The sequence below is a fragment of the Stomoxys calcitrans genome, chromosome 2 (genome assembly GCF_963082655.1).
Source record: "Stomoxys calcitrans chromosome 2, idStoCalc2.1, whole genome shotgun sequence".
Classification (NCBI taxonomy): Eukaryota; Metazoa; Arthropoda; class Insecta; order Diptera; family Muscidae; genus Stomoxys; species Stomoxys calcitrans.
In genome coordinates this window covers 144502832-144616704 of record NC_081553.1, presented here as the reverse complement: position 1 = coordinate 144616704, position 113873 = coordinate 144502832, and the positions used below count along the sequence as shown (strand labels likewise).

General features: G+C 38.4%; 1 protein-coding gene across 4 annotated transcripts; it reads right to left on the bottom strand.

Moving 5' to 3' along the window:
• Positions 1-956: 956 nt before the first annotated feature.
• On the bottom strand, positions 957-80326 carry LOC106092078 (ADP-ribosylation factor-like protein 3). Of its 4 annotated transcripts, XM_013258832.2 has the most exons (6): positions 80182-80326; positions 65173-65301; positions 64984-65115; positions 33690-33926; positions 1296-1345; positions 957-1169 (listed from the first exon to the last, which is right to left on the bottom strand). In XM_013258832.2, the coding sequence occupies exons 1-6, from the start codon at positions 80182-80184 to the stop codon at positions 1139-1141; spliced, it is 582 nt and encodes a 193-aa protein (XP_013114286.1). In that variant the 5' UTR covers positions 80185-80326; the 3' UTR covers positions 957-1138. The 4 variants fall into 4 exon arrangements, with proteins under 4 accessions (XP_013114286.1, XP_013114288.1, XP_059217803.1 ...); XM_013258834.2 differs by lacking the exon at positions 1296-1345 and having other exon boundaries at positions 957-1165; positions 80182-80324; XM_059361820.1 differs by lacking the exon at positions 1296-1345 and having other exon boundaries at positions 80182-80320.
• Between the last annotated feature and the right edge of the window lie 33547 nt (positions 80327-113873).

The window sequence follows — 113873 nt, the reverse complement described above, 5'->3', positions numbered from 1 at the left end:
GCTAAAGGGTTTACAATAAACAAAGTTAGTTACATTTGATTATACTACGTTTATGGCTAACGTCCGATATGTTGCAGCGAAACGTTACGTAGTTACAATAAAAGGAAAACTTCGTAATAAAATAATTTTGTTTCTCGTAAAAATGTTTTAGACGTTTTATTTTTTGTGTGTAGGAAAATGTATGCCGCATGGAGTTCGGGAAATATTACGTCATATCTGGACCCAATTTTGAATCGTCGGCTATAGTAAAGGGGAAAAACGAGACATGCTTATGTCCAATGCGATTTCTCATCCAGTAGAAAAGTCAGAAATTACGCGCGATTCGAACGATGGGTCAATATAACGTAAATTTGAAGTAGCAACAAAATTGATTCCTTTTGTGCCCCAAGGTGTAGTTTTTTAAATTTTTTTAAGCGTAACCTATTTTGTCCTAAATTTCTGATTGTTTGGTCGTCTGACTATACTTCTTGTTGTTGGTCGGCTGACTATACCTTTTATTTGATTCTATCTTGGCCGCACATAAAAAAATTTAATTTTTCTAAATACGAATCAAATTAAAAGTAAGACATTTAAAAGTGTTCTCTGGTTCACGATTAATCAATGCAAATGCAAATTTTGCCCATTAACATTCCACTAAGCAACAGGGGCAAACTTCTCACATTTCAATGAGTGCAGTCCGATTCAAGTTTAAGCTTAGTGATAAGGGGCCTCCTTTTTATAGCCGAGTCCGAACGGCGTGCCGCAGTGCGATACCTCTTTGGAGAGAAGTTTTACATGGCATAGTACCTCACAAATGTTGCCAGCATTAGGAGGGGAAAACCACCGCTGAAAATTTTTTCTGAAGGTCTCGCCAGGACTCGAACCCAGACGTTCAGCGTCATAGGCGGACATGTTAACCTCTGCACTACGGTGGCCTCCTCCTACGGTGAACGATTAATAAATAAAAATGCAAAACATAAACGATATTGCAATGTTTTTAATTCTAAGTTTTTATTAAAAAATTCTTATAAATAACAATTAGTACCTGATAAAACCAATTTTAAAACGTTCTAAATTAGTACGAATTATGTGATAACTCCGTGCAATGGATTTAATTTCGACGCAGATTATACCAACACAACAACACTCAATTATTTTTTCATATTCTTGCACACCCAATCCATTCCTTCCTAAAAAAATACAAACATTATTAATGACATATTAAATAGAATAGTGACTTGCTAAAAGTTCATGCACACACATAAAATGAAAGGAAACAGGACGAAAAAGAATTCAAATGATAAATTTAAACCTACCCCAAGTAAATGGATAGTAATGTTGTGTTAGGTCTGTCTGCAATCAGATTCTAAATTAAAAAACAAAATATTTAGAGTAGCGTTTGAGTACGGGTGCACAATCAATATAAAAGCGCGCTTTTCTAATATGAAAAAACTATTCCGCCAAAGTTTTTTTTCGAATAAATACACATTAAAACTTTTCTTAAATAATTGTGCACATTTTATTTACATTTCTGATGTTTTAAAATAAAAATACTTAAGAAAAATTTCAGGCCGTCCGTCTGTCTGTCGAAAGCACGCTAACTTTCGAAGGAGTAGAGCTAGCCGCTTGAAATTTTGCACAAATACTTCTTATTAGTGTAGGTCAGTTGGGATTAAAAATGGGCCATATCGGTCCATGTTTTGATATAGATGCCATATAAACCTATCTTGGATCTTGACTTCTAGAGCCTCTAGATGGCGCAATTCTTATCCGATTTGTCTGAAATTTTGTGTGACGTGTTTTGTTATGATTTCCAACAAATGTGTTAAGAATGGTTTAATCGGTCCATAACCTGAAACAGCTGTCATATAAACTGATCAGGGGTCTTGACTTCTTGAGCTTCTAGAGAGCGCAATTCCTATCCAATTTGGCTGAAATTTTGCACCACGTGTTTCGCTATGACTTCCAACAACTGCGCTAAGTATGGTCCAAATCGGGCCATAACCTGATATAACTGCCATATAAACCGATCTTGAATCTTGACTCCTTGAGCCACAAAAGCGCGCAATTTATATCCGATTTGGCTGAAATTTTGCATGACGTGTTTTGTCATGACTTTCAACAACTGTGTCAAATATAGTTCAAATTAGTCTATAACCTGATATTGCAGACATATAAACCGATCTGGGATCTTGACTTCTTGAGCCTCTAGAGATCGCAATTATTTTTGTCTGAAATTTTGTACGACGGATCCTCTCATGTCCATTAACATGCGTTGGAATTATGGTCTGAATCGGCCTATAGCCTGATAAAGCTCCCATATAAACCGATCTCTCTATTTTACTTCCTGTGCTCCCAAAGGGCGCAATTCTTATTCGAATTGGCTGAAATTTTGCACAGCTCTCCAACATGTACTTTAATTTTAGTCCGGATCGGACTATAAATTGATATCGCTCTAATAGCAGAGCAAATCGTTTCTTTTATCCTTTTTTTGGCTAAGAAGAGATATCGGGAAAAGACAAATGAGACAAATGCGATCCATGGTGGAAGGTATAAAAGATTCGGCCCGGCCGAACTTAGCACGATTTTACTTATTTTCTTTTAAGGAGGAATACATAATAGCAGTAAGGCCTAAACAGAATGAAGGCGAAGAGGAGCTTCCATTAAAAAATCCAACTTTGCAAACAAATGTGAAATATCAACTAGCACAAGTTAAACAATTTAATTTTGACGATTCTGTGCTGCCTACTTACGTGTGGCAGCACAGAATTAAGTCAAAGTTGAAAATTGTTAAACTTTTCTGCGATACTTTTGTGGAATTTGTATGCAGAGTTGCATTTTTGCAACGCGACGCTCAAAAAAACCAATCTCAACGAACTCATTTTATTTCGACCTTTATCGTAAGCGCAACAGATTTTGTGGTCGATAAATTTAACTAAACGATTTTCGCTATAAACCTGGGTATACACCTCTAGCGAAATTTTCGGTTGCAGCCAAGACTTTTCTAACTCTGATGGAAAATAGCTGTGTAGACTTCAAGATAGCAACAAACATCAATTTACTATTTTGGATGATTTTTAATCATTTTTGGCTAATAAAGTACATATGTGCTGAATAGAATAAAGGGCCCAAAACATTCATTTTCGTTCGTAGATGCAACCAAAAATTCGCCAATGAGATGCGTACCTGCGAGCGAAAAATTCACTTAGGATATGTCAATGCATTCTTGTGGTAACAAACATTTCGACTACCCCTTAAGGGTAGGTATTCTATTCTACTTTCGATATAGTGGCTGAAACGTTTAATTGTTTCACGAGCGAAATGGCGAAATTTTTATTTTCACACCAAAAGACGTTTTTCATCTGCACTTATGGTTTTATATATTTTTCACAAGTAGTATAACAAAAAGACGAAAAAGAAGAAACATTGAAAACAATAAAACAAACAAAAATAATGCCGACAACGGTTTCATGCGTTGCCCTTACACTTTTTTAACATTTTCCGTACTACAAGCAGAGTTCTCGTTTGGCCCACGATTTTTTATATGGAGTTTGACAGCATTCCCATCTAAAGTTACAGAATCGCAGTACAGTGTGCTCTGTTCAGCTTTCGGAATAGTTGTGAAAAATGGAACAGACTTTATGCAGTCTATCCGCAAATTGCGGAGCTGCATAAAAATCGAAATGCTTTCAAAATTGTTACCGCCAGCTTTCTTCGAAGTTATGAGCAAAGTGTTTTCTCATTTTTGCCTAAGCTTATAACATTGATTATTGACGATGTAATTTGTCGAAGAATACTGCTGATGAAGGGATGAAATCCCAAAAACTACAGTCCGGTTAAACTTTCGACCAAATTTTTTAAAAACATTTTGATTTAAAACCAAATAGGGATCTTATTAATAAATAGAATAACCCACGGTTGCCAACTAATAGATAAGTTGGGAAACCTTTGGTTTTATAGTCATCGCTGTGGTAAATGTCAACCGAACGCACATGATCTTGAACGCAACTAGATGACCACAAGGTGTGAAAAGCTTTAATAAAATATCTTTATTTTATTAAATATTAAAAAACAAAGGCAAAATTAGCTCCTTTTTTAGATTAATGCTGTTCCATTTATCACGTTTTTATTGCTAAAAACGAAACATGAAAGAAAACTCCCTCAAAAATAATACCAACTAAATTGGCACAGAAGACCAAGGATACTTTCTAGGAGATTTTATAGTAAAGATAGGGAAGGAAGACATCTTTGGTCCAACAGTCGGAAAGTTTAGCCTCCACGAGATAACGTCCGATAATGGGTTAAGGCTAATAGATTTCACCGCGGCAAAAACATGGTAGTTAGCAGCACCAGATTTCAACATCCAAATATTCACAAAGCCACATGGCTGTCAGCCGATCAAAAATCAAATTGATCACCTTGTGATAGATGGAAGGCATTCATCCAGAGTGTTAGATGTACTATCAATCCGAGGAGCCAATATAAATTCGGATCATTACCTTGTTGCAGCAAAGGTTCGCACCCGTTTGAACATGGCGAGGAAAGTACGATCTGACACTACACGGAAGCTTGACATTGAAAAGCTGCTGGGTTAACAGATGGCAACGGCATACTCCTCTCGACTGACTCAATTGCTTGATGAAAGCACTCCTTGTTGCGATGATATAATGGGGCTAACTATTGCCCACTTCATGGAAAATGCCGCGATATCCGTACTTGGGTACCGGAAGCCTCCCAAAACAAAACCAATGGTACGACCAAGAGCGTCGAGATGCTACTGAAGCCAATAATGCGGCACAAAGAGCTACCCTGCAGTTAGTAGCAATGCGCCAGATGAAGGACAGGTGTCGGGAGAAAAAAAGGAGAAACGTCTATTACGCAGAAAGTAAAGGAAGTGGAAAGACGTGAGTGCGAGCGAATTGAGATGTACAGGAGTCAGAATGAAGTCCGGAAATTCTACCAAAGAATTAAACATCAAACCGATGGCTTTAGTGCAGGCACATCCTCCTGCAGAGACAAAGAAGGAAATCTGGTAACTAACACAGATAACATGCTGAGGATATGGAAAGAAAATTTTACCCAACTGCTAGTGTCCGACGTTGGCGGCGAAGAGGATACCGCAGAACCAATCCCTGATGATGGTATAGAATGTTTACCTCCTAGTCAGAATGAGGTCCAAGTAGCAGTGACCCTACTAAAGATCAAAGAGGCTGCTGGTGGCGACGGGTTACCCGCTGAGCTATTTAAGACCGGAGGCGACACGCTGATAAGGCGTATGCATCAGCTTATCTGCGCAATCTGGCTAGAAGAACGCATACTCGATGATTGGAACCTCAGCATAATATGTCCCGTACACAAGAAAAGAGACAAGACGGAATGTGCCAACTACAGTGCAATAAGTCTCCCCCCATCGCATACAAGATACTCTCGAGCGTGCAGTGTGAAAGATTAAAACCAAAAGTCAATGACATAATTGGGCCCTATCAGTGCTTTGGAAAAGAGTCGAGAAATACAAATCAACACTTACCATCTCTTTGTCGACTACAAAACCGCTTTCGATACCCCTTTACATTCAAAAATATTTCAAGCCATGTCTGAGTTTGGTATCCCTGCAAAATTAAAATGAGACTCTGCAGGATGACACTTGCTGATACGCGTTCCTCAGTAGGAATAGGAAAGAATCTCTCCGAACCATTTAATACCAAACGAGGTTTCAGACAAGGAGACAGCCTATCGTGTGATCTTTTTAATCTCCTGCTGGAGAAGATTATACGAGATGCAGATTTGAATAGATATGTTTCACTAATCCCAAGAGAACACATGCTACTCGCCTATGCCGACGACATCGATATCATAGGTCGGTCACCGGAAGTAGTAACTGCAGCCTTTGAAAGAATCGAAAGAGAGTCAGTGAAAATGCGTCTGGCAGTAAATGGAGATAAGACGAAATTGATGGTTTCAACTCCCAAAAAGCTTTGCACAACCGAGTAGATGAAGAAAATAGAAAAAGTTGGGAACCACAATTTTGAGATAGTCAGTAACTTTATCTACCTCGGCACCGCCATAACCGAAACGAATGACACCAGTTTTGAGATAAAGCGAAGAATAATACTGGCAAACAGTTGCTACTTTGGATTAATTAAGGAGTTTAGAAGATAACTAATACCACCCGTGTGGTTGTATGGTTCTGAGGCATGGGTACTTGTGAAAGCAGATGAGGCACTGCTTGGAGTATTTGATTCGTAAAATATATGGATATGCGTTAATGGAGAATAAAGCGACGTAAGAACTACGAGCTGTATGACGACGATAGCATAGTTACACGTATCAAGATACAATAGCTGCGTTGGCTAGGTCATGATTTCAGAATAGATGAAGAAGCTCCAGCAAAGAAGTCTTTTGAAGGCAAACACGGTGGTACACGCAAACGGGAAGACCAAAAGCTTGATGGAAAGATAAAGAGGCGCTTGAAACGCTATTTTACGTTCGGCTAGTGTAACAAATGTTCTGTCATAGCCAATTAAAGTAAAGTTAAATAAGTAAATTAGCACATGCACTCAGTTTTGCATTTTTTGACAATTTTAGAATTTCATTTTCTTTTGATTCTTTATTCATAAACCATTTTTTTTTTTTTTTTTGTAAAGATAAGTTAGCATAAGTATTGACATGTCTTCTATTAATTTCAGAGTTATATTGCTAAAAATTATTTAACTTGCGAAGCTGAAATTTTGTCTGTTAGCCTTTTAACTTTACGTGGACTGCTTAACGCATTTTGAATGAATTCGGAATTCTTTAAGAGATTGGTTGGAAATATGGTCTTAGCTTTGTAGTTCATTTCTATCGATATTGTGGACTTGATTTATGTATCAAGGTTGAATTAAGAAGATTAAGTCACTTGCCCAACAACAACGAAATCAACTATACAACGCTATGGGAATGGTGGCGCAATTTTCCATTAGGCTGTTAAATTTCTGGACACTTCCTAATTGACATTCTAGTTTTTATTTGCATTATCATGTTTATGATTATAAACATGTAAATTATAAATTAAAACAAATAAAATGTGAAAAAAAGGAACGAAATGTGATAAAAATTTCAAAATTCAAACAATGTATTTAACGTTCTTGCGAGATTTGGATACAACACTGAAATTAGACAGTCCGTCTGTCGAAATTACGACAGCGACCGAATATATTCGCTGAAAATTTTGCACAGATACTTCTATTTGATGAAGTATCTGTATGCAAATAAGCCATAGGGGTTCAATTTTGGATAAAGCTCGCATATAAAGTGGTCCTTTGATTTGACTTTTTGAGGTCCCAGAAACCGCAATTTCTATTTGGATGAATTTTTGCACGAAGTGTTTTGTTATGGCTTCCAACATCCGTGGAAAGTATGGTCCAAATCGATGCATAACCTGATATACTAACTTTACTTTATTTGACTATGGCAAAACAATTATCCCATCTTCTATAATCTCTGACACCAAGTTTCGAAGTATTTCTCACCACTTGATCTTTCCATCGGGCTTTTGGTCGTCCCGGTTTGCGTGAACCATCGTGATCGCTTTCAAAAAACTTCTTCACTGGAGCTTCTTCATTCATTCTGACAACATGACCTAGCCAACGCAGCGGTTGTATTTTAATGCGTTTAATTATACTAACGCATTCATACATGTCATGCAGTTCGTGGTTCATATGACACCGATACTCTCCATCAATGCAAACTGGTCCATAAATTTTAAGCTGTGCTTGGAGTGTTTGAGAGATAGATTCCAAACACTCCAAGCACAGCTTCGTCTGCTTTCACATGTACCCATGCCTCGGAACCATATAACAACACCAGTAATTTCAGTGTCTTGTATAGTGGTGGCCTTACCTCGGTCGAGAGGTGGCCTTGTATTTAAACTGCTTACTCAATCCAAAGTAGCATCTGATTAACAGTATAATTCTTCGCTTTATCTCAAAACTGGTGTCATTCGTTTCGGTTACGGCGCTGCTAAGGTAGATAAAGTTGCTGACTATCTCAAAGTTGTGGTTCCCATTTTTCTCCATTTTCTTTATCTGCTCGGTTGTATCATCCAGCCATTTTGTCTTATCTCCATTTACTGTCAGACCCATTTTCACTGATTCTCTTCTGATTTTTTGAGTGACAGACCCTTGATATCGATGTCATCGGCATAGGCGAGTAGCATGTGTTGCCTTGTGAGTAGTGTACTATTGGCGGCATTAGTGAAGAACTAGATTACTTTTTGAACTTTTGAGCGGAGCGGACGTATGTTTATTTCTCACCGCAAGAATTTTCTGCAACTCGTCATAGGCACTTGTTTTCGGGGAAATTTTTAAGTCACTCATGGATAGCTGCGATAGTGTTATCCATTGGGCAGTTGATGACCGGCGTCTGTGTCCAGTGGAGTTGCAGATCTAGAGCCCGGGACCAGGCTTAGAATGGACTCCGAAGACCTAAAAGCTGTGGTGGTGATACCAGGTAGTAGCATGTTGTCTGCTACTGAGATCGCAACGATCGAGCGGCTGTGCCAGGCTTCTCTGATTCTGCGTCCATGCACAGAAAAACATAAAAACTAGGTTCAATTAAGAAATTTGTACATTCAATTAAAAAATTTGCTGAAATCGGTTCTATAAAGCAATGTGTATTATTCATTAACAATTTTGCAATTTACAATAATATATAAGGATTTATAATAAGCTCAAAAATTCAAAAGGAGTGTTTATTAGCTCCATAAACCAATTATTTGAAATTGCCCTTTTTTTAGCAACTTTTTCACTGTGTTAAACAAATAAATAATTGATATTTCTCACATGAATGAACTAGATAAAAAAGAAGAAAAATTATTCTTTTTCTCTTCATCGTCGGGGACATGATCTGTAAAGACTATTATAAGCAAATATAAGCAAGTAGAGACGGATTTTATATACGAGCAGACGGACATACTGCGTGATAGCTGCTACTTATCCATCAAATTTACGAGGAAAGAGACATCAAACAATCTTGGATCCACTTCCAAACAAAAATATAGGGAAGGTGGCACTCCTGACGGTGTAGAAGACATTCTTGCATGCCTAGGTAAGTCAGTAAAAGCTATATTTCTCCCACAAAAATTGCAAGAGTTTTGTATTTTCACACTGGAAAGTTAATGTTCGCACCAACACCACAAAACCAAAACAATAACATCAGCTGGCCTTGTTCTTCAAACATAGTGATGATATAAAAACGATAAATCTCGATAACTTTGGAAAAAATATCGATTACGAAAAAAGCGAGTTGCCAACCACAGCAAATTTCCGTTAAAATATTTCTGGTTTCAACTTTGAAGATGCAACGTACTCCTCCAGCTAACCCCACTGCTACCCAGCAAACAATTAATGTTCAATCTGCGAAACGAAACAGAAACGAATTATCCCCAAATATTGAAACAGAAAGGGCAGTAACTCCGACTGGTCTTTCACAAATCGAACTCATAGAGCTTATTAGCAGCACAATCAATTCAAATTTGGATGAAAAGCTAAAAACTTTGTCCACAAAAGAAGACATAGAAGAAGTCAAAGTAGAAATCAACTCTATAAGTTCGGAAATAAACCAATTGAGAACTGAAAATCAGAAATTAAAAGAGGAACTTAGATATGTACGACGAGAATGCGAAGAAAACAAGAAGGACTTAATGTGGATGCACGAACATATCAAAAGCAACAAGATTTTTATCAGAGGGCTAAATAGTTCAAGTGAACCTGTAAATGAGGTGAACAACATATTAACCAATAAATTAGAACTCAAAGTGATGGCTAGATCCGTTCGGAAGATACACGAAAGAAATGGTAGAATGACTGTTGTGACAGAGTTCACATCAAGCCAAGAATCTGAGGATGTCATTCGAAATGGTAGAAAGTTAGCTGGTTCGAACATATATATAGAGCGTGATCTCATCCCTTCGAAGCAACAGTTGAAAAAGATCTCTCTATGTCTGAAGTCAAAAATAATGAAAATATCTAAGGAGCATAATATTACTGTGAGAGAAGACAAAATCAAAATAAAAAATATATGGTTTACATGGAATAAGGACCGAAAACTAGTTGCCGGAAAAAACGATGCCAAGGATGAACTACATAAGATCTACGGTGATATTATTGAAACTTTGGACACCAATTACGAGTATTTGCTATGTGAAACTCAGTCAAAAAACTAATTACAACCCCAAATACAACTTACCGAAACCTTACTGCCTTATCGTATAACGTCAATGGAATGGAAAACAAATATTTATATCCATCATTCTTCAATTTCTTAAATAAAAATGATATACTTGTATTAACAGAAACACATCTACTTGAAAATAAATTTGAAAACGTTAAGAAATATTTCCCTGGATTTGAATTGTATAATGTTCCGGCAATAAAAGTACACACGCACGGTCGTGGAATTGGTGGTATCATATTTGCAGTAAATAACACTGTTTCAAGAATGGGTATAAACCATCGAGTAATAAAACATGAAAATATAAACTGCTATCTGTTTTATTCCCAACAGGGACCAATATTTACAATCATACCTCAATATTGGAGACCCGCACAATGGTCATATGACTATAATAAAATCCGTAAACTTTTCGAAGAAAAAGATGTATTTAATCCAATTTTAATTGGGGACCTTAACTCAAGGATAGGAGAAATATCACAAGAAGTAAACGAAGTATACAGGGAATTATTCTCAGCTGGAATGAACACACGAAAATCTCGAGATAAACAAGTTAATAGAAAGGGAAATCTACTTGTAGAACTATGTACAAATAATAATATGCTCATTCTAAATGGTAGAACACGCGGAGACGAGGAAGGAAATCTTACCTTTATAAGTGGAACTGGCGCATCCGTAAATGATATTTGCGCAGTATCACAAGAAATACTAAATCTGGTAGAGGAATTTGTAGTAGAAAATAAAACGTGGTCAGACCACTTGCCAATAAAAATTCAACTCAAGTTACCTACAGAAAACACTACTAACAAAGGCCTTAATTTACTTCCTAAACTTTTATGGAATAAAAATAAAATCAGCAGGTACCATGTAGATCTCCAAGAAAATCTAAATAAGTTTATAAGCAGATCAAATGACCTTACATTGGCCGATCTTGGAAACACAATAAAAGCGTCAGTAAAACTTGAGGTACACCAAAGAGGATTTACACCAAAACAACCTTGGTATGACTTTAAATGTCACAATGCAAGAAATAGTATGTTCTCTCTGTTAAAAACTTACAAAAAAGACAACTCACTTGAGTCCAAAACACAATATTTAGAATCTGCCAAAAAATACAGATATATATGCTTAATCAGTAAACAGAACCATAACAGATATTTATTGAATACAATAAACAATGTAAGCGACTCTAAGCAGTGGTGGAGAGCAGTCAAAGTGATAAGGAACCAAACATTTCAAATAAGTCCAACAATATCATCAGAATGTTTCAAAAATCACTTTCAAGAGCTTTTAAACCCTCAACAGAATGCATTGCAAATATCTTACGCCCTAAATTTTAACACTGATCTGATTTTAGATAGTGAAATCAGTTTGGTAGAGCTAAAAAGTGTTCTTAGAAAGTTGAAGATGAATAAAGCGCCAGGAGAGGATCGAATCCCATATGAACACATTGTATATGCAACAGAAGATTTCCATAAGCAATTAGTAGTTAGATACAACAAAATTCTAAATACTGGAGATATTGATAATGCATTTAATAAGACTATAATATTCCCGATACATAAAAAAGGAAATATGTCAGAACCTTCAAATTACAGAGGAATTGCGTTTATGAACTGCTTGGCAAAAATAATGATGGGTATCCTAAACGAAAGACTATGTAAATGGGTAAATCATCATCAGGTGTTATGTGAATATCAGGCCGGATTCAGAAAAGGTTATTCCACTGTTGATAACATCTATAATCTAGCATCTATTGTGAGCCTTAAAATCAAGGAAAATAAAAAAGTATACGCATTTTTTGTGGACTTCAAAGCGGCTTTTGATAATGTTCACAGAAAATCACTTTTATACAAACTGGCTCAACTTGGTGTATCAAACAAGTTCGTAAAACTGATTCAGAATATATATGACAACACAGAATATGCGGTTTGGACAGGAGAGGAACTTTCGGAATATTTTGGAACTGATTCGGGTGTTAAACAGGGATGCCTATTATCGCCAATGCTATTCTCTCTATATATAAATGATCTACATGAACACTTAGAAGGTGGAATATACATCAAAAATTTGAACATAAGACTTTTGCTATATGCAGACGACATTGTTATCCTAGCAGATGATATACATATACTGCAAACCATGATCTTAAACCTCGAAAACTACTGCAGAATGTGGAACTTACAAGTCAATATGAGCAAGTCTGAAATACTCATATTCAGAAAGGGAGGAAGGCTTAGCGCAAGAGAGAAATGGATGTATAATGGAAATGAGATTAGAATTGTAAACGAGTATAAATATCTAGGCGTCACATTTACACCAAAGCTATCATTTTTAAAGCATGTAGAAAATCGCACAAACCAGTCAAAGATGGCAATAAATACCACATGGACTAACTTTCTGGGAAAAAAAGATGTCAATATTCCCATGAAATGGAAAATCTACCAGGCCGTTTGCAGGGCAATACAAACATATTCTGCTCAAGTATGGGGATTTGCTCACTTTGACGAGGTTGATAAACTACAACGTTATTTTTTGAAGAAAATACTGAAGGTGCCCTGTTTTGCTCCTAACTACGCACTCATGCTCGAGACCGCGGTTGAAAGTTGCCATTTATATACACTAAATCTACATCTACAATACATACACCAAATAATGCACAAATATCAAGAAACTCGTTTACCAAGAAAGCTAACTAATTTATTACTGCAAGAAGAAGGATTTTGGGTATCAGATATTAAAAGAACTGCACAACGATTAAACGTACAATGGCCAAATACCACGAATGAATATGAGTGGAATTTATTCAGCACATGCTTGGTTAATAGTGAACGACATTATATCTTTTATGAAAACTTGAAGTTAAAATATCAAAGCCAATCTAGAATATACAAACATTTAGATTATAGAATGGGAGAAATGTACTTTACTGATTCTTACTCTAGCGATCAAATTTCCTGGGTCTTTAAGGCAAGATGTGGATTGATCAACCTGAATGCCAACAGATTTAATGCAGAAAACGAGGAAAGAAAATGTTCTATGTGCAACCTTAATCGAGATGAAACATTACTGCACTTTCTTGGAGAGTGTCCTGTTTTGAGAGAATTTAGAATTACAATATTCCAATCTGCTGTGCTATCTGAGGAAACCATGATCAACATCTTAGACGGCCGTGAACCTGACAATTGGCGACAGCTAATTTCATACTTAAAAACTTGTTTATCCTACAGGAAATTTCTAGTAAATGAGTACAACTCCGTATAGAAGGCATGAAAAGTTATATATATGACAGACGGCTTATAACAGAGCCATTGTCTATTAATACCTTACTTTCTTTTTTTACCAAACTGTAATTACAGATCAGCAATCTATTGTAATGTAAAGAAATATGTTGGTGAATAAAGAAATTATTATATTATTATTATATTATATATTATAAGCAAATTAATCTAAAATTAATAGAAATAAGAAACAAGTAAAAGCGTGCTAAGTTTGGCAGGGCCGAATCTTATATACCCTCCACCATGGATCGCATTTGTTCTTTGAATGACTTTTTCAAACAAAAAACACCAGTCATAGAAAAACACCACCTTCAAAATTTCAGGCAAATCGAGTAATAATTGCGCCCTCCAGAGGCTCACAGATTCAAACTGGGAGATCAGTTTTATTTGACAGCTATATCAGGTTATATACCGATTTGGACCGTACTTGGAAGAGTGGTTGGATGTTATACCAAAACAATATATGCAAAATGTCAACCATATTGGATAAGAACTGCGCCCTCTAAAAGCTCAAGAAGTCTTATTGGGAGATCGGTTTGTTTGGCGGCCATATCAGATTATAAACTGATTTAGACCATACTAGTCACAGTCACACCAAAACACTTTTTTCAAAATTTTAGCCAAATCGGATAAGAATTGCGCCCTCTAGAAGCTTTAAAAGTCAAGACCCAAGGTCGATTTATATGGCAGCTATATCAGGTTATCAACCGATTTATACCATAGACAGTTGTTGAAAGTAATACGAAAACACCACTTGTAACATTTCAGCCCAATCGGATAAGAATTGTGCCTCCTAGAAGCTCAAGAAATCAACACCCAAGATCGGTTTATATGGCAGCTTCATCAAAACATTGACCTATTTGGTCCATTTACAATCCCAACCGACCTACACTATTAAGAAGTATTTGTGCAACATTTCGCCGAGCGCCTATCTTTACTCCTTCGAAAGTAAGCATGCTTTCGACAGACGGACGGACATGGCAAGATCGACTTAAAATCTCATGACAATCAAGAATATATATACTTTATGGGGTCTTAGACGCATATTTCGAGGTGTTACAAACGGAATGACGCAAACACATTCCGCACGACTATCCCTTCTAGACCTGAAAAGGAAGTGAAAACTGCGAAGGATATAGACATAATGGTCAAGCGGGTCACGAAGGCCCCCCCAGAGCTGGTTGGTCTAAGGAAGGACTGCGGAAAACTCTTCAACAGAGCAAAAGCCACAAGAGCACCACACGATTGGGACATCTATAAGGCTGCGCTAAGAAAATATAAGGGCGAGCTTAGAAAGACTTAGAACAAATCCTGGGCAGAATTCTGCAGCTCCGAGGAGGAAGATTCTGTTATCGAGACCTATTACGGTGGGGTATATTCGGTAGTCAGAGAATGTATGGACAATGTCTAGTGAGGAAACACTAAAACTACTCCTTGATACACATTTCCCGGGAAATTCTCCAACCACGTGGCGCCAGAAGAGGTTGCATTCGCCGGAGGTTAATGGGAAAATTGTGTCTGAGTCGAAAATCGTTTGGGCGATAAAAGAAAATCGTTTGGGAAAAAAAAGTTTCTCTCGCTGTCAAGGAATATACAATGGTAGCATTTATTGTAGTGAATGTGCTTTCAATAATGTAAAATCAACGTCAATCATGAAGGAGCTGGTGTTTCTAGGCATCAATACCGCAAGAAATTTTATTAATAACTTACTAACTAAATGATGCATTACGCCGGGCCTGGGATCTGTAGATCTAAAAAGATGATTCAGCATAGGAACACCTCAAGGAGATGTACTATCTCCTCTGCTTTGGAATATAGCCATTAACGTATGCTGATGTCATGGCAATTGCGGTTAGAAGAAAGTTTCGCAACACTCTTAGAGATATACTTCAGGAAGCTCTACGTTCGTGAGTGAAGTGGGATACCGAAAGTGGTCTAGGCGTAAATCCGTGCATGACAGAATTATTGTATTTTCAGCAGGAGATACAAGTTACCTACAGTCGCAGCTGTCTCCTTGGGAGGAGAGAACGTTCCATTTACTGAAATTGCAAAATACCTCGGTAAGAGAGAATTTCCTGAAAACATTTCAGCCTGTAGAATAGCCTTAACAGCTGGGTCAGTGAAAACCTGATCATCCTTAACCAGAGTTGGGATTCCCGATGGGTTGCCCTTTACAAATGACCAAAAGCTCTTGCTTCCCCACGGAGAAACAATAACTTTGGTACGAAGACGGTGTTCGTAAAGAAACTTTTCGTGTCTAAGTACTCTGGTACACGAAGATCTTGCCTGTTTGCGCAGCATTGGCATTTTTGTTCAGACGCCAAGTCCTAAATGCATCCTCTTGTAATCTGACAGCATCTCTGCATACCTGTTTAAACCAAATTTTATCCTTTGACCTTTAACCGATAACCTTTAACCGATCTCATTCCTATTAATATTACTTCCTGCACCATTTTGGCAGCAGCATTTACGTCACCATTTAGAAAACAAAGTCTCCAATTAAAATGCTGGAAAAATTCGTTGAGCTCAGCCCAACGTGCTCTTTCGTATACAAAAATTGACCGCTTCGGGGCTGGGGAAGAGGCGGCGCGAAGAGCAGAATGCGAAAAGGACGCTGAAATTGTGCAGTGATTGGAATTACGAAGGATACAAGGACATTATCTTTACACTTCTCAGAGTGCGAAGTTAAAAATGGGTCAAGAGTATTACGTTAGTACCCTTCGACACATGAAATATGTGTCGGATCATTCACTAGTTGCATCAGGCCATTCTGACCCTCCGAAGTCGTATATCCCGAATGGGAAAGCCAAAAAGAGTTGTGGACATTGAAATCGCCAGCAAAAACGATTTCACTGTCCGGAAAATACACTAAGATTGTAGTAAATGAGTCAGAATGGGAGTCAAAGCCGCTTAAGAGAACCTCCCTTTCCAAGTTTTGACTTCTATATATAAATCCGAAGTAAAGTACTAAATTTAACCCAAATGTAATTAAATCTCGGATCTTTTGAGCCCAAGTGTTGCTGTCTATTAAACACTATATCATTACGTACATATATCACAAGACCTCTATGGGGGATGAAAAGTGACAGTGTGTTACCCTGGAATGTAAAAAACCTGTGGATCAGAATCCTCACCCAACTGGGTTTTTTTTATTTTATTTAAGTCTATAGATAATTAATACCCTTACAGACTAATAACAATATATTTACAAAATTATTAACCTTAGAACTAAAAATAATATAAATTTCCTTTTTAATTTACTCAATTCTCAGATATATCTATTAAATCTTTCAGTTGATTAATTAATTTAATCACGTAACGTAAAAGCAAATTCGTCACAAAAGAAAGCAAGAATCTATTCATTCATTTTATTCATGGTCAATAACTAATTTAGTCAAAAACGTAATGTTTAGCATGGTTTAACGACTTTTTAATGTAGGAAGCTTTATTTATATGATTTAATCGGTACTCATATGAAGGTAATGAACTTCTGTCTCACCCAGTTCCATGGAGACAAAATAATAGAAATTGTTTTTGTACCGATTCTTTCAAATCAGGTTAGGTTGAAAAGAGGGTGCAGATATTAATCCGCCCCACGCCACTATGGACATAATACACCTAAGCCAGTAATCGGCTTGTTGTGCGTTCTAAAAACTATAAAGTAAACACTCCTATCCATAATCCTTAATTGCTTTCAATACCACTCCCCTAAGTTGGTTCATGTCTCCACCTAAGTCCCGGTATCTGTTAGACGCGAAAGCCGGGCAATAACAAAGGAAATGCTCCAACGTTTCATCATCTTCCTCGTAAACCCTACACATGCTATCACTTGCCGCACCGATTTTACATAAGTTAGCTCGTAGTCTTGTGTCCCGTTATGACACCAATAGCTATACTGACCTCCTTCTTGTTTACTTTCAGTAATAGCCTCGTCTTCTCACGATCTGGATCACCCCATCCTTCCGACTGTTTCGCTGTTCCACAATGTTGCATGCGCATTCGTCGCCCACTCCCTTAACTCGGACTGCGTCGACCCGAAAGGCTTCGGGTTGACAAAGTTTATTAACGGCAGTCGTCTGGCCTTCACCGCCAAATCGTCTGCCCTTTCATTTCCCCTTATTCCGTTATGAATCGGCACCCAAATGATGCGGATTTTCCCATCCTCAGTGAAGGCGTTAATCTCCTTCTTACACTGCAAGACTTTTCGTGACCTTACCGTCCTAGTTGTTATTGCCCTTATAGCAATTTTACTGTCGGTAAAGTTGTTCACACTCGACGTCCTCGCGTTAGCACCACACCACTTCACGCATTCTGTGATCGCTCGAATCTACGCCTGCAGGACCGTATTATGGTCAGGTTATATATTTAAACCCCCAGGCCCACTCTGTCCTGTAGCTTTGATCCATCCGTGTAACATGATCTTCCAGATGGCAATACTAGGGTTCCGTCAATCCAAGACGTCAATCCGATGGCAGCAGTGCCTTGCACTCGACTTCAAGGTTCATCTTAGGTATCCGATCGGAAACCTCTTCCCTTCCTTCCAGTTTTCCTATGGTCGCCTCGATTATACCGAGATGGTATGAGCTGCTCCCATGCTCAATCCATTCTCCCATTGCCTTAAGTCTCATAGCCGCAGTGGCTGCCTCACATTTAATTTGTATGTCAATGGGTTGGATATCTAGAATAGTCTCCAGTGCCCTAGTGGGCATGGTCCTCATCGCTCCGTCTATGCCAAGACAACATGTTCTCTGAACCTGTTGTATGGTCCTTATGTTGCACTTTTTCTCCATAGCAGTCCACCAAACTACTGAGGCGTAAGTAAGTATTGGTCTAATCACGCTCCTGTAGAGCCAGTGGACTATCCTGGGATTCAGGCCCCATTTCGAGCCTACTACCCGTCTACATAGTGCCCAACATCTGTGAGCCTTCTCAGTACGCTCGTGAATGTGACACTTTCAATTCAGTTTCCTGTTCAAGATCACACCTAAGTATTTTACCTTGTCAGACATCAAAATCGTCTTATTGAGGAAACGTGGTGCGTTTAATTGGCTCACTTCCGTCTTCCTCGTGAACAGGCATGTTTCAGTCTTCTCTTGGTTAACATTGAGACCTCTGAGTCTATGTCTATCATATGCCAGATGCATGACCTTTTCGGACCTTCCTCATAGCACGTTCCATAAAGTTAAGTTCCATAAGGTTCTGGTTGCACCATTCATTAAGAGTATCAAGGTCATACTGAAGATAACACTGTTCATCAGAGTCTCTCGTCGATCGGAAGATCTTCACATCATTTGCATACATTAAAATATTCGAGTGTTTTAAAGTAAAATGGAGATCGTTTATGAAAAAACAAAACAGCACAGGGCCAAGATGACTACCCTGTGGAACACCTGAAGAGATAGCAATTGATTTGAAAACTGTAGTACCAAATTCAACTCTTTGAGTACGTCCAGTCAGATATGATGTAATCCACTTTAGTAACGGGGGACTGAAACCAATAAATTCCATTTTTCTTAACAGAAGGTTGGGTTGACTTTATCAAATGCTTTACTAAAATCGGTATAGACAGTATCCGTTTTCTAGCGTTCCCTAAAGCATTCGTTGACCAAACAAGTAAATTCTAAAATATTTGTTATCGGAAGACACTAGATGTGAAATAGTGTCAGTCAAAATTGTCTCTAATAGCTTCGGAATAGCATTCAAAATTGAAATGCCCTGTAATTAGAAACCTCATTGCGATTTCGGCTTTCAATAACGGTCTTACATAAGAATGCAACCACAATTCCGGCAGATATCCATGCTTTAATGAACTGTTGAAAAATGTACAAAGGGAATATGAAAGTTCGAGAGCGCAATGCTTTAAAATGTTCGATGGAATTCCATCTGGACTATCATTAAAAGTTATCTTCAGTGAACTTAAATTTTCAAGTACTACGTTTTCCCCAATCCCAGACACGTCTATAAAAGCTGAATTGTTGATTGGGTATGGATATGTCTCAAATAAATCATAATAATTGTCTGAGTAAGTAGTGCTATTGGGATTGGATTTTTCATATAGTCGGCTTTGACAAATTTTTTCACAGCTTGTGACTCTGTAATTGCATTCTTTCTTCTGTCAGTTATCAGCTGTTACTTTTAGCTTGCTTTAGAAAAAAAGTGTAAAAAAGGTATATTTGATTAATGTTCATTCTAAGTTTTATTAAAAATGAATTTACTTTTTTTTAAAAAATCCGCATTTACTTCTTGGGCAACCCAATAAAAAAGTCTGCAGAGATGACCTGAATCGTTATCAGCTACTTTAGCTTTATATCTAAGAAAGTTCGGTAAACTATTACAACGGCGCTTTGAACTCACAAATTTGTAAAAAGATTAAGGATTTGATTTTAATTGATTTCTAATTTTATTCAAATAACTACCTACAACAACAACATTCCATGGAGGACCAGATGCGTTGAAAAAGTATTTTTAGGGACAGATTGAGAAATAAAGTCAAGTAGCACAGTATAAAAAGTTTAAATCATTTCATCGATATCTTTAGATCTGAAAAATTCATTCCAATGAACAGATGAGAGTAGAGAGTTCAGTTTGATGTAATCAGTTTTAGCAAAACAGTATATTTTTCAACTGCTACATCTCTTTTAAATTTAAGAGTGCGACAGGATATAAATGATTTGTGATACAACCGGATCATTAGAACTTAAACATAACTCAGATGATTGATTAACGAAAACAAGATCGAGTAATTTAGAAAATGAATTGTTTATGTAATTAATTTGAATAATAACAAAATTTAACAATATGCCGATGCATTCAATAGAAATGCCATTTGGTATCACGGGTGTTAAATCATTTGACTCGGACGAATAAGGAAGATTAAAATCACCAAGGGCAATCAATGTGTCTCTTGGTTGAGATGACTGAAAAGATGATTGGATTGCAGATACGTGTTTTAAACAAATATCCTCATATGAAGAGGGTGAGACGTAAGAACATGAAATAAATATTGAAACATTTTTCAAAAATATCTTTACGGCTACAAATTCAATATCCAAGGAAGATTCCACTATTATTTCTTCAGAGGGAAATTCAGCGGAGACCGCTACTAGCACACCACCGCCAGATATTTTAATTTTATCGTTCCGATCACGCCTATATAATTGATATTTGGAATGTAATATTTCAGAATCGTATACCTTATTCTGAAGCAAGTTTCAGTAAAAGCGGTAATACGATAATCGAAATTAAAACTATCTGAGTAAAGAGACGAAAATTTTGTATTTAACCATCTAACATTTTGATATACTAGACATATGTGATCAGCAGAAAATGAAAAATTCAGTTTTTTGGAATAATTTTATAGTTACAGTTAGTTGGGAGGTAAACAGCATCAGATCGAGGCGTCTCCTTGAAGAAATACTCTCGTATAAATGCCTTAGGGGGCCAAAGATCAGGTTTTATAACGACTTCAAAAATGTCTTCTGGAACAATGATTCGGAAAGAAGCTTTGCTACGTCTTTCATGGTACTTTATTTTGTAAACACTCAATTCGACATCAATGTCAATCTTTGATTTTGTTAAAATAACATGTCATCGGTGGAAACAGCTAATTTGGCTGCAAAAATCACATTCTTATTCGAGGCAACTTTAAGTGGTTTAGGAGTCGTAGCTGGTAGTTTGGATGTAGCTTTTGGGGTGTAAAACGTTGTCGTGCTAGACGCTAAGGCAGAGCACTTGATGAAGCAGCTGTGTTCGATGGAGTCAATAGGCCAGAAGGCGGCAGAATATTAAGTCTCGTGAAATCGGCGACTGAACTGGTTGATGGTTTCTGATCCATTGGAATTTCAATATTAGGATTCAATGTTTTTTTTTTTCTTTTACGCATTCAATCGATGGTTGATTGCAGAAAATTCTCAAGGCATGATGCATTTTCAAAAACCGTTTTGTATCCTGCAAATTTTTTCACTAAGGCGATGAGTTCATTATTAATTGTTTCAAATTCACTGTAAGTATTCTTAAACAAGTAAAAGCGTGCTAAGTTCGGCCGGGCCGAATCTTATATACCCTCCACCATGGATCGCATTTGTCGACTTCTTTTCCCGGCATCTCTTCTTAGGCAAAAAAGGATATAAGAAAAGAGTTGCTCTGCTATTAAAACGATATCAAGATATGGTCCGGTTCGGACCATAATAAACACGTTTGTTGATGGTCATGAGAGGATCCATCGTACAAAATTTCAGGCATATCGGATAATAATTGCGACCTCTAGGGGTCAAGAAGTCAAGATCTCAGATCGGTTTATATGGCAGCTATATCAGGTTATGAACCGATTTGAACCTTATTTGACACAGTTGTTGAAAGTAAAAATAAAATACGTCATGCGAAATTTCAGCCAAATCGGATAGGAATTGCGCCCTCTAGAAGCTTAAGAAGTCAAATCCCCAGATCTGTTTATATGACAGCTATATCAGGTTGTGGACCGATTGGATATCATAACGAAATAATTCGTGCAAAAATTCATTCAAATCGGATAAGAATTGTGCCCTCTAGAGGCTCAAGAAGTCAAGACCCAAGATCGGTTTATATGGCAGCTATATCAGGTTATGGACCGATTTAAACCATACTTGGCACAGTTGTTGGATATCATAGCAAAACACATCGTGCTAGCTTTACTCCTTTGGAAGTTAGCGTGCTTTCGACAGACAGACGGACAGACGGACGGACATGGCTAGATCGACATAAAATGTCACGACGATCAAGAATATATATACTTTATGGGGTCTCAGACGAATATTTCGAGTAGTTACAAACAGAATGACGAAATTAGTATACCCCCCATCTTATGGTGGAGGGTATAAAAATGCATAAAACTAAACATCGAATACTTTACACTTTGCACAACATCAACGAAGTCCTTTGTCTTCTCTTAGGTTATCGGCAGTTCTTGCAGAAATTTTGACGCATTTTGCGCAATAAGTCGTATAACATAACCAGCAAGATACCATAGGTTCTTCGATTTCGATTTCGCACAGATCATGTTGATATAAATAGTGGACAACTGATCCTTTGTTTCTGATTTGTTATGTCTTTTAATGCACTTTTCACATAAAGCGAGGACATCAGGTCGATGATAATGGACATTGAATTTACCGCGAAAAAGTTCGAACGTAATCCTCCTGTGTTGGAAAAATGTATTCTAATCTCACCAAACATTGTGCCAATCAGAAATATTAAACGTTATCAGTGTGTACGGTGTATTCAAACCTGTTCTCTTATAGCTGTGAATACCCCTACTGCCACTGCACACGAAGCGGGAAGGATAGGGGCAATTAATAAACCACAAGCAGGAAGACATAAAACCCTTTGTGTGGTGAAAAAAAAAAAAAAAAAACGATGCCAGTCTGCGCAGGCACAGGTAGCGATGGATGGTTTTTTGTTGTTATTATTGTATTTTCGGCTGCATTTTTAAACAGGTGAAGTTGATAAGGCTGAGGCGCGGTATTGTTGTTATTGTTTTTATCTTTGATTTGTTATCACGAAAAACTAAACGACCAGGTTATTGTTTTATGCACTTGCACTTAAGATATTAAGATAAAGTTGTTGCTTGGTTTATTCTTATATTTATTATTTTGGATGGAGATTCTGTTTTTTAGCACTTTGTAGGATGAATTTATTGTAGTTATTATTTTCTTTAAGTTTTTTTTTTTCACAAATTCACGAAAAAACGTAATGGAATAATATATATTTATAATAGAATAATATATATTTATAATGGAATAATATATCTGGATGCCGTGGCTAGGCAAATTGCTGCGACTACTGCTGTGAGGCAAAGGGAGCTTTTTCTTTTGTGAAGCGGCGGCTAGGGACACTGTTATCCTTGATACAATGACCGTATTCCAGAATACAAAAAAACCCATTGGAACTACAATATCCCAGGTAATAGAAGCTACTTAGACTTCTACACTGATGGGTCCAAACTAGACGACCAGGTGGGCTTTAGGGTGAACTCTGAAAAACTAGAACTGATCATATCGAAAAAATTACCCACTGCAGTGTTTATCAAGCGGAAATCCTTGCAATTGAAGAAGTGGTGGAATATAATGTCACAACGACAACTGGCATAAAAATCTTCTCAGACAGCCAAGCAGCCATTAAATCCCTGAAAAAAAGTATTTTTGTACTTTAGATCAGGCCCGAAGGGCAACGAATGATAGATGGCCATAATGGGGGCATGTGAGAATTCCAAAACTATGTGGCTAATCTAGATTTGAAGGGGTCTACCCGTTGCTATCACTGGCTAGAACAGACGTCTCAGTCATTATGTACATTATAACAGATCGGAAAACATGCTGACAAATTGAAGGTTGCCAGTAATGACGTTTGCCGAAGCTGTGAGGACATCGAGGAAGAAGAGAAAGGATCATCTTCTGTGTGTGTGTGTCCCGTACTGACAGTCAGAAGGAGTTCCACTTTAGGTTCTCATTCCTTTGAGAACTTGTCCGATATGGAGGCTGTGAAAATTCGTAAGTGGAGCTTAGGTGAAAGCTATCGGGCGCGTCCACAGGTAGCGGATAGTGGAAAGCTCTGTTTTTATGGGGAGTAGCTGCAAATGCGGCCGCGAGCAGTCAGCGATTTTTCGAGAGGAGAGTCTCAGTGAGGAGTCAGGTGGCACTGGCTCTTAATTTAATACTGAATGCCAATGATACTCAAGATGACAACCTGAGTTATTGGCGCCTTCAAATAACCAATGGCCACCATCAGCGTCTGTTCCCAGGTTTGGGGCGGCTGGCGGCGAGCTTCGTATCTTGGAGAAAGCGGATCGCCAAAACGAGGGATACATGTGCAATCCCGCACAATCCATGCGGTTGGGGCGATGGGTCAATAACCGGCCCACGGAAAACTATGAGAAAAAAAGGAAAAGTAAAAAACGGACCCCCAAACGTTGACGACCCACGCAAACGAAAAAAGGACCATGATTTGCCGATCTGCGCCTCTCTACAGAAAAGGTGCAGTATACGCACTAGCGGATATATTAGAGATGTACAAGGCAGATATTGCCACCTTACAGAAAGTGCGATGGACTGGGAATATCGTCACTACAATACCAAACGGTGACGAACTATACTATAACTGCCATAACACGAGGCATGAATTTGGCTGCGGATTTGAGGTTAGTGTGAAACTGAAATACCTTGTCTTCAACTTTATTCCGGTGGATGAGAGGCTAGCCACAATCGGCATAAAAGCCAATTTCTTTAACATCAGCCTTATTTGTGCCCATGCCCCGACGGTAGACAAGGACGAGCAGGCCATGATATTAAAATCGTTCTGGGAGATTTTAATGCGAAGATATGGAAGGAAGACATTTTTGTCCAACAGTCGAAAAGTTTAGCCTCCACGAGATAACGTCCAGTAATGGGTTGAGGCTGATAGATTTCACCGCGACAAAAATCATGTTAGTTAGTAGCATCAGATTTTAACATAAAAATATTCACAATGCCACATAGCTGTCACCCAATCAAAACACAAGGAACCAAATAGACCAGGTTGTAATAGATGGAAGGCATTCATCCAGCGTGTTAGATGTGCGATCGATCCGTGGAGCCAACATAGATTCGGATCATTACCTTGTTGCAGCAAAGGTTCGCACCCGTTTAAACATGGCGGGGAAAGTACCATCTGATACTGCACGGAAGCTAGACATTGAAAAGCTGCAAACACAACAGATGGCAGCGGCATACTCCTCTCGACTGACCCAACTGCTTGATGTGCAATTCCACTCCATGTTCCGATGATATAATGGCGCAGTGACAAACTATTGCCCACTCTATGGAAAATGCCACGAAATCTGTACTTGGGTACCGGATGATATAATGGCGCAGTGACAAACTATTGCCCACTCCATGGAAAATGCCACGAAATCCGTACTTGGGTACCGGAAGCCCACCACCCTACCCTATCGCGAAAGGAAAAGGAGAAACGTCCATTCCGCAAAAAGAAAACGGAAATGGATAGTCGTGAGTGTGAGCGAATTGAGATGTACAGGCGTCAGAATGAAGTTCGTAAATTCTACCAAGGAATTAAACATCAAACCGATGGCTTTGGTGCAGGCACGTCCTCCTGCAGAACCAATCCCTCATGATGGTATAGAATGTTTACCTCCTAGTCAGAATGAGGTCCAAGTAGTAGTGATCCTACTGAAGACAACAAGGCAGCAGGAGCCGACGGGTTACCGATGAACTATTTAAGACCGGAAGCGACACGCTGATAAGGCGTATGAATCAGCACATCCGCGCAATCTGGCTAGAAGAACGCATACCCGATGATTGGAACCTCAGTATACTATGTCCCGTACACAAGAAAGGAGACCAGACGGAATGTGCCAACTACAGATGAATAAGTCTCCACGCCATCGCATACAAGATACTCTGGAGCGAACTGTGTGAAAGATTAAAACCAAAAGTCAATGAGATAATTGGGCCCTATCATTGCATCTCTAGACACTGCGCCAATGCCTGGAAAAGACCCGAGAAGAACAAATCAATACCTACCATCACTTTATTGACTACAAAACCGCTTTAGATACCCCTTTACGTTCAAAGATATTTCAAGCCATGTGTGAGTTTGGCACCACTGCAAAATTAATAAGACTCTGCAGGATGACACTTGCAGATACGCTTTCCTCAGTATAAATATAAAAGAATCTCTCCGAACCATTTAATACCAAACGAGGTTTCAGACAAGGAAACATCCTATTGTGTGATCTCTTTAATATCCTGCTGGAAAATATTATATGAGATACAGATGTGAATAGATATCGCACACTAATCACGAGGCAACACATGCTGCTAGTCACAAGAGAACTCTGCCGTCGTAGGTTGGTCACCGGAAGTAGTACTGCAGCCTTTAAAAGAATCGAAAGGGAGTCAGTGAAAATGGGTCTGGCAGTAAATGAAGATAAGACGAATGGATGGTTTCAACTCCCAAAACCTCGGCAACGCCAAAACCGAAACGAATAACACCAGTTTTGAAATAAAGCGAAAAATCAAACTGGTTAACAGATGCTACTTTGGACTAAGTAAGCAATTTAGAAACAAGGCCACCTATCGACAGATGAAGATTACACTAAACAAGACACTGATACTACCCGTGCTGTTTTATGATTCTGGAGCATGGGTACTTGTGAAAGCAAATGAGGCATCGCTTGGAGTATTTGAGAGAAAGATTCTTCGTAAAATATATGGACCAGTTTGCGTTAACGGAGAATATAGGCGACGGATGAACCACGAGCTGTATGACGACGATAGCATAGCTACACGTATCAAAATACAACGGCTGTGTTGAGTAGGTCATATTGTCAGAATGGAGCAAAGTAGTATTTTGAAGGCAAACACGCAAACCGGAAAGACCAAAAACCCCGATGGAAAGATAAAGTGGTACCAGAGGCGAGTAGCATGTATTCTCTGATCAGAGTGTCATATCTATTCAAATCTGCATCTCGTATAATCTTCTCCAACAGGATATTAAAGAGATAACACGATAGGCTGTCTCCTTGTCTGAAACCTTGTTTGATATTAAATGGTTCGGAGAGATTCTTTCCTATTCTTACTGAGGAACGCGTATCAGCAAGTGTGATCCTGCAGAGTCTTGTTAATTTTGCAGAGATACCAATCTCAGACATGGCTTGAAATACCTTTGAACGTAAAGGAGTATCGAAAGCGGCTATGTAGTCAACAAAGAGATGGTAGGTGTTGATTTGTCCATCTCTGGTCTGTGAATATCTGGTCCAGGGTGGATTTACCAGGTCTAATTATGTCATTGACTTTTGGTTTTAATCTTTCACACAGTACGCTCGAGATTATCTTGTATGCGATGGGGAGGAGACTTATTCCTCTGTAGTTAGCACATTCCGGCTTGTCCCTTTTCTTGTGTACCGGACATAGCATGCTGAGGTTCCAATCATCGGGTATGCGTTCTTCTAGCTAGATTGCGCAGATAAGCTGATGCATACGCCTTATCAGCGTGTCGCCTCCGGCCTTAAATAGTTCTGCGGGTAACCCGTCAGCTCCAGCTGCCTTGTTGTTCTTCAGTAGGGTAACTGCTACCTGGACCTCATTCTGACTAGGAGGTTAACATTCTATACCATCATCAGGGATTGGTTCTGCGGTAAAAGTTGGGTAAAATGTTCTTTTCATATCCTCAGCAAGTTATCTGTGTCAGTTACCAGATTTCCTTCTTTGTCTCTGCAGGAGGATGTGCCTGTACCAAAGCCATTGGTTTGATGTTTAATTCTTTAGTAGAATTTCCGGACTTCATTCTGACTCCTGTACATTTCAATCCGCTCATACTCAAGTCTTTCCATTTCCTCTTTCTTTCTGCGGAATAGACGTTTCTCCTCTCTCATCTGGCGCATTGCTACTGAATGCAAGCTTGCTCTATATGCCGCCTTCTTGGCTTCAGTAGCATTCGACACTCTTGGTCGTACCATGTGTTGCTTGGAGGAGGCTTCCGCTGTATGGAATGGACAATAATTTGCCACTGCGCCATTATATCATCGGAACAAGCAGGGCTTTTATAATGCAGTTGGGTCAGTCGAGTGGAGTGTGCCGCTGCCATCTGTTGCGTTTGCATCTTTTCAATGTCCAGCTTCCGTGCAGTGTCAGATCGTACTTTCCTCGCCATGTTCAAACGGGTGCGAACTTTTCCTGCAACAAGGTAATGCTCCGAATGTATATTCGCTCCACGGATCGAACGTACATCTAACACTGGATGAATGCCTTCCATCTATCACAACGTGATCAATTTGGTTCCTCGTGTTTTGATCGGGTGACACCCATACGGCTTTGTGAATATTTTGCCGCGGCGAAATCTATCAGCCTCAACCCATTACTGGACGTTATCTCGTGGAGGCTAAACTTTTTGACTGTTGGACCAAAAATGTTTTCCTTCGCATTAAAATCTCCCAGAACGATTTTAATTTCATGGCCTGCTCGCCATTGTCTTCCGTTGGGGCATGGGCACGAATAAGGCTGATGTTGAAGAATTTAGCTTTTATGCGGATAGTGGTTAGCCTCTCATACACCGGAGTAAAGCTGGAGACAAGGTGTTTCAGTCTCCCACTAACCACAAATCCACAGCCAAATTCCCAAATTCATGCCTCGTGTTATGGCAGCTTAGTACAGTTCGTCGCCGTTTGGTGTTGTAGTGACGCAATCCCCAGTCCATCGCACTTCCTGTAAGGCGGTAATATCTGCCTTGTACTTCTCTAATACATCCGCCAGCGCGTATACTGCTCCTTCTCTATAAAGAGTGCGGACATTCCAGGTGCAGATCCGCAAATCATGGTCCTTTTTTCGTTTACGTGGGTCGTCAACGTTGGGGGGTCCGTTTTTACTATTCCTTTGTTTCTCATAGTAGTTCTCAGTTTTCCGGGGGCACGTTACTGGCCCAGCTCCTCAACCGCATGGGGGTTTCAGCCAAATTCAATTATGTATCATAAAATTGAAATAAAAACCAGATGGCACCTGCTTATAATTGACAAAATTTTAAATTTTTATTATAGCCGTGTAAAGTGGTTAAGTGTTTAAAGGTTTTCTTTACAACGTCAGCTAACGTGACCCATAAATCCGGATTTAGTCGTCTACTTAAAGTGGTTATTATATTACAACATTAATGTAAATTTGGTGTCCTTTTGGATATGCACAATCTATTTTATTGTTTAAAGGAATATTTAAGCATGATAATGTAAAATTATATATTTGTAAAGAATAACTAGTTCAAATCCCAAATAAAGATTTCATTAATCAAGAAAAATGTAGATTTGCTATAAACTTATATATAATTTTTTATTTTTTGCATCTAAACCTGACTTTCTGGTCACATAAAATATAGACCGAACTCCAGACTTAAAGTGTTGAGGCAATTAATTCCTCATTTTTTATTCGATTTCGATGAAATTTGACACAGTTAGTTCTGGAAGACCCCTACCCAATCTTGGGAAATGAAGTCCAGATCGAACCATATTTGGATATAGCTGCCATATAGACCGATCTCCAGATATAGGGTTCATTACCCGATTTCCATGAAGTTTGGCGCAGCGAGTTCTGATAGACCTCTACACCTTTTAGTTGAATATCGTCCAGATCGGACCGTATTTGGATATAGATGATATTCAATAGAAAGGAGTAGAGGCCCATCAAATGAAAATGTGTAGAAATGTTTCCTTTTGTGCTCATTTTAACTTGCTTTCAAACTCGTTTTATGATTTCAACAGGTTATTGTTTGTGTCAGTCAATTGGTTTTAAATGACTTTTATTTCCATAAAATTTTGCGCAAAATTAAAAAAAAAAAATAATCAACTATAAATGTTTCATATTTCCAAAGAATTCATAGTTACTACGAATCATCTATCTACATTCTGCTTAAATGATGCCGCTAATTTCTCCTCCGAACTTAATTAAAATCGATCGAAAATCCGTTTTTGATGGAAAAGATGTCCGGTAAAAATTGCATCCACTCTTGTCGTATATGCACTCATTGATATGTGAGAAGTTTGCCCCTGTTCCTTAGTGGAATGTTCATGGCCAAAATTTTCATTTGCATTGTAATTTTTTTTTTTTTTGAAGATAATCAATAATTCAAAAAGTCAATTTTAAAACACTACTGTCAAAGGCTACAGAACTAATAAATTTCTACTAGAATCAACGTTGCATGCAATTGACTGATGATCCTAACTCACTATGAGCTCAGTATCAATTGCCTTAAAGATTGTATTGTAAATTATGAAATTCTAAGAAATGGTTTCACTTGAAATAATTATTTTATTATGTAAATTTATGTGGGTTAATCGGACTTTAAAGAAAATGACATTAACCTATTAAATACGAATGGGTAGAAAAATAATCCAAGATGGCGCTGGCTTAAAAAAATTGGATTTGCATAAATTGGACGATTAAAACTAATTAAAAACTCCTTAAATTTTGAAAAAAAAAACTTAAAATTTTTTTTCTCTAAATTCTTAGGAGTGAGATTTCTAGAATCAATTTTAGTGTCTTGTTACATTGGATGGTTAGATAAGGTTCAAGTGGCAATCTGCCATCAGACTCACTTTTTCGCCCATTGTGATACTACAGGAACAGAAGAAGGAAAATGCCTTCTAGTTCCTACCGTTGAACCATCCAGATAGCTTTAAAAAGCCTATCAACTTGCGAATGTTCATATCTGCGAAATCAGACAATAAAGTGGAACTCCTTCTGGCTGCCAGTGCGGGCGCACACACAGAAAGTGTTATGCCATTTCACCACATCCTTAATTGCAAGGATCTCCGTTTGATATGCACTGCAGTAGTCGGATAACCTTTTCGATATGACCAGTTTTAGATCCTTAGAGTACATCCCATCGCTTACTTCTGTCGTCATTCCGCTGACCACATCTCTCGATTCGGTTGCTTCGACTGTTTCATTGGCAATGTCGCTGTCTGGATCCGCGTCGAAAACACAGCCTTTACTTAAAGTCTGGCAACAATTGTGCATCCCTCTGGTTTATCCGTCTCGTCCTCATTAATTAGTCTGACGACTAGTTGTGCGCTTATGTGTGCTTTCGGAATAGTCGCTGAAATGTTTAATTGTTTCGCGAGCGAAATTTTACAGTAATCATTCGTTTTTATTTTCATATCAAAAAACGTTTTTTATGTGCACTTAAGGGTTTATATTTTTTTCGCAAATAATGAGATGTTTCCTTATAACTTCCAACAACTATGCTAAGTATGGTTCAAATCGGTCCATAGCTTGATATAGCTGCTATATAAGCCGATCTTGGGTCTTGACTTCTTGAGATTCTAGAGGACGCAATTCTTATCCGATTTGGCCGAAATTTTGCATGAAGTGTTTTATATTGACTTCCAGCGACTATGTCAAGTCTAGTCCAAATCAGTCCATATCTCTGATATAGCCGCCACTGTTCCAAGTATGGTCAAAATCGGATCTCCCTGTGTGAATTTTTTAACCTCTGAAGGGCGCAATTATTACTCGATTAAAATGAAATTTTGGATTTGATGTTTTTCTATGACTGGTGTTATGCTATTTGAAAAAGTCATTCAAAAAACTTGAAAAACTTGAAAACTTGAAGGGTGGAGGGTATATACGATTCGGCCCGGTCGAACTTAGCACGATTTTATTTGTTTTATTACATTTTTAAAGTAAGGGGTTATTTTTTAAGAGCTGTAGAAAAGTTTTTCAAAAAAAAAAAAACGCATAAAATTCATGGAATCTTTAATTGGATCGATATTACGGTCCATAAAATTTAATGTTTGAAGATTATTTCATGCAAATGTTGACCGAGACTGCTCCTCAAATGGTCCATCCGATTAGTCCAATTTTGACATACTCTTTTCAACATTTCGGCCGGCATCTCACGAAAAAACCCTTCAATGTTGTCTTCCAATGCGTGAATTGAAGCGGCCTTAACTTTATAGACATAAACTTTAACAAAGCCTCACAAAAAATAGTTAAAAAAATAGTTGACCGGTCCGGGACGTGAAATAAAATGTTCACCGAACTCGCCTCTCAATAAGTCCATTGTTACGAGTGCATTTTGGGCAAAAAAAGTTGAATTTCATCACACGGTTGCGCTCACCATTCACAGTTACTTTACTTTTTCTGTGTGCATTGGTAACTCTTGCAATGCCTCTGGCTGATCTTCACTGCAAAATCGACAATTCTGCTTATTTTCGTATTCGTTGAGCCAAAAATTCAACAGACCATAAAATGGAAGAAGCGCTGTGATGTACTTTCTTAACAGAGAACGTATTGTACTAATAAAATTCAATAATTTGCAAGCGTTATTCGTTTGTAAGACGATTCATGGTTAAATTATAGACCAAACTAAAGATGTTCGACAGTGAAACAAAACACGTATCTTGCGTGAGCTGTTTAAACCAGTTTTGCCAAAAAGATAATAGCTAAGAAATCACCCCTTAAAACAAATTTATTGTGAAAAATGTTGTTATAATTTTTTTTTTAATTAAAACAGAAAAAACGATAAAAAAAAATTCATATATACTGGTATTAAGTATGTAACCACTTAAATAGGATTTTTGAGCTTGTCATAAATCCAAATTGCAAAATTGTTAATCAATAATACAATTTCCTTTATAGGTTCGATTTTAGCAAATTTTTCAATTAAATGTACAAATTTCGTAATTGAAAATAGTTTTTACCATTTTGGTTGATTGGGCCCAATTGTCTCATTGACTATAGGTTTTAATCTTTAACACAGTACGCTCGAGAATATCTTGTATGCGATGAGGAGGAGTCTTATTCATCTGTAGTTGGCACATTCCGTTTGTCTCATTTCTTATGTACGGAACATAGTATGCTGAGGTTCCAATCATCGGGTATGCGTTCTTCTAGCCAGATCATGCAGGAGGATGTGCCTTCGCCCAAGCCATTGATTTGATGTTCTATTCTTTAATAGAATTAAACATCAAACCGATGGGACTAACAATCTTAAGGGCCTCCAAACCTGCTCAAAAGGACATTCAAACGAAGAGTATATGGCGAAGAGTAAAAGCTCTAAACCGTAAGTATGGTAAGCACTTGAAATGCCAGGTGCCTTCATTTCCCACCTGACGGTCATATAACCCGATAATAACAATATGGGGATAATTGAAGAAGATTGGCACGAATCCTACAAATAATAAGGCGAGTTGTGTATGCTAACAATGTGGAGTATGTTTGAAGTCAAGATACACCAATAAGACGTAGAAGTTTGGATTAAAAATACAAGAAAATATTTATTCTGTGTATTGCAGAAGGCACAGCGGAGCGTGCTTGGATGGGCTAGTTTTAATTAAATTCTTTAAAATTTATAACAAAATATTAAGCAAATACAACAGTTTAATATTATTGCAAAGTGTACCACAATATGCCATTTTTACTTAACAATATTTGTAAAACTACAAACAAAAATTTAACCCTATTATCCGGGAAAATCAATTATCCATAATACCTCCGGTCCAGAGCCTCCCGGATAATCGAGTTCCGACTGTAGATTGCTTTGATTGGGTAATCAGAAAATTAAACAAATAAAATAAAAAATAAAACAAATAGAGATTTAAGAGTATTCGAAAGTTGGAAAACTAAAAAATTTTACGCCCCGATTAATCCTATAGTTTCATATATGTATGCGACATAATTTAGATATTCAGAACTTATATATTACCTTAATGCCCATGCCTTCAACTGCGGAACACGCCTTTATTTGCCAGGTTCGTTCTTCTAACCGCACTAAGCCAATCGCCTCTGCTACTTCAGAGGATGACATAGCATTTGGCAAATCCTGTTTGTTGGCAAACACTAAGAGAGGCACTTGCTTGAGTCGATTATCCATTAGCATTTCAAAAAGCTCATTCCCGGTTTCGCCAAGCCGTTCTCTGTCAGTGCAATCAATTACGTAAATCTGCAAATAAATTAAAAGGAAGTACATAACAAATGCTTTCCTAATAGATGAAGAACAGTTTTACTGATATTAAAAAAGTGGTTTTATGTGTAGTTTTTAGTCTGGCTACTTTTTTTCAAAGTTGGTTTTTCTGTCAGCTTTCACATGATTTATGTACGCATACAGTATATAACGGACACGAGGGTAGCCTTTTATATTTCGGGATTGGACAACACTTGTGTTGCATTCTGCCAATCTGCAATCTGAGGTGATACGTACTCAGAACGTTTTGACATACGAGCGCTATTTGTGTTGTTTACAGTAAATTGAAAGATTTATCTCACCCAAAAAAATGGAATTACTTCATGAACATTTTCGTGTGATTATTTTTTACAACTTTCGATGCACATTAACTCAACAACAGCGCATCGATGAACTTAATTAAATTTTTGGCGATGAAGCCCCATCAAGGACCAGTGTTTATCGATGGTATGGTGAATTCAACCGAGGTCGTAGTTCACTCCAAGACGAATTTCGTAAAGGTCTTTCAAAATCAGTCCTTGTTCCAAAAACCATTGATGCTGTGCGCCAACTGATATTGCAAGATCATCATGGGACCTATCGTGAGATTGAGACAACCTTAGGCATTAGTGGGATATCAACATTTGTCCGTCAAAACAATTTTTTCGCGTTGGTTCCCACACAATTTTTCAATCGCTCAAAACAGGCTCGTGTCGATTGGTCGAAAGAAATTCTCCAAAAATACTATCGCGATGTTTCGAAACACGTCTATGACATAGTGACTGGACATGTCGCAGTCGTACGACTAGAGAAACGCAGAAAAGTCATTTCTGAGTGGTACACAACCATTTGTTTGCCAGTTGTCTTTCAAGAAATCAGGAAAATCAACCGCCGAAGACAGATCAGCTTCACCTCTCATACATCGAATCAAACAAATGTATTTTTGAGCATTCAAAACATCGATTTGATGTGTCATCCGCCATATAGTCCCGACTTGGGTCCGAATGACTTCTTTTTATTCCCGTACGTAAAAAATAAAGTGAGAGGTCAACGTTTTTCGATACCTGAAGAAGTGAACGCATCAATCAGAATGCAGAATAGCAAGTGTGCTTCTATAGATCTTAATATGGAATATTTTGAAAAACAATAAATTGATTTTCAATGATTAATAATTGTTTTTGTTCTCTAATTCCGAAATATAAAAGGCAACCCTCGTATAAGCACAAAGGTGATGGCTTTTATACAACCTCGTTTCCCTGTATAATATTTGTATAAGTTTTTATTTAAGATTAGATAAAATCTTACATATAAGGGGATTTATTAAAAAAAAACCTCACGCGCAGAGTAGCTTCAAAATTTTTATTTTAGCATTTTGGGCAATTTTTTTAAGTCACTGTTATATAATTGAACACAAGCTTTAGAGCCACATGTATGTAAAACTAGCATACCACCGGTCCGCTTCGTTTCGGAAGAACCACCGTTTTAGCGTAAGACTTCCGAAAATCCAAGTAGTCCGTAAAGAAACAAAAAAATTTTTACCAGTCCGGTTACAGTGGTTCAAGTCGTCAAGGAGTATCTGCATCCCAAATTCCAGAGTTCTAGCTCAATCCATATAAAATAAATAGTATTTTGTAGGTTTAGTACCTTAATGTACTAATTTAAAAAAATAGTATAGTCGTCCAATATATGTGTTACCGTATCCCAATGTGTTCCAGTATCCCAATTTCGGGCACGTTAGCTCAACTCATAAAGAAAGTACCATTTTGTACGTTTTAGTACTTAAATGTTAAAATGTCATAAAAACAGCTTAATGTTTCCCCATATAATCTGTCAAGGTGTATCTGCATCTCAAATAACAGAGCTGTAGCGCAATATGAAAAGAAAGTACTATTCTGCACGTATTAGTACCTAAATGTAAGAATTTCAAAACAAATTCTAGTCACCATTTTGCACATTTTAGTTCCTTAATGTACAATTTCTAAAAAGAAAATCTTATGTTAGGAATTCCGTGCTTCTTACAAAATCCTTTATTGTTTTTCATACTACTCCCATAAGTTTGTTCATGTCTAGTATTGTGTCCCCACCTAAGTACCGGTATCTGTTAGACGCGAAAGCCGCATGGCATAGGAAATGTTCCCGCGTCTCATCATCATCCCCACATGCCCTACACATTCTTTCACTTGCCGCACGGATTTTGCATAAGTGAGCTCGTGAACAGGCATATTTCAGTCTTCTCTGGGTTAACATTGAGACCTCTGGGTCTAGCCCAATCATACGCCGTATGCAAGATCTTGTCGGCCCTTCTGCATAGCTGGTTCGGATCCTTACCCCTAAGAAGTATTATAACATCGTCTGCACACCCTCTGTGGTGTGCCCTTCTTTCGTCGATCCGCACTTTGTTAAATGCCCCTCGCCAAAACGCCAATATGTACGTCTTGGCATCGAAAGATTCTTCTATTTTATGCACAACTTCGTGCATGACAGACTTCACCGACCTTCCCTTGACATAGGCATTCTGTCTTTATTTGAGCAGTTCGCTGGATATCCCACTCTTTATCATGGTGTCCAAAATACGTTCCATGGTTTTGTGTAGAAAGGTCGTAAGGCTTATAGGTCTGTAGACCTGTGGTGCCTTGCCGGGCTTAGGTATAAATAAAACTTTTGCTTCCTGCCAGTCTTTCGGAGTATATGCTAGTCCCAGGCACACTGTGAAAATAGTAGCCAGATATTCGGCCCCTTTTGTAGTAATGTCGAAAATATTCCAGCACGTCCGGGTGACTTAACGATTTGAAACTTCTCAAGGCTTCCTCGACCATAAATTCCATTATGAAAAGCCATCGATGAACCTCATTATTCCAATATTCCGGTGTCTCCTAAAGTCCCGTCGGATCCTGGGGAAAATACGTTTTTTCAAAAGCCTCAACTTGTCCTCCGTTATATCTGCTCTCACTTACGCTGTGTCGTCTTCTACCGCTTCAGTTTGGACATGGGTTTTTGAATATATTGACGGCTATCGACCTATTCACAGAAAAACTTCCAGGAGGCACGTTTTGCCGCTAAGGTTATTATTGTATTCCTTGAGCGTTGTATAGGTTAGGTTTAAGTGGCAGTCTGCCATCAGACTCACTTAGACGTTTTCGTCTATTGTGATACCACAGGAAGAGAAGAAGAATGATGCTTCTAGTTCCTACCGTTGAACCATCCAGATCGCTTTAAAAAGCCCAATAGCTTGGGAATGTTCACATCCGCTAAATAAGACAGGTTCTCAAAGAAATTAGAACCTAAAGTGGAACTCCTTCTAACTGCTAGAGCGGGACACACACACAAAAGGTGTTCTATAGTCTCTTCATCCTCGATGTCCCTACAGCTTCTGCAAAACTCGTTGCTGGCAACCTTCAGTCTGTCAGCATGTTATCCGATTAGACAGTGACCTGTAATGACGAACACAACGACTGAGACGTCCGTTCTAGCCAATGACATCAAAGCAGTAGACCTCTTCAAGTCAAGATTAGGCCGCATAGTTTTGGAATGCTCACAGCACCCTCTTTGTGACCATCTATCATTCATTGCCCTTCGGGCTTGGTCCTGAAAGCTTACGTGTCGCTGGAGGCATACCCACAGATTCCAGTGTCCCTGGAGTGTGTAAGGTAGTTCTAGGCTCACAAGCTCGTCTGCTTTAGAATTCCCTTGGATATCTCTGTGGCCCGGCACCCAGAACAGGTGAATTGTGAATTGTTCAGCCATCTCGGTGAGAGATCTGCGACAGTCGAGGGCGGTTTTTGTGTTCAGAAATACGTTCTCCAGGGATTTAATGGCTGTTTGGCTGTCTAAGAAGATATTTATGCCAATCATCGTAATGACATTATATCCTAGCCATTCCACCACTTCCTTAATTGCAAGGATCTCTGCATGATAGTTTGGAACCATCCGTATAGAAGTCTATGTAACTTCTATCAAGAATAGTGATACAATATAGGGCGTTGGTTCCCACACAATTTTTCAATCGCTCAAAACAGGCTCGTGTCGATTGGTCGAAAGAAATTCTCCAAAAATACTATCGCGATGTTTCGAAACACGTCTATGACATAGTGACTGGACATGTCGCAGTCGTACGACTAGAGAAACGCAGAAAAGTCATTTCTGAGTGGTACACAACCATTTGTTTGCCAGTTGTCTTTCAAGAAATCAGGAAAATCAACCGCCGAAGACAGATCAGCTTCACCTCTCATACATCGAATCAAACAAATGTATTTTTGAGCATTCAAAACATCGATTTGATGTGTCATCCGCCATATAGTCCCGACTTGGGTCCGAATGACTTCTTTTTATTCCCGTACGTAAAAAATAAAGTGAGAGGTCAACGTTTTTCGATACCTGAAGAAGTGAACGCATCAATCAGAATGCAGAATAGCAAGTGTGCTTCTATAGATCTTAATATGGAATATTTTGAAAAACAATAAATTGATTTTCAATGATTAATAATTGTTTTTGTTCTCTAATTCCGAAATATAAAAGGCAACCCTCGTATAAGCACAAAGGTGATGGCTTTTATACAACCTCGTTTCCCTGTATAATATTTGTATAAGTTTTTATTTAAGATTAGATAAAATCTTACATATAAGGGGATTTATTAAAAAAAAACCTCACGCGCAGAGTAGCTTCAAAAGTTTTATTTTAGCATTTTGGGCAATTTTTTTAAGTCACTGTTATATAATTGAACACAAGCTTTAGAGCCACATGTATGTAAAACTAGCATACCACCGGTCCGCTTCGTTTCGGAAGAACCACCGTTTTAGCGTAAGACTTCCGAAAATCCAAGTAGTCCGTAAAGAAACAAAAAAATTTTTACCAGTCCGGTTACAGTGGTTCAAGTCGTCAAGGAGTATCTGCATCCCAAATTCCAGAGTTCTAGCTCAATCCATATAAAATAAATAGTATTTTGTAGGTTTAGTACCTTAATGTACTAATTTAAAAAAATAGTATAGTAGTCCAATATATGTGTTACCGTATCCCAATGTGTTCCAGTATCCCAATTTCGGGCACGTTAGCTCAACTCATAAAGAAAGTACCATTTTGTACGTTTTAGTACTTAAATGTTAAAATGTCATAAAAACAGCTTAATGTTTCCCCATATAATCTGTCAAGGTGTATCTGCATCTCAAATAACAGAGCTGTAGCGCAATATGCAAAGAAAGTACTATTCTGCACGTATTAGTACCTAAATGTAAGAATTTCAAAACAAATTCTAGTCACCATTTTGCACATTTTAGTTCCTTAATGTACAATTTCTAAAAAGAAAATCTTATGTTAGGAATTCCGTGCTTCTTACAAAATCCTTTATTGTTTTTCATACTACTCCCATAAGTTTGTTCATGTCTAGTATTGTGTCCCCACCTAAGTACCGGTATCTGTTAGACGCGAAAGCCGCATGGCATAGGAAATGTTCCCGCGTCTCATCATCATCCCCACATGCCCTACACATTCTTTCACTTGCCGCACGGATTTTGCATAAGTGAGCTCGTGAACAGGCATATTTCAGTCTTCTCTGGGTTAACATTGAGACCTCTGGGTCTAGCCCAATCATACGCCGTATGCAAGATCTTGTCGGCCCTTCTGCATAGCTGGTTCGGATCCTTACCCCTAAGAAGTATTATAACATCGTCTGCACACCCTCTGTGGTGTGCCCTTCTTTCGTCGATCCGCACTTTGTTAAATGCCCCTCGCCAAAACGCCAATATGTACGTCTTGGCATCGAAAGATTCTTCTATTTTATGCACAACTTCGTGCATGACAGACTTCACCGACCTTCCCTTGACATAGGCATTCTGTCTTTATTTGAGCAGTTCGCTGGATATCCCACTCTTTATCATGGTGTCCAAAATACGTTCCATGGTTTTGTGTAGAAAGGTCGTAAGGCTTATAGGTCTGTAGACCTGTGGTGCCTTGCCGGGCTTAGGTATAAATAAAACTTTTGCTTCCTGCCAGTCTTTCGGAGTATATGCTAGTCCCAGGCACACTGTGAAAATAGTAGCCAGATATTCGGCCCCTTTTGTAGTAATGTCGAAAATATTCCAGCACGTCCGGGTGACTTAACGATTTGAAACTTCTCAAGGCTTCCTCGACCATAAATTCCATTATGAAAAGCCATCGATGAACCTCATTATTCCAATATTCCGGTGTCTCCTAAAGTCCCGTCGGATCCTGGGGAAAATACGTTTTTTCAAAAGCCTCAACTTGTCCTCCGTTATATCTGCTCTCACTTACGCTGTGTCGTCTTCTACCGCTTCAGTTTGGACATGGGTTTTTGAATATATTGACGGCTATCGACCTATTCACAGAAAAACTTCCAGGAGGCACGTTTTGCCGCTAAGGTTATTATTGTATTCCTTGAGCGTTGTATAGGTTAGGTTTAAGTGGCAGTCTGCCATCAGACTCACTTAGACGTTTTCGTCTATTGTGATACCACAGGAAGAGAAGAAGAATGATGCTTCTAGTTCCTACCGTTGAACCATCCAGATCGCTTTAAAAAGCCCAATAGCTTGGGAATGTTCACATCCGCTAAATAAGACAGGTTCTCAAAGAAATTAGAACCTAAAGTGGAACTCCTTCTAACTGCTAGAGCGGGACACACACACAAAAGGTGTTCTATAGTCTCTTCATCCTCGATGTCCCTACAGCTTCTGCAAAACTCGTTGCTGGCAACCTTCAGTCTGTCAGCATGTTATCCGATTAGACAGTGACCTGTAATGACGAACACAACGACTGAGACGTCCGTTCTAGCCAATGACATCGAAGCAGTAGACCTCTTCAAGTCAAGATTAGGCCGCATAGTTTTGGAATGCTCACAGCACCCTCTTTGTGACCATCTATCATTCATTGCCCTTCGGGCTTGGTCCTGAAAGCTTACGTGTCGCTGGAGGCATACCCACAGATTCCAGTGTCCCTGGAGTGTGTAAGGTAGTTCTAGGCTCACAAGCTCGTCTGCTTTAGAATTCCCTTGGATATCTCTGTGGCCCGGCACCCAGAACAGGTGAATTGTGAATTGTTCAGCCATCTCGGTGAGAGATCTGCGACAGTCGAGGGCGGTTTTTGTGTTCAGAAATACGTTCTCCAGGGATTTAATGGCTGTTTGGCTGTCTAAGAAGATATTTATGCCAATCATCGTAATGACATTATATCCTAGCCATTCCACCACTTCCTTAATTGCAAGGATCTCTGCATGATAGTTTGGAACCATCCGTATAGAAGTCTATGTAACTTCTATCAAGAATAGTGATACAATATAGGGCATTTTTCTTCCAAAAATAATGACCTATTACGAGTCACAGGAAAATTCTCCACTCAACGGTACTTTCTTAACTGAGCACGCATTTTGATAATAAAATTCAACAATATTCAAGCGTTATTCGTTTGTAAGACGATTCATGGTTAAATTATAGACCAAACTGAAAGTTTTCGACAGTGAAACAAAAGACGAAACGTGCGTGAGCTGTTTAAACTAGTGTTGCCAAAAAGAAAATTGCTAAAAAATCACCAACAATTAAACGATGGTACTATTACTAAAAGTGAGGTGGTGAAGCGGAATGGGGGATGCCAGTTTTTATACGTGGGTTTGAGGTTATACGTAAATTTTTGAGGTTATGCGTACTCAGAACGTTTTGACATACGAGCGCTGTTTGTGTTGTTTACTGTAATTTAAAAGATTCATCTCGCCCAAAAAATGGAATAAAATCGTGAACATATTCGTGCGGTTATTTTTTACAACTTTCGACGTGATTTAACTCAACAACAGTGCATCGATCGATTAAATTTTTGGCGATGAAGCCCCATCAAGTACCAGTGTTTACAAGACGAATTTCGTGAAGGTCGTCCAAAATTAGTTGCTGTTCCAAAAACCATTGATGCTGTGCACCAACTGATATTGTAAGATCGTCATATGACCTATCGTGGAATTTAGACAATTAGTAGGACCAGCATACATTCAATATTGCATGAACATTTGACCGTCAAAAAAATTTGCTCGCGTTGGATCCCAAACAATTTGTAAATCGCTCAAAAAAGGCTCATGTCGATTGGTCGAAAGATGAGCCAAATCCAACAAAGCTGCGTTCGAAACACTTCCAAGGAAATGATCGCCTGTTCTTTCGGAAAATCTGGACATGTCGCAATCGTACGACTAGAGCAACGCAGAACAGACAATTCTGAGTGGTACACAACCATTTGCTTCCCTGTTGTCTTCCAAGAAACCAAGAAAACCAACAACCGAAGACGGATTACTCTTCACCACGACAATGTATGCTCTCACACATCGGCTCAAACAATTGCATTTTTAAGCATTCAAAACATCGATTTGATGAGTCATTCGCCGTTAGTCCCGACTTGGCACCGAATGACCTCTTTTTATTCCCGTATGTAAAAAATAAAGTGAGAGGTCAACGTTTTTCGACAGCTGAAGAAGCGGTTTATGAATTCAGAGTGCATATTTTAGAAATATTTAGGTAGTGGAGATATAAGAGTGGCAAAAGTGCTTCGACAATTGGTTTAAACACATGCAAAAGTGTATAAATCTTAATGGCGAATATTTTGAGAAACACTAAAGCGATTTTCGATGATTAATATTCATTTTTGTTCTCTAATTCCGAAATATAAAAGGAAACCCTCGTATATAAAAGAGACGCGAAAAAAGCCCAATAACTTGCGAATGTTCGAATTCGCTAAATTCGACAGGTTGCGAATATAACTTGCGAATGTTCGAATTCGCTAAATCCGACAGGTTCTCAAAGAAATGAGAACCTAAAGTGTAACTCCTATTAAATAGTTCCTATTCTCCCAAGCCCGTCCGCTGTACAATTCCATGGGATATCTCTGTGGCCCGGCATCCAGAACAGTTGAATTTTAACTGTTCAGCCATCTCTTTGAGAGAGATGGCTGAACAGTCGAGAGCGGTTTGATGTTCTAAAATACGTTGCCCAGGAATGTAACGGCGCCCACTTCGCTGTTGCTGGGAAAATTTCCCGTTTCGGCGGCACTAAAGGTCCTCCTGATGGCAGGGGGCTTTTGACGTGGTTCTTATCCAGTAACCATGGGTGTGTGGAGGAATAGTACGTGCACTAAGAATTCCGAGATTTAAACTTCTTAAGGGTAAGAGGAATGGGAGACACAGAGCCTGTATTCTTGTAAAGGGTAGTCTAAATGTTTTTCTTCTTCCGTCGCTAAGCGCTGAAGATTTGGTAGTAGCCAATCTTGAAATAAACAAGTCTTATTAGTGGCTGGCTCCCCTGTATAAGGCACACGATTCAGAGATGCCGCATTCAAACCTCAAGTCGCTGGTTGTAGCTGCTTCTATAGGGAAGAAAAGCCTCATTGTAGGAAGTGATGCTATTGCACATCACCAGATATGGGGAAGTTTCGATGTCAACGAAAAGGGTGAGTTGCTTATTGAATATATTATAAGTTGCAATCTGGCGATTTGCAATAAAGGGGATAAACCGACCTTTATTACCAGGAACAGGCAGGAGGTACTAGATATTACCTTTGTATCGGAAGATATATGTGGAAGAATATGCGACTGGGAAGTGTTGGATGACCACAGTTTCTCTGATCATCGTTATATTAGTTTCAGTCTTGGAGAAAATACTGGAGTAGTGGTCCCTCGGCTAAACAGATGAAAGGCCGATTGGGATAAATTTCGGCACAAATTCTGCACTGCTATCCCTTCTAGACTTAAAAGAATTTGGAAACTAAGGAAGATATAGACATTGTGGGCAAACGGATCACGAAGGCCCTGAATGACTCGCTTGTGTCAGCATGGCCTAGTGCCAAGCCAAGAGGCAACAGCGACAGTGGTGGATCCCAGAGTTGGTTGGTCTAAATAAGGACTGCAGAAAACTCTCATCAGAGGAAAAGCCACAAGAGCACCACACGATTGGGACATCTATACGGCTGAGCTAAGAAAATATAAGGGAGAGCTTAGAAAGGCTCAGAACAAATCGTGGGTAGAATTCTGCAGCTCCGTGGAGGATACATCTGAGGTTCCTAGACTAAGGAACATTCTGTACGGTGGGGTATATCAAAGAATGTATGGACTATGTCTAGTGAGGAAACACTATAACTACTCGTTGAAACATATTTCCCGTGAAATTCTCCAACGGACAATGTGGCGCCAGAAGAGGTTACCGCTGATATGCATTCGTCGGAGGCCATAAGGGAAATTGTGTCTGAGCCAAAATCCTTTGGGCCATAAGAAGTTTCGGCAGCAGCATGCATATAGTGAAGGCAAATGCACTGAAACTGCCCTTCACAACCTAGTCGGCTAACTAGAGGGTTCTCTCGCTGTCAAGAAAACCGACGTCAATCATGAAGAAGTTGGAGCTTCTTGGCATCAACTCTACCGCAAGAAAGTTTATTAATAACTTACTTACTAAAAGATGCATTGCGACGGATCTGTGGATTTAAAAAGCTCCACGAGCAACAGCAAAGTGGGCTAACGAAAGTGTCTGGGTATAAATCCTTGCAAGACAGAAGTAGTTCTTTTCAGCAGGAGATACAAGTTGCCTACAGTGAAACCTGTCTCCATGGGTGGAGAGAATATTCCATTTACAGAAAGTGCAAAATACCTGGATGTTTTTCTGGACATGGAACTGAACTTCAAATCCAACATTTTGGAAAGGGCATGAAAGGTCACTCTTGCCCTAAACACCTGTATGAGAGCCATTGCCAAAAGTTGGGGGCTTAGAGCGCGTGTCGTGTCGTGGATATATACTGCAGTTGTTAGACCTATTACACTATATAGTGTTCTGGTCTGGTAGACGGCACTTCAAAGATCCACCTACTGCTCAATACTTAACCGGATCCAAAGGATGGATTGTTTGTGCATCACAGCCGCACTGGGGACGACACCATCTGATGCTCTGAATTTAATGCTACATCTTGCCTCTGGACATTGTGTCTAGACAAATTGCAGCGACCACTGTCGTGAGGTTAAATGAGCTTTCCTATTGGTGATGTGGCGGCCACGGACACTATGTTATACTTGATACAATATCCGATGTTCCAGCCAGTGTGGATTACACGCTAGCAGAGCCACTTTTTGATAAAAATTACTGTACCACTATTTCTGATAGAGCTGATTGGAACTACGATATCCCTGTTAATAGAAGTTACATAGACTTCAATACGGATGGTTCCAAACTAAACGACCAGGTGGGCTTTGGGGTGTACTCTTAAGATCTAGACCTGGTCATATCGAAAAGCTTACGACCACTGCAGTGTGTATCAAGCAGAGATCCTTGCAATTCAGGAAGTGGTGGAATGGCTAAGATATAATGTCATTACGACGATTGGCATAAATATCTTCTCAGACAGCCAGTCAGCCACTAAATCCCTGAAGAACGTATTTCTGAACACAAAAACCGTCCTCGACTGTCGCAGATCTCTCACCGAGATGGCTGAACAATTCAAAATTCACCTGTTCTGGGTGCCGGGCCACAGAGATATCCAAGGAAATTTTAAAGCTGACGAGCTTGCGAGACTAGAACTACCTTACACACTCCAGGGACACTGGAATCTGTGGGTATTCCTCTAGTGACATGTAAGCTAAGTTTTCAAGACCAGGCTCGAAGGGCAATGAATGATAGATGGTCACAAAGAGGGTGCTGTGAGCACTCCAAAACTATGTGGCCTCATCTTGACTTGAAGAGGTCTACTGCTTTGCCGTCATTGGCTAGAACAGACGTCTCAATGATTGTGTGCGTCATGACAGGTCACTGTATAATCGAAAACATGCTGACAGACTGAAGGTTGCCAGCAACGAGTTTTGCAGAAGCTGAAGGGAAATCCATACATACATGTACCTGTATCCCATATTTCGAAGCTGTAGCTCAGTCTGAAAAGAAAGTACCATTTGGACGGCTTGGTACCTAAATATCTAATTTCAAATAAATCTTCTAGTCACCCGATTTTCACCGAATAGTGTAATTGTGTCCTAGTTTTTAGAACATCAGCATCTTCCGTAAAGACGGTACTATTTTGTACGTTTTTGCACCTAAATGTACGGATTTCAAAAAAAATCTTCTTGTCGCCCGGTATATACTGTCAAGGTGTAACTGTATCCCAATTTCAGTGTGTAAAGAAAATACCATTTTGTACGTTTCTTGTCGCCCGATATATACTCTCAATGTGAGCCTTTATCTTAAATTTCAGAACTCTTGCTCAATCGGTAAAGAAAGTGCGTTTTAGTACTTAACTGTACACTTAGTACCTTCATGTACGAATTTCCTGTCGCCACGTATATACCATCGAGGTGTAACTGTATCCAATTTTAAGAGCTGTACATTAGTCTGGAAGAAAGTACCATTTGTTACGTTTTAGTATCCTAATGTACGAATTTCAAAAAAAAATTTCGAGGCGCCTAGTACATACTGCCATGGTGTACATGTATCCCAAATATCAGAGCTGGAGCTCAGTCTGTAAAGAAGGTACCATTGTGTTTTCTTGGGACATCTATACGGATTTTTCATATAGTCGGCGTTGACAAATTTTTTCAACGGCTTGTGACTCCGTAATTGCATTCTTTCTTTTGTCAGTTATCAGCTGTTACTTTTAGCTTGCTTTAGAAAAAAAGTGTAAAAAAAAGTATATTTGATTAAAGTTCATTCTAAGTTTTATTAAAAATGCATTTACTTTCTTTTAAAAAATCCGCAATTACTTTTTGGGCAACCCAATATATTGTCTAGGTGTACCTGTATCCAAAATTTTAGAGTTCACCCAGAAAAAAGTTGATACAAAAAGTGCTCATTTTTGTACCATACGGTATTGATAATAAAGCAACACAGTATGGTACAAAAACAATAACGGATGGTATGGATGAAACATAAAATGATTAGTGCCGTTTGGTACTAGCCTTATTACCGAACTGGTATTGGTTTAAATACCAATCTGTCATTGGTTTTAGCACCAGACCGTTATTGGTTTTAGTACCAGTATTGATTATTAAAACCCCTAATGAACCAAAAAAACCATTAAAAATAATGTTAATCTAATTTTATTTTGATTATTTATGTTATTAATTACAAAAAGTAATATTACACCGTGCCCAAACTGAATTCTTTGTATTCAGCAATAGATTTCATTCTTAGATGCATTCCTAGAAGTGGTTTTATGTATGAATACATCAACGCAGCATCATTTTCCACACCAGACACTATCATGTTGATCTCTTTACGCACTCAAATTTTATTAAATTATTTGATTTATTTGTTTAACTAATATTTTATAATGGCCTCAATATTGTAAGTACAAAGCTCAACAACACTTCTGGCGATGACAAGAATACAAATGCGACGCCATCAATTCTTAATAGCCTCCTCTGTCTGGTACTGAATTGATACCAAATGGTATTAAAAATCTTTGCCAATGACATAAACAAAATATTTCCAGTCGGTATTGGAAAAGTACCATCATTGTTCTATCAGTGTCCCAGCTCAATTCGTAGATAAAGTACCATTTTGTATGTTTCAGTACTTAAATATACGAATTGTCGAGTTATATATAAGAAAGCTCTGCTATTAGAGCGATATCAAGATATGGTCCGGTTTGGACCACAATTAAATTATATGTTGGGGACCTGTGTAAAATGTCAGCCAATTCGAATAAGAATTGCATCCTTTGGGGACTCAAGAAGTAAAATAAAGAGATCGATTTATATGGGAGCTGTATCGGGCTATAGACCGATTCAGACCATAATAAACACGTATGTTGATGGTCATAAAAGAATCCGTCGCACAAAATTTCAGGCAAATCGGATAATAATTGCGACCTCTAGAGGCTCAAGAAGTCAAGATCCCAGATCAGTTTATTTGACAGCTATATCAGGAACCAAACTTGGCACAGTTGTTGCGTATTATAACAAAATACTTCGTGCAAAATTTCATTCCAATCGGATAATTGCGCACTCTAGAGGCTCAAGAAGTCAAGACCCAAGATCGGTTTATATGGCAGCTATGTCAGCTTATATACCGATTTGAACCATACTTGGCACAGTTGTTGGATATCATAACAAAACACGTCGTGCCAAATTTCATCCCAATCGGATAAGAATTGCGCACTCTAGAGGCTCAAGAAGTCAAGATCCAAGATCGGTTTATATGGCAGCTATATCAAAACATGGACCGAAATGGCCCATTTACAAAAGCAACCAACCTACAGTAATAATAAGTATTTGTGTAAAATTTCAAGCGGCTAGCTTTACTCCTTCGGAAGATAGCGTGCTTTCGACAGACAGACGGACGGACGGACAGACGGACGGGGACGGAGGGACGGACAGACGGACGGACATGGCTAGATCAATATAAAATGTCGCGACGATCAAGAATATATATACTTTATGGGGTCTCAGACGAATATTTCGAGTAGTTACAAACAGAATGACGAAATTAGTATATCCTTCCATCCTATGGTGGAGGGTATAAAATCAAATTAAATTAGTCACCAATATATACTGCCAAGGGGTAACTGTATCACAGTTTTGAGAACTGTAGCTTAAAATGAGAACTTTAGCTAAAAATGTACGAATAAAAAATCTTCCAGTCGCCCAATTTATACTCTCAAGGGTGCCTATTTCCTAAATACCAGAGCTCTAGCTTATTCTGTAAAGAAAATACCAATTAGTGCCAATCACAGCACTTAAAACGTATTCTTCCACTCCTGGTACGATTACCGCATTACGCATTTGAAACAACTTATCGTATATTAGTCAAGACTACCTTAATTTTAACCTAGTTATTAAATTTTACCTGTCTGCGTTTATTGTAAATGTACATAAGCTATTTCGTACTACAGGGTGGCTGATGAATATTGCTACAATGATGAATATTGCTACATTTTTTTTTCGGTGTATGGAATACATTTTTCTTTTATTCATGTTAAATTAAATTATTAAATTAATTATTAAATTATTATTAATTAAATTAATTAATTAATTAATTAAATTAATTATTAAATTATTATTATTAAATAGAAAAAAAGTTATTACATTTTTTTTTGGTAGCGGCTTTCATCAGCCACCCTGTATTTAATAATTTTTGTACCAAAATGTGCGGTTTGTGAAAAAATTATTTAGTCTCACAACATATTTCCCAGTTGTACCTACATGATAAATTGCAGAACTTTAGCCCAAATGCGTCACTTAAAGTACGTTTTCACCCGTTTCCAGTACTATTTTAAAATTTTTTTCTCTTTTATACTACAACAATCATTTAAGCCAAATTTCGGAGTTTTAGCTCCAGCCGTTCGCCCAGTCCAAAGTTCACCTACTTCGTACCTTTTTTGTACTTTTAAGTACCTTAAAGTACAAATGTCCAAAAACTGTTTAAGATTTCCAACTCGGGGTGCCATAGTGTATTTGTGTACCAAAATTCATAGCTCTAGCTCAGTTAACAAAGAAAGTACCAAAAAGGGGCAATTGCGTACTAAACGTAATATTTCTCTCACTTCCGCTGATATTTTCCAAAATTTTTTATCACAAATCTTATTTTTCAAGACGCTCTTTCATTTGAGCCCAAATTCGATCTCCTAGCCCTTTCCGTTCGTTCTCTACAAGCATGCACTACTTTGTACTATTTTGGTACTTCTTAGTACCTTAATGTTCGAATATCACCAAATCCCGTCTTATCTCGCATCTCCGACCCAAGACCAACATTCATGCAAAATTTCATGATTCTAGCTTTAGTCGTTTGGGCTGGGCGTCCCTTTTGTATATGGAGACTAGCATACACCCGGTCCGCTTCGTTAATTGTGTGGCGTATAAAAATATTAAAAAATAGCACCCTTTTTTGAATAAGTGCATTTTTTGAACAGTTTAAAAGTCGGTACTCAGAAACGTGGTACAAAACAATTTTTTGTTTTAAAATTCTTTCTGGACCAAATGACCCATTTCCAACGGCCAACACTCTACCTCAATACGCAGTATCTATGAAAAATTTCATGCGGATAGCCTCATTTGAACGCTATCGTGATTTCGGCTATCTGCTGAACGGATGGATGAATATGGGTAGACTTGCTTAACCCATTGACGACGAATATGTAGAAAAAACTCAAGAATAAAACTGTCTTAGAAAAATTCTCTCGCTCGCTCGATTTAGGAAAGAGGTAATCTAATGAAATTTGGTTTGGCGCAAAGTGGACGAATGAAACTAGTTAAAAAAATCTTTTCTGTCATATAAAGCCTTGTCGAAAAACGGCAATTTTTTAAAGCTCAAAAAATCAAACAAGAAATTTTCTCGAACTTCTTAGGAGTGAGATTTATGAAAACCGTTTAGAGTCTTGTGGCATTTGACGGTCAATATATTAAAAACATAAATTAATGGCTATAAGCCAACTACTTTTTACAGCAGGTGCGGATTCATGTCCAAGTCATTAATATCCACCTGTCTTTGCATAAAATATTAAAAAAAAAAATTTTTTTTGTTAGAAAAGAATAGTGGCTTAGGAAATAACATTTTAGCTCAATCCGTAAGGAATGTACCATTTTGTGAGCTTCGGTACCAAAACTTATGAATTTAAAAAAGAATATACTAGTCGCCCAATATATACCGGAAAAGTGTAACTGTATCCCAATTTTGAGAAAAGAAGAAAGTACTATTTTGAACGTATTAGTACATAAATGTGCGGATCTCAAAAAAATTTTTTGTCATCAAATATATACTGTTAAGGTGTATCTGTATCCTAAATTTCTGAGCTCAATCTGTAAAGAAAGCACCATTTTATAAATGGTAACGTTACATTATTGTACTCATATACGCATATCAACAAATTTCTTGTCGCCCTGCATATACAGTCAAGACATAACGGTATTTCAATGTTATAAGCTGTGCCTCACCAAATTGTAATAATTTAAAAATTTTTCTAGTCGCCCAATTTATACTCCCAATGTGTCCTGTATTCCGAAAAAAGAACCAAATAGTACCAATTACGACACTTAAATACGTGTTCTTCCACTCCTGGTTGCAATTTAGTACCTAAGCATACGAATATCACCAAATCCCGTCTCCCGTGCCTATGACTCCTGAGCATACGAATATCACCAAATCCTGTCTACCGTGCCTATGATCCCTGACCTTAATTTGTGCAAATGATTCTAGCTTTAGCCGTTTGGGCAGGGCGATGATCAGTCGGTCAGTCACCCAACTCTTTTACATATATAGATTAGCATAACCCCGGTCCACTTCGCAAATGTACTTACTTCAGAAAAATGTTCTTGTCACCCTCTATACACTGCCAATGTGTAACTGAATCCTTATTTAGAGTGTTATAATCTAAATCTGAAAGAACGTACCTTATTTTCCCAAAATATGCTGTCATGATGCAACTGTGTCCTAATTTTGAGAGCTTTAGCTAAATCCGTAAAGAAAGTACCGCTTTGTAAGTTTTAGTACCTTAATATACGTATTACAAAAAAATCTTCTAGTCGCCCACCATTTACCTCCAATGTGTTCCTGAATTCCACATTTTAGAGATATAGCTCGATCCGTAAAGAAATGATACCATTTTGTACGTTTAAATACCTAAATGTACGAATTAAAAAATAAACAAGTAAAAGCGTGCTAAGTTCGGCCGGGCCGAATCTTATATACCCTCCACCATGGATCGCATTTGTCGAGTTCTTTTCCCGGCATCTCTTCTTAGGCAAAAAAGGATATAAGAAAAGAGTTGCTCTGCTATTAAAACGATATCAAGATATGGTCCGGTTCGGACCACAATTAAATTATATGTTGGAGACCTGTGTAAAATTTCAGCCAATTCGTATAAGAATTGCGCCCATTGGGGCTCACGAAGTAAAATAGAGAGAACGACTTATATGGGATCTGTATCGGGCTATAGACCGATTCAGACCATAATAAACACGTTTGTTGATGGTCATGAGAGGATCCATCGTACAAAGATTCAGGCATATCGGATAATAATTGCGACCTCTAGAAGCTCAAGAAGTCAAATCCCCAGATCTGTTTATATGACAGCTATATCAGGTTATGGACCGATTTCAACCATACTTGGCACAGTTGTTGGATATCATAACGAATTCGTGCAAAAATTCATTCAAATCGGATAAGAATTGTGCCCTCTAGAGGCTCAAGAAGTCAAGACCCAAGATCGGTTTATATGGCAGCTATATCAGGTTATGGACCGACTTAAACCATACTTGGCACAGTTGTTGGGTATCATAACAAAACACGTCGTGCGAAATTCCATTCCAATCGGATAAGAGTTGCGCCCTCTAGAGACTCAAGAAGTCAAGACCGAAGATCGGTTTATATGGCAGCTATATCAGGTTATGGACCGATTTGAACCATACTTGGCACATTTGTTGGATATAATAACAAAACACGCCGTGCAAAATTTCATTTCAATCGGATAAGAATTGCGCACTCTAGAGGCTGAAGAAGTCAAGACCCAAGATCGGCTTATATGGCAGCTATATCAGGTTATGGACCGATTTGAACCATACTTGGCACAGTTGTTGGATATCATAACAAAACACGTCGTGCAAAATTTCATTCTGATCGGATAAGAATTGCACACGCTAGAGGCTCAAGAAGTCAAGACCCAAGATCGGTTTATATGGCAGCTATATCAAAACATGGACCGATATGGCCCATTTGCCATACCAACCGACCCACACTAATAAGAAGTATTTGTGCAAAATTTCAAGCGGCTAGCTTTACTCCTTCGGAAGTTAGCGAGCTTTCGACAGACAGACGGACGGACATTGCTAGATCGACATAAAATGTCACGACGATCAAGAATATATATACTTTATGGGGTCTCAGACGAATATTTCGAGTAGTTACAAACAGAATGACGAAATTAGTATACCCCCCATCTTATGGTGGAGGGTATAAAAATCTTTTAAACAACCTAAATTTACTGACAAGGTGTAACTTTATCGCAATTTTGAAGCTTTAGCTCAACCTGTAAAGAATTTTGTACCTTTTTGAACACAAATGCACGAACTTAAAAAATCGTCTAGTCGCCCAATATACTAATTGCAGAGCTCAATCTCAATCTCTAGAAAAAGGGGCAAATGATACCAATCATGGTACCAAAATGTACGATCATTTAGTCACCCATCAAATGTTTCATAGTTATACCTACATGCATAAGCGTAGAAAGGTCTCTGGGGGTGGGCTAAGAACCCCCCCATTTTAAAAAATGAACAACGGAATATATCAATTTCTGATTGGTTCTGCCTCTCGTTTGGAACCGTGTTCAAGCTTCTTTCTCCCTTCTTAACCGCCATTTGATATTAAATGCCATATGTTTGGACAACCAAATTAACAATTGAATTTGATTTGAGAAAAAAATATATAATCCCCACCATCTTAAAATAATACGTCATATGATGTATTTAGCCGAAGCTTGAGCAATCAAACAACACTTAGTGCCTAGGCCACGAACATAACTCGCCTTCTCAAAACACCCTCTCAGTAAGTGCTTTCTTAAAAGTCAATCTATCGCTTTATTTTAGCAATCAGTCAGTATCGCGTTTTCTTTAATATACGAGTATGTATGTCAGAGAATGAAACTTTTCACAATCCGCAACCTGTGTACGCTCCCGTTAGCCTTCAGCTATGCTTCCCGTGATAGCGATGAACACCACACAAATCGGAGCTCACTTATGCAAAATCGGTGCGGCAAGTGATATCATGTGTAGGGCATGTGGGGAAGATGATGAGACGTTGCACAGTGGGGGTAAATCGAAAAAACTAGTAAAAAATCTTTCGTGCAAGAGCGGGTAGAGATATCTAACAATATTGTGTGCAAAATTTCACAGCTCCAGGTTGTCGGGACGCCTTTTGGCAAGCCTCTAAAATTGAGGCCCTTTGTATTTCAAAAATTTCTTTGCTGCCAAATTCATTTTTGGTCCGATTATCAAAATTCTCAAAAATCTTACAAAAAAAACCCGGTGGAGTTGTACAATATATCCACCGGTTTTGGGGATATGCGAGTTTTAATTTTTATTTGTTTGGCCGAGATTAACTTCGTATTTTATCATTTACGAATGCAGCTATGGTTTGATTTTCATTTTTATACCCACCACAGAAGGATGGGGGTATATTATTTTTCTTATTCCGTTGGCAACACATCGAAATACCCATTTCCAACCCTATAAAGTATACATATTCTTGATCGTTGGATATAGCTGCCATATAGACCGATCTCTCGATTCACATCTTTCTGCAATTTGGCACAGATCGATAAAGATTTGGATATAGTTGCCATATAGCTAAATAAAGGCACATTTATTGTCTGATTTCGCCGAAATTTGAGACCGTGAGTTGTGTTAGGCCCTTCGACATCCTTCTTCAATGGGACTCAGATCGGTCCAGATTTGGATATAGCTGCCATATAGACCGATCTCTCGATTCAAGGTTTGGACGCCATTTTAATCCGATTTCGCTGAAATTTTTACACAGTTACTTATGTTAGGGTTTTCGACATCCGTGTCCTATATACTTTAGATCGGTCTATATTTTGGGTATAGCTACCAAAAAGACCAATATTTTGTTCTACAGAATTGAACAATGTCTTGTACCTATTAGACCACTCAATGTACGCGACGAATTTGGTCCTAATCGGACCATATTTCGACATAGCTGCCAGGTGGCATAAATTATGGATTTTTCGCCGGGTACATATATACCAGAGGTGGTGGGTATCCCAAGATCGGAACTTAACGCCTTTTATTGTTATGCATGGTTTGCATTCGCGACAAAGTTTACAACTTCAATTTGGCGCAAAAAGTGTCCACTTTTGATTATTCAATTAAAATTTATGCAGGTTGGATGTCAAAAAATGCGAGAAAAGTGTATTTTTTGCATCTTCTGGTCAAAAATGTATTTTCATTGATTAGTCTTCATTGAATAAACTTGCTTCAATACCTCAATTTTTTCTTTTTGTTTGTGAAGAGGACATATTGCAGATGCGTTTAAAGTGAAATTTGAACAAGATATATCAACTTAAACGAGTACTATATGTACGAGTGCGTGGCAGTTGCTGCCAGCCGCACAGTCTTGTATTAACGGAACTCTAGTATTCCCATCTGAAAGGTCATGTTACTCGGATGGATCAAAACTAGAGAACAGAGTGGACCTAGGGGTCTACATTGAGAACCCAGGGACTGAGATTTGTTTTCGACTGCCTGAACATAATACGGTCCTGCAGACAGAGATCCGGGCGCTCACGTACTGCGTTAGGTGGTGTGGTACAAATGCGAGGACGTCGAGGAGAGTAAACAGGCCAGAAGGGCAATAACAACCAGGACGCTAATCACGAACAGGACGCTAAGATCCGAGATACGGAATGGGTACTACCTTTTACGAACAAATTTAAAAGCCTTTTGGAGTAGGCTAGAAATGGCCTCCAGAGACTCAACATCTGCGGTGGTGGCGTTAGACCGTAGCGTTTTGTCCTCCTATAGGTCTGGGTGCCTTGGCACCTGTAGTCGAGAGTAATGCTTCAAGCGTACAACTAGTCGTCAGACTAATTAATGAATAATAGACGCATAAGCCAGAGGGATGCACAGTTCGTCCCCAGCCTTTAAGTAAAGGTGGTGTTTCCGACTCGAATTCAGACAGCGACGGTGTCAATGAAACAGCCATCGCAGCCAAATTGAGAGATGAGGGCATTGCGATGACGGCAGAAGTGAGCGATGGCTTTGCTAAGCTCACAAGCAGACCGAGAAAGCAATCCGGTGCACGACGAAGGAGACAGAGGAGTATGTACCGACAGCGCAATCGGGCGAAAGTGCAGGATGCTGGACGGGATAGAACTGACATTCCAAGAACTTCTACGGAAGCTGGAAAAAGTATCAGATCTCCCGAAGAGCATAACACTGCTAAAATCCAATAGGAGGCCACAGCCATCACGGAAGGGGAAGATGGTCGCTGAGAATGGTAAGGAGCCGCCCTCTTCGGCTAGAGTGGCAAGGAAGCACAACAGAGATGATGGCTATGCAGTCATCAATATCGGCTGTGCATTCGGTGGGATTCCACCAGTTCATCGGTCCCAAGTGGAGGATCTGGTTAACGATTGGATTTTCGAACATGTGCGGAACTCTGTAGAGGGTCCACCCATACAAATGATGAGCTGCGAGTAAAGAGGGGACATTTTTACGCTGCGTTTTGCGTCGGCGGAATGTATTGATACCGTCAAACAACACGTCAGAGGTATATACTGTCCCTGGGAGGGCGCAAAGCTCGACCTGGTGAGAAAGATGGAATCCCCCAGCTCACAAAGGCTGCGGTCTTCATCAAGGGACAGGGCAGTAAATTTGCGATGAAACGCATGTTGGGATTCTTGGGCAAGCAAAACCAAGGTTTGGTCTCAGGGAAGTGGGAGGTATTCCACAGAGAGGAGAAGAAGGAAAGAGCTCTTCTTGGGTTTGGCATTGATCAAATCTCCTTGACGAGTTTGGCTAAGACAAAAGGCATGGTGCACTACGGGAGCAAAGCTGTCTTTTTCAAAATCGGGAAGACTAGGATAGGCACAAATCCTGATATTGAGATATCAGACCGTGCAGTGGAAGGTGACTCAATACCACCCAACGACCAGGGGGCTGACACCGAGACAATCACGGCATCTCTCAATATTGAAAAGACTAGGATAAGCAAAGATCCTAATACTAACATATAAGGCAGTGCAATGGCGAGAGACCCAACTCATCCTAACAAACAGGAACCCGACGACGGATTCGGAATTCTGGGATAGGTAAAGTTTCTAATATTGAAACATTAGGCAGCGCAGCGACAGGAGTCTCATTGCAATGATAGTACCATTACCTACTTAAGATTTGGAAGGCAAAGATCATAGTATTGAAATATCAGGCAGTACAGGGAATGGAAACTCAATACAGTCAAACGAACAGAGACCCGACGATGGAACCATTACTGACTTTATAAAGAGTCGGAAGACTAGACTAGGCAAATAACCTAAAACGATGACATCAGGAAGTGCAGTAATAGATGAGATCATCACCTACTCCCATTTACTGGAGGTCAAGGGATTGAGGTTATCCAGATAAACCTCCACCGGAGCGAAACTGCTACACACACTCCGATGAAGAAAATCAGCAAGGGTAAGATTCATATTGCCTTAATTCAGGAGCCATGGACGACCCGGAACAAAGATTCTGGGCTGAACCATATCAATTACCAATTATTCTATGCTAACACTGGTACTCGGCCGAGGACCTGCGTTATGTATCATAAAAATTTTAATTATATATTTTTCCCAGAGTTGTCAACGTCGGATGCAACAGTGGTGAGATAGGGAGACAGTGGAGCATACCTGGCACCACTTTATCTGCCTTTCGACTCTCCGACACCGCCAACCACGTCGGAGCTGCAACGGCTGGTGAGGAAAGCAAAAGAGACAGGAAACGAGGTACTAATAGGGTGCCATGCGAACTCTCACCACATTTCGTGGGGCAGCACCAACACTAATAAGCGGGGCCAAGCCCTGCCAGAGTTCTTGAATATTAATATTCGACCTAATAAAACTTTATATTGGTAACACCGTTACCTTTGTTAAAAGGATTATGAAGCAGGTATTAGATGTGACGATATGTTCGGAAAATCTAATCGATGAAGTTCAGGATTGAAGGGTCTCCATGGAACACTCTTTCGCTGACCAGCGCCGAATCCGATAAGCTTCCGGAATAAGTTGGAAACTGGACAAAATTCGAAAGGCTACTCAGAAGAAGACTTGGGCAAGATAATTTAGATTGTCCAAGCATAGAAGACATTGACGAAAATGTCAACAGGATTACGACTGCACTGGTGGGGTCCTTCGCAGATAGTTGTTCTCTTCGGGAAAGCAAATCAGTCCAGAAAACAACCCTGGATGACCGGGGAGATTCGCAATATTGGGAAAAAGGTCCGCAGACTTTTTAACAGAGCACGTCGTAAAAAATCTGAAGTTTATTGGGATGTGTATTACACACGGCTCAAGGAATACAATAATATTACCAGAGCGGCAAAACGTGCCTCCTGGAAGCTTTTCTGCGAACAGGTCGATAGCGTTAATGACGCCGCCAAGAAAAAAAACGTTTCTCTCAAAAACCCATGTCCAAACTAAAACTTTAGTAGACGACATGGGAGTGAGAGCAGTGACAACGGAGGACATATTGAGGCTTTTGATGAAAACCCATTTTCCACGGGATACGAAGGGACTCACGGATACACGGGAATCTTGGAATAATGACGTTGATCGAAGGTTTATAATTACGTAATTTATGGTGAAGGAATCCTTGAGGAGCTTTAAACCATTTTGGTCACCCGGACCTGATGGAATATATCCGCCGTTGCTACAGAAAGAAGGAAGACTATCGAGGTTGTGCATAAAATAGAAGAAGCCTTCGATGCCAAAACGTACACTCTGGTGGTATGCATTGACATCGAGGGGGCTTTTAACAATGTGCGGACCGACACACTGATCCAATCCTTAGACCAGTAACGGGTCGACCCGGTCCTTAGAGACTGGATAAACCATATGCTAAGGAACAGGTGGATAATATGTGTGTCGCATGGCATAAATATAAGGGAGAAAGTGGCACACGGCACGCCACAGGGAGCATTTTATCGCCACTCCTATGGGTGACCATCATAAATGACCTATTACAGATGCTGACTGAGGAGGGATTTGAACCCGTCTGCTACACAGACGATGTTATAATATTTCTAAAGGATAAGGATCTGACCGAGCTATGCAGAAGGGCCAAGGGTCTTGCATATGGTATATGACTGGGCTAGACCCAGACGTCTCAATGTTAACCCAGAAAAGACTGAAATATGCCTGTTCACGAGGAAGACGAAGGTGGGCGAATTTAACGCACCACGTTTCTTCAATAAGACGATTTCAATATCTGACAAGGTCAAATACTTAGGTGTGATCTTGGACAGGAAACTGAATTGGAAGTGTCACATTCAGGAGCGTACTGAGAGGGCTCACAGATGTTGGGCACTATGTAGACGGGCCGTAGGCTCGAAATGGGGCCTGAATCCTAGGATAGTCCACTGGCTCTACAGGAGCGTGATTAGACCAATACTTACTTACGCCTCAGTAGTTTGGTGAACTTCTATGGAGAAAAAGTGCAACATAAGGACAATACAACAGGTTCAGAGAACATGTTGTCTTGGCATAGGCGGAGCGATGAGGACCACGCCCACTAGGGCACTGGAGACTATTCTAAATATCCGACCTATTGACATACAGATTAAGTGTGAGGCAGCCACTACGGCTATGGGACTTAAGGCGATGGGAGAATGGATTGAGGATGGGAGCAGCTCATACCATCGCGGTATAATCGAGGCGACGATATTAAACCTGGAAGGAAGGGAAGAGGTCTCCGACCTGAGATGAACCTTGAAGTCAAGTGCGACGCACTGCTGCCATCGGCACTGTCTTGGATTGACAGAACCCTAGTATTGCCATCTGGAAGATTATGTTACACTGATGGATCAATGCTAGAGGACAGAGTGGGCCTGGGTGTCTACATTGAGAACCCAGGTACTGACATCTGTTTTAAACTTCCTGACCATAATACTGTCCTGCAGGCGGAGATCCGGGCGATCACGGAATGCGTGAAGTGGTGTGGTGCTAACGCGAGGACGTCAAGTGGGAACATCTTTATTGCCATAAGGGCAATAACAACCAGGACGGTAAGGTCACGAACATTCTTGTAGTGTAAGAAGGAGAGTAACGCCTTCTCTGAGGATGGCAAAATCCGCATCCTTTGGGGCCGGGCCATAACGGAGTAAGGGAAAATGAAAGGGCAGACGATTTGGCGGTGAAGATCAGAGGACTGCCGTCAATAAACTTGCTTAACCCGAAGCCTCTCGGGTCGACGCAGTCCGAGTTAAGGGAGTGGACGAAGAATACGCATGGGCCATTGTGGAACAGCGAAACGGTCGGTAGGATGGCGAAAATCCTATGGAGGGATCCAGGTCGTGAGCAGACGAGGCTATTACTGAAAGGAAGCAAGAAGGAGGTCAGTATAGCTATTGGTATCATAACGGAACACATAGGACTACGAGCTCAGTTATGTAAAATCGGTGCGACAAGTGATAGCATATGTAGGGCATGCGGGGAAGATGATGAGACGTTGGAGCATTTCCTTTGTCATTGCCCGGCTTTCGCGTCTAACAGTCCTCCAAACACTTAGCCCTGAAAATGTATCAGCATTGTGCTCTATTCTCATATATTTATAAAGCATTTATTTGAACCCTATATTGGCCTCGAAATTGGATATCAATTTCGTTTTCTAATTTCAAATACCTTTCATTTAAACCCCTTATGGCAAAAGTCAACAAATATGCCCGGTTTAGGGTATGGGCCCTAAAAATTATCAATATCGAGCTCCGCTGTCTTGAAAACCCAAATAGTCTTGGTGAAGAAATACGTCCTATTTGTTACAGTGTTGGGACGTCCTCTAGACAGTTTGTCCCGAATATTGATATCAGATTCGTAGTCTACTCCCGAATATATTTCATTTGAGCCCCACATTTCTATATTCGGCAAACATGACCGGTTTGGGGGGTGTTTTGGAGGATGGTGCGGCCACTCAGTGACTTGGCCTTCGAAACATATACCAAATTCGTGTTCTACTATAAAATACCTCTTATTTGAACTCCATATTGCAATGGTTAGCAAATACATCCAATTTGGCTGGTGTTATTGGGGTGGGGTGGCCCCATAGACACTTTTTCCTGAATATTGATATCAGATTCGTACTTTACTCCCAAAGACCTTTTATTTGAGGCCCATATTGCCATGGTCAGTAGAAAAGTCCTGTTTGGGGGCTGTGTTGGGGAAGCGATGAAACCTCAGAAAATTGGTTCCATATTTGGATATCAGATTCATATTCTACTCGCAAATTGCTTTCATTTGAGCCCCATTTGAGTCCTATTTAGAGGTGTTTAAAGGTTCGGGGTAGTCCCTTAAACACTTGGTCCGACAATTGGATATCAGATACATTTTCCAATCTGAAATATCTTTCATTTGAGTCCCATATCGTAGTGACTGGAGGACATATATATATTTCACCAGATTTCCGAGATCTGGTGTTTCTGAAAATTACGGTAAGGGAGAGTGCCTCCTTGGGAGGAGAGAATGTTCCATTTATTGAAAGCGCAAAATACCTGGGTGTTTTGCTGGACAGGAAATTAAACTTCAAATCTAACATTTTGGAAAGGGCAAGAAAGGCAACTCTTAACCTATACATATACAAAAGAGTCATTGGCAAAATTTGGGGTTTAAACCGCGTGTCATACACGCGGGGGGGCTTTGGGGTATAATCTAAAGATCTGAAAGTGGTCATATCGAAAAGGTTCTCCGACCACTGCAGTGTGTGAGGAGAGGAGATCCTTGCAATTAAGGAAGTGGTGGAATGCTAAGATATAGTGTCATATCGACGATTGGCATAAATATCTTCTCAGACAGCGAGACAGTCGGGTCACAGAGACATCCCAGAGAATTGAAAAGCGGAAGAGCTTGCGAAACTAGGAACTATCTTACTTTGGGTATGCCTCTAGCAACATGTAAACTAAGTTTTCAGGACTAGACCCGAAGGACAATGAATGATAGATGGTCACAAAGAGGAGGTTGTGAGCGTTCCAAAACTATGTGGGCGAATCAGACTTGAAGAGGTCTACAACTTTGCTGTCATTAGCAAGAACCGACGTCTCAGTTATTGTGTCAGTCACTGTCAATCGGAAAACATGCTGACAGACTGAAAGTTGCCAGTATCGATTTTTACAGAAGCTGTGGGGACCTCAAAGAAGAAGAGACTTTAGAACATCTTCTGTGTGTGTGTTCCGCACTAGCAGTTAGAAGGAGTTCCACTTTATCTTCTCACTTCTATGAGAATCTGTCTGATTTAGCGGATGTGAACATTCGCAAGTTGTTGGGCTTTTTAAAGCGATCTGAATGGTTCAACTATAGCAACTAGGAGGCATCTTCCTTCTTCTGTTCATGTGGTATCACAATGGACGAAAACGTCTTAGTGAGTCTGATGGCAGACTGCCACTTTAACCTAACCTAACCTTACATAAGCCAAGGAGCCAATCTATCGGAAACAGCTTGTAATTCAACCGATGATACATCATCAGGGCCTGGCGCCTAAAAGGAGTCGAAACTTTTTATTCCCCAAAGGATTTTCGACTCAGATACAATTTCACCAATAACCTCCGTCGACTGTGCATCGGTGACCAGCTCTTCTAGCGCCACTTTGTCCGTTGGAGAGTTTCAATGCTTCTTCACCAGGCATTGACCATACATTCCTTGACTTTTGAATATATCCTACTGTAATAGGTCTCGAGGATAGGATCTTCCTGAGCATAGAGGCCGTAGATATATCCCCTCAGATATATAGGGATAGTCGTGTAGAATATGTGCCAAAATTTATCCCAATCTGTCTTTCTTCTGTTTAGCTGTGATACCACTTCTGCAGTATTTTCTCCAAGGCTGAAGCTTATATTCCGATGATCAGAGATACTGTGGTCCTCCAACACATCCCAGTCGCATATCCTTAGGCTTCTATCATCCGATACAACGGTCATTTCTAGTACCTCCTGCCTGTTCCTCCACACACCCATGGTTCCTAGATAAATACCACGTCAAATCCTCCTGTCTTCAGTAGCGGCCTTATAATGTGGAAATTTATGCAGCCTTGTTCTTCTCTCTTGTCGACAACTACCATCACCCATATTATTAATATGCGACTGATTTAAAACTTTTTCCGAAAATAAGTACCCATACGGGCTACAGAATATTCTTGCGATAGAACTCTCTAACCCAAAAATGGCGTATTTATTTTCCGATTTTGCTGAAATATATGGTACAGTAGGCTATGTTCAACCTATACGTCTCTACGGTCTTGAACCCTTTTCATTGCTCGATACATAACTTTTTCACAGAATTTTGAGGAAATGTGATGATGATATCCAAATTTTTTTTTTTGCCCCAAATGAAAGAACTTGACTTGCATGACATGTGGTTTCAACAGGATGTTGGCACATGCCACCCAGCACGCGTAACAATTGAGAGGCGAGTTCGGTGAACATTTTATTTCACGTTTGGGACCGGTCAATTGACCGCTTAGATCGTGCGATTTAACGCCTTTAGACTACTTTTTGTGGGGCCATGTAAAAGCTATATATATATTCACCGAACTCGCCTCTCAATTGTTACGCGTGCTGGGTGGCATGTGCCAACATCCTGTTGAAACCACATGTCATGCAAGTCAAGTTCTTTCATTTGGGGCAAACAAAATTGGATATCATCATCATCACAGCGCTTACCATTCACAGTTACTTTTCGATTCGCATCATATTTGAAGAAGTACTGTCCAATAATACCACCAGCCCATAAACCACACCAAACCGTGACTTTTTTTGGATGCATTAGTAGCTCTTGCTTCTGGCTGATCTTCACTCCAAAATCGACAATTCTGCTTATTTAGGTACCCATTAAGCCAAAAATGAGCCTCGTCGCAAAATAGAAGAAGCGCGCGATGAACTTTCTTAACAGAGCACGCATTTTTATAATGAAATTCAATAATTTGCAAGCGTTGTTCATTTGCAAGAAGATATAAGATTAAATTAAAGACCAAACTAAAGACGTTTGACAAAAAAACAAAACACGAAACGTGCTTGAGCTGTTTCAACCAGTGTTTCCCAAAAGCTGATAGCTAAAAAAACACCGTTTATAAGGTAAATAGTGGCAGCATTTTATCGCCACTTCTATGGGTGACCGCAATAAATAACTTATTACCGTGGACGGATTTGAACCCGTCTGCTACGCACAAGATGTTTTAATACTTCTAAGGGATAAGATCCGAACCAGCAATCCAGAGGGGCCGAAATGGTCTTGCAGATGACATAAGACTGGGCTAGACGTAGGGGTCTCATTGTTAACCCAAAGAAGACTGAAATCTGCCGGTCAAGGGCCAATTTGACGCACAATGTGGCGACGATAGGAAACCTGGATGGAACGGAAGAGGTTTCCGATCGAATACCTGACGTCGGCACATCTTGGATTGACGGAATCCTAGTATCGCCTAGTATTGAGAACCCAGGGACTGAGATCTGTTTTAGACTGCCTGACCATAATGCAATCCTGCAGCGGAGATCCGGATACTGGGTACGATGGTTTGGTCCAAAAGTGCGGACGTCGAGTGTAAACATCTTCACGGACAGTTAACTGACCATAAGGACAATAACAACCAGGACGGTAAAGTCACGAACAGTTTTGGAGTGTAAGAAGGAGATTAACGCCTTCTCTAAAAACGATCCGCATCGTTTGGGTGCCGGGCCATAGCGGAGTAAGGAGAAATGAAAAAGCAGACGATTTGGAAGTGAAAGCCAGAGACTGCCGTCAACAAACTTGGTTAACCCAAAGCGTTTCTGGTCAACGCAGTCCGAGATAAGAGCGTGGACGACGAACGCGCTTGTAACACATTCCACAGTGTCCACAGCGAAACGTTCGGCAGGACGACAAAAATCTTACGGGGAGATCCGGATTGTGAGAAGAGGAGGCTATTATTGAAAGGAAGCAAACAGCTACGAGCTCACTTATGCAAAATCGGTGCGGCAAGTGATAGCATTGGTAAGGCATGCGGAGAAACTGATAAGACGTTGGAGCATTTCCTATGTCATTGCCCGGCTTTCGCGGCTAAACGACACCGGCACTTAGGTGGGAGACAATACCAGACATAAACCAACTAAAGGGCGTGGTTTATTTTCACTGCGTGTAGAACTTGAATCTGATATCTATTTTCGGGAATATGGAGGCCACATGAAATGTTTTTTGGGAGTAGAGCACCAATTTGATATTCACATTCGGGGCGAAATGTCTGAGTGGTCCTCTCACCCCCAGACAAAAATTAGTAATCGACTATGGGAATATAGAACTCAAATAAAAAGTATTAGAGAACTGAAGAAGGCGCAACGGTGCGGGGCCAGTTCAGCTATTAGAGTATAAAAAGAAAACAAAAAAGACTTGCCAAAACATCGGTGTTAGCAAAGTAGTTTTTCCAATATGGCCGAATTTTCCATTGACCGCCTATATCCCATACGTTTAATTTAAAACCATCAGCAGCAACGGATTTAATATTGAAACCAGCCGTTGGTGTCACCTGAAAAATTCAATAGCGTTATATAGCTCTTAAAATCTTGTAGGAGTAGTGATTTACCGTTGTTATTTCTTCGTTTGCCAGTTGTTTTAAAATAGTTGTCTTTCCAGCATTATCCAAGCCTAGTAATAGTATCCTTACTTCCTTTTCGGGATTTGGTCTTAACTTTCGTAAGAGCGATAGAAGGCCCTGAAAAAATTTAGAGAACGAGAAGTGAAATTAAATAAAACGTTCTGTGATCAGCCATTTGAGAACCGTTAGTAGAAATATTTAGTGTTGAAGGAAAGTTTTATCATGGGAACAAAGCAATAAGCGTTTTTACATATTAAGCAAATTAGGTACTAAGTCATCTTTTGCCTAGTACCTTTTGTGTACTTTCGCGATAGAAAGACTAATTTGCTGCTTATACCAAATGTAACACCATTTATATATCCCTAGGACGGCCCGGTAGCCGAGTTGGTAGCGTGCTTGGATTACCAGTGCAGGGGTCATGGATACGATTCCCGCCAGAAGCCTTGGTTTGCGGATACTGTGGTATCATAATTGTCTATGTGAGTCTGTAAAGCACTGCCACTCTTATCTAACCTAACCTATATATCCCTAACTCATCAACGTCTGACCCTCGTCCTCCCTGTGCGATTTTGATGAAATTTCATTCGTTTATTATTTAAGGCATTTGTATCCACGCAGTATTTGTTTAAAATTTGAAAAAAAAATTTGTTTAAGAAAAAAAAAGTTAACAAAAAACAAAAAATTCGCACCACACTCTTAAAAATCTAGATATGGGTTCATAAATAGTAATTATTTACTTGGTTTTTTACGCAAAGCGGTAAATATGCATATCCGAGGTGGTGGGAATCCAAAGTTCGGGCCGACCGAACTTAATGCGTTTTGAATATAGGAACAAACAAGCCGTATTTTTAAACTGGCATTTGGACCGTAATAGACACGGCCACTGAACCTTCATAGCTACTTGGCAAGATATATTAATTTTCCGGCAGTTGCCCAACAAGAAAATATTGAAGGCACTATCTGTCAAAATCAGTGATTAGTGCAACTCTAATTTTGATTATGTTACAATTTCGCGTCATTTCTTGTTGTTTGTTTGTGTATTCACAGTGAAAATCAACATATTTTCACGATTATTTTTTCAGAAAATAAACTTCGATGCAAAAATACATGCGGATTTCGTTATAAAAGTATTTTTTAGTATTATAGTAATTGAACAAAAATTTTAATACAACAGATTGAAATGAATATATCATAATATAAAGCTGACCTAACAAATAAGACATAGGTTACTCTTACTTAAAATAAAAGATAATCGAGATATAAATGAATGTAAATGAAATATCAGAATTTTAAGGAATCAAAGCATTAAAAATAAAAAAAATTAATGCTATTAAAGTGCACCTTTTTAAGCATATAAACATTAAAACATATAAGACAAATTATAAACAATAGTTTAGTTAAAAACAAAAATAATATGACACACACAAAAAAATTATATACAAAATGAATTTAAAGCTGCTTCTGTTATTCTATCAAAGCAATGTGTAAGTGTAATTCTCTCTTAAATTGGGAAAAAGTTGAAATAATACGAAGATGAGATGGTAGGTAATTCCACAATCGAACTGCGTGTATAAAGAACTGTCTATCTGAAAATAAATATCTGGTTCTAAGCTTTGAAATCGATTCACTCCGTATACAAATCTAGCAATGTCATTTGTGGGAATTCGTAATTTCCTCACATATTCAGATTCACAATTAGCATAAATCTCGCAACAGTATAGACGTCTTGACAACAAGCAAGCCTTAGCAATCATACTTCGAATCTCCAAAGGTATAAAAAACTGAATGGACCATAGGGCACGAAGCATTCCGCACACTATACCAATTGTGTTGTCAATATGTCTATTCAACGATCAAAAACGACCCCTAAATTACTCGCAAATGGTGTGTACTCAATGTCACATTCATTTATCCTTACTGATGGAAGACTATTGCTATAGTATCTGTTCCTGGATAAACCAAACACTTTTATTGGGATTTAAATGGAGACTATTGACCTTAGACCATCTGCTTATTCCCATCATATTTAGGTTGATGTTTTCAATACAAAGAAAACTATCGGAAATATTGCATGTGAAGCATAGCTGAACATCATCAGCATATATATGAATATCACATTCACTAGGTACCCCGACTATGTCATTGATGTATAGGGAGAAGAGCAATGAACCTAAGACAGACCCCTGCGATACTCCTCTTGATAGACAAATCGGTTGTGAATAAGTCTCCTTGGAAAGTATTATCTATATTTCTAGCTGTGTCATCAAAGCTATACATATATCTCAATTTTTTCAACAAATATTTTGTGACACACCGTATCAAAAGCTTTCGAATTATCTAAAGGTACCAAAAAAACAGTATTTGTTGTCTGTCATCAAAGTTCTGCCTCAATTCCTCTACAATATCAACCAACACCGTGGTGTAGCTACGATCCGAGCGACAACCAGATTTTTTGTTAGTCAGAAGAGCATGACGTGAAATCATTAATATGTCTAAACATTATACTTTCCAAAGACTTTGACAAAAATGGAAATCGGTCTATGTTCTCCTTATGATTAAGGTATCGGAATAATTTTTGCTTTTTTCCAACTAGCAGGAAAAGAGGACGTAAAATGGTAGTAAAAACGGTAATGGCAGTTTCAAAAATTGTGGAAAAACGTCGTCCAAGCCTGTGGCACTCGGCTTAATGTCCTAAATTGACTGAAGTGAGTCATATTGAAAAACACATATAAAATTTTAAGTTGTATGACAACTGGGTGAAAATGAGTACTTCCCTCCATTTTTTTTTTTTCGATCGCAAAGTGCCCTATTAATTCTTTCAGAAAAATGTTGGGTATTCGCCTTTCTGACTGTTCTCACGACTTCTCTCCTTAGACCCCTAAAATCATGTAGCCTCGAAGTTTTAAAGCGTTTCCACCTCTTGTATGCCACGTCCCGCCTGGCTATCAAGTCCTTTATACCATTGTTGAACTAAGATTGCCCACATGATTTTACCACTCTAGTTTTCAAACGCACGTGTTTCTCATACAGAGCCGCTAGATTAAATTCAAAAAGTCGTTGAAGAGATAAATGTCACTCCATGAAGAATCATCACAATCAGATATGAGCCCACTGTAACAGATGCATTTGAATGCTCTAAACGTGAACGTTTCAGGAGAATGTTGTACTGAGACATCGTAGGACAGAAAACATATCACCAATCTTCAAACACGTCAAGCGGTGTATCAAGCGGGTCTAGACAACATTCATGTAGCCACGGTAGTGGATGTGGTAAATAGCTGCCGGGTGAATGTGGTCCTTCGAAAACGACCGCCTCCTATTGCACCAGAAGATTTTGATCTCCCCCGGCAAACCAGAATAGTTTTGGCTCAACTACGATCCGGTAGATATAGCATAGCAAGGATTGATCTCAACGTGCAGGATGTGTGTCCCGATTGTGACCAGGGAGCACACGTCACATATTCAAGTGTCAAGCTAGACCCACTCGGATCCCCCTGGATGCACCCCACCCCACAGATATTCAACAGAACCAAGCAGACGAAACATAGAATACAACACTCTGCTTCAAGAATAACAACATCAATCTTCAAAAAAAAACCAAAAAAGTCTGTTTCACACATCCTTGGTCCTTGGTCGAACTGGATTAAAGAAAGAATGAAAACCCATATACATATGTAAGCTCAAAAATAAAGTTCATGCTATAACGAATTTTCAATTACCACTAAGAAAAGTAATGCAGTGAAGAAACGTAGTAAATGGCTTAACAAAATGGATTCTACATAACCACTCAACCTAGTTTCAAGATATGACGCCAATTAAAAATATGCTCCCGAGCATTCTCGTAAATCGATATATGTTGTGAAGGAGATTGAAAAAGCTCAGTTACAAATATTGGCATTAATAAATCGACTCCAATTAACAAATAAAGGAAAATTAGAGTAGATATATAAGAAACAGGATTTATCGTAGACCATTTGAAGCTATCAGAGACAGTAAAAAATCAGTTGCGCAGCATATGCAACCTACTTAATGCAAAGGCGACTATTAAAGTTCGCTGGGTAATACCCGTATAGTTTGCTGTACTTAGTGATTAGGTCTTTCAACTCAACAAAGATAATATAACAAGCATTGCTTATAATTTACGTAAATGCATAAATTATTTGTTTAAAGAATAAATAGAATGATAACCTATGTGAGATGATTTGGAAGCTTATGTATAAAGTTCTTTTCATTATGAATATTTCTTAAATTGATCGGAAGTGAACTCCAGAGACAACTAAACTAGGACCTGTGAGGTTCTCAACGCAAAAAGTCGTAAAAAAAGTAAAAACGCGTTAACCAATTAACGCCTAATTCTCGATTCCTTGTCCGATTTAAATGAAATTTCTTATATTCATTATTCAGGACATTTGTATGATTATTTGACATGATTATTTTTAAATTTTTTTTTTTAATCTAGAATCTGTTTTGAAAAGTATGAGGCTAAACGTATTTTTAATATAGAAGCCAACAAGAAACTAAAACGGTTTCAAGAAATCTCACTTCATAGAATTTTTAGAAAATATTTTGTAACCCCCAATCAAACCTCTTTCCTAACTTAAGTTAGAATTTTTCAAGACAGCTCTTTTCTTGTCCTGAAAAAAGGGTATCGTATTAAATAGCAAAAAAGTTACTTAAATATTGTTCAAATTTTCATTACGCTTTATGAAGATTTTCTTTTCGGATATGAAAATTTGCTAAATTATGGGAACATATGCTATTATCAAAGAAATTCCACTTAGTTCATACTAAAAGTGGGTATGTAGATTTCCTAAAAATTTTTCCTTACAACCTTTTTTAAACAGGTTCAAATAAATTTCAAAAATACTCCCCAAGGGGAAAATTACATCCTAAATTGTAATCTGCGATATATCAAAAAAAAATTAGTATGGAAAATAATTTTTGTAACAAATTTTTACTGAAGCTCATTACCATTAATTTTCCGGACATGTTAATATGAAGTCCACCACGTTGTAAGAGCAAGATTAAAATTCAATTTTTTAGTTAGTGGAAAAGAAATAATTTTTAAAAGGATTTCACACTCGTACTCGTAAAAAAGTACACCCCAAATAAATGAAATTGAACTAAATGGTAATAAAATTGACCATGATTTAGCGCTTAAGACTTGGTGTGTCCCGTTTGGTACTTAAAATTCCTTATTTAAGGTATGTATATGAGAGAGACATAAAATTTAGTTGAAATTTTCAGGTTGGGATATCTGAACTCAATTTCAGCATGGTTTGAACATAATTATAAGGAAATTTCTTTTGCATTTTAATACCAATTTCATACAAATTTGTCGTATGATAACATTTAAATTTTTTACATACAAATTTGGAAATACTGATGTTTTTCATAAAATCTATTTGTTTTTCGTCATTTTGCGCTTACTTTTTTGGTCTTAAAATCTTATTTAAGGCGCTATTTCACGACATGTAGATGTCTTATGACATTTCACTTTTTGTATTCAAATGTAATTGAAAATATTTGTCAAAATGGTCAATTTACATACGATTCATCACTTTTGCTTTCACATCTGTGTGTTGTTTTCGTATGACATAACCTAAAAATTTGAGCAAAAGCTGATTTTTTTATGCGTAAAAATTGTTAAAGTTGTGAGAAAGCTGGTGAAATCATAAATTTGTGAAAACAATTTAATTTTGGGCAGCTTTCATTCGACTGACAACAAAACAGCTAATATCTTTTTATTTTTAATAGAAGGAATATAGCACTCTCTAATCGACAAAAATTAAATGTGCTATTTTGAAAAGTGATTTTCATATGTTAGTTTCGTTTGTATCACACGACATGTACAACTCAACATGCGCTAAATTTGACATGTCATAAGACATCTACATGCCGTGAAATAGAGCCTTTAGATTCCATTGCAGGATATTGTCCGGCTATAGACCATTTCGTTCAATGCTTTCTATTCAAAGAGTAGCACAGCAAAAAACTTTCAAAAGTAAGGCAAAATGTGTGATATTGCTCAAAGGCATATAGCCGGACAATATCCTGCAATGGAATCTAAATAAGATTTTAAGATAAAAAAAAGAATCGCAAACAGACAAACCAAACGAAAGGCACGTCGCATGTGATATAGGTATAACTGCCTGTACACAAAACAGCATCAGCCGATGGCTGATCTCAGTGCAGAGAACAAATAATTTCGGCAAAATTGTGTTTGTTTGTTGCTTTTGGCATTGTTGGATAAATTAAATTGAATAAGGTTAGTGAGATTTTACTTCTTCACTATTGCGCTTGTGAATCAAGTCGTCCTAAAGAGCCCTGTTCAAATGCAGATGTGTGCTTTGCAACCTACTATAATTGGGTTGGTATTCTACGTACTCATTTGACAAATTTCTGCTGATGATGATTCTGGCAAACCAATATTCTTTGAATAGAAAGTATTGAACGAAATGGTCTATAGCCGGACAATATCCTGCAATAGAATCTAAATATTTAGTTTTTCCTGTTTTATGAAAACTTAATTCAACGTATCCGGTATAAGGAGGATAAATAAAAGTAAGGTTATATCTGAATTATATTGAGATATAAATTGGGGCTTAACAGTATTATTAACTAAAAAATAAATTATTTTGTTTGCAAATATGTAATTATATTACTTCTACAATTTTCGCTTAATCAAAAAAGTTAATAATGATCATTAATTTTTAAGTTTTAGCCACGTTACAAATAAATATTTGATTGTTTAATAACACTGATGAGATTGTTTAATAAAGATGAGTTATTATCTGTATCATTTGACTGGTTTTTACCATTCATCTAGCCAATTTGGATATATATTTGCTGCAAAAAGACATAGAATGTCTAAAATGAAAAAAACAATTAGTTGAAGCAGCTATAAAATAATTTAAATGGCACTTACCTAAATGGATTTTTACCTGCTGAAAAAAACCGTAGTTGCTTTTAGTTTTAATAATTATAATGGGAGTTTTATTAACTACCTTAAATATCTAAAATGAAAACAGAAAATAAATAAATTTAAATCAAATAATATAAAATAGAATAGAATAAAACAAAATAAATAAAGTAAAAAAAAAATAATACTAAATTAATTAAAAAATAATTAAAATAAAATGAAAGAAAAATAAATATAAAAAATTAATTAAGTAATTAATAAACTGATTAACAGAAAATTAAAAAAATTATACAGAATTAAATAAATAACTACTAACTACTAAAATTGGCATGAACTTTCCATTAAGGAACAGGGAATACTTCTCTCATATCAATGAGTGCAATCTGATTAAAGTTTAAGCTTAATGATAAGGGGCCTCCTTTTTTATGCTGAGTCCGAACGGCGAGCCGCATAGCGACACCACTTGGCAGAGAAGTTTTCATCTGGTAGGGGACCTTACAAATGTAGCCATTGTTAGAAAGGGATAACCACCGCTGAAAATGTTTCTGATGTTCACGCCGAGATTCGAACCCAGGCGTTTGGCGTCATGGGCGGAAAATAATAAATAAATGAAATAAATAACACAAAAATAATTAATAAGTAAATTAAAACATAAATAAATGATTTAAATTAATAAATGATTAAATAAAAAAAAATAACATAAATAATAAATAAATAAAGTAGAACTTACCTACAGAATGATTTTTGGCATTCGTTTTAATTGACGAATGAAGTAACATACTGGATCTCGATAAAATTTGGATATTTCTCCATAAAAAGCCGCTATAAAAAATAGATGCGAACTGCCGTGAAATCTTTAAATTTTATAAAAACAAAATGATATTCCTTTGTAAATTAAAAAAATAATTGCACTTCGCGCCAATTCACACACAGCCATTCGTTTTACAGCATGCACTTACCCATAAACAAAACAGATTTTAATAAATTCAGACTGTAAATGGGTCTATGTTTTACTGGCAGCTAAGAAAAATATTCTTAAAATGCACTTACATATTTTAAGGAATTATATTATACACCTCTTTTTATTCTACACTAACTAAAAAGTTATGTGTTAAAAATGTTTTAATAGCTTCTACAACGTGATGAACTTCAAATTAGCAAGTCTGCAAAACAATGATAATAAGCTTCAGTAAGAATTAGCTGCAAAATTTTTGTTTCATACAAAACTTTTTTAGTATGTCGCAGCCCAGCATAAAATATTGCACCCCCGGATGCAATAGTGTAAGTTAAAACCATCGTGACATTAGCATACACAGTTGCTTCCATCATGCATGATTTTTGTGGGCGATGTCCCACTTAAATGCGATTGTTTAAAGATCCAAAATGCTCTTCTGGTTTAACATAAAATATGCAACATTACCACCACAAATTTATTTTGCCTTTTTCATGCAAAGAGTAGTTTCAACGAAAACACAGTTTTTTACGATTAATGACCCAAAAAGTAAAGATTTTTTTTTAAATTGTTTTTATTTGCAGTATGTTATTAAAAATAAATTGTCAATAACAAACTCAGTCTCAGATGACGTTTTATAATAATTTATTTAAAAAATAAATGGAAACAAATAAAAATATTCAAAGTTGAATTCAGTCTCAAAAAACTTTTAAGAATAATGTGTTAAAAAGCATTAAGAAACAACAAAAGATAAAAAAAAACACAACATAACCTTTTTGTCCGAGTTCGCAAATTTAACTGAAGATATTTAAACCTCTTTGAAGGATAAAGATCGTGCCAATGACACGACAATTCGTGAGGCACGAGTTGTTTTACTTGACCTTTGTTCAATGAGCTTAAAAAACTATTACCATACACAAACGCTAATAAAAGTAATATGGATGCAAAAAAAATTCATCTTTACCATACTTTGAACCCGTGTTTCATGCATACCCTATGTAATTGATTAATGCGCAAAAGTATGTTAAATTTTGTTACCCATTGGCCGGACCGAATTTTGGAAACCCACCACTAGGATTCTGCAGAAAATCTACCCAAAATTAATTTAGTTACAGGACATAATTTTACTCTACGTACCAAATTTCAACCAAACAAGGCTTATAGAAGCCGAACAAGAATAATCGAGAGATCGGATTATATGGGGGCTATATCAGGTGAAAGTCCGATTTGAACCGTATTTGGCAATGTTGTTGGAAGTCAGAACACTACGGGCAAAATTTCAGCCCAATGCGACAACAATTGTGACTTATAGGGGCTCAGGAAGTCAAGTCGAAGGACCACTTTATATAGCAGCATTTGCAATCTCCAACAACCTTCATTAATAAGACGTGTTGCAAGCGACTAGCTTTATGAGTTCGACCGCTATCTGGATTTCGACAGACGGACGGACGAGCATGGCTAAATCGACTCAGAATGTCGATACGATCAAGAATATGTGTACTTTATGGGGTCACAGATCTGTGTTTCGAGGTGTTACAAACAGAATGACTTCAGTAGTATACACCCATCCTATGGTGGTGGAAAAAGCAAAAATCGAGGACAACCCAAAACGCCCAAGCAAACGACCAAGCAAAACATCTGTCAAAATATTCAAAAGGAAAGGGGCCGCATTACCGCATACGTGATCGAGTGCGCTTCCGTATCAAATGAAATGTCATCTCGAATTTAATGTTATACCACTATAGGGATCCCAAAGTCCTTATGGTTATAGACCGAATTGGACTGTACTTGGCGCAGTTGTTGGGGGTCATAAAAGAACACTATATGCAAAATTTCAGCCAAATCGAATAAAAATCGCGGCTTTTAAGGGCTCAAGAAATCAGATCGGGAGTTCGGTTTATATGGGAGTTATACATGTTCTTGTCCGATTTGGACCGTACTCAGCACAGTCGTTGAAAGTTATAATAGAACACTACATGCAAAATTTCAGCAAAACCGAAAAAAAACTTGCGGCTTGCAAAGCCTCAAGAAGTCAAATCGGGAGATCGGTTTATATGGAGGCTATATCCAAATCTGAACCGACATGGCCCATTTGCAAACTCCAACGTCCAACATCAATATTATGTATCTGTGCAAAATTTTAGCGGCTAGCTCTTTGCGTTCGACCGACGGACGGACGGACATGGCTAGTTCAATTCAGAATGTCAAGACAATCACGAATATATATACTTTATGGGGTCCTAGATCAATATTTTGAGGTGTTACAAACAGAATGACTAGATTGGTATACCGCCATCCTATGGTGGTGGGTATAAAAAGCTCTATAGAGAAAAAAAGGTGCACAGAGATCCAAATTTTGCTTTACTTATGTTGCTGCTAGCTAGGTAAGAATTGTTTCCAATTTTTCTAAGATGCATTTGGGTACTTTATTCTCAAGTGCTAGGATTCATTACTCTCTGGTTAACTCTTGTTGCCATCAATATATTTTGAAAATTGTATAGTTATTTAAACGGAAGGAAACGGAAGTATCATTACTTGGTTATATCGATATGATGAATTTCAGCAGCGTTATTCACAAGGTTTTTATTAACTCGTGCCAAAGTTTGTTTGTGCATATTGGAGCCAAATTTTAGGGATTACATCCTTATAAGTGTATGATTCATCTTTTTTTCAGTCAACCAACACGCAGAGGATGTCCCCAATATATGTAGTGCATTGTGTTGAAGAGGATAGTTTAGGATCGAAGGGGGGAATGAGGGAGCAGTGTTTATTGACATTTGCTTTGAATTTCTGGAATTTCGTTAGAGGCGGTAGAGACATCCGCCGGAAGTCGATGCCACATACGAACCGTCCTTGCTAGAAAAAATTCTCTCGATAGTGCATGGTCCGATCAGCTGGCCAATCGATTACAAACCGGTGCGCGCTTCAAAAAATCTTGTATTTCTGACAAACAATCTTAAGTCGGGAATCGGAAGACTGATTTCCGAAAAACACACAACGTGGAAGAATCGATAGAACAGCGCTACACAACCCACATTCCAACGATGTTCAAGGAAAACAATAGAGTTGAATACCCTACCATCTCCAATCAACTCCAACACCTCTGGACACGGGCAAGCAACTTCAAGAATGACTTTTGGAGCTCCAGCCTATATATGCGAGTTATATTCCATATTCGGCCTGATGTACGTAGCGTAGATATTAAGAAGAGGAAGTGAAAAATTTCTTACACCGCTTAAGAAAGCCCAAGCACTTGAATGCTTCCTCCGACACTTCGGACATCACATTCAATCTTCATGCCCAGAACATTAAGAGCATCAAGAGACTGCTTGATATCCACACCGTCGAAAGATATTGACGATTGTAAAGTGCCAGTGAATCGTTTGTGGGGCAACAAACAGCACTGCGTTTTGCGTGCATTAAAATCTACTCTGTTCATTCGACCCCACTCAGAAATGCAGCAAATCCTGGCAGAGTGTTACCTCCATAATCCGCCTCCTGTCTTAAATCTCTCGAAGACTCGGCCTATGGTCGAATGAAAATGAATGACAGAGGTTGCTGTCATCCGCGAACGAGAGTTGGGAGCCGATGAGTCCTTCACTCTTTTCACAAATGACCAAAAGCTATCACTTCCCCTTGGAGAAGCAAGAACTTTGGCAAGAAGACGCTGTTCGTGCAGAAACTTTTCGGGTCTAAGTACTCTGGCACACGAAATTCTTGTCTGTTTGCATGACATTTCTATTTGAACAATTTCCGAATGTCCCCTCTTTCGACCTGAGGGCATTTCTGCACGCCTGGTTAAACCAGGTTTTGTCCTTTGATTTAACGGACATTATTTTGGTTGGAATAAATAAATAACTCCATTCCAATTGAGATTTCTTTTCGCGTGTTTTATGAGCCCAAGACCATAAATTGAGAGATCGTCCTATATGGCACCTCAGAGACGGAGCCAGGATTTTATTTTGGGGGGCCCACCCCACATATTTCAAAATCAAAAGTTGCCAAAATGCTTGTTACTGTAAAATTGGTAAAGATACCTCAACTTTGTTTTTGAAAATTGTGGTAGCTTTTGGGTGCAGGAACTGGCCCAACTGTGATAACATTTGGTCATAAAGTCATAGCTGAATTTTGTACTTATTGCCAACACACTATTTATAGGCCGATCCTAATCTTTCAAGCCTTCGATAAGTGGTTGTCTTTGCTAATATCTTAGTTTTACAGTGAAAGTTTCGAAGAATCAGCTTCAGTATTTTAATGAAATTTTTTCATTTCCCCTTATTTTTGCTTTCAAACTGGTTTTATGATTTCAACAGAATATTGCTTGTGTCGGTCTATTGGTTTTAAATAACTTTTATTTCCATAAAATTTTGCGCAAACTGAAAACACTTAGCAACTATAAATGTTAAATTTAAAAAATATAAAATTTTGACCAATTTTCACGAAGAACCATCTACATTCTATCGCTTATTTCTTCTTCGCACGTAATTAAAATCAATCGAAAATGCATTTGGAAAAGATGTCCGGTAAAAATTGCATCCAACTATTGTTGTATATGCTTAAAATTCCATCATGCCTGTATAAGGTCTGAAGATTTTCTAATTTATTGGAGATAAAATAAGAAAAGATGGTAAAACTAAAAGACAGAAACATGGAGAGATATCTACGCTATTGCAGTTGTAAACTTTTGTCTTTGTTCACTAATTGATGTCCAATGACCTAGGGGCAAACGTATGTAAGTGTAATATCAAACTTGCTCTCATAGATAAAAGCCTGCTGAATAATATTATTTTAACACATTTCATAGTAAGAATTAATATTTTTTACAATTACTTTTTGTAGATAATATGTAGATTTTGAAGCTTTCTGATTTCATTCACTATGGCATTCCCATTACTTATGATAAAATAAATAATACTTAATCAAAGTGTTGTGTTATCAGTGACATTTTTGTAGTTCATCAAAAAAGTAATCGTGAAAACATGGATATTTCACTGTGAAATACGAAATTAATATCCACCTTTATGTAAAAATGCAATTTGACTTGTCGACTTTCATTAGAGATTCTCGAACATAACATAATCATTATTTTCATTGTAAAAGGATTTTCTTGGAAGAAAATCAAAAATTCAAAAAGTAAATTTTTAAATGTTTTTAAAATAATATTTTACTGTGCTCAAATCTACGGTTAAAGCCAACAGAAGCAACAATTTTCGTCCCTTAATCACTATGAGCTCCGTATCAATTGCCTTAAATACTGTATTGTGAATTATGGAATTCCAAGAAAAAAACCAATGGGTTTTATTTGAAATAATTATTTAGGAATGTAAATTAATCTGTGTGATCATTTCGTGGCTTTAAAGTTGTGTTCTCTGATGTAATTAAAATAATTTATAATTAAATATTACTAATCATTCTTTGGAAAAGTTTTTATGACTAACAAGCTAAATATTTGATTTAAAGACATTTTTTTAATAATATTTTTTCTACAGATAAAATTTCAATTAAATAAACGAGAATTAAGAGAAAATTCTTATACAATTATGTTTTAAAAAAATCGAAATGGTTGCAAGTCTTTAGGAACAATTTTTATAAAAAAAATTTGTTGGCAAGGAAATTCCATGAAGATTTTGGTTCAAAGAAACTTTTAATTACTTATCGTTTAAAACAATCCCAAAAAAATTTCTTGTGAAAAAATAACATTGCGATTCGGTCTTTAAAAAAAATTGCATTAACCCATTAACGATGAAAAATACTCAAAAATTTTGAAAGAATTTTTAAAAATTCGAATATTTAGAAAAAAAATAAAATTTCATCAAAATCGGACAACAGAATCGAGGATCATTTTGTCTTTAAAAGTATTTATTGAAATTTGTCTATAAAAAAAAACATAGGAAAATATTGTTTGGGACAGATGAGCATAATAAAAAACTTGAAAAATGTTTATGCAAATGTAGTGTCGGAAAATGCAAAATTTTATTGAAATTTTGGCTTTAAAAAATTCATGAAAATTTAGTCTTTAGAAAAAGTTTTATCGAAAAACTTTTTTATAAAAAGTTTAAATAAAATTTTGTCTTAAAAAAATTTTAAACAAATTTTGTCTTTAAAAAAATTTAAAGAAATTTTGGGTTTAAAAATAATTTCGAGAGGGATCCGGCCAGTGCAGAAGTTTTATCGTCAAAGAATGTTACGCTGAATTTTTGCATTTAGAAAATTTCATTAAAATTGGTTTGGAAAAAAATTCATTAAAAATTTGGTTTTTATTAGGAATTTTGTCTTTAAGAAAAAATAATTTTAAGGATGCCCTGGCCTCAACAAAATGTTGTCTTTGGCACGTGGTCCCCTTCCCTGGCTACGTCCCTGTGTCAGCTATATCCAAATCTGGACCGATCTGGGCCAAACTGAAGAAGGATGTCGAGTGGCCTAAAACAACTCAATGTATTAAATTTCAGCAAAATGTGTGGCTTTTATGGGCCTTAAATGTGGCTTTTATGGACTTTGGACCTTAAATCGGCAGATCGATCTATATTGGGGCTATATCAAGATACATTCCGATATAATCCATTTTCGAACACACCCGCCTATGGACAAATTTTAAAGACTGTAGTGTGACAGATGGACTGATATGGCAAGATCGTCTTTGATTGTTACGACGATGAGGAATATATATACTTTATAGGGTCGGAAATAGATATTTCGATGTGTTGCAAATGGAATGACAAAATGAATATACCCCCACCCTTCGGTGGTGGGTACAAAAATATACGTATTTATTCAAACTAAATTTGACAGGTCACATGAGAAATGTATGTCGTCTGATAGTAACTTCAAAAGAAAGACGTTGCATTAAGGGTAGGGTCAGTACGCAGAAAAGCACAGAAAAAGAATTATATCGGTTGATTGGCTTTTCCATGGCACCTTTGGTCTCCGAAGTTCCCAAAACTTTTCATGGTAATAAGTGCCTTATGCCGCAGGTATCAATGATTAATATACATGTTACGCTCACATTTCTAATCGATATGCCATAATCCAACTGTTGTTATAGAAACTATCTTCAATAGGGGTCAGAATTGTGTCAACTACTTAAAATATTTTATTTTTCATCATTGAATAGAAGTTTCCGTACCATAATTATTTTTTTTAGGTCAAAGTGTAACAAATTAAAGAACTAAAATAATGAAATGACACCTGGCAACATCAAAATCACTAAACACTTGAAAAAATAAACTATTCGCTTATTATGTTTGTTACGCACTGGTTAACTTAAACTTGGACATGGGGGATGATGGCGGAAACAGCAACGATCGCTTAGCAACCGCAACATTTGGGTTGTTTTATTCACCAGTCCATCGGAATCGCTAGCTTTTGGATAAATACAACGCTCTTCCCGCTAAATGCTTTGTATTTTTACGTTGGCAGCACTGACACACATCCAAAATAATCAAATATCAATAAAACAAACAAAATATGTAATTTTTATTAAAAATAAATGTTTCTCCGAGTTCATAAATGTGAATTTATTAAAATTCTGAGTATTTTTGCAATTCCAGAACGTTGAATCATGGAAAAATAGTTCGCGTTCTTCCTCTTTTAGTTTTGTCATTCAAATTGAATGATGACATCATATGTTTTAATAAACGGCGCCCGCTTAGCTAATCGGGGATAGCATTTTTCTTCATACCAATTAAACGAGAAAATCCGCTTTATGGGTAAATAAAACACTCCTATTAAATCCATATTCTTCATGAATATGACTCTATTACACGCTATATAGGAGTCTTATGACATGTCAAATTTTGCGCATGCAGAGTGATACAAATGAAACCAACATATGAAAACCACTTTTCGGAAAAGCATATGTAATATTTTCGATTAGAGCGTGCTCTATTCCTTCTGACAAAATCATAAAGAAATCAGCTGTTTTTGTTGTCAGTCGAATGAAAGCTATACCAAATTAAAATGTTTTCACAAATTTAAATTTAACAACATTTCTCACAACTTTAACAATTTTAACGCATAAGTGGTACAAATGAAACTAACATATGAAAATCACTTTTCAGAATAGCATATGTAATTTTTTCGATTAGAGCGTGCTCTATTCCTTCTGACAAAACCATAAACAAATCAGCTGTTTTTGTTGTTAGTCGAATGAAAGCAATACCAAATTAAAATGTTTTCACAAATTTAAATTTAACAAACTTTCTCACAACTTTAACAATTTTAACGCATAAAAAAATTAGATTTGCTCACATTTTTGGTTATGTCATACGAAAGTAACATACATGTGTGATACCAAAAACGATGAATCGTATGTAAATTGACAACTTTGACAAACATTTTAAATTACATGTGAATAAAAAAAGTGTCATGTGATAAGACAACCACATGTCGTGTAACATCGAATTTAAGCTGATATTACAGGATAAGGCTTGTCATATGGGCAGACACTTTCTTTATTATAAAGGTGCCATCACACTATTGTTCTGGTCTTATGACATGTAAAATGCCCTTCCTTCTGACAAAAACATAAAGAAATCTGCTGTTTTTTTGTAAGTTAAATTGTTCAAACAACTTTAATAATTTTTGGCAAAAAAAATCAGGTTTTTGCAAATAACATAACACACATAATTTAATTCCAATGATACATAAAAAGTGACATGTCATAAGATAAGAACATATAGTCTGATAACACCTTAAAGGCCGAAACATAATGAGGGGGTGCAATTTTTTTTTGGAGCGTAGCGTTGAAAAAATGGTACTTTGCGCACAAATATCTTTGATGCTTGAAAGCAAGCGGCATTCTGTGCTGCCACACGTGAAGTATACTCAACCAAATTTTTTATTCAAAAAACCGAAAATCTTTGCTTTAAAAGCAGTTTATCTGCTGAAAATGGGAAAACAGACCGCTGTTTCGCCAAACATAGGGCTGCTGTATCAGCAAACTTTTCTGTCAACTAAATCAGCAAACAAAATCTGATGTTTTAAGTAAAAAATTTTGCTGAAAAAAATTTGTATGCTATTTTTTATGTCCGCCTGTTACTTTTTTTATTAGAAATTTTGTTGGAAGAGATGATTTTAATTTGTGGAATATTACTGAAAAGAAGCTGCCTGATCCATCCATTGGTATACATTTCGAAATGTGGCTGAGCTAGCTCGCATTTTTTGTTATTGCTCTAGTAATGTGTACATGACTGGCATGGTTTTTGTATCTAAATTTCAAGAAAAAAGATAATGGAATGTATACATTGAGTGGTGATTATAAACATCCACTGAGAAACACATTTACATTTGTATATTATGTTTTCCTTTAACATACCCTTCATAATTGAGCAGCAGTCATTTTCAGTAAACAACAGACTTTCAGCAGTAAACTACTGAACTACTGCTACAATAGCAGCAAAAGTAACAACAAATATTCAGAAGACAGTATTTGCTATTTTCAGCTATCTTTTTTCTATGAGTGTAATGTTTTTCGTCGTCAAAGTTAAAAATTATTTAACTTTTGCGAATTGATTTTTTGCCATTTGTTTACATAGATCCTTTTTTAACGACGCACAGTGGGCCAAATGGCAAAAAAATTGGAAATAAGTCTACAACTTTTTATCTGTTGATTTTAGCCATACAAAATGTTCTAGACATTTGTAGAGGAGGACATAGGCTTTCAGAAAAGTGCTGTTGTTGGTCCATATCTTTAATACAGGGTGAGCTACAGGGTGTCAAAGTTGACCACTTTTGACTTCTCCAAGCTTCTGGGGGCCATAACTTTTGATCTACTCAACCGATTTACATGATTTAGGACTCTAGAGAAAGAGCTTGACAAGATCTAAAAAACTTATGCATAAAGTACCATGCCATCGTGTACTGTTAAGGAGTTATGAATTGTTTAATTTTAAAATATGAAAATTTGGCCTTGGTTTTTTTCAGTGTTTTTTAAATAACTCCGTCAATTTTAAAGCTATAAACTTCATACTTCACACAAATTATGCCAGCATATGTGTGCATAAAATACAAAAGGAATCACGTGAATATCTTTGGCGGTTTAAAAATGGCATCGTTTTCAATATGAAAAATATTTTTTTTGTCAAAAAATTGCAAAATTTTTCAAAAAAGATACTCCCATTTCCTTTAAGTTTTCGCAAACTTTGGCCGTCAAAGCATTATCATTTCTTTCCATTTTCACAAAGTCGAGGTATTAAGAAAAGTTTTAAGTGCTAATTTCGATATCAAACAACACCGTTATCTTAAGACCAAAATGGCCAATTTTTTTACTAAACTTCAAAAGTTTCTCACTGGAAAAAAAGTTCCACGGGGATTTTTTCGCTTTTTTTGAACTTAAATGAAAGCTTAAAATGTTCCCAACATTTTAAGGTATGTCTCGCCATATCCTAGCCATAAATGAGATCGTAGCGATCAAAATACTGAAAAAAGTCAATTTTCAAGTAGTGCTATATTCATTGCTAAAAAACAAGTATTACGTCACATTTTATTGCAAAGATGTTAAATAAACTTTTATTTGGTAACACTTCTTCTACAAAACACAAAAAGAATCATGGAAATATCTCTATTCTATTCCATTTTATGGAACCGGCAATAAAAAAGTCAATTTTTCAAAAAAGTCGAATTTCCCAAATTTTGTTTTTGTTGTCCTAATTGCACATGACACACTATAGCCATATTTACGCAACATACCTTATCGTAAAGGAAATTTTCATACCTTTCCAACAATGTATAAAACATTTCTCAACTCGGATTCTATCTACTCTAAAATTCATTTACACTTCATTAAACTCTATATAAAAATGTCTATTTGTGAAATGGAACCTTATATGGGGCCTACACTAAAACATTGATAGATTTGCCCAGGGTTTACAATACAAATGTGTTAGAATAAAAAAAGGTCTCCTGCCAAAGTTTAAAAAAATTGGAATAAAAATATGTGTTTTAGAGCGAAAACACTTCGCATCGGCGTGCGTTTGTATAGTACCTACATCTATTTTTAATGTAAGCTGATGATTTTTGAATAAAAAGTAACCTAGAAATATACCTGCATATATATATATATTTGTGTTAAGATTTGATGCAGACAAATGTTACCTGTTTCGCTATGTCGAATTCCCAGGAAATCCACCGTATCAATGAATGTGAAAAAACCTACCCATAAAAAATTCATTGTCATTTTTTTTAACCAAATTCGAGTCCAGGTAAATAATTATAGAAGAGTAAGTAAAAAGAGGCACTTTGGACCCCTTTTTACGATTGCGTCTGATACCTGAAATGGGTCATTAATTGTGAATATATTGCATAAATATTTGAACAAAATCCAAATTTTCTTCATTATATTTTGTAGAGGCGTAAAGGACATTTATAAGTTATGGAAGTCATACTGAAGTATTCCACTCTTTCGAAAATTGTATGGGACATCAAAAATGATTCCAAATCATACACGGAGTCATTTAAGGAACTTGTTTACACTTTGGACCACATATATGGAATAAGGCTAAATAAAGACGCTTTAGACAAACTTGAAAAATTCTACAAATCATTTGAGAGAAGGTTGCCAGAATGTTCATTCGCAAAAATCAAGTTTTTCAAAATGTATGAGAAGTGGCTGAAATCGGATCTACTTATTGAAATTAAACCGCTGATTCCCGGCCGGCCTAGCAAAGCATACGACGAAGTTACGGAGAAAACCAAAAAGAAAAAACAAGAGGAACTATTGGCGGCACATCCGCCAAATTTAATAAAAGATACGTTCAAAACAGCATTGTTAAAAACACAACCAAAAAATGTTGGACGAATTGTCGATGTTTTACCATTAGCATCTCCGAAAAGGGTAAAGAGAATGGTAGAAAGTATTCCAACTCCAAAATCGACTACAGAATTCACGGAGGAAGATGCACTGGCCCTGATTTTGAACCTAGGCCTCTCAAGAAACAAATACTCAACAATGAGGAAGGCTCTTCGTGAAAAAGGATGGGGTTGTTTACCCTCAAAACATAAATTGTACAACACCAGGACGAAAATGGTGCCATCAAATATATACGTGGACGAATTAAAAGCAAGAGTGAAACTTGCTGATCTTGTTGAAAATACAGCTGTTAGAATTATTTCTAATTTTACTGAAGAACAGTTGAACACATGTAATAATTCCGAAGTGGTTTTGATCAGCAAATGGGGTTGTGATGGATCATCTGGATTTTCCGAATATAAGCAACAAACAGAAATAGATGCCAACTTCGCATCAATTTTCATGGCATCATTAGTACCATTGAGAATGAGATTGTACAAGGACCAATCTTCATCATCGAAAGAAAATGCATTTCAAGATATATGGATAAATAGAACACCTGGGTCAAAATATTTATGTCGCCCAATTCGGTTTGAGTATACAAAGGAAGACCGGAACACAACACGATCTTTGGTGAACGAAATAAAGGAAGAAATTGCTGCATTACCCATGATTGTTATAAACCAATTGGGAAGAAATATAAAAGTTTCGTTTCAACTACAACTCACTATGATCGATGGAAAGGTGGCAAACGCATTAACTGGCGTTATGTCCAATTGGAGATGCAATATTTGTGGCAAGAAGAATGGGCAATTCGAGGACAAGTCTGATGAAAATTTAGTAAACGAAAATGCGCTCAATTTCGGTATTTCGCCCCTGCACTGTAGAATTCGATTCATGGAGTATTGTTTGCATTTATCGTATGACCTTAAATATCGGACTAGCCCTGGAAACCGCGATGTCTCTGCTAGAAACAACCAAGATCTTCACAAAATGAGGCAGGAAGAGAAGAATCGAATCCAGTTGGAGTTTAAACAAAAGGGACTTATAATAGATAAACCTCTTTACGGATACGGAAGCACAAATGATGGCAACTCGGCAAGGCGGTTTTTTGAGGACCCCGTATCGACATCTAAAATAACCGGTCTTGATGAACACTTGCTAAGACGATTCAAAGTGATTTTGGCTGTAATCAATAGCAAAAAGATGATAAATTCAACCAAATTTGAAGCTTATAGTAATGACACAAAAAACATTTTATCTGATTTATATTCGTGGAAAGCTTTAACACCGACAGTACATAAAGTCTTACATCATGGCAAGGAAATTGTGGAATACAACATACTTCCGTTAGGAGAACTTACAGAAGAAGCTCAGGAATCCCGTAATAGAGATGTTAAACAGTTCCGGCTTTTCAATACCCGAAAGAGCACCAAATTTAACCAAAATTATGATTTACTTCAATATTTATTGTTATCGTCTGATCCGGTACTATACAGCATCAGAACTAAATGGCTACCAAAAATATGTGACGATATAGATAAGGACGATCCCGATGCCATTCAAATTAAAGAGCTTTTAAATTTTGATACCTTAGATTATTTGGTAGAGAATAAAATCAAATAATACAAAACTAAAATGCTTTTTTATTTTGGGAGTAGCTAATATACATATAAACGCACGCCGATGCGAAGTGTTTTCGCTCTAAAACACATATTTTTATTCCAATTTTTTTAAACTTTGGCAGGAGACCTTTTTTTATTCTAACACATTTGTATTGTAAACCCTGGGCAAATCTATCAATGTTTTAGTGTAGGCCCCATATAAGGTTCCATTTCACAAATAGACATTTTTATATAGAGTTTAATGAAGTGTAAATGAATTTTAGAGTAGATAGAATCCGAGTTGAGAAATGTTTTATACATTGTTGGAAAGGTATGAAAATTTCCTTTACGATAAGGTATGTTGCGTAAATATGGCTATAGTGTGTCATGTGCAATTAGGACAACAAAAACAAAATTTGGGAAATTCGACTTTTTTGAAAAATTGACTTTTTTATTGCCGGTTCCATAAAATGGAATAGAATAGAGATATTTCCATGATTCTTTTTGTGTTTTGTAGAAGAAGTGTTACCAAATAAAAGTTTATTTAACATCTTTGCAATAAAATGTGACGTAATACTTGTTTTTTAGCAATGAATATAGCACTACTTGAAAATTGACTTTTTTCAGTATTTTGATCGCTACGATCTCATTTATGGCTAGGATATGGCGAGACATACCTTAAAATGTTGGGAACATTTTAAGCTTTCATTTAAGTTCAAAAAAAGCGAAAAAATCCCCGTGGAACTTTTTTTCCAGTGAGAAACTTTTGAAGTTTAGTAAAAAAATTGGCCATTTTGGTCTTAAGATAACGGTGTTGTTTGATATCGAAATTAGCCAAATTAGCACTTAAAACTTTTCTTAATACCTCGACTTTGTGAAAATGGAAAGAAATGATAATGCTTTGACGGCCAAAGTTTGCGAAAACTTAAAGGAAATGGGAGTATCTTTTTTGAAAAATTTTGCAATTTTTTGACAAAAAAAATATTTTTCATATTGAAAACGATGCCATTTTTAAACCGCCAAAGATATTCACGTGATTCCTTTTGTATTTTATGCACACATATGCTGGCATAATTTGTGTGAAGTATGAAGTTTATAGCTTTAAAATTGACGGAGTTATTTAAAAAACACTGAAAAAAACCAAGGCCAAATTTTCATATTTTAAAATTAAACAATTCATAACTCCTTAACAGTACACGATGGCATGGTACTTTATGCATAAGTTTTTTAGATCTTGTCAAGCTCTTTCTCTAGAGTCCTAAATCATGTAAATCGGTTGAGTAGATCAAAAGTTATGGGCCCCAGAAGCTTGGAGAAGTCAAAAGTGGTCAACTTTGACACCCTGTAGCTCACCCTGTATTAAAGATATGGACCAACAACAGCACTTTTCTGAAAGCCTATGTCCTCCTCTACAAATGTCTAGAACATTTTGTATGGCTAAAATCAACAGATAAAAAGTTGTAGACTTATTTCCAATTTTTTTGCCATTTGGCCCACTGTGCGACGCTCCTTAACGTGTTCATTCTGTTTAGGCCTTAAGACTTGTCTTATGTACGTCATACGCGAATAGGGCGCGCTCTCACCGGCATGTATTGTATAGTTTTTATAGGCACGTGACTACATGTATTGTCGATAAAATAAAAGCTCAATGTAATAGAAAAAAAAATCACATATATTCCTTTTGTCATATTAAATTTTTCGTTCGTGTCAAACGACGTGTACAACTTTCAGATTTGCTATCTTTGAAATGATATATGACAAGTCTTATCGCGTAAAGCAGTTTTAAGGTGCCATCACGGCCGACACGGGATAACTATGAGCACCACACAGGCTGGAACTTTGAGCTCCGCGTCCACAGGTTGTCGATGGTGGAAACCTCCGTTTTTATGTGGAGTAGCCGCAAATGCAGCCGCGGGCAGTCAGCGATTTCCGAGAGGAGAGTCTCAGTGAGGAGTCTGGTGGCACTGACTCTTAATTAAATACCGAGTGCCAATGATACTCGAGACGACAGGGCGCTTTCAAATAACCAATGCCTAACATCAGCGTCTGTTCCCAGGTTAGGGGCGGCTGGAGGCGAGCGTCGGATCTTGGAGCAAGCAGCTCGCCACAACGAGAGATACATGTGGGATCCTACAAAATCCATGCGGTTATGACGCTGGGCCAGTAACCCGCCCCGGAAAACTGTGAGAACTATTATGAGAAACAAAGGATTAGTAAAAACGAACCCCCTCAACGTTGACGACCCACGCAAACAAAAAAAGGACCATGATTTACGGATCTGCACCTGGAATGTCCGCACTCTTTATAGAGAAGGTGCAGTATACGCGCTGGCGGATGTATATTACCGCCTTAAGGCTGGTACTACGTTCTTTTTGGGGGACAAATTTCCCTAAATCGTTCTTTCGATGGTTTGACAAGGTTACCATATTTAATTTTTAATGATATTAAAATCGTTCTGGGAGATTTTAATGAAAGGAAGACATCCAACAAAGTTTAGCCTCCACTAGATAATGTCCATTAATGGGTTGATAGATTTCGCTGCGGCAAAAAACATGGTAGTTAGTAGCACCGGGTTTCAACATAAAAATATTCACAAAGCCACATGGCTGTCACTCGATCAAAACTCGAGGAACCAAATTGATCACGTTGGATGGAAGACATTCATCCAGCGTGTTAGATGTACGATCGATCCGTGGAGCTAATATAGATTCGGATCATTACCTTGTTGTAGCAAAGGTTCGCACCCGTTTGAACATTGAGAGGAAAGTACGATCTGACACTGCACGGAAGCTGGACATTGAAAAGCTGCAAACACAACAGATGGCAGCTGCATACTCCACTCGACTGACCCAACTGCTTGATGAACGCACTCCTTGTTCCAATGTCTTAATAGCGTAGTGGCAAACTATTTCCCACTCAATGGAAAATGTCGCGAAATCCGTACTCGGGTACTGGAAGCCTCCTCCAATGATGATGGTATAGAAAGTTTACCTCCTAGTCAGAATGAGGTACAAATAGCAGTGACCGGATTAAAGAACAACAAGGCAGCGGGAGCCGACGGGTTACCCGCTGAACTATTTAAAGGTATTTGAGAGAAAGATTCTTCGTAAAATATATGGACCAATTTGCGTTAATGGAGAATATAGACGACGTATGAACCACGTGCTGTATGACGACGATAGCATAGATACACTCATCAAAATACAACGGCTGCGTTGGCTAGGTCATGTTGTCAGAATGAATGAAGTAGCTCCAGCAAAGAAGACTTTTGAAGGCAAACACAGTGGTACACGCAAACCGTGAAGACCGAAATCCCGACGGAAAGATCGAGTGGTGGGAGACACCTCGAAACTTGGTGTCAGAGATTTTAGAATGAGCGCAGAAGATCGAGGGTCTTGGAACGCTATTCTACATTCGGCTAGAGGAACAAATGTTCTGTCATAGCCAATTAAATTAAGTAATAGTTAGGTTTCGTCTCATGCATTTGTCGAATCTCTACATATAAAAGAGACACGTGATTGCATGACTGATAACTGATTGATCACTGCCCAGCACAAACGGCTAGTATCAGTGTTCTCCAAAGAAGGTTGAGTAACTTGCCCAGCTGATGAAATATTGCAACTTCAGAGTTGTATCCAAATACACTTTTATCTCAAATAGTTTCATTAAATTTTAAAGTTTTTTCAACATTTTGTTTATTTTTCACATTTTTAATGTGTTAATTTACAATTTATACGTTTGTAATCACAACTGACGCTACCTTCTCTAATTGTACAATGGCTAGTATCATGACATTTTGAACGAATGTTGGTCTTAGGTAGGGCTCCCAAAATTTTTGTGTAAAAAAGTCGAAGTCGACTTTCAATGATTAAAAAGTCGGATAAGCGATTTTGAAGTTGAATAGTCGAAAAGAAAGCTGCACAGAGAAAAAAAGTTGCATTGAAATACAAGATGACTAGGACCATAGTAGACCATTTTAAGCTTTAATTCATTCAATTTTTCACTATTTTTCAACGAGTTTTGGTTGTGTGTGTGCTATAAAGCACAATTTCTTGTTGTTTATGTGTTCTTAACTATAATGTACACACACAACCAATACTCGTTGACACTTCGCGAGAACAAAATTGTACTCAGCTGTTTACGGTACACTATCTGGTAAATATGTCATGGGAGCTAATGAATTTTTGGAAACTTTTACATTTAGACACTAAACGGTTCCAAAACGGTACGGTAAAATTTTTCATGTAGGTAAAACTATCAAATATATGATAGGTGACTAAATAATTTTTTTTTTCAATATTCGTATATTTTGGTACCATTTGGTCAAAGAAGGTTCTTTGCAGATGGAGCTAGAGGTCTAAAATATGGCATTAAGGTACAACCATGACATAATTACCAGGTAGTGTACCGTAAACAGCCTAGTACAATTTGTTCTCGCGAAGTGCACTATCTGTCAACAAGTTTTGGTTGTGTGTGTGTATTATAGTTGAGAACCAAAACACACACAAACAACGAAAAATGGCGCGAACTAGTAACAAACACAAAATCAGAGTTGAACTAATCAGTGATTTCGACAGATAGTGCACTCAATATTTGTTGTTGGGCAACTGCCACTACCTGTAAATGAATACCTATGCATACGTATTTCAAAAAAATCTTCTAGTCGCCTGGTACATACTGGCAAGATGTACCTGTATCCCAAATTTTAGACCTCAAGCTCAATTTGTAAATTCCATTTAGATAATTAAATGAAGAAAATGGTGCTTTTTTACAGATTGAGCTACAGCTTTCCAAATTGTAGTACAATTATATCTTGAAAGAACTTATCTGGCGACTATAAGACTTTTGAAATTAGTACTCTTAGGCAATTAAACGTAGAAAAGGTACCTTCTTTAAATTTTTTTTTTGCAAAATTAAACAAAAAAAACGACACTAAAGGTAGCATTTAAGATACATTGCGCCTATAGAGGGCTCAATTTTCATCCGATTAGGCTAACATTTTGCACAATGATTTCTCTCATTACTTCCAACTGACTTTATTAATCTTGGTTTTATTTGGTCTGTGCATTGATATTGCTTCTATATAAATCGGTCTCGTGATTTTTACTTCTCATTTTGGTTTGAAATATAGGTGATGAGAAATTGACGACAGTATTGATACAATCGATTTTTCCTACCGATACTATTGGCAAAGTTCAATTTTGTTGCAAAATTAGGCAATCCGACACTGAATGTATCCTATAATATACATTGCGCCTATAGAAGGCGCAATTTTCATTAGATTTTTACTTTTACTTTTTGTTTGAAATATAGACGATGGGAAATTGCCCATAATATCGATTCTGTCGATATTTATTATTAGATATATCGAAAATAAGGAATGTTGCGTTTCACGTCCATATGTCGCATTTTTTTAAAACTGAGAAAATGTTTGTTTAGTTACTTGTTCTATCCTTCGTCTGCTTGATTCTGTTGAGGGTCAAAACCCAGGAACTCTGTGACTAAGATGGGGTCCGCCAAAAGGGGTCTGAGTCGAGTGGGTTTCGCTGGGCAGTTAAACAGGTGACGTGTATCGGTCCCTGGTTACACGCGGGACATACATCTTGCACGTCGGCATCAATCCTTGCTCTGCAGGAGTTGAGGCAGAACTACTCTGGTTTGCCGGGGGAGCTCAATTTCTTCGGGTATAATGGTAGGCGGTCTTTTTACAAGGACTACATTCACCCATTTACCGCATCTGCTACCGTGTCAGCATGAATGTTGTCTAGACCTGCTTGATCTAGAGGTTCTCTCTTGTAGCGCTGAACCTCACGCTCTAGATCATTTAGATCTACCTTAGGGCTTCTGGGCGGTGGATATCTATCCACAAGACGATGATTTGGATGGTTTGGGCGATAACAGCCCAAAAGGTATTGCTTAGACAGCATGTAGGTATGTCGTCCACTGGTAGGACCTTTGTCTCCTGACGGAGGTGGTCGGGCGGCATTATGACAGATCTGAATTTTATTCCACTGCGTGTCACAAAGCTGACTAGACCACCATGGCGCTGCATAACTAACCACAGATCGGCCAATTGCTTTGTACGTGGTCATCAAGATTTCTTTGTCTGCACCCCAAGTGCTTCCAGCAAGTGATTTGAGGACCTTATTTCTACTTTTGACTTTATCGCAAATTGCTATGTCATGTGGCGAGAATGTGTAAGAGCTGTCAAATGTGACGCCAAGTATTTTGGGACACTTGATGGTCGGAATCATTTCTCCATCGACCATCACAGTCAGCTCAGTATTCACCTCACGCCTATTTGTAGTGAACAATGTGGCATATCTTCAGATTTCTTGCAGCGAAATATGAGGCAAGTTCATTGAGGTAGACGTTCAACCTATCGCAGATGTCAACAATGGGTGAGGGCCTGATGCCATGATCGTACAATCGTCCGCACATGATACGATCTGTATGGCGTCTGGAGGGAGTGGAATGGAGTGCCGGAGATATCACCCCGACTTGGGGATACCACCCTGCCGTTTCACTCTACGGTGCTTCGACTTCTTATCCCTAAATTCCACAAATTACTGGCAACCACACAGATAATTCGCGATCCTGTGTTTCAGGCCTGGCTGGAAGGACATGTTGGCGATGTCCTCAAATAGTTTGGCATGGCTTACCGTGTCGAATGCCTTTGATAGGTCCAATGCCACGAGGACCGTCCTATCACATGGCCTGGCTGATTGAAGCCACGGCAAATGTGTGCGGTGATGACATGGAAAGCTGTTATTGCGCTATGCCGTCTTCGAAATCCATGTTGATGCTCGGCGAATGGAAATTCTCCTAAGAGGCTAGGGAGGAGTAATGCCTCAAGTGTCTTTGCTACTGGTGAAGAAGGTAGATCGGTCTGTACGACACTCCCAAACTCGGGTCCTTTCTAGGCTTCAGTAGCGGGATCATCCCATCTACCGGGGTTCGGAGTGACTTAACAGTAGACCACGTCTTGCCTAAACCGGTGCCTAAGTTACATTGCTCCAACTGTTTATTTCCAGATTCAGCTGACTGATGCTGGGGTTAGTGTGGTCCATACAACGAATCCCATCACACTCGTCTGCGAGTACCACTGCCTACGCCGGGAAATTGGGCCGCACTTGGGGTATTCGACCGGCTGGTAAAAAGCGAGCGGCTGCTACGTTAATTATGTCTAGGAATTTTCTCTCGGCCACTAGCACATCCGAGTTAGGTGGCAGTTCACTGAAGCGGCGATTGGTATACTCTCTGAAACCAGCCCAATCGGCCTTCTTCTGATTGATAAACGTCCGGCGCTCAGAGGTTATGAAATCTGGTGGTCGGTCGATGGTGAGTACCGGACCTGACCCCATACACTCCATGTGGATGTCACTAGCACCAGACGCAGGCGATATGGGTCTATATTGCACGGAATGGTGTATCACGAAGGCCAATCCTCCACCTCCATTCCGATCCGAGCGATCCTTACGTAGCACATTGTATTCGTGACAACTGTGCAAGCTGCAGGTGTTGGTCAGCTTTGTCTCCTGGATCGTTGCGACCAATATATCTTTTCGACTCATGAAAATCCCAATCTCATCGATCTTGCCATGGAGACCGTTGCATTTTAGTTGCAAAAATGATACATTTCCCGGCACTGACCTGGCAATATTTGGTCTGGGATGCTGCTGTTGTGTATATTGCTGCACGGGAGAGGTCGGGGGGTCACATAGTCCGACGGCGACGACGCTTGTGACTCACTGCGACGGATGATGAAGGCGGTAAACCGAACGGAACCAGAGTCCGGGGTTCTTTTCAATCCCGATACGGACCGAGTCCGGGGTTTTTTCAATCCCGACACGGACCAGAAGCGTGCGGCGAAGGCACTCCGGGAAGTGCCTCTCCCATGACGAAAAAAGACGAACAGGTACACTGAGGCGGCAGCCCTTGCCGATGAGGGTTCCATCGAGTTCATCCGGCTCGTACAACCGGCTGCCAAGGGGTTGTATTTTTCCTAGTTGTACCAGCATGGCGAATTTCAGACCTTTAGCTCGATCGGTAAAGAAAGTACCAATTGGGTCAAAAATTTATGCATTTTTAATAGATCATTTAGCCACCTATCATATATTTCTTACATGCCAAATCTCAGACATTTAGCTCCATCTATGAATAAAGTACCAAACGGTATATATATTCGTTTATATGTCTAACAATTATTCTCTTGGATGAGTATTTGAGTGTATAGACCAGTGATGGGCAAATTACTCACACTATTGTAAACAAATCACAAGCATTCCATGAACACATAATTGCAATTATGTGCATCAAAAATTGAAAAATTTGCAAGGGTTACCCCTTTGCTAAAAAAATAAAATGTTAAATTTTAAGAAATTTCGGTTCACTTCAAACTGCGGAAGGCTTAAAAATTTCCGAAAATCGAAAAAATTAAGGAGTTACAGCGTTTTCGAACTTAAAGATAACCTTAAACATTTTAGGCAACAATAAATCGATTTTTACTAATTGTTTCATAAAAAGCTTTCAAGTTTTGCTTCAACCTGCACCATTACGGAAAGAGCTGTACTTCACGAATCTAACGGTGTTTTCAGAATTTTGAAATTCGAAAATCTAAGGAAATTACAGCAGTTTCGAACTCACATAGATTTTTTGCATTTTTTGGATACCAATTAAGCGATTTTGAGCTTGTTTTTTAAGAAAACACTCGGGAATTGGTCTTAACCACATTTTTTACCACAGACTTCACTTCTGTATACACAATTCAAAAAATTTCGAGACATCAAAAATTTAAAATTTTGCAAAAAATTTAAAAAAATATGAAATGTTAAATTTAAAGATATTTTGCTTGTTTTAAGATGCATTCGAATTTCAAGCGGAATGCTTGAAACTTTCCGAAATTCGAAAAAATGAAGGAGATACAGCGTTTTCGAACTAAAAAATTAACTAAATTAAAAAAAATTAAATTAATAAATCGATTTTTACTAATTTTTTTACCACAGACTTCAAACACCCTGCGTTTGTGAGGTAACCCGCCATGTTAAATCTTTTCTACTAAGTGGTGCCGTTAAGCGGCACGCCGTTCATTGGGTTTAAACTTTAATTGGACTTTAAGTGATATAAAAGAAATATCCCCTATTCCTTAATGGAGTGTTCATGGATAATTTTACATACAATCTTGGAAATTGACCATTTTTAAAGTTTCGCGTTAATGTGGGTATTAGTTCCTATTTCACAGTGAAAATCCTATCTTTGCACGATTACTTTTTTAAACCCTACAAAAATCTTACTGATATAAGTTATCACCTTTATAGAAGTTTTATCATAAATAAAGAAAGAATACCCCAATGAATGGAATCGGTAAGTTTTTTGCTTCAAAATGTATTATCTAAAAAAAGTAACCGTGAAAAATATTATTCTTCACTGTGAAGCACGAACTTTATGCCCACATTTAGGTACAACAAGTAAAAGCGTGCTAAGTTAGGCCGGGCCGATTCTTGGGAACCCCCACTATTGATTCTGCTAAAATATGAGATCCCATCTGGTTATACATGCATGGCCTGGTTATAATACATGCAAAATTTCAGCTAAATTGGACAAAAATTGAGGCTTGCGGAGCCTTAATAAGTCAAATCGGTTTATATGGGAGCTATATCCAAGTCTGAACCGATATGGCCCATTTGCAATCTCCAACGACCTACATCAATATTATTTATCTGTGCAAAATTTCAAGTGGCTAGCTCTTCGCGTTCGACCGCTATTGTGACTTCGACAGACGGACGGACGGACATGGCTAGTTCGACTCAGAATGTCGTGACGATCATGAATATATATACTTTATGAGGCCCTAGATCAATATTTTGGGGTGTTACAAACGGAATGACTAGATTAGTATACCCGCATCCTATGGTGGTGGGTATAAAAATAATGGTATATCTATTGACAAAAATCATTACAGCAACAGAACAGTCAAATGACTGGCAGGTACAAGAAAACACAACAAGAATTTAAAAGGCACATACATACATTGTTTGATAATATTAACGCGATAAAGAAATATTCATTTCAAACTTGGTATTAAAATGTGCGAAAACAACAATTCTCAAAAGTTTTCTTTCTCTTATTTATAGGATAACGAATACAGCAGTTTATCACAAAACCATAATACAGTTGTGCGAAAATGTAAGCCTTAAAAATAATTGTGTATCATCACATCGAAATCTATTCAAATAAACTCTGTACGAGTTTTAATTGCCAACTAATATCTGCTTATAATTGGTAAAAAGGAAAGAGAAACAAAGTCGAATATTTTTTTACCAAATAAGTTTACGTGTCGAAAATGTCCTTAAAGGTGGTATCATTTGTACAACAACCACAAATCGACGGTTTGCCAACACACACAAAGTAATTTGTGTGCGTGTGTGCATACCTTGGCGTACATGAGCAGAGAATATGCGAGAAAAAAGATGACAACAAAGAGAATGCAAACAAAAATCTGACATCTTAATACCGTCAAACCTGGCAGGCTGTTAACAGCTGTTCGCGTGAGCCTTGAATGGTAGGTTAGGTTAAGTTGAAAAGAGGGTGCGGATATTAATCCGCCCCTAACCACTATGGACATACACCTAAGCAAGTAATCGACTTGTTTTGCGCTCGAAATACTATAAGTTAACCTCGAAAAAGAAAATCTAGATCAGGAAGTCCATGCTGCTTCCTAAATCCCTAATTGTTTTCCACTCCACGCCCGTTAGTTGGTTTATGTCTGGTATTGTGTCCCCACCTAAGTGCCGCTGTAGGTTAGCCGCGAAAGCCGGGCAATGACATAGGAAATGCTCCAACGTCTTATCATTTTCCCAGCATGTCCTGCACATGCTATCACTTGCCGCACCGATTTTGCATAAGTGAGCTCGTAGCTGCTTGCTGGCTTTCAGTAATAGCCTCCTCTTCTCACAATCCGGATCTCCCCATAGGATTTTCGTCTTCCTGCCGACCGTTTCGTTACTTCACAGTGTTACAAGCGCGTTCGTCGCCCACGCTTTTAACTCGGACTGCGTTGACACGAAACGCTTCTGGTTAACCAAGTTTGTTGTCTGGCTTTCCCTGCCAAATCGTCTGCTTCTTCATTTCTCCTTACTCCGCTCCATTCTCAGAGGAGGCGTTAATCTCCTTCTTACACTCCAAAAAAATGTTCGTGACTTTACCGTCCTGGTTGTTATAGCTCTTATGGTCCGTAAAGATGTTCACACTCCACGTCCGCGCGTTTGCACCACACCACCGCACGCATTCCGTGAGCGTCCGGATCTGCAGGATTGTATTATGGTCAGGCAATCTAAAACAGATCTCAGTCCCTGTGTTTTCAATGTAGTCTCCCAGGTCCACTCTGTCCTCTAGCTTTGATCCATCCGTGTAACATGATCTTCCAAATGGCAATACTAGGATTCCGTCAATCCAAGATGTGCCGACGTCAAGTATCCAATGCGAAACCTCTTCCATTCCTTCCAGTTTTCCTATCGTTCCCTCGATTATACCGTGAGGGTATGACCTGCTCCTATCCTCTATGCATTCTCTATTGACCGGAAATCTAGAATAGTCTCCAGTGCCCTAGTGGTGGTGATCCTCATCGCTCCGCCTATTCCAAGACAACATGTTCTCTGAACCTATTGTATTAATCTTACGTTGCATCGCAGTCCATCAAACTACGAAGACGTAACTAAGTATTGGTCCAATCACACTCCAAAGGGGCCAGTGGACTATACTCGGATTCAGGACCCATTTCGAGCCTACGGCCCCTCTACATAGTCCCAATATCTGTGAGCCTTCTCGATACGCTCCTGAATATTACACTTCCTTAATGATAACGGGTTATTTTTTTGTGTGTAGATAAAAAGTTTGTCGATAATATCAAACACTACCTGCTTACTGTGAGTAGTTAATTTTACTGCTATTACAGCAGTAGTTCTACTGTTATAACAAACTTTCTGCAATTTCAGAACAGCAGACTGACCACTTAAGAGTATAGTTTGCTGAAAATTATAGTTGCTCAATTTAAAATGGGGTTGTTAGAAGAGAGTAACAAGTAAAAGCGTGCTAAGTTCGACCGGGCCGAATCTTATATACCCTCCACCATGGATCGCATTTGTCGAGTTGTTTTCCCGGCATCTCTTCTTAGGCTAAAAAGGATATAAGAAAAGAGTTGCTCTGCTATGAAAACGACATCAAGATATGGCCCGGTTCGGACCACAATTAAATTATATGTTGGAGACCTGTGTAAAATTTCAGCCAATTCGTATAAGAATTGCGCCCATTGGGGCTCACGAAGTAAAATAGAGAGAACGATTTATATGGGATCTGTATCGGGCTATAGACCGATTCAGAACATAATAAACACGTTTGTTGATGGTCATGAGAGGATCCATCGTACAAAATTTCAGGCATATTGGATGATAATTGTGACCTCTAGGGGTCAAGAAATCAAGATCCCAGATTGCTTTATATGGCAGCTATATCAGGTTATGAACCGATTTGAACCTTATTTGACACAGTTGTTGAAAGTAAAAATAAAATACATCATGCAAAATGTCAGCCAAATCGGATAGGAATTGCGCCCTCTAGAAGCTCAAGAAGTCAAATCCCCAGATCTGTTTATATGACTGTTATATCAGATTATGGACCGATTTCAAACATACTTGGCACAGTTGTTGGATATCATAACGAAATACTTCGTGCAAAATTTCATTCCAATCGGATAGGAATTGCGCCCTCTAGAGGCTCAAGAAGTCAAGACCCAAGATCGGTTTATATGACAGCTATATCAAAACATGGACCGATATGGCCCATTTACAATACCAACCGACCTACACTAATAAGAAGTATTTGTGCAAAATTTCAAGCGGCTAGCTTTACTCCTTCGGAAGTTAGCGTGCTTTCGACAGACAGACGGACGGACATGGCTAGATCGACATAAAATTTCACGACGATCAAGAATATATATACTTTATGGGGTCTCAGACGAATATTTCGAGTAGTTACAATCAGAATGACGAAATTAGTATACCCCCATCTTATGGTGGAGGGTATAAAAAGAACATTTTAATTTTTGAAACAAAAATTAAAAGAATTTGCTTGATTGTAGCCAGGAAAAAAACTAAACTACTCAAAACACTTGACCGGCCGTAATGGGAACACATAAATAATAGTATAACATTCCACACGCCACGCGTGCTGTTGTTGTTGTGTTTTAAAGAAAAATAGCAGTAAAAGAGGGAGTCAAATAACAAACAATAAGATCCACCAGCAGTGAATAGATAGCAAGTGACAATAGGTTGTTGTTCCACTCAATACATTTAACATTGAAATTTAAGTGATGTGATGCGGTGGATAAAAAACCAGGGAAAATGATGTTGCGTCAGCCAACGTATTGGACACATACAAGTAAAAAAATAATCCATTTTCCATAAAGTAAATTTTCCACAAGTAAACTTCTTTCGTAAAAAATTGTGTAACAACAAAAGCACATGCTTTTTTGCGTCAAATTCATGCAAGAATCTGTGATTAATACACATCTTTTACCCAGAGCCTAAACCAGTGGTGAACAAAAATAAAATGTGACCGTATGTGTGATATACTCTCTCTAAATATTTTTATACCCACCACTATAGGATAGGAAGGGGTATATTCATTTCGTCTTTCCGTTTGCAACACATCGCGATATCCATTTTCGACCCAACAATGTATATATATTCTTGATCGTCTGATATTTTTCTATTCGCAGTGTATTTGGATTTTTTTATTATTAAATTGGCAATGAGAGAACATTTGTTCCACTAGCAGAACGTAGAATAACGTTACAAGCGCCTTGTTGTTCTGCGCTTCCTCTAAAATCTCTGACACCAAGTTTCGAGGTGTCTTCCACCACTTGATCTTTCCATCAGGCTTTACGTCGTCCCGGTTTGCGTGTACCACCGTGTTTGCCTTCAAGATTTCTTTGCTGTAGCTGCTTCATTCAATCTGACAACGTGACCTAACCAACGCAGCCATTGTATTTTGATATGTGTAACTATGCTATCGTCGTCATACAGCTCGCAGTTCATACGACGCCAATATTCTCCATTAACACAAACTGGTCCATATATTTTACGAAGAATCTTTCTTCAAGCACTGCCTCGTCTGCTTTCCCAAGTACCCATACCTCAGAACCATATAAGAAAATTATTAGTATCATTGTCTTGTATAGTGATATCTTCGTCTGTCGAGAGATGGCCCTGTTTCTAAACTGCTTACTTAATCCAAAGTTTATCAGCGAAGAATGCTTTATTTTAAAACTGGTATCATTCGTATCGGTTACGGCGGAGCCTATGTATATAAAGTTGCGGACTATCTCAAAGTTGTGATTCCCAACTTTCTCCATTTTCTTTATCTGATGTACAAGGTTGTGCAAGGCGTTTTGGGAGTTGATACCATCCATTTCGTTTTATCTCCATTTACTGCCAAACCCATTTTCACGGATTCTCTTTCAATTATTTCAAAGGCTGCAGTTATTTCATCCTGTGACTGACCTATAATATCGATGTCGTCGGCATAGGCAAGAAGAATTTGTTGCCTTGCGAATAGTGTACCATATCTATTCAAATCTGCGTCTCGTATAATCTTCTCCAACAGGAGATCACACGATAAGCTGTCTCATTGTCTTCCTCCTCGTTATAGAGAAATTGACCAAAGTTAGTTTTAATTTGCCCTAAGTGCAAATATAAAAATACACTGTGAGAATCGAAAAAATAGTAAAAACCTGCCTTTTGAGAACGAGTAGAGATAATTCTTTTTGAATGGTAATAGCTGAGATGTTAACGAGATTATGCGCAGAATTTGAAGGCCATAGTTGTGGGGGCACCTCTTGGCAAGCCCCTAAAACAAATTTGTGGTCAGATTTTCAAATTCTCAATTGTCTGAAAACGAACATTTTGAATTTTGCAGATAACCTTAAAAAAAATAAATAAAAGCAAACAGAATTTTTTAACTTAAATACCTAAATTTCCATTTCGGGCATAGATGATTTCAAAATCGTCATTCTTTAGTAAATTGGCTGTGGAGGAGGCTACAAATATTGTGTAAAACATTCTTAAGAAGCTCAGGAAGCCTGTCTCGGCAAAAATTTAAAGTCAAAAATCACCGAGAGCAGAGGAAATATTGTAGACCTCAAGCGGACTTATTTGAAGGGATTTTTGAGCACAAACAAAAGTTTTGGAAAGAGAGGCTCTCGGGCGAATTGCGGCCTTAAAATTTTGCACATAATTCCGTTAACTCTCTACCCGTTCTCAAACGGCAGATTTTTTACTACATTTTTCGATTATAACCCACTTCAAAGCATCCCAGGCATAAAGGAAATTGCGGATGGCGTTTATGTTTTTAAAATATTTGAGTGTTGAAGCCGATATTCCTTCTTTTTTTAGAGCATTCATCAAATTTGAGTATACAATTGCAATTTTCTTCAATAGATACAGCTTTAGGTTTTGCCACTTTTTTTGTCTGTCGTCCAATCACTACACAACTTATTTTAACCTGGTATTTTTTCTTTTTGTTCGTAATTTTCCAAGCAGTCGTCAGGCTACTACAAAAATTTTTAAAATTTATTATATTTTACACACCACCGTTTTGTTTGTGTTTGAACACGCAAAGCAAAAACAAAGCCTTGCAGGATGTAAACGAGAAACTAGGCATAGTACTCAATGCAAAGGTAGTACTCAATGCAAAGGTAGATATTTTGCTAACTTAATTTCCAACAAACATTCCAGTTAGGAACATGGGATAACTATTCCATATCGATTAATCGTTAACCTCAAAGAAAAGGGGCCCTCCGTTTTTATGTCGAGTACGAACGGTAGAGAAGTTTTAACATGGCAGGAAACCTCATAAATGTAGCCAGCATTAGTAAGTGGATAACCACCGCTGACAATTTTTCTGATGTTCACGCCGGGATTTGAACCCACGCTTTCAGCGTCATATGCGGGCATACTAACCTCTGCGCCTCTGCGGCGGCTTCAGTATTTTTGTTGGTGTTGATAGTTGTAGGTAGGTAGGTAGGTAGGTGTTGATTTGTATTTCTCGGGTCTATTCCAGGATTTGGCGCAGTGTGAATATCTGGTCCAAGATGGATTTAGCAGATCTAAAGGTTTTAATCTTTCACACCGTACGCTCGAGAGTATCTTGTATGCGATGGGGTGGAGACTTATTCCTCTGTAGTTGGCACATTCCGTCTTGTCTTCTTTCTTGTGTACGGGACATAGTATGCTGAGGTTCCAATCATCAGGTATGCGTTCTTCTAGCCAGATTGCGCAGATAAGCTGATGCATACGCCTTATCAGCGTGTCGCCTCCGGTCTTAAATAGTTCAGCGGGTAACCCGTCGGCTCCCGCTCGCTTTTTGTACTTGGACCTTATTTTGACTAGGAGGTAAACATTCTATACCATCATCAGGGATTGGTTCTGCGGTATCCTCTTCGCTGCCAATGTCGGACCCTAGCAGTTGGGTAAAATATTCTTTTCATATCCTCAGCATGTTATCTGTGTCAGTTACCAGATTTCATTTTTTGTCTCTACAGGAAGATGTGCCTGCACCAAAGCCATCGGTTTGATGTTTAATTCTTTGGTAGTATTTCCGAACTTCATTCTGACTCCTGTGCATCTCGATTCGCTCATACTCACGTCTTTCCATTTCCTTTTTCTTTCTACGGAATAGACGTTTCTCCTCTTTCCTTTTCACGATCTCCTACTTTTCTTCATCTGGCGCGTTGCTACTGATTGCAGGGTTGCTCTACATGCCGCATTCTTGGCTTCAATAGCATCTCCACACTCTTGGTCGTACCATGGGTTTCTTGGGAGTGGAGTATGCCGCTGTCATCTGTTGTGTTTGCAGCTTTTCAATGTCCAGCTTCCGTGCAGTGTCAGATAGTACTTTCTTCGCCATGTTCAAACGGGTGCGAACTTTTGCTGCAACAAGATAATGATCCGAATCTAAATTGGCTCCACGGACCGACCGTACATCTAACACGTGATCTATTTGGTTCATCGTGTTTTGATCGGGTGACAGCCTTTGGTGACAGGCTTTGTGAATATTTTTATGTTGAAATCTGGTGCTACTAACTATCATGTTTTTTGCCGCGGCGAAATCTATCAGCCTCACCCCATTAATGGACGTTATCTAGTGGAGGCTAAACTTTCCGACTGTTGGACCAAAGATGTCTTCCTTACCTATCTTCGCATTAAAATCTCTCAGAACGATTTTAATATCATGGGCGGGCAGCGGTCATATTCTTTCTCTAGGCGCTCTTAGAAAATACCCTTGTTCTGCTCGTCTTTGTCTTCCGTCGGTGTATGGGCACAAATAAGGCTGATGTTGAAGAATTTGACTTTTATGCGGATTGTGGCTAGACTCTCATCCACCGGAGTAAAGCTGGAGACAAGGGTTTCAGTCTCCGACTAACCAAAACTCCGAGGCCAAATTTATGCCTCGTGTTATGGCAGCTATAGTACAGTTCGTCACCGTTTGGTGTTGTTGTGACGTCATTCCCAATCCATCGCACTTTCTGTAAGGCCGTAATATCTGCTTTGTACTTCTCCAATACATCCGCCATACATCCAAATCATCCGCCTTCTCTATAAAGAGTGCGGACATTCCAGATGCAGGTCCGCAAATCTTGACCCTTTTTACCTTTAAGTTGGTCGTCAACGTTAGAGGGGGCCCGTTTTTACTATTCCTTTGTTTCTCAGAGTGATTCTTATAGTTTTCCGGGGGTTACTTTCCCAGCGCCCCAACCGCATTGGTTTTGTGGGATAGCCCAAGTTTCCCTCGATGTCGCGAGCCTCTTGATCCTAGATCCGAAGCTCACCTTCAGCCGCCCCTAACTTAGGAACGCTGATGCTGGCCATTAGTTATTTGAAGGCGCTAATAACTCGCCCTGTCATCTCGAGTATCATTGCCACTCAGTATTTAGGTAAGAGTCAGTGCCACCTGACTCCTCACTGAGACTCTCCTTTCGAAATCGCCGACGGCCCGCGGCCTCATTTGCAGCTACTCCGCATAAAACGAAGCTTTCCACTTTCCGCAAACTGTGGACCCGTCCGGCAGCTTTCAGCTAAGCTTCCCGTGATAACAATGGTCACCGCACAAGTCGGAGCTCGACGTTCCAGCCTGTGTGGTGCTCATAGTTATCCCGTGTCTCCCAGAACCATATTTTGATATGGCTGCCATATAGCCCGATCTGTAGATTTAGGGTTTTATACCCATAAAAGACTCATTTTTTCCGGTGTCGCTGAAATTTGAAAAAATTAATTGTGCTAGGTACCCCGACATGCGACTTGAATATGGTCCATATCGGACCATATTTACATGTATGCAGCTGCCATACAGCATGATCTGCCGATTTAGGGTATTAAACCTAGAGCAAGCGCATTAATTTCGCTAAAATTTGAAACAGTGATTTAAGACTCCCATCATCCTACCCGAATGTTGTTCAGATCGGACTTTATTTAGATATACCTGTCATATAGACTGATCTGCCGATTTAGGTTCTAAAACCCATAAAAGCCGCATTTATCGGACTTTATTTAGATATAGCTGCCATATAAACCGATCTTCCAATTTAGGGTATTAAGCTTATAAAAAACCGCATTTATTAAACGATTTCACTGAAATTTGAAACTGCGAGTTGTTTGAAGCCTCCAGTTATCCGTCCCGAATATGGTACAGATCGGACCATATTGAGTTATAACTGCCATATAGACCGATCTTCCAATTTAGGATCTTAATGCCATAAAAATCGGATTTATTGCCTGATTTTGCTAAAACTGTGACTTATATAAGGGTTATCGGCAACTAAATTAAAAATGATCCAGTACAGTCCATATTGGGTATGGTAGTGGAGTAACTATAAAAATGGATGATGAATATATCCATGGTGGTGGGTATCAAATAATACAAATAAAATTGCTAGCGGCGAAACCAAAGGAAAGACTAAGAATCTGGGGTAAAATTTGAGGGATGAGAGATAAACAGCGGAATTGGTGGTAAAAAAATTAGTTAATTATTATAATTTTTACACTTTTTAATACCTTCGAAGTATAAGAATCCATTTAAACTGAACTGCAATTTTGTCACTTACAAGAATTTGTATATTTTTTTTGTATATTTAACACACAAAATGTTTAGGCACATTGCTTTACCATGGAGGAAAACAAATTGATTAAGTTAATATTAAAATTTTACAAAGACGAAACGCGTCCCATAGTGGTTGGTGTGTGTTGCTATCTCCGGCTTTCTTTTTCCAATTGCAAAGAAAATCTCCCATCATTGAGCTCGTCTCGAAAGAGAAACAAACAAAATTATGAAAGAATGTTTCGTACTTATACGTTTCTAAAATATACAAAATAAAAAGAAATTGCGAAAAAAGGATATAAATAAAAGAGAATTTGGAAATCGCGAAAAAATCAAGAACATGTGTCGAAGTTGCTGTATTTCTCGCCGGCATCCAAATCGAGTGTCCAGTTTCTTACTGTGCTATTAATTTGAGTGGCACATGAAAAACAAAGTGTTGAGTTTCATACTGAAAAACAATACTTAATGTCTTGCATGTGCCGTCCAAAGCAATACATTTAATTCTAATTGGGATTGGTTTTATTTTGATGCCAAAGTAAAAAAACAATCATAATGAAAGAACATATTGCGGCCCCAAGGCGACGGTGGCGATTAGTAGGACATCTACATAAGCATTTACGGCAACTCAATATAAAATGTGGTGTCAAGCAGGAGGTTTCACTGAAATGTCCCATGTAGGCTGCAGGACTAAACAAGGAGCGTTGACCCTATTCTTTAGTATGTTGGTTGACGGGTTTTTGTAATGGAGAACCTTCGAAGGTTCGTTTGAGGTGTATTGAATTATCTCAGCTGCCCTGACATGACCATCGAACGCAGGAAACGTTTCGATTACTTTTCCAAGCCGTCAGTTCATGACAGGTAAATTATATTTAATTGTCGATTTTGGAACTTAATTTGCCACTTGTTGTGCTCCTGGAGTTCATTGGTATATTCTTGCAATCATCTTTTCCAAAATTGATGTTTTTCGAGACACTGATTTCCAATGTTTTGCCAAGTAGGACGATGTCAATTGTGCAGTCGCGTCAACCTGAGCCGTGAGATGCTTCTCAATCAAGAAATGACCAGGAGTCAAGGCAGCGTCATCACTCGGGTTATTTCGCATTGGTGCAATTGGCAATGAGTTCAGGATTGCTTCAACCTCTATGACAATAATTTCTATTTCTTCATAGGCCAGGGATGAGCTTGATATTTTTTTGACCAAAAGACTTTCAGCGTATTTTAATTCAGCTTCCCATAGCACACCGAAATGCGAAGATCGGGGAGGTATGAAGTGGAAATTTAGGTTTTTAGCGTTATCACAATAAAGATTTTGACAACGATCTCTCCGACTTATAAATCTCCTGAGTGCTCCAATGAAAGCATCGGTTGTGAGGTCCGTTAGTAGTTCTGAATGAACTGCTTTTGTAGCAAAACCACAAAAAACAGCTACAGCGGTCAAAAAAAGTATTCATCATTCAATGTTTTTTTTTTAATAAGTCTACAAAAGACAATTGGAATAAAAACATATTAAACTAATGATGCAGTAGTGCTTGTGTGATATATATGTACACAATTTCATTGTTTTTAAAGAAAAAAAAATAGTATTTATTAGAACAAAAAGGACCATTTTACAGCTGAACACAAAAAATTAAACAAAAAAAGTATTCATCATTGCAAAAAAACAAAAAAATAAATAACACAATTTAAAAAAATTAATACTTTGTTATTCGACCACCGCGTCTTATAACTTCTTTTAAACGGTTTGACATCGATTGGACTAATTTAGCGGTTATATTTTGGTCTATATTAGTCCATTCCTCCATTATCACCTGTTGCATTTGACTCTTGCTCGAAAAATTGCGCGTTCTCAATTTGCGTTCGAGATGTTCCCAAAGATGTTCAATTGGGTTCAAGTCGGGACTTTGAGGAGGAGTTTTAATGAATTTGGGGCAGTTATACAGCATCCACATCTTGGTATTTAAAGCAGAATGTTTGGGGTCATTATCTTGATAATATTGAAAGTTATTACCAAGCCCAAGTTTTACAGCACTATCTTTTAAATTCCTCTTTAAAATGTCAATGTAATACTTATGATCCATTACTCCATTAATAATTTCAAGATTTCCCGCTCCTGAAGCCGCCATACACCCCCAAACCATTAAACCACCTCCACCATGTTTTACAGTAGCAACTGTGTTTCGTTCTTCAAGCTCTGTATTTGGTTTTCTGTACACTATGACCTTTCCATCGCACCCAAAAAGATTAAACTTGCTCTCGTCTGCAAAAATGACTGTTTTCCAAAATGATTCGGGCTGTTTTACATACATTTTTGCGAAGTTTAGCCTTTTCACTCGGTTTATTTTATTTATAAAGGGCTACTTACGTGCAGTTCTTCCTCTGTAACTATGCCTTTTGAGTGTATTTCGAATTGTTTGTGTAGTAACTTCCTTCCCTAAATATTCCATAGTGTTTTTACGAAGAATGGTCGCATTTGTCTTCGGAGTTTTCTGAACTTGCCGCACTAGCCAACGCACATCTCCAACTGAAAGTGCTTTTGGTCGACCAGATCTTGGTTTATTGTCAACAGTTTTCGTTTCTGTCCACTTTCTGATGATGGATTGTATAGTAGATCGTGGTCTATTTAATATTTCACTGATAGTTTTTTGAGTTAAACCATTCCTGTGGTGTTTTATTATCAAAACTTTTACCTCATCAGAAACCTCGTTTTGCTTACGACCCATTTTGACAAAAACTATATTTTCAATGAAATTAAATATTTGCTGTCAAGGGCAAAGCCTCCTTTACTAAATAAAACAGAAAAGGGGGATTCCCAAATAATATTTGAATTTGACTTTGATGATAGCACATCAATGATGAATACTTTTTTTGTTCTGTTTTTGGTGTTATTATATAAAATTGCATTTTTTGCGCTAATTAAATTTATTTTTTGAATTTATTTTAAAACATATTACGAAAAATAAACTATTGCATAAAACTGCATTATTTGTTTACTTTAAATTTTCTTCAATTACCCAAAATAAGTGAATTTATTATCAATTTTGCTAATGATGAATACTTTTTTTGACCGCTGTATATACGCCTTCTGCAGCTATATATGCAAGAAGTGCAGTGGGGTTGCAGTTTTTATTTTCCATATGTATGGACTCGAAGACTTATTTTGCCATTGAAGGATAAAAGCATGGGGTGTTTTAAATTAAATCTCAAGGAAGATTCTTCTAGCCTAGCTCCGATTCTTATAACATTATGTTCATCTAGAAATGGTAATAGGCTTTTGATTTGACTCAATCCTGTAATTTCCTGCTGCCTTTTTAATTGTTGGATGTCTTCCTCGAAGTTTAAGTGCTGTGTTGTTCGGACAATAGTGATTAGGCTATCGTAAAGCTCAACTGGGATGAATGTTGACCTCTTTGCCGATTTTCCTTTCCAGTTTTTTTGATAAATCCTAAAACATATCCGGCAATTCGTTGAAGCGTCTTCAATGAATTTCTGTGGTTTACTCTGTGCAACAGATTTTCATTCTCAACTGATACCACCAAGTTTTGTTCCTTTCAATAATGGTAGAATCGGGTGTTGGACGAAAGGCTGAAGACCAGCGTTTTTCGTCCCCATCTTTGAGATTGTGCCGAAAGTTTCGCCACCGTGAGTCTAATTCCTAAGGCACAGCTTCATCCCATGAAAGATTCAAAATCCACAACTCTTGGATGAACATTTTTGCCCTGACGACTACAGGAGAAATTGGTCATTTCTGGGTAACGAAGGTAATCCTAATGTTTTGGTGTAATCGTTTTACTCTGTGGAGAAGTAGAGGCTGACTGACTTCCTTATAACAAGCAGTTGAACATGGTTACCGCTCCACTTTCGTAGATTGAATCCACATCTTGCCACGATTTGTTGCAATTGACGTTGGGCTGCCAAGCCTTCATTTAAGCTGTCAGCTCCACACCGTCTATCATCAACGTAAAAGTTATTTTCCAGAAAACTGGGTGATAGGGCAAAACGGTTCTTTTTCTCCCGGTTGATTTCTTTCGAGCATCTAATCGATTGATACGATGCTGGTCTGGTTTCTTATGTGGCGGTATTCAAGGTGAAATAGCTGACAGGTTCGGTGACATTATTTCGCCACAAGATTATCTGGTATGACCTGTCCTTTGAATGAATCGAAATTTGGCGGAACATTTTCTTGATGTCCGTGGTGAAGAATAAAAGTGGTAGGATAGTGAACAAGCCATCCGTAGCGGTGGTAGATTATCGTTCAATGATATCCTTGATGATGTTTTCGAGGAAGCGTCGAATACAACTCTTAGTTTGGTGGTACTATTTTTCGGGTCGAAGCACGCAGTGGTGAGGAATAAAGTATTTTGTTCCTTTCACCTTGCCCATGTATACCTTGGTCATGTGGCACAACGCTTCATAATCCTTCATGAAGTGTATGTGCATCAAAGCTAATCATCGTTCCAATGTGAGAATTTGATTGGAAGCGATAATATGTGACTCTCCTAAAGAACTCGGTTCAGCACAAAATAGAAGTCTTACTATAAACGTTCCTTCCTTGTCAAGTATTGTGTTGATTAAAATGCGCTTCACACTGTGTATCCTCCTTCGATAATTGTTACTGAATGCTATCGACTTTTTCCAGTTCTCAGAATCGTTCGATTGCCTGGCTCATGCGGTATTCTTCAGTCAGGATCCCACATATTGCCGTTGATAGATGCTGTTCAAATATCCTTGTGGATGCTACCCAACCAAATAATGTGTTTGCACGACTAAGAAGTTATCGGAGGTTAAATTTGTCCAATAGCAAGTAACTGATGATAATATTCAATTTTGAATGGACGATTGAAGGTTGGAGGTGCCAACTTGGAGACTGCCCACTTATAAATGTGAATAAGCAGAGATGGTTGGGGAGCATTTATTTGAAGCAACACACAGCATTTGAAAGAATCGAAAGAGAGTCAGTGAAAATGGGTCTGGCAGTAATTGGAGATAAGACAAAATGGATGGTTTCAACTCCCAAACACCCTGTACAACCGAGCAGATAAAGAAAAAAGACAAAGTTGGGAACCACAACTTTGAGATAGTCAGTAACTTTATCTACCACGGCACTGCCGTAACCGAAACGAATGACAACAGTTTTGAGATAAAGCGAAAAATAATACTGGTAAACAGATGCTACTTTGGACTAAGTAAGTAGTTTAGAAATAATTGCACCTCTCGACAGACGAAGATTACACTATACAAGACACTGATACAAAATACAACGGCTGCGTCGGCTAGGTCATGTTGTCAGAATGGACGAAGAAGCTCCAGCAAAGAAGTCTTTTGAAGGCAAACACGGTGGTACACGCAAACCGGGAAGACCAAAAGCCTGATGGAAAGATCAAGTGGTGGGAGACACTTCCAAACTTGGGGTCAGAGATTTTAGAGAGAGATCGAGGAACGCTATTCTTGCTAGTGGAACAAATGTTCTGTCATAGCCAATTAAAGAAAGTAAGTAAATGCACTTTAAATGTGAAGCTTCATATAATATCAGACAACGAAAGAATTCTTGTTGGTTATTCCAATGCGAACTGGGGCGAAGTAAGAAACAACTGTGGTTATAAATTTTAAGTTTGTGGGGCAGTTGTTTCCTGGACCTGTCGCAAGCAGACATGAGTCGATTTGTCATCTACAGTATCTGAGCTCACAGCTTTAGCTTCAAAGGAGGCTTTATGGATGAAACATTTGTTGGCAGATTTTGGTGAAACAGCAGCCGATCCCATAAATTAACATTGAGACACCTGGATCTAGTCCAGTCATATGCCATATGCAAGGCCGTTTCGACCCTTCTGCATAGCTGGTTCGGATCCCTATCCCTAAGAAGTATTATAACATCGTCTGCGTAGCCTCCTCAGTCAGCATCCGTAAAAGATCATTTATGGTGATCACCCATTGGAGTAGCGATAAAATGTCCCCCTGTGATAAGGATCGGGTCCACCCGGTACTGGTCTAAGGATTGGATCAGTGTGTCGGTCCGCATATTGTTAAAAGCACCCTCGATGTCAATGCACACCGCCAGTGTGTACGTTTTGGCATCGAAGGATTCTTCTATTTTATGCACAACCTCGTGCAGGGCAGTTTCTACCGACCTTCCCTTGACATAAGCATGTTGTTCGTATTTGAGCAGTTCGCTGGATGTCCTACTCATTATCATGGTGTCCAAAATACGTTATATGGATTTGGGTAGAAAGGATGTAAGGCTTATAGGTCTGTGGCCCTTAGGTGTCGCACTCCTTGCCGGGATTGGGTATAAATACCACCCTTGCCTCCTACAAGTCTTTCGGAGTATATGCGTGTCCTAGGCACGCTGTGTAAATAGTTGCCAGATGAGGCGCCATATAGTATGCCTCTTTCTGTAGTAACGTGGAAATATTCTATCAGGTCCGGGTGACTTAAATGGATGGAAGCTCCTCAAACATTCCTCCACCATAAATTCCGTAATTATAAACCTTCGATCAACATCATTATCATTCCGGTGTCTCCGCAAGTCCCGCCGTATCCAGTGGAAAATGGGGTTTCATCAAGAGCCTAAACATATCCTCCATTGTCTCTGCCCTCAGCCCCATGTCGTCTACTAAAGTTTGGATATGGATTTTTGGGAGATACTTTTTATCGTGGCGGCGTCATTAACGCTATCGACTTGTACGCAGAAAAGGAGGAGGCACGTTTTGCCGCTCTAGTAATCTTAATCGAATTTTGTCCAGTTGGTTTTCAACTTATTCCGGAAGCTTATCGGCGCTCGCCGTGCTATTCTAAACCTAATGTAGCGATGGTCAGAGAAAGAGTGTTCCACGGAGACTCTCCAATCCTGAACGTCATCGATTAGATTTTCCGAACATATCATCACATCTAATACCTCCTCTCTAATCCTATTAACAAAAGTAGCGGTGTTACCAATATTAAGTGTTATTAGGTCTTTTGTAATCAAGAACTCTGAAAGGGCTTGGCCCCGCTTATTAGTGTTGGTACTACCCCACGAAATGAGAGAGTTCGCATCGCACCCTATTAGTACTCCGTTTCCAGTCTGTTTCGCTTTACTCACAATCCGTTGCAGCTCTGTGATGCCAGGTATGCTCTCCCTGTCTCACCACTGCTGCATCCGACGTTGACAACTCTGGGGAAAATATATAATTAAAATTTTTATGTTACATAACGCAGGTCACCGGCCGAGTACCAGTGTTAGCATAGAATAATTGGTAGTTGATTTGGTTCAGTTCTGAAACATTGTTCCGGGTCGTTCATGGCTCCTGAATTAAGGCAATATGAATCTTGTCCTTGCTGATTTTCTCCATCAGAGCCTTAGTAGATCATCATTCATTCCATTCATCAATCATTGGTCTTCATTAAATCGGATTATTGGGATTGGGGATGGTCTCATCCTCTGCTCCCTGTTCTTTAGGCTGTGTTGGGTCTCTCGCCACTGCACTGCCTGACATTTTAGTATTGGGATCTTCGCTTATCCTAGTCTTTTTAATATTGAGAGAGGCCGTGATTTTCTCGTCGTCAGCCCCCTGTTCGTTAGGTGGTATTGAGTCACCTTCCACTGCACGGTCTGATATCTCAATATGAGGATTTGTGCCTATCCTAGTCTTCCCGATTTTGAAAAAGACAACTTTGCCAAAACTCGTCAAGGAGACTTGATCAATGCCAAACCCAAGGAGAGTTCTTTCCTTCTTCTCCTCTCTGTGGAAGACCTCCCACTTCTCTGCGACCAAACCTTGGTTTTGCTTGCCGAAGAATCCCAACATGCGTTTCGTTGCAAATTTACTGCCCTGTCCCTTGATGAAGACCGCAGCTTTTGTGAGCTGGGGGATATCCATCTTTCTCACCAGGTCAAGCTTCGCCCTCCCAGGGAGAGTGTATACCTCTGACGTGTTGTTTAACGGTATCAACGGTGGCCGTGCTATTCTAAACCTAATGTAGCGATGGCCAGAGAAAGAGTGTTCCATGGAGACCATCCAATCCTGAACCTCATCGATTAGATTTTCCGAACATATCGTCACATCTAATACCTCCTCCCTAATCCTATTAGGTCGTTAGTATCCAAGAACTCTGCTAGGGATTGGGCCCGCTTATAAGTGTTGGTACTATCCCACGAAATGTGGTGAGAGTTTGCATCGCACCCTATTAGTACCTCGTTTCCTGTCTGTTTTGCTTTCCTCACCAGCCATTGCAGCTCCGACGTGGGTGGCGGTGTCGGAGAGTCGAAAGGCAGTTAAAGTGATGTCAGTATGCTCCACG

Excerpts from the sequence above, each read along its gene's own strand:
- LOC106092078 (XM_013258832.2), bottom strand. Across the intron at positions 33,927-64,983 it reads TTGCTAACACCGATGTTTTG|ATTTACGTAATTGATTGCAC; the intron begins GCAAGTCTTTTT and ends ATTTATTTGCAG. Across the intron at positions 1,346-33,689 it reads TTGAAGGCATGGGCATTAAG|AATCTGATTGCAGACAGACC; the intron begins GTAATATATAAG and ends TTTTTAATTTAG.